A 144179-nucleotide genomic window follows, 5' to 3' on the forward strand; every position below is an offset into this window, starting at 1 on the left:
GACAATGGATTGAAAAACTTGAAAAGTGTCGCAAAGATGGACAAAAGACACAAATGATGACTCATATAGGCCCGGACTGAAACCAACACCCCTGTGCAGCCACATTAGGACCATATGACTTGCACAGCATGACAAGACTTGGTAAAAGCCCTTTGAACGATGTAGGGGGATGAAAACAATTGACGCTTCGGATCAACTGGATTGCAACGGCTTATTCGTGCCTCTTCACCGGAACCCTAGCTCGACGTCTGAACCCTAATCTGCAAAATAGACAGGGGGTGAGTGCACCTTTGCCTCTCGTGGCAAAGGCCCTCCGATGCCTTTGTTAGTATCACGTACTAGCAGTTAAACCCTAATTATCAGTAGGAAAGCAATAATAATGCAACGTATTGCGTACCTTTCACCTCTAGGTTTTCCTCATATTTATAGATTTATGGATGCTTGCTGTCCAAGCATCCTTATTGCCATAGGATTCCTAACTCGTATAGGAAACCCAGGATATCAAGGAGTCTCGTTTCCTTTATCAGTTTATGGAAAAGAGTCCTTTTAGGATTCTTTTCCTTTAAGAGCCGAACATCCCATACTCGTTGGGTATCTTTCTCAGATCCTATATTCTTGGGATCTTTATCCCTATATGAGACATGACTATTCTGGAATCTTCCAGAGTATTCTCTCTGCTCCTACTCTCGATTGGAGTTCCATCTTTGTTCGGCCGTCTCATAGCCGAACAGACGTCTTGGACCAGTTAACTCACATGTAACTGGTCCTTGAGCCCGTACAACCTTCCTGGACCATTGACTTCTCATGTCACTGGTCCATATTGCCGAACACTTGTTTAGCATGATGACTGTCCTGTCTATATTCAAACTATGGTCCCACGTACCATTTATTCGGATATCGATTGCATTGCTTTCAACCCGTGATCACTCGTATCACATGCTAGGTTCTTTACATCATCTGTTCGGCTGTATCATAACCGAACAGTCTATTTATAGCCATGACTTCTCATATCACTGTTCACCGAACTGCTCGGCGATAAGTCTGGTCGTATTTACCACGTGTTCCTAAACATCACGTGTTTGGCAACTAAATGTATCTGCTCGGGAATACCTCCCTACAATTGCTCCCCAGCTTCATGTATTTACCACTGTTCGGGGGTAATACATGACGCTTAGAAACAGAATTCTATCAAGACCAAACTCTTTTGATCCCGTGCAGTCATAATTTCAATACTTCATTGATGCCTTTTGGCGCCTATGTCATTATACCATTTCGGGGTAAACGACTCCACGTGGCACGTTTTCGTATGCCTAGCATTAACTTCGAACTGACGTTCTATGAAACGGCGTCAGAACGGTTTCTGCTTTCCGTTACTTTTTCCTGTAACGGCGTGAGAGGAGACGTTTCGTCTCCGTCTCTTACCCTTAAACCCCTGAAAGGGCTCTCTTTGGTTTTTCATCCAAAACATTCAAACTTTCAGTTTTTCTCCGTAAAGCTTTCCGCCATTGCCGCCGCCTGCAAACTCGATTGGATTCCAGGGAATCGTCACAATATTCTTGTAAGATTCTTGCTCTCATTCCCCTTCTTCTTCTTAGGTTTCTATCTGAGATCTCATTCTCAGATTTGGTGGGTCGTTTCTAGGGTTTCAATTCGTACCCATTTCCATCTTTTCTTCTTTTCTGAATATACTCATGGCGGATGACAACCCTCATAGACCCAGTAAGTTTAGGAAGCTTTGTGATACCCCTGCTGCCATGGCGGCATTTAGAGAAAAATACAATATCCCTGAAAACGTAGGGCTTGAACTCGCTCCATTAGGAGCGGATAGGGATGCTGGATCGTGGGATAGAATGTGTATCCCAATCGTGTCCATTGTCGAAGGCGGGGTCCGTTTCCCCCTTCATCCACTCCTCCGCCAGATTTTAAGCTGGTACCGTCTTACACCCATGCAAGTTTTACTTCAAAGTTAGGAGGGCAGAGAAGCGCTTCGTGCTCAATCTGCCAGATTCTGCTCGTGACCATGAGATCGACTTCCTCTATGTAACTGGAGCATTCGAGCCTTTAGGGGAAGATGGCCAAGTGCTGGGGCTCCATTGCCCCCACATATGGGGCTATCCACGTATGCTCTTGATTTTCCTCTTTTACAATTCTTCATTTACTGCTTTCTCGTAGCTTTTCTCATGGACTAAATTTGGTTTTTCAATTTGAATTTTGCAGCTGAAAACGTTAATCATCGTCCCAGACGTACACCAAGCAACATCCGAACAGAGGACATTAACAAAGTTCTGAAATATAAAGGCGTGCCTGGTACCCGAACAGCTGGTCGGGGTCGTGACGCTGACGTGCTTCTGGGATACGATCCTGCGTACAGAGGTGTCATCGACAGGAGGCTCGCTCATCCTAGCACCAGCGCTGCCTCTACATCGACTGCTCCTCAGCCTAGGAGCACAAGAGCTAACGCAGGAGTAACTGTAGCTGGTCAATTGGGTGAAATCCCTATTTCCGAAGGTGTTCCATTACCTCGAGTTAGAGTTCGAAGATCCAGACAGGTCATTCCTCTTCAACCCGAACAGCCAGTATTGAATCTTGACACCAGTCAATCATCCTCTTCAGGTTATTCTCAATTTTCTCCTAACTCAAGCACCATGACACGTCAGCCTTTAAACCTCAGCTCCCTCCTCACCGTCTCTTCTCGGGGACGGGGATCTGGTCGGGTAGCTTCCACAGGGAACGCCCCCCCTGCACCCCGTCGCAACAGAGGAGGTTCGAACCGCTCCACTTCATCTCGTGAAGTGGAGACTACCATAGAGGCCAGTGATGCTCACAGAGACAAACGGCCTAGATCAGAAGACCCAACTGGTACTGCGTCTCAAGCAGATACCGAAACACATCACCCCGTTTCACCAACTACCCAAGTACTTCCTCAAACATGGACTCCTCTATTCACTAGAGGAGACCGTCCCGTTCACGTCGGGGACAGTGCTAGTTCGTCGGAAACAGCACTTGCTCTGGCCCAAGGATTGTTACTCCCTGTTGACTTACAGAAAGAGTCTTCGTCTCCCCCTGATCGGCTTGTGTCCACTGGTCTCGTCAGTGGAATCAAGGTATTAGAAACTTCTCTTCTTTAAAGCTTCATCTTTATAAGTTTTAAGAAAAAAGTTACTCACGTTCTGGTATTTGCTATAGTTTATCCAAAAAATGGTCGTACTGGGCCAAAAATTCCAGGAAGCTGAAGCCGAGAGGATCAGGCTTTTAAATGACAACACCAGGTTGATCCGAACAGTCACGAGATTAGAGAGAGAGAGATAAAGCTAAAGCTGACTTGTCTGAGACAAAGGGCAAGCTTGTGACCACGGAGGAGAGTCTGCATCAAGTCTTGGCCGAGATGGACAGCACCAAAAAGGCATCCTTTGAAGATGGTTATCAGAAGGGGTTTGACGCCACAACATCAAGTTATGTCGAGCAGATGCCTGATATTCAAGACCAAATCTGGGTTGCTTGCTGGGAGGCGTGCCTTACAAAGGCAGGAGTTGCTGAGGATTCTCCCCTATGGGTTGAGAATGATCTGCCAAGTCGCCAAGTTGCAGCTCCAGCAGACGACGTTGATCAACAGATTGATGATTTTGCAGATGTTGATGAAGAAATACAAGTTGAAGCACAAAATGACGTTGTGCGATCATCTGTTCTGGAAGTGACCACTGAGATCGTTATCCCAGAGGTACAAACTGCTACTGCTGTTGCTGAGGCTGATGTCCCTTCTGAGGTTCAGAACCTGGAACCTGGATTAAGATAGTAAACAGGTAGTTTTGTTTAAAAATCATCTGGCTGGTCTTGCATGACCATAGCCTTTTTCACCCTGCGTGGTACCAGTACTATCAATACTTTACTTTTAAAACAGGTATTCGGCCCTTCGTGGCATAACTTTTATGTTTTGCTCGGCGTCCATGTTTGCTGCATCTGTTCGTATGCAATTTTCAATCTAAGTAGTTCGTACTGTTTAAGCATCATTTGATTGCATAAGTATTTCGTACTTTTAGCAAATCTTTCACACAAGATTTGCTGTTCTGAATTCTAAGTTTCACGTACTAAAAAGCGTTCCACCTTGAATGGTTTTTAAGGCATATAAGTGTGCTCGCACTTAATCACACAAGTGTTTCATACTTGTGTTTAAGTGTCACGTACTCAACCGTTTGGAAATCACACAAGTGTTTCATACTTTGTGTTTAAGTATCACGTACTTAATGTTTTTAAGTTTCTCGTATTTGAACATAAAGGTTTTCCTCAAGTTTCACATACTTAGGAACATCAGTTTCACGTACTTAAATGTGGCTTACATATAAGTCAAGCCAATATAGTTTCTCAAGTATCACGTACTTAAAAACATTTGTTTCCCAGTGTCTCGTACTGTTTTAAGTTCAGTACTTTACAAGTGTATTCATACTTGTTAAGTATCACGTACTTTCACAAAATCCCTTAAGTATCACGTATTTAGAACACCATATAAGTATCTCGTACTTTGAACGTCCATACAAGTATTTCGTACTTGTATTTGTTAAAAGAAAACACACAAGTATTTTCATACTTGCTAAGTATCACGTACTTTAAGAAAATACATACAAGTGTGTTCATACTTGCATTCAAATGTATACCCAGGTTTCACATACTTGGGATTCTATACAAGTGTTTCGTACTTGTATTTGTTAAGTGCCACGTACTTAAAAATTTATAAAACTTTTAAGTTTCACATACTCAAAAGGTATACCCTGCTCCCCAATACGAATAAGGAGAACCAAACTCGTAGTTCGTATTTAAATACCACAACAGTTATTCGAAAGAAGTGATTTTATTCATAATCTGTAAAACGCAAGAGGGCGTTACTCGTACCCTTGTTTTAAAAAATAATCAAAACTAGAACAAAGGAATTATATTCGTAATTCCCACACAATCACGTAGTGTAAATCCAAAACAGGATTTAATACTTCTAAACAAAGAACTTTCGTAAATTATGAACATTCCAAGGCCTTGGAATTGGATCACCATCCAAATCTGCCAATCGATAGGCTCCTATGCCTATAATCTCAGTTACTCTATATGGGCCCTCCCAGTTGGCCCCCAGCTTGCCTTCGTTAGCCACCTTGGTGTTGCCGAGCACTTTTCGTAGCACAAGGTCCCCAACACCAAATTCTCGAGGGTGAACATGCTTGTTGTAGCTTTTCATCAGCTGTTCTTGGTAAGAAGCAAGATGTACCAAGGCTTTTTCTCTCCTCGGCAAGGTCAAGCTCGATTTGAAGGGCCCTGTCATTGCCTCCACTCTCAACCAAAGCTGTCCTGTTGGTCGGCAGACCCACTTCCAGAGGTATAACAGCCTCTGTTCCAAATGCCAACGAATAGGGGGTCTCTCCCGTAGACCTCCTAGGCGTTGTTCGGTGAGCCCACAAAACTAACGGTAACTCATCAGGCCATTTTCCCTTTGCTTTGTCCAACCTCTTCTTTATCCCATCTAGGATAGTTTTATTGGATGCCTCTGCTTGCCCATTACTCTGAGGGTAGGCTGGGGTGGAATAAAAATTTCTTATTCCATATTGGGCACAAAAAGTCTTGAATTTCTTCTGAAATTGGGATCCATTGTCTGTAATCAATGAATAAGGAACCCCAAAACGAGTGATGATGCTTTTCCACACGAACCTTTCTATCATAGGCTCAGTGATTTTGGCCAGTGGTTCTGCCTCAATCCACTTTGTAAAATAGTCAGTTGCAACAAGCAGGAATTTTCGATTCCCAGTTGCTTTGTGCAATGGACCCACGATATCCATCCCCCATTGAGCAAAAGGCCAGGGACTTGTTAATGGCACCAGATCTTCGGCGGGTGTTCGAATCATTGGTGAGAACTTTTGACACTTCTCACAAATCTTTACATACACCTTTGCATCTTCTTGCATGTGTGGCCACCAGTAGCTTTGAGTAATTGCTCGGTGGGCAATAGATCTGCCTCCAGCATGGCTCCCACATGTTCCCTCGTGGATTTCATGAAGGAACTTCTGTACCATCTCAGGATGTACGCATAGCAAATAGGGACCCGTAAAGGATTTCCTATACAACTTACCCTCTGGGGACAGCCAAAACCTAGCAGATTTGACTCTTATCTTGTGAGCCTCCTTTTTATCAGAAGGGAGTATCTCGTCTCGTAAGAACTCCATTATTGGGTCCATCCAACTTGGTCCTTGGTTCACGTCCAAGACCAAGTCTACACTTCTCCCAATGCTCGGCTCATTGAGGTATTCTACTGCCACCCTTCTTTTAAACTCTGTTGGTACTGCTGCAGCCAACCAAGCTAAAGAATCTGCATGAGCATTCTGTCCAGAACTTATTTGCTCAATATATACCCTCTCGAAGGTATCAAGCAAGTCTTTTGCTGCCTGCACGTAGGCTACCATCTTTTCATTCCGAGTCTCGTACTCGCCGGACAGTTGATTCACAACAAGCTGGGAATACACCCTGACCCGTTCTGCTTTAAGGGTCTTTGCACTTCTCAATCCAGCCAAGAGTGCTTCATATTCAGCCACATTATTCGATGCACTGAATCCAAGCCGAATAGAGAGTTCAATCAGAACTCCTTGAGGAGGAAAGAGGACAACTCCAATTCCAGAACCAGTATTACACGCTGATCCATCAACGAATAACTTCCATTCTTTGGGATCCTGTTCGGCTACGGGTTGATCCTTCAAGGATGATGTCTTAGCTGCCTGTTCCTTTCTCGTAGGAGGCAAAGGAGCAACAGTGGGGGAAAACTCTGCCACAAAATCAGCCAATACCTGGCCTTTAATTGCTGTACGTGGCTGATACTCGAGATCATACTGACTTAACTCTACGGACCATGTCGAGATCCGTCCCGAGAAATCTGCCTTTCGAAGCAGTGATTTTAATGGATACTCAGTATAAACCACAACCTTATGGCTTTGGAAGTAGTGTGGCAATTTCCTGGTTGCTGTCCTAAGTGCCAAGACAAGTTTTTCTAAGGGCAGATATCTCGTCTCTGCATTCAACAACGTCTTGCTAACATAATAGATGGGGATTTGTTCGATCCCCAAGTCCCTCAACAAGACTGCACTCACTGCATGCTCGGAAACAGCTAAGTACAGAATTAAAGACTCACCTGGCCGTGGAGTTGACAACAGTGGGGGCTCAGCCAGGTACTTCTTCAGGTCCTGGAAAGCTTGCTCACATTCTGCTCCCCATTCAAATCCCTCCCTCTCTTTCAGTAGCTGAAAAAAGGGTCTGCATTTATCACTTGACCTGCTGATGAATCTGTTTAGTGCTGCTGCCATCCCAGTCAGCCTTTGGACTTCCTTGGTAGTTTTGGGACTCTGTAATCTCTGCAAAGCATCAATCTGATCGGGATTTGCCTCTATCCCTCTCAAAGTTACCAAATGGCCCAGGAATTTTCCTGAACCAACTCCAAACGCACACTTCGAGGCGTTGAGTTTTAATTTATATTTCCTCAGGATTTCAAACACTTCCTTCAGATCAGAAATATGCCCTCCCTTTTCTCGACTCTTTACCACCATATCATCTATTTAAACTTCCAAAGTCTTCCCGATGAGCTTCTTGAACATAATGGTTGCAAGTCTTTGGTATGTAGCCCCAGCATTCCTCAGTCCAAAGGGCATAACACTGTAACAGTATAACCCTCGTGGTGTGATGAACGAAGTCTTCTCTTGATCAGGTTCAAACATAGCAATCTGATGATATCCTCGATATGCATCGAGAAAACTCATTCGCTCGTAACCAGAGGTTGCATCAACCAATTGGTCGATCCTAGGCAAAGGAAAACTGTCCTTAGGACATGCTTTGTTCAGATCTGTGAAGTCCACACAGACACGCCACTTCCCATTCTTCTTCTTTACCACAACAGTGTTGGATAACCACTCTGGGTAATAGACCTCACGTATTGCCTTGGCCTCCAATAAACGATCGACCTCTTCGATCACAGCATCTACATGCTGTACGGCAGCCCTTCGTTTCTTCTGAATGATCGGCTTATGCAGAGGATCAATGTTTAAATGGTGACAGATCACATCTGCATCCACCCCAGGCATTTCCTCAGGTACCCATGCAAAAACATCAATATATTCTTTCAGAAATCTTATCGACTCAGCCTTTTCGTTTGCTGGTAATGATTCCCCAATCAAAAAATACCTTTCAGGATCAATTTCGTTGATCTGAATCTTCTCCAGACCCTCAACCACTTTTTCAGCCGGGCTCCTTCCAACATCCTCGATGGTTGGTTGGTCTGGTACTTCCAATGTGTGAACATGGTGGACCTTCGGGGCTGTTTTAATGATGGAAATCAAGCATTGCTGTGCCACCTTCTGGTTTCCTTTAAGGATTTCAATCCCATTTGAACCTGGGAATTTTACCATCTGGTGATAAGTCGAGGAGACTGCTCTCATTTTGTGCAACCACGTCCTCCCTATAATCGCGTTATAGGAAGATGGGACATCGACTACCAAAAAGTCTGTTCTTAACACTACTGATCCAGCCCGAACAGGTAGAGTCACCCTTCCCAGGGGCCAAACTGCTCCTGCACCGAACCCAATTAGAGGTGTTGTTGATTGTTCCAAGTCCGATTGGGCCAGGCCCAGCTTCTTGAATGCATCATAGTACAACACCTCTGTACAGCTCCCCGAGTCCACTAGAATTCTTTCGATGTCGTATTCCCCAACTCGTAGGGTTACGACCAATGCATCATTGTGGGGTATTTGGACCTCCGCCAAGTCATCGTCACTGAATGCCATGCTCTCGTTGCATGCATTAGTCTCTCGCCCTCTCTTGTTTCCCAACCGCATCACGTGCTGATCATGCTTGACCTGTCTTTGCAACAGCCTCACCTCACTCCTCGTATAAGGTGCAGCCAACCCATGTATCATATGGATCACGCCTTTAGGGTGTTGCTCGTAACCCAGTTCCATGACCTTCCCTTTCTCTTTAGGGTCCTCCTGGATAAACTCCTTGAGATAGCCTCGAGAGACCAAATCATCAAGGTGCCTCTTGTATACCTCACAATCCTCGGTCATATGGCCCCAATCCTTGTGATAACTGCAGTGCTGATTCGTAGCACGTTTTGCATCTTTATCTCCACCTAGACTTGGGGGCCATTTAAAATATGGCTGATTCTTTATTCGATAAAGAATCCTGTATATTGGCTCCTTCCAAACCGTAGTGATAGAGAAGAAGGACTTGGGGTCAGGAGCTTGCTTGTCTTTGTATGGCTCTTTCTTAGCCTGTCCGTACTCCCTTCTGTCTTTGTAAGACTTGGGTTCAGGCTTATCCACCTTTTTGGCAGGTGTCTGCTGCTGTTCGGCAACCGTCCTGCCATCCTCACGGAGTATGTCATCCTCCATTCTGGCGTGTTGCTCTATCCGTTCCATCAATTTAGCCAAGGTGGCTACTGGATGTTTATTCAATGAACGGCGCAGCTCTCCCCGAACAGGCAAACCAGTTTTGAACGTAGCAATTGCATACTCTTCACTGCAACTTTCAATCTCGTTGAAAGTTTCCCAGTACTTCTTTGCATAATCCCTGATCTGCTCGTTCTCCTCCTGCTTCATGGTAGAAAGACTCTCAAAAGTCTTTGGGGCCTTTCTGCTTGTTAAAAACCGAGCAGTGAATTCCTCCGCCAACTGCCTCCATCCTCGTATGGATCGTGGGGCCAACTTATGAAACCAGGATAAAGCCACCTTGCCAAGACTGGAGGGAAACATCTTGCACAAGATGGAATCATCCCCCTCATGCATAAACATGGCCTGTTGGTAATGTTGTATGTGAGCTACGGGATCCGTATTTGTCTCGTAAAGTACGAATGCACCGTGCTTCACTCTGCTCGGCAACCTTGCTTCTTGTAGCCTCCTTGTAAAGGGGGAGGCTGCAATATTACTCAGGGCCTTGCGTGCTGCTTCTCGTGCAGTTACTGTCCCATCCTCTTGCTCCTTTGACTTATGGGCCGAGGTCTTGACCCAATCAGCATCAGGTCTCTCGTACCTGTCTCGATGATGCTTTCTCGTGTCCTCTTCCTCGGGGGTAGAACTCCGGTCTCTGCTCTTCCTTTTTCGTGAAGAAGTCCTTCTCTCCGGTGTTCGGCTTCTACTTTTTCTTCCCCTTTTTCGTGGAGAAACTTCATGACGCCCTCTAACAGGACTTCTGCTCCCGCTTCTGCTCCTTCTTCCTCGTGAAGGAGCTTTTCTGTATGGTACCACAGCATACCTATTGCCTCTAGAATTTCTTCGAGACAGGCCAGAATCCTCCGGATGATCCCTAATTCTTTCCAATTCTCTGATCTCATGCTCTCGTCTTTTAATCAGACGAGCATACTCCTCGACTTCTTGCCTCTTTCTATCAAGAACGTCGTCATTATGGTGCACACTCCTGGAGTGCGCGATTGATTCATCCCTGTGATGGGATTTACTCCTTCTCGTGGATCTCGAAACCGTCTCTCCATCTCCTCTATTTTTGGAGTTATGATGCACGGTAAGGGGGCGGTCCTTACTCGTGTTCCTCCTGTGCCCACCCTGGGGCTTTCTCGGAGGCCCAGGTGGGGATTTGTCCCTTCCCTCATCTAACACATCTTTTGGCTCATGCGGTGTTACTGGAGTTACTTCCACCATGGTCGTATTTCAAAAGGGAATTCTTTCGCTTCCCACAGACGGCGCCAATTGTAGGGGGATGAAAACAATTGACGCTTCGGATCAACTGGATTGCAACGGCTTATTCGTGCCTCTTCACCGGAACCCTAGCTCGACGTCTGAACCCTAATCTGCAAAATAGACAGGGGGTGAGTGCACCTTTGCCTCTCGTGGCAAAGGCCCTCCGATGCCTTTGTTAGTATCACGTACTAGCAGTTAAACCCTAATTATCAGTAGGAAAGCAATAATAATGCAACGTATTGCGTACCTTTCACCTCTAGGTTTTCCTCATATTTATAGATTTATGGATGCTTGCTGTCCAAGCATCCTTATTGCCATAGGATTCCTAACTCGTATAGGAAACCCAGGATATCAAGGAGTCTCGTTTCCTTTATCAGTTTATGGAAAAGAGTCCTTTTAGGATTCTTTTCCTTTAAGAGCCGAACATCCCATACTCGTTGGGTATCTTTCTCAGATCCTATATTCTTGGGATCTTTATCCCTATATGAGACATGACTATTCTGGAATCTTCCAGAGTATTCTCTCTGCTCCTACTCTCGATTGGAGTTCCATCTTTGTTCGGCCGTCTCATAGCCGAACAGACGTCTTGGACCAGTTAACTCACATGTAACTGGTCCTTGAGCCCGTACAACCTTCCTGGACCATTGACTTCTCATGTCACTGGTCCATATTGCCGAACACTTGTTTAGCATGATGACTGTCCTGTCTATATTCAAACTATGGTCCCACGTACCATTTATTCGGATATCGATTGCATTGCTTTCAACCCGTGATCACTCGTATCACGTGCTAGGTTCTTTACATCATCTGTTCGGCTGTATCATAACCGAACAGTCTATTTATAGCCATGACTTCTCATATCACTGTTCACCGAACTGCTCGGCGATAAGTCTGGTCGTATTTACCACGTGTTCCTAAACATCACGTGTTTGGCAACTAAATGTATCTGCTCGGGAATACCTCCCTACAAACGAGATTTGAGGTGCTTTGAATTTGAAATGTGCCCCCGAGGGTCTAAAAATCTCTGTTAGGCGTGGTGGCTGCCTACCGCTGTCTGATGCAGGGATTGAAGAAGCGTGCGCAGGCTTGAGATCAACGCGCATTACTTTTGTACAAGTGCGTGCGAGCCTCAAACTAGCACGCGAGATTGCAAAGCTGCTGCAGCCGCTTAAACTAAACGTCGCTGAACCTAGAATAAACCGTGAGCCGTTAGGCCTCATGAGCATTTCGTTCTGTTTTTTATGCTTCAAAATATTTTAAGGCTTTTGCTCAGCTTTAGAATTGGAATAGTAGTTTGCATTAAATTTGAAAGATGAATGGTTTTCCCCTTCTGATCCTCCAATGAATTAATGGTCTTCAGCCTGCCAGTCAGCACTTCGACTTGTCTTGTTCTCGACCTTTCTTGACCCTTGATGTGTACCAAAACGTCAACCTTGGATCCAATTGATAAAGTATGACCGAGCCTCGAAGAGAGACTGCCTACGTATCCCTTTCTGGGAATCAAGTCAGAACGTAGTTCAGGCAAAGGTTCACTCGTGTGTTCTACCTCTCCTTTTATACTCTAACTTTTGCCTAGTACCGCCCTTTCAGGTTTTTGATCTAGCAAGCTTTCGACATTTTGCCAATTCATTTTTGCCTAGACCGCCTTCATAGGTTTTCGGTCTAGCAGGCTGCTCTAACTTTTGCTTGGAATCGCCCACCCTTGTGGTTTTCGATCCAACGAGCATCTCTCAGGGATAATAACGCTTGAGTTGATCTAGGTTGACCAAGGTATTGAATTTGTTGCCGTCGAGGTCGATGATCTTTGATTGTAGCCCCAGATAGAACGGCTTTGATAATGAAAGGGTCCTGACTGCTACAATTGGAAATGCCTCGCTCCAGGCCACTTTTGCACCCTTTTAATGTGCTCTTGATGGAACACTATTGTTACTGTTTTGCGTATGGTACGAGGCCTGGAGTCTTCTGAGCTTCTGCTTTCTGGCTTGGCATTCGGCGGCAGGGGATTTGATACTTCTTTATCCCATGATCAACGCCAAGTGTGTCTTTGTGAGACCATGCCAAGATATTGTTGAATTCTTTGAACAAGTCTGAACGGGCGCAATACTCTTATGGGGAACAGAGCTGAACCAATTTGAAACATCCGGGGGTCTGCCCCATCTTTCAAGTTTATTTGAAATTACTTCTTCTTTTTAGAAGCTGAGCAAGCCTTTCGTCTTCCCTTTCGGCGAGGGAACACATTTCCTTGGGGATGATCTCATCGAAATCTATCCCTTCGCCGTCGGGGTCGACACGGTTTATTCAAAAGCCAGCAAAGTACTTAAAAGCAGGATAATGCATATCATAAGAACCCTCGGGGTTGCCAAGTACAGCAAAAAGACTCAAATTGAGAATAGAAGCTACGACATGGAGGGCCAAGAGGCACGAGCTCCGACTCAGAGCTAGACTTAGACGACTTGACAGACACTGCGTCAGACTCAGACTCGAAAGTGTCAATGCAAAAGAGACGCGATTTGAAAATGCAACTTTTATAGTTACCCTTGACTTCCTCGCAGAGAGGTGGGAGCTAGAGGACAACAGGCTCAAGCAACAGCACTTCGGCTTCTTCAGCTTCTTCGTCCAAACCCACTTGAGAGAACTCCTTGAACAACAGCCCCAAATTCTCATGATTGAAGGATCCAAGCTAGTCCGTTTTCTCCTTTGATTGATTAAGCTTCCTCTTGAGTTCCTCCTTTGTAGACTGCTCATCACTGTCAACCCAGGTATCGGCGGTAAGGACCTCGATTGCACCTATGGCCATCAGGTTAACCTCGGGTTCGGATGGGAGAGACAAAATTGGCTTGGTTTGATTTTCTGGGCTAATGAAAAGGGTTGGGTTGAATATGGTGGAGCTAGGTTTGATTTGAGTGGAGCTTGAGTTGATTTGAGTACAGTTGATGGATATCTGGTTAACACATGGGTTGGAACCGTGTTGGAGCATGAAGTTGGATATGACGCTGGGCTTTGATGGGAGTGGAGCTTAAATGGTGCCATTGTCAATGAGATTTTGAATTTCATGTCGAAGGCGGAAGCAGGCATCGGTGAGATGGCCGGGCATTTGATGGAAAGCACAATAGGCGTTTGGGTTGTAGGATGCCGGAAATGTTCGAGGCGAAGGAGTTGGAAGGAGTGGCTTGAGGAAGCCAGCTTCGAGGAGCTTCTCATAAACCGAGGACAAAGGTGTGGAGAAGCGGGAGAAGGTCCTTGGTGGGCTCCGGCGATTGGATTGGGGGTTCAAGGTGGAGCCTTTGCTTGCTTTGTAGTTGCACGACATTGCACCATCAACAGGGTGCACTCTTTTGCCTTTGGGATTGATTTCTATGTCGCGCATATCCTCCCTATTAGCGTTGGCTTTGAACAGGGATCCAGCATCTTCCTTCGGGTGAGTTTTGGCTTCATGAAACTCAGCCAGGTCTTTGAACACGTCTTTCGAGCACAGCTTGGTTCCAATCGCAGGAGTGTGGCGGGCCTGAAGAGGTTCTTTGACTAGCCCCAGATCTATCTTTGAAATGACAGAGGTAAAAAGGTCAACCAGTCCCTGGACCATAGCCATTTGTTTGTCCATTTTCTGGTTCATTTCTTGAACAACCCTCTTTAGCTTAGCCAGCTCTATTTGTGCTGCCATTTTGGATTAATGGTTGAGGAGGGTGATATGGCTTTGGAAGTGACAGTGAAATGGCCCTGGCAGACCCTCCAGAGTAGGCTTGGCTCTTTCTTTCGGTGAAATGGCCTAGAGCTTTTACAGCAAAGTAAATGAGAACTCAGTGGTGTTCCTGCAGCAAGCTTTTGAAAGAATTTGAAGGAATGCAATACGCATGTCATCGTCGTCGGTGTCCTCCTAGACTCTAAAACTAGAGAGAGACCGTCTTACGACATTCGGACGCTTGCCATAGAATCCTCGGATTTTCTTTTCGATGGTGTACCCTTGATTGAATCGAATGTTACTAAGAGATGCCGAAACAGCCTAAGCCTTTGGCTTTCTCCCTTCTCGAAGTTTCAAAGTTTGATTTCGGAACAACTCGGTGTAGATGGCGTGATACCGTAACTGAAGCGGCGTAAGCAGCACTGTGCCGGAGCCTGAGCGGTGTAAGTGTTTAGCACTTTTAACCTGAGTGGTGTAAGCATCACGTCATTCTCTCCGTTGTTCCTAGTTTTTCGGTTTGAAAACTCGATGGGGTATTGGGCAAAGACTTAGAAAGTGTTGATTTCCCGAAGTCTCATTGATTAAGGACTTGAAAATTTTTGGTAACGTGCAACATCGAGATGCACGACTCGTCATCGGTCCAAGGCAACGTCGAATGGGCGCAAGACAAACTCGACAAAAGATATCCTAGAAGCCGCCCTAGCATGCTCTTACGCAAAAACGGTCATGAATGTATGTACAAGCATGCGATATGGAAAGCGGTAACACATAGACAGGATATGGGGTTAGAAGCAAGTAATCCTACCCTGCGGGTTCCTGTCTTAGGTTGAAAGGTTCTAGTGCTTTGTAAACGTTGTAGAGGCCGGTTTTGGCTAAAGGGGTTCCTCTGACTAGAGCCGCGATATACCTCCCATTGCAACACGTGGAGCAAAGCAATGGTCGAACGGTAGTACGACTCATCATCGTCCAAGGTTGTTGGGCATTCGAGGACCCCGGGCTCCAGTAAACTGTGCCGGTTACCCAAAACACCTCAATGGGGATGACCAACCATCGATACGAACGGAGAATGCTGAAAAATGATTCAACGAGAGAGAAATGCAACGCCTTTTGAAAACAAAATGCCTTTTGAAGCTTGGCTCACTTTTGGTTAATTGATACTTGGAGAAAACTACACAAGAGAACAATAGTAAAAGCCCCAGTTCGGATTGGTCGGATGCTGAGATCCTGTTACATTACCATTCCGTTCTTCAGCAGCGCGAAGCGTACTGTTTTGACAAGCTTTTGAAATTTGTTCAATTATATATTAATCGCCAAATATCAACCAACGCAGTTCTCCCCAGCGGAGTCGCCACTGTGGGCATGCTACCCGGAAATTTTGCTTTGTGAAATTGGGTGCGGCCCTTTTTGTTGGAAAAGCGCGGCGAAACGCCTCGATTCAGAGTCGCCACTCGGGTTTTAGCGGTGAGAACACCCAAGGAACCGAACTCGAAAACGCTTGCCACGTTTGTTTGATTTTGGAAAAGGCTTGTAGACTGGTCCGTCGTCACCTTCGATATCTGAAGTTCGGGAGCCAGATTACGAGAGGGGAAGGGTTTTATGGCACCCCTCTCGCCCAATCCGGAGATCGGTCTCTACTCGGGCATTTTATAAAACGTTTGCATTTTTCTCTCATTTGATCATTTTTTAGCCAGTTAAGGTGGGGGAACAGTTAACGGGGGTTAAAACTATAACAAGTTGTGATTTATGTGGCAAAATGTTTATGGATGACTTGATTGCAATGCTAACTATAGATTGAGAACAAGCACTGAGCAAACTGGACAAATTGCAGTACGCTGCCCCGCAGGGGCATGAGCAAGTTCTACCAGCATGCACTGGTCGAGCCACTGCATGTTGGTTAGACTTGCGCACGCCACAGCAAGACTGGCGTACTCCACTTATCTGGTTTCACAGTCTTTGTTTGCAATCCTCTGGGCTCTGGAAAAGGACCAGCGCACACCCAGGATAAACCATGCAGTTTAAACAAGCAGGATATATATATTTACAGACAGATGAAATGGCTTGAAGCCATAAAAAAAAGGAAAAAGACAGAAAACCCCCTAAACAGAGTGGGGACATGCAGCAGGCCAAGATCACACTAAGATGCAAGGTCCAGCCACTGGGTCGTGGGACAACTGCCGTACGCCAGTCATACAATGCCGTACGCAGGTGTGACCATTATCCAGTGCATGGCTTTGCATTCATCTGGGCTCTGGAACATGACCAGAAGGATCCCAAAAGCCCTTTAAACAGATAAAGAATAAGCAATAACCACTATATCTAAACAGTTCTAAACATACAGAAAGCAGTAAACTGGTTATTTAGCATGCAAGGGTGATTGACAGAAAGGTAAAATGACGGGAATGGTGATCCATGATCCCCACGCCAGTAGTGCTCGTTCTGCCATTACTGGCGTACGGCATAGAAGTACTGGCGTGCGCCATGTTCCATCTGATACGATTGTTATATTTTACCATTTTAAGGCCAGGACTAGTATTGTTTACCAGCCTGGGCCTTACTGGTTCCCCTCAGGGGTCGAAAACAGAAAAGAACGTAAATGTGGTATACCTCTTGGTATTGAGGTTTGAAGGTTGTGTTGAGCTTTAGAGGTTGGAGATGGAGGTTGTATGGTGACTGAACATCAGTGGGTGTATGGAAGTGGACTTCTTTCCTTTCTCTTTCAATAGAAGAAGAAGAAGAGCAAGAAGATAGGAGAAGGGAGCTTTATGCTTCTTAATGAGGCTAACCCCTTGCAAATGAATGCAAGGGGGGGATTTATAGGGGAGAGAGACTGAGATCGGTCTGGGACCAAGGCCTTGTTTGGCTGGTTGGGGCAAGGTTGGAGCCTTCCCATGCATTAAATGCATGGGACTAGTTGATGGGGGGTGTAGGAGAGAGGGGGAGCGGGCCTGGCCGATATAATCATCAGGGGCTACTGTGGCCGACGTCAGGGTGGCACAAAAGTCTCGTCCATGTGGCTGAATAAAGTTGATTTGACTAGGTTTGACTGGCGTGCGCCACTATTAATTGGCGTGCGCCGGTAAAAGCTGGGCCACTGGTCGATGACTGACACGTGGCAGATAACTGGCGCACGCCTCCAGGACACTGGCGTATGCCAGTTTGGTTTTGCTGGGGCTGTTTGGCTCTGGTTTGAAGGGTTTGATATGGGTTTGAAAGAGGCTTGGGGCGCTCAAAGTTCAAACACACCCTCGTCCTTAAACTGTTTTCGACTAAAATCATCATTGGGGCAATAAAAGATCGACAAATAACGTTATCTGGAAAGTCCAGAATGGGGTGTCTACAACAGTTTAAAATTTTGATTGAGAATCAGACTGGTACGAAAATAAAACGTTTGAGAACTGATAATGGTATGGAGTTTTGTCTTGGCGAGTTTGATAGGTTCTGCAGTGATGAGGGCATTGTGAGGCATCACACAGTGAGAAAAACCCCTCAACAGAATGGTGTGGCTGAATGAATGAACAGGACTCTTTTGGAGAAGGCACGTTGTATGTTGTCCAATTCCGGATTGGGCAAAGAATTTTGGGCTGAAGCCGTTTCCATAACATGCTATTTGGTGAATAGGTCTCCGTTGACTGCTATTGAGTGTAAGACTTCGTTTGAGGTATGGTCAGGTCATCCAGCTGATTATTCTGCGTTGCGTGTTTTTGGGTGTCCAGCTTACGCTCATATGAATGAGGGTAAATTGGAGCTACGGGCCAAGAAATGTATTTTCTTGGGTTATGCAACAGGTGTCAAAGGGTATAGGTTATGGTGCTCTGATGATTTAAAGTTTTTGATCAGTAGGGATGTGACTTTTGATGAAAATTATCTGATTAAGGGGTCCAAGTAGGTTGATGATACAGTTCAGGAACATAGTGTTCCAAAGTAGGTGGAGTTTTTGGGTGAATCTTCTGACTCAGGGAAGAAGCACATTGAGAAGCCAATTGAAGAGGAGTTCAAGAGTTCAGACACAGAGGTTGATGCGTTAGTTGAGCAACCACGCACTATTGCTAAAGATAGGCCAATGAGGGAGATTCGGCCTCCTGAAAGGTATTCGGCTTATTCTGAGATGGTGGCCTATGCTTTATCAGTTGCTTAGACAGTTGAGTATGAGGAGCCTTCAAGCTATACGGAAGCTGTTTTGAGTGCTAAGTCTGCACAGTGGTTAGTTGCTATGAATGAGGAGATTGAGTCTCTTCAGAAGAATCAGACATGGGAGTTAGTAGAACCACTGAAAGGGAAGAGGATTGTTGTATGCAAGTGGGTCTTCAAGCGCAAACCAGGTATTCCAGAGGTAGAAGATGCTCGGTTCAAAGCTCGGCTAGTGGCGAAAGGATACAGCCAGAAGGAAGGTGTTGACTACAATGAGGTATTTTCACCAGTTGTAAAACATAGTTCCATTCGCACTTTACTTGCTATTGTTGCATGTTATGATCTTGAGTTAGAGCAACTTGATGTCAAAACTGCATTTTTGGCATGGCGAGCTTGAGGAACAGATTTATATGCGTCAGCCTGAGGGATTTGTTATTTCTGGTAAGGAGGATCACGTTTGTTTACTTCGTAAGTCTTTGTATGGCCTCAAACAATCCTCTAGGCAGTGGTATAAGCGGTTTGATACATTTATGATAAGCCAGTCATATTCAAGAAGTGAGTATGACAGTTGTGTGTATTTTCGAAAACTTTCAGATGGTTCATTTGTTTATCTACTATTGTATGTTGATGATATGCTTATTGCTGCCAAGAGTGTATCAGAAATCAACAGTTTGAAACAACAGTTAGGTGGTGAATTTGAGATGAAAGATTTGGGTGCAGCAAAACGTATTTTGGGTATGGAGATTTGTAGAGATCGAGTAGCTGGCAAACTATTTTTGAATCAGAAGTCTTATGTTCTTAAAGTGCTTGAGCGCTTTGCCATGCAGAACTTAAAGCCAGTCAGTATCCCTTTGGTAGCACACTTTCGACTTTCAGCTGAGTTGTCACCACAGTCGGAAGATGAGGAGAAGTATATGTCTCAAGTTTCATATTCGTGCGCAGTTGGAAGCCTTATGTACGCCATGGTATGTACTCGTCCTGATATTTCACATGCAATTAGTGTCGTTAGTCGTTATATGGGGCATCCAGGAAAGGCACATTGGGAGGCTGTGAAATGGATACTACGGTATTTGTGCGGAACTGCAGGTGTTGGTCTATTGTTTGAGGTTGCCAATTCTGGTAATCATGCTGTTGGTTATGTTGATTCGGATTTTGCCAGTGACCACGATAAGAGGAGGTCTCTGACGGATTTTGTTTTTACTCTGTTCAGAAGTGCCATTAGTTGGAAATCTACTTTACAGGCTACAGTTGCGCTGTCTATAACAGAAGCGGAGTATATGGCCATTGCTGAAGCTATGAAGGAGGCATTGTGGATGAGAGGTTTGCTTTGTAAGCTTGGTCTTGCTCAGGGTGTGAGTTCAGTATTTTGTGATTCGCAGAGTGCCATACATTTGACTAAAAATCTAATGTATCATGAGAGGACCAAGCATATTGATGTCAGGTATCATTTCGTTCAGGATATCATCTCACAGAAGCAAGTTGAGGTGAAGAAAGTGGGCACGGCAGATAACCCAGCAGATATGTTGACTAAACCGGTTTCGGTTGCCAAGTTCAAGCATCGCTTGGGCTTGCTTGGTATTTGCAGTTGATCGCCCCTCAGGGGCATTTGGCGAGTGAGAGGTTAGAAGGGGATTGCTATATTTGGTGATTTGGTTCAGTGGAATTCAAGTCAAGGTGGAGAATTGTTAGGAATGCCTTGTATTCTTAGTCCCACATTGGTTAATTATGTTGTTCCTATTTTTGTAGCCTATTATAAATAGGGCTTTTGGGGAACCTCTAAAGTATCTTTTGGGCTTTCATATTGTGACCTTTCTAGAGTTACGGATTATAGCCGGCTTTTTGTATCTCTTCTTCACGTTGGTTAGTGAATCCTCTCTCTCCTCGCCCGTGGACGTACCCATCTTGGGGAACCACGTATATCTTGTGTCTTTGTGATTTCTTGTTTAGTTTTCAATTTCTCGATCTTAGCTGGCGTTCATAGCGTTCATTACAACATAATTTTTACAGATTTTTCTTTAGTTGCACCAAAATGAACATCTAAATCCACGATAACCATATTCGTGCCGTTAATTAGAAAACCCTGTCAGAGCATTCATTCTGCCGGTGAAGGAAGATTGGTGATGTTTCGATTTGTATGATTATTCATGAGTGTTATGTAACAATTCATTATTTAAAAAAAAAACAATTCATTTATGAGGAATATGAAGTACAATAAATAATATGAGTTTCTTATTAATAATATTTCTGCCGTTTTTTTTATAAAAAGGATAAAATTTGCAATGGAAGTCCATGTAAATGACTCCTACTATTATTCAGTAATGCTTCTATAGCTAATAGATAATTAATCCTTGGAAGCTGTCCATGGAAGAGAACCATTTGCTAGTTGATTTGTACAGGATTGATGATCACCGAGGTAATGTAGCCCTTGAGCTTGGTCTCGGGATTTGTGTAATTATCTTCATCCTTGTATAAAACATCCATCACCCGTGCAAGGTTTAGAACCCGCATGAGGAGAGGCATTGGGGTTTCAACTGGATGGAGGCACGCTGCGTTTATGTCTTTCCATGCATTCGTAACAAGTTTTTGAAGTTCAACAAGCGCCTCATCCTCTGTTACACCATGCTGCTTCATATAGCATTCAACTGCCGAGGGTGCATCCCCTTGCTGTTGCTCAACCTACAATTACCTTATTAGAAGTGTCAGCATGATTTAGTAGCGATAGAGGTAGGAAATTTTACGTCCAGTTTTGGTTGAATTGTTGGAGATCCAATCCCATGTAGATTGTGTTTTGGACAGTTTATGATGAATATACCTATTAGTCCTCTCAACTGGATATTTCAACCTATCAATTTGTGTCATCATAGAGGCATGCACAATAGCCATACTTATGTATGGAGGTCTAATACATTTTTAGGCAATCATAAGCGAAAAGAGCTTACGTATATAAGTCGGATACACTATAATGGGGCCTTATGATCTTTTTAGGTTAACTCAACTAAATGATTTTGAAATTGCTGTTGTTACTGTCATAATAGTTTGAGTGAGCTCTCTGTAGTGATAGTTGCGTTCTGCAAGTATTTTCTAATACTTTTAAGACATTTATATATCTCACCTTATGGCTAACCATATCATCCATGAGTCTAGCAATCACTGCTGCAGCTTGAACAATTAAAGGATCACTTGAAACCCATTCAAAGGCCTCTTTGGTTGCCAACTCTGCCATTCCAACAAAGGAAGTGGTTGCAAGCATTTTATAACCACTAGAATTGAGTGCAACACTCATATACTCATCCATAGTAGGAGCATAGCCCCCATGAAACCATTTGGCTTCATTAAAGTATGCTCTTGCTAATTTCTTCAGCTGGGAATTCACAGAAAATGTAATAGTATCAGCTCGTGACTATGTTAGCATAATATTAGGGCATGTTTCTAGGTTTTGCAATTACGTTTTCTGTTTAGTCTAAGTTAGTATTATTCATGTTTCCTAGCTAGTCTTGGTGCCTTTGTTAAGCATGTTTTCCTTATTTGTTTAGATTTCATGACCACCAAGTCTTGTAGCCTAAAAAATGCATGCTAGAGTTATGGTTTATATGCATCAATGAAAGAAAGGTGGTTGTCAATTTACTTTTCTAACATTCTAAATTCTATCCACACTGACTCCTACTACGTAATCGAACTGAGTTTAAGGCTTACTGCAGATTTTGCATATTCTGTTGCATATGATTTTCCTACTTTAGCCATCTCATCGTCAATCTCATTGTAAACATCTAAAAGGGCTTGATAAAACAGTTTCATGTAGGCCGGTAGTTGGTCCAATGCTCTCATTTCCCACCTGCAAATCAAGTTGCCACTTTGAATGACTAGTCTTGCATTAGATGAAATCTAAATTAAGATCGAGAAGGGGAAAGAATGAAACCTCTCAATTGCATCAGTGAAGAGCACAAGTTCTTCCAAGTTTCCATTGATATCATAAATATCGTTCATAATTGAAGCCAAGGTAATCACTTTAGTTAGAAGCTTCCTAGCAAAGTAATATTGAGGCACAAAGCACACACCCATCATCCAAAAGTAGCACTCCACCAATCTATCCCTTGCAAAAGGTAGTTTATTTGCAAAGTCTAAATCTTTCCACCACCTGAAAAAGCAAAAACAAAGATGAAAGTACCATGAAACTAAATCAATATGTCATACTTGTAAGACCACCAATTCGACTCGATTAATGAAGTCGATCATGCACCTTGTGATTTCGCGTAGCTCCCTCTGGTACAACTTCTGCAAGAGGTTGAAGTCCAATTTTGCAAAATCCAGTAGAGTTTTATTGTGGGAATCATCTTGTTCATAGAACAAGAAGTAACATCGTGCCTCAAGCCTTGTCAAGCCCTTGTGGATGGGTTGATTCAAAGCATGAACTACTTGTGCTGCAAGAGGATTCTTGCTTAAGTTTGGTAGTGCAGAGTTGAGGTGAGTGGTGGTAAAAGTCAATGCTTCATCTAATATATCTTCTCCATGCACCCTCAGATGTGTAGCTTCGAACAGGCTTAGCATTCCTCTTACATCACCAGCTACAGATTCTTGAAATTTTCCTTTGTTGTCCTTGTATTTATTGAACACATCTATTTTACATGATTTGAGGCGTGATGAACCGTGTGAAATAAAAGAAGAAATGACATGATCATAGATTCATATGCGCTTCAAAGTATATATGAGCGACACAAAAATACTGATAAGGGAGAGGGTTTTAGTTAAAAATTTTCCAAATTGGGAAGGGCCAAATGCTAAACGTGGACAAAATAAAAAAATACTCAAGCCAGTGAATGGTCAAGTGAACATAAAAATATTAGGAATATATCATCACATTCTCATTCTATCCCAATGTTTCTGCCATCCAAACTAAGGTTGCGGTAGTAATCGAGAAAATTTAATAGAGATGTTGCTAGAGTATTTAAACCAATACCCACAAGACAAAGTGACTTTACCACAGGAGATGGGATGTCCATGTTGTCTAATTAGCCGAAATGAGAGAGCCACAGTGTAAAGATCTTCATCATCGGCCATTTCATAATAGGTTTCATAGATGTCCTGTAATACAGTCTCAATCTCGGTTTTGAAATGGTAGGCCACACCTAGGCGTTGAATCGCATCAATCAAGTTCAGCTTCTGCGAAGATTTATCAGCGCTCTCGCCGCGATCATCTCTCTCACTTTTTCTTTGAGCTTCTCAATTCTTTGCTCCATTTGAACCTCCATTTCCTGCGAAAGCCACACAACTTAAAATAAGCTCATTTGGTACTACCTGATGTACTAGTGAATATAATGTCTAATATGACAATGACCACATAGCTTAATAATTTCCACGTAGTTCATGTGATTGGTCTGTGTAACACGTTACGTCAAAGGGTGCCAGGAATATAGTACTCAAACATCCCAACTATGTTGCCATGCACCTAACCTCAAGAATCAAGATAATCATATGTCACTCCAAATCCAAGCAAGAAGCCCACTTGGCAAGATACCAACCAAGGCAGAGCCGAATTCTAAAGAGAGGACAGGCCCTCTAGAAGAGAAAACTACCGTGTTAGAAGCCCGTTTTGATCGTACACTTGTCATGAGTTAAAAGAATAATGAAGGAGAAATAGATTTTTCTTAATTTCCTACATCAAACAAAAATATAAGAAACATTTAAAAAAAATCCGCAAAAATATATTTACTGCATTTTAGTTGACCACATTAAAAGGCTGAAATAACTATTTGTGTATTTTGTACGGCTATATGCATGATTTAATAAAACCTGAAGCAATTTTACCGTGATAGTAGAACCGTAGGCAAGGAAATGATCTCCCCAAATGCTAGGACGGTAATATGCAGAGCAACGTTGTGTGACCTCGGGTACACTACTCTGGGTTAATGACAGAGTTGGACTAGTAGTTATTTCCATTTTTCTTGGATGGGTATGGGCTGTTTGGTGGCAATGAATGTTAAGAGAAGAGGGACTAAACAACAACAAATTAAAGAACACTCTTTAGTCTTTCCTTTCACTCCCTGGCTGATGCATGGGACTAGAGAAAAAAGCTCTTGGGCTCGCAATTTATGAAGTGTTTTTCAAGTGAGAGAAATATACGGTAGCCTAACTAAAATGTTTGTTAATTCCTTGCTATTTATAAATCGAGTACTAGCCAGTGATTTGAGCCTTGCGCACAACTTGGGCCTCTTTTAATGATGGCCGGCCAGCAATTTGTTTGCGAATTCAAAGCCTATCGGAGTACTGGTTCATTATTAGGTTAGGTCCCTAAAAACTTTTTTTTGAAAGGCAGAAGGAAATTTTATTAATCTTTAAAATCGTTGCAAAGATTAAAAGTATTCTAACTATGTTGACACCCAAATCATTGACAATAATATGTCAAACAAGACCCAAAAAATAGAATTACAGTTAATAGGGAGTCAACCGTTCAGAGAGAGAAACAAAAATGGAAAACATTTTAGAAACAGAAACAAAGCAGAGTTCGGACGATCCTCTTGATGTTTCCCCTAAAAAGTTGACATATAACTTGAGGACTTTAGACAAATTGTTTCCACTAAAAGACTTTTAGATATTGTATGTAGGGCTGTGCAAAAAATCCGATGAACCGTGAAACCGGTCCAGACTGAACCAATCCGTTCCTTTTGGATTTTTTTGTGCATTTAATGGTCTGAGCACGAATTGAAAAATTAGAGAACCGTGACTCGCGGTTCGGTCCATGAATTTTTGTTACGAAACCGTGGATTAACCGAACTGAACCGTAAGATATTTATTTTTATAAATAATATATAGACACACACACACACTATATTGTGATGTAAGGTAGATTTGAGCTTAAGGAACTGCATAGCCCTATAGGTGTGTATCCGCTATCTTCATTCACACGTGATGTGGGAAGGTATTGAGATGCTTTGTTCTTCTTTTTTTTTTTTTTGCTAATTAAAATGCTTCCAGGTTTGTCGTTGCCGGTAATCAAATTACATCACTTACGAGCCTTCCTGAACTTCCTAATCCAGAGGTGAAAATTTAGGACTTCGGGTTGGTGCTGTGCAGTGAAATTCACAATACCGTGCTGCGCATTTCCAAACCGGAGATCAACCCATAGATAACATAGGCCAGCCTAAATCTTGGGACAACGCCCACACCTATTGGGCTGAAGCCTGCACCCTATGGGCCTCAACGCCCATATTACAAACAATTCAACAAGAAAACCCTAAGGGGAACAAGAGCTCGTTTTGTTAAATATTTTTTTTGTTAAAATCCACACCACTGCATGACACCATCCCCCAATTCGAAAATTTAGGACTGATTGCATTTTGCTAAATACTTTATTGTGCTTTGATGGAAGATCTTTTTTTGTGAAGTGTTTATTTTTGCTTGCTTATGTAACGTAGTCCGGGGATAAAATCGTAACTGATCCACGCTTCATGGATTGGATTGGAACCAAACCACAGAACTTTTGGTCCAAACACGAATTTCATTTTGTAAAAATCGTGACTAGCACTTCGGTCCTTGGACTTCTAGAAGTCCGATCCAATCCAGACCACGAACACCCCTAGTTGTATGTTAAAGGAATAACTTGTCCCGAAATCCATCATTTTGTTGACTTTAGCAGATTTGCTAGTATGTTTCGTTTAGACATGCTAGTCAAATAACCATTCAAACTAGCATCTACACCTAGTCGTTATAGCATCAATAAAATGTTAGGAAACTATCAATATCAAACATAAATTCGCCGCTTCTTTTGAGCAGTTTTAATTACTCCATCGAGTAGTCTTCTAGCAGTTTTAACTAAGTCGTGTTTGGTAAACAACATAGCATTCAAATGTTACAGCAATTAATAAGTGTGGGGCTTTAGATCTCAGAGAGACATCTAATTTATTCTTTACCCCGGAACACATCTCAGCCAACTTCACACTCGTTATGACGATTGAAGAAGCGGCTATATTCCTAGAGGGGAAAATACTTTGGAAATAAAATTAAAAAAAAAGAACAACATTTTATGGCACTTATGAGTAAATTGGTTACGATTAAGATAACTGTTTGCTAATTGATCGGAAAGGAATCGATGAGCACTGACGTTATGCACTGCTTCACCTTTTTTCCGGAATGAGTGTACCCATCTCCACCTGTGTATATAAGATTGATCACTCGTGCAAGATTGAGAACTCGGGCGAGGACAGGCATTGGGACCGCGGTCGGGCGGAGGCACTCTGCGTTCATGTCTTTCCATGCATTTGCAACTCTTTCTCGAAATTCAACATAAACCTCTTCTTCTGTGACACCATGTTGTTTCATGTAGCATTCAACTGCCGAGGCTACGTGGCCTCTCTCTTGCTCATGCTGCAATTGCAACACCAAAAATGATAAAGGTCAAATTATGATTTTTTGCGTGGCTGATAATTCATTGGGGACTGGCGAAAGGACATGATGATTTGGGAACAAAGATCGATCCCACAGTACCGTGGCTAACAATGTGGAGGAAGAGGTTCAAATTTTCTTTAAAAATCTGATTATGGTGACTCAAACTTTCGTCAAAGTAAGGGTGTTGGTATGCAACATTAGTTCACTGAAACAGATTTGAGTCACCTTAATCAATCGCTCTCCGCTGCCACATTGTACGTTCTACAGTAGCGATTGTGGGGGCGTGATTTCTTCGTGCTCCTTCTGGTGTGGCCGCCTCCGAATGTGGGACCGTGAATGCTAACGCCGGTCTTGATGTACCTGCAGAACCGGAGGGGGCTGTTCCTCCGGGAAGAAGCTCCGATGAATAAGTCAGTAGGTGGAAAGAGGGAGAAGTTTAGTAAGAACAATATGTTGAAAGAGAGAAGTGCTGTTCAAGCCCAGATTAGGGATCCCCGCTCTCAGTGGTAATGCTTCTCTATTTATAGGCAAAGAGATGGAGTGCTGAGCAAGTTGGTCATACTTTCCACGTGTCACATTCTGCTCGATTGGCGCCTTCTAGCAGGGCCATTTAATGAACACCACTTCCCTAGTCTTTCAGAGCCACATGGGTTGATGTCAGAAAGGTCACATCGTTCAGAGATGTCACTTCGAATGTCAGAGAAGACAGCTTACTTATCAGTAGATATTTATGGAAGGTTCCACAATCGTCTAAGCTCGGCGGGACCCACTTCCGCCAAACGAATTATCCGAGCGTAGGATATCCCGACCGAAGAAAACCCTAGCCGAACAAACGGAAGTTCGTATCCGTACGCTTGATAAGACACCGAGTGAACTCATGTGTTGTACGTTCGGATATAGCTTATAATTGTTCGGTGAAGTACTCGCGGCTCCGTCTATCCTTCGGTCCGGCCGATGCCCAAACTTATTTACAGGTGAACTGTGATAGCTTTGATGATGGGTCAAACAGCGTGTGAACCCTCATCTCCCTTTTTGGACCTTGTGAACCTTCGGATATTTCGGCCCCATACAGCGATGGATCAATATATAACGTTTGGTTTTACAATAGCGATGGATCAACTAGGGCATTAGTGGTGAAAGGTGGTCAAAAGTATATTCAAAGTTTGCAAGCCATAATCATATGATTTCGCAACCACATAATATTGGAATTTACTCCATATTTTCTTATTAGTCCTTACCTTGTGGCCAGCCATATCATCCATGAGTCTGCAAATCACGGATGCAGCTTCAAGAATTAAGGGATCGATCACTTGACACCCATTTGAAACTCTCTTTGGTCACCAAATCCCCCATGCCAACAAGGGAAGTTGTTGTAAGCATTTTGTAAGCACCGGTTACAAGCGCAACTCTCATGTACTCTTCTATACTCGGAATATAGCCTTCGTGACACCATTTGGCTTCCTCAAAGTATGCTCTAATTAAATTCTTCATCTAAAATTGTTAACAGAAAAAAAAATTGCAATTAGTATTAACGATATTTCATTTTTTATTTTTCGCTAATAAAAATGTAACTCGGGTTGAGACTTACTGCACATTTTGCGTAATTGACACGATATGATCTTCCTTCCTTGGCCATTTCTTCATCAATCATGTTGTAAACATCCAATAGTGCTTAATAACACAATTTCATGTACTCTGGCAGTTGATCCAAGGCACTCTTTTCCAACCTGAAATATCATTTATGTATGACCGCTAAACTTCCATAATCTTAGGCTGTATTTGCATCGTTGAATTATTAGTTGATTTGTGAAGCTAATTTTATTTCTTTTCAATTTTCCTTTTTCATTTATAACGCTGTGAATTCCATTTCAAATCCACGATTCGTGGAGTCTTGTAATCTCAATCTTGAACAATGGAAGTGATTTTTATATTTTTAGGGACTCAAATCAAAATTAAGATCACTAAAAGGGGTATGAATTTAACCTTTCAATTGCATCAGTGAAGAGTACAAGTTCTTCTAAGGTACCATAGACATCATAAATGTCATCCATAATTGAACCAAGGCAATCACTTTTGTTAGAATCCTCCTACCAAGAAAATATTGGGGCTCAAAATACACTCCCAGTATCCAAAAGTAGCATTCCACCACTCTGTCTCTTGCAAACGGCAGCTTTCTGGCAAAGTCCAAATCCTTCCACCACCTGAAAAACCATAACAAAAAAAGGAAGTGCCATGAAACAAGATCAATGTCTCAGACTTGTTAAATCACTACGGTTCAACTTGAATGACGAAGCAAATCACCTTGTGATTTCACTTAGCTCCTTCTGATGCAACTTTTGCAAGCGGTTGAAATCCAATTTTGCAAAATCCAATAGAGCTTTGTTATGGGAATCCTCTTGTTCATAGAAGAGGATGTAATGTCGTGCCTCCAGTCTTGGCAGGCCCGTGTGGATGGGCTGATTTAGAGCATGAACTACTTGTGCTGCAATTCCATTGTTTAAGTTGGGTACCACAGATTTGAGGTGTGTGGTCGTAAAATCCAATGCTTCGTCCAATATATTTTCTCCGTGAACCCTCAAATGTGTAGCTTCGTACAAGCTTACCATTCCTCGCACATCACCAATTACATATTCTTGAAATTTTCCTTTATTGTCCTTGAATTTGTTAAACACATCTGTGTAAACCATTCAACACATGATAAATGAGGCAAGAAAAGTAAATAACACGTTCGTATATTTTATAACAAGTGACAAGACATTGTATTTAGGCTTTTAGGCCTTTTGAATTTTCTATATGGTTTATTGTATATTTGGGTTTTTTGGCCCTTAGGTGTTGCATTGGGTTCATCCCTTTACTTTGGTTCCAACTTTTGGTTGGATACCTTTCCCCTTCCCCCTAATAAAATGTTATTTTGCCATTCCAAAAAAAAAAACCTCAACAAGGTGTGGGCATGCGTGCCCTTCGGAATTTTCGGATTCCGAGACGCAAGGGCCCAGATCGAGGGAGCGCGAGCGGGGGAGCAAGCGCTCGCAAAAATACAGAGTCGCCACTCGGGTTTGAAGGTCCGACACCCAAGGAACCGTATTTCGAAGCACTTGCTGCGCTGTTTGATTTGAAAAAGTTAAGGAACCAGTCCGTCATAACCATATCTGGGTTCGGGAGCCAGGGTACGAGAGGGGAAGGGTTTTATGGCACCCCTCTCGCCCAATCCGGAGATCGGTCTCTACTTAGGCATTTGCGAAAGATGTTTGTTTGCGATTCTGTTTGATTAATCAATTTTTAGCCAATTAGGGCAGAGGAACAGTTAATCGGAGATTTAAAACTGTAACATGTTTGCAGGATGTGATGGATAGCATGCATGAGCAGTTAGTATAGGATGAGAACAGATTGGTGTGGGAGTTTAAACAAACTGGGAGGCCTCTGTTTTGGAGTGACGTGTGCAGGAAGAAACCAGCATGCACTGAACAAGTCACTGCATGCTGTTCACTCTTGCGCGCACAACTCCAAGACACGCGCGCACCGGTGAGCTCAAACCCACAGCTCTTATTCTCAAACCATCTGGGCTCTGGAAGGACCAGTGCACACCCAGGATAAACCACGCAGTTCATATAGCAGCATAATATACAGTTTAAATGTTGTAAAGCCCTATAAATTAATAAAACACCCCATAAACAGTGTGGGGACAAAATAATGCCCTAAAACTAATCTACCCGTGCAAGGCCACTCACTGGTATGAGGCATACTGTCGCGCGATGGAGTCACTCTAGCGCGCGAGGATGCGCCTTGGCGCACTGTCGCGCGATGGAGCCAGTCTGGCGCGCGATGGTGCGCCTTGGCGCGGGATGGCCGCGCCCTGGCGCAACCAGACCAGTGCTTGGTTTACACTTTTCTGGGTTCTCCAAAACAGCAGAAACTCATATTGAACTAAGACTAACAGTTTATACTAAGGAAAGCAGTAAACTGATTTTTATCATGCTTAACAGTGATCTATAACATAATAAAGCACAAAACAGTAGGAACCAATCCCCACGCGGACCAGCAAGCACAGACTAGAACAGTCGCGCGCGTGAGTGGGTCCGTCGCGCGCTGATTCATACCACGATGGTTTTTGAAACCTTGCCAGCTTTAGGACCAAAACTGGTATTGATTACCAGCCTTGGCCCTGCCAGCCCCCCTCAGGGATCAGAACAGAAAATAGAACAAAGGTAAGCTATACCTTCGGTTTTGAGTTTGAAAGGTGTTTGAACTTTGATGTTTGAAGACTTGATTGAGGAGTTTGAGTGATAGAAGCAAAGAACAAGCTTTGTTCTTGGATGGTTGAAGTGTGAAAATGGAGGATTGTGAGTTTGGAAGAAAAGCACTAGAGCTTGTGCTTAGCCTTTCAATTTTTGAAACCCAAGGTGTATGGATCTTCTAGCCCTTCATGTATCAATTTTTTTGAACCCCCTTTAATGGAAGAAGAATGGGGGTATTTATAGGGATGGATGGTGATAAATCTGGTCGGTGCAATGAGAGGAGCTTAGCCAGTCCACGAGGCTGGCTGAGGTTTGCTTGGTGGTTAAGCATCCCAGCTGATAAAGGTGATGGGGACAGCTTTGACCATCGCGCGATGGAGTCAGTCTGGCGCGCGATGGTCAACGATCAAGCTTTGACTGTTGACCACCACCTGGTAGTTTGACCATCGCGCGATGGTTTCAGTCCGTCGCGCGATGGTGCGCCCCGGCGCGCGATGGTTGCGCCCTGGCGCGGACCAGTAGGGTTTTTGGCTTTTTGAAGTGGTTTAGGCCAGGTTAGGTTCAAGGGTTTTTCAAACACTCAAAGCTCAAACACTCGACATTCCCGAAGTGTTCTTGATCCATTTCATCATTGGGGAATCAAAAACCGTAAGTAAACTAATCTGGAAGCCCAGATTGGGGTGTCTACACAAGGCACGGTAAAATATCAAAGTTCGAATGGCCAAATCATAAAATTGTACCAAAAATTACTCGAACTCATAAGTGGGCAAATGGTAATGATCAAGGTAGAATTTGCTAGAGTTTGAAGGGGCCAAATGCTAATTATCCAAATAGAGGTAATAATCGAACCAATTACAAAGAGTTTGTTGTTGGATTTATGTTGGAGTTGTGAAGTATGAATTGAACTTGGTTTATTAATCTTTTTGCTGACAATAACAGATTTCGACCTAAATGTGCGTATTACAAAAATCGGAAATGTAACCAAATAAATATGGGTAGTAAGTAAAAGAGAATTACCACAGGAGATAGGATGTCCAAGCTGTCTAAGCAGTCGAAATGAGAGAGCCACAGTGTACAGATCTTCATCGTTGGCCACTTCATGATAGGTTTCATAGATATCCTGTAATGCAGTCTCAATCTCGATTTCAAAAAGGTAGGCCACACCTAGGCGTTGAATTGCATCAATCAAGTTCAACTTCTGTGAAGATTTATCAGCTCTCGCCGAGATCACCTGTCTCACTTTTTCTTTGAGTTGCTCAATTCTTTGGTCCGTTTTAACATCCGCTTCCTATGAAAACAATGATAAATATGCTCATTTTGGAACTAGTCTAATGTAGTGTCTTACATGATACTAAACATGTCACAAACAGGTGCCCCATAGTACGCCTATGAACTGTATAGTATTCAAACAGCAGTACTTGTCAGTTGTCACGTACCAATATATTAACGAAACATTTGTAACCTCTAAATCATATATCCATAAAAGTCTTGGCTTTGTGAAGAGAACGAAAAAAGTATGATGGAAACGAAGATAGTGAAATTATATGCATTACTATGTAACTCAATCGAATAAGAATATTTTCAAGCTTCTTTTTCACTATATATCCTAAACCTAGATTAGTACTCCCTCCGTCCCCTTTTTTGTGTCCAGTATTCCATTTTGGGCTGTCCCTTAATAAGTGTCCATTTTGTAAAATTAGGGGGGTAAAAGTTGGTGTATTGTCTATTTTGTCCCTAAAAGTGTATTTTATTTTGAAAAAATAGTGAGTAAAAGTGTAATGATGATGGGTAAGTAGGGAAAGTGAAGGAAAAAGTTGATGTGAAAGGTGTAATGATGATGTCTTTTAATAAGTTGGAGTTACGAAACAGGACACTTAAAAGGAACGGAGGGAGTATAATTTTTTTTTTGCATTTATGCTGATCATATTGGAGGACTGTAATGATTAATTTAAGTATTCTATATATGATTAAGACAATCTGAGACAATTTTACCGTGACGACAGAAGCGTATGAAAGAAAATAATCTCCCCAAACACTAGGATGAAAATCTGCAGAGCGACGTGGAGTACCCAAGGAGTGACCTTGGGTAATTTGCTATGGGTAAATGTAAGGGTTGGAGAAGAGTTTACTTCCATTTTTCTAGTGGGAGGCAATGAACGGTAAGAGAAGAGGGACTAAACAAGAAAGAACACGCTTTAGTGCTTGCTTTCACTCTCTGGCTGGGGCTTGCTATTTATAGAGTTTGGATCGATGAGCTACTATTCTACAAAAAATAGTAATAATAAATGAAGATCGCTTGCAAATATAGGTCAAGAATACCATTTAATTTCCTGGCTAGGAAACCATCAATATTATACAAAAACCAAGCCGCAGCGTATTAAGAGGGCGCACACATCAAAATCAGCCACTTCTTCGAGCAGATTTAACTATTGGTGTGTTTTCGCTTTATTATTGGACTACAGGCTGTTACTGATAATAGTCAAATTATTTCCGCTAAATGGTACTATTAGAGGTGGCAATCATAACTCATATTTCTTAACCCGCCCAAATCCGCCCACTTGTAACCCAACCCAATCCACCCGTATTGTATAATGGGTTGATATGGGTTCAACTCTTATTAACCCATATTTTTATGAGTTTAGATGGGTTGAGAGTGGTTTTAATATGGGCTAGAATTAAAAATGGTCCAACACCTCTTTTTCTCTCTCACCCGCACTCTCTCCTGTCTCTCTCTGATTCTCTCACTACAATCCAATTCACCCATCTCTCTCTCTCTCTCTCTCTCTCTCTCTCTCTGCAACAAAACTCAAAAAGTAACGCACTGGATTTAGGGTGGGTTTGAATTTAAAACATAAGTGGCTTATTTTTGTCTTTATTTGAATTTTTTTTTGCATTTGTTAATTTTGTGTTAATTTTTTGTGACTTAATGATTCGTCTTGACGAGAGGAATCAAAAAAGTAAATTTTTTTTTATCGAAACTCAATTTTTTAAATAAAAACAAAAATAAGTCAATAAGTCAACTTAGAGAAGTAATTTAGAGAACGCTGTTATGGATACACCATTTGGTCTTTTTTCGTGTTTGTTGTTTTGCGACAAGTATTTTACGATTTTTGATTCACTTCAATCAGAAGAGTAAAAAATTATGACTTTTACCCAAATATTTTTAAAAACATCCAAGATAAATCCAAAAATCTATTTTTTGGGATTTATCTTGAATATTACAAAAAATAATAGGGTAAAAGTAAAAAAAAAAATTAATTTTTCGATTCTCTCGTCGAGATGAACTAATAGGGGTAAAAAGTTTGCGCAAAACAAGCAAATACAAAAAAAAAATTGAATAGAGAAAAAAAAAAGTCACTTAACTTTTTAATCCAAACTCAAGTGGGCTCTTCGTAAGTCTCTCTCTGCATACATAAACTAACCATATTCTGTACCCATATTCTTGTATAAGTATCATTGATTTTAATAGTAAAACCAGAGATGAATTCGTGTTTATTTTAAGGGATGACTTGGGGTTTTTTTTCTTATTGATTCTGAAAGGTTCGTACATGTGGTATTTTTGTTTAGCAAGTTTGAGTTTCGATATAGTGGAATTAGTTTTTTTTTTTTTTAAAGAAGAAGAAAAACGGGTCGGGTGGGTTTACCCTAGAAATTGGGTAAATCATATTATGTATCCATATTCAACCCGTTTCTTTTTTACCCATATTCAACCCGCGACCCTTTTCAAACCGTCCAAAACCGCCCAAGCCTGCCCGTTTGCCACCTCTAAGTACTATGTTGATGTATGTGATTAGGAGAATAACATACCTAGAAATTGGTTAAAACATAGGTTTTAGTCCATTTATTTTTGCGGAAAAAGCCCCATAAGATTAGCCAAAATGGACTATTGTTGAAGCTTCCACAGGAATTCCTTTTTTCCGGGATTGCACCAAAATTAAAATATCAGCTGAAGATAGAATCTTCAGAAACACTCTGTAGATCACCTCAGTGCATTAGCAAGCTTCTGCTTCTACCATGGCGGTAGAAAAAGCCAAGAAGTCCTTCTTGCACGCGTGCACTTTTTCAATCCGTTTTTGTCTCCCACTTGCCTTACACGCGCCCATGTGCGCGCAAAGGCAATAATGGGTGCCCCCCTCCTCTTCGCCAGTCACCATCACATACTCTCTCTCTCTCTCTCTCTCTCTCTCTCTCTCTCTCTCTCCGCGTCAGAATCTCTCCTGTCTCTTTACTCTTCTCTCTTCCTTTCTAATTTAAATTTTAAAATGTACCAGTATAGCTTTTATTTTAAATATCAGGTTTTGATAAAAATTATGGTATTTTTGAAATCTATTCATGAGATCTATACAACGAGTGATCTAGTAGTGAATGTGAGTTTATGTGCACAAAGAATGACTTTTTAGGTGTAGTTTTTTTTTTTTTTTGGGCAAATTTTGAAATGCAAAAAATGTTTGTTATTACTTTGAATTAATAGTGTTAAAATAAATAACTAACAGTATAAATTCATGTTTAGTAGTGTTAATTAACGGTGTGAATTCATATTTAACAGGGTTTAAGTAACAATTCATAGCTCTCTGATCATAAATTCATGTTTACTAAAGGATCCGCTCTAATACAATTCAATCCTTCCTTGATTTCCAATAAATCAATGTTTTCCTTCATTATTACTAAAGGATCCGCTCTACTAAAAGCTTCCTACGGTGTTATGAGCGACCTGTTCTGATACTAATCCAATTCTCACGATGACGCTCTCTCGAATCGAACTTTCGACTTCTTGATTGAATTAATCTGATACCACTCATCGAACTGTTTTTCCACTATCTCTCCTGAAAACATAGTACTATTTAGCAAGAATAACTTGACTCTTTTTTTTTTTTTTATGGCGAAAGAATTTTTTTGTTAATCTTTGAAAGTGGACAAAGACAAAAATAATAAGGAGAAAGCCAACAAGTACCTATCCAAGACCAAAACCCTTAATTGGCAGGATGCCAATCAAGGAGAAAACCCCAAGGTAGCCTATAGTCCAATAAGAAAGGGAAAAATGCACCCCTAGTTAAAACTGCTCGAAGAAGCGGCTAATTTAATCTTATGTGTGCCTCTTGGTTTTTGTATGATATTGATGATAGTTTCCTAAATTAAAGGAAAATTAAAGGCTAGTCTATAGAGTAAAACTATTCAAAGAAGTGGCTAATTTATGGATGATATTGATAGTTTCCTAAAAAGGAACAAGATTACTCTATAGAGTCAAAATGCTCAAAGAAGTGGCTAATTAATGTATGATATCCAAAAGACTACTTGATAGAGTAAAACTACTCAAAAAAAAGTGGCTAATTTATGTATGATATTGATAGTTTCCCAACGTTTTACTCTATAAAATCAAGTTGCTCAAACAAGTGCCTAATTTGCAACCATTGGCTAGTACTCTATAAATAGCAAGCTCCTAACATTTTGATTAAGATTCATGTTGTAGGGCCCAGAGTTTCCCCGTGAATTTGGTTACACAATAACACTTCCACCTACCTCTCTAAGAACAGGTTCACAGGTGTGACGTTGAATCCCATAAATTACTTAATTGAAACTCTTCCTAACACCAATTGCTTAGAGGTAAAAAACTGTAGTTGATATATGTGAAGAGCATGACCTGCCTAGAAATTGTTAAAACATGGGTTTTAATCAATTTAGTTTAGCTAGCGAAAAAAAACCCATAGGTCATGTTTGTAAATGTCTTCCTATCCTAGCAACTTAATATTACGGCTCAAAGCAAACCCCCATTAGCACTCCTCCACTCTGTCCCTTGCAAAATTTAGTAGCTTAGTTGCAAGGTCTAAATCTTTCCACCACCTAGAAAAACCCAGAAAAATAATATAAAGATAATTAAGGACACCATGAAACAAGATAAAAATATCATACTTGTGAAAGCCACTACGATTCGACTTGATTAACAACGTCGATGACCTTGTGATTTCGCTTAGCTCGGTCCTTCAGATGTAACTTTTGCAAGCGGTTGAAATCCAATTAATTTCGCAAAATTTAGTAGAGTTTTGACAAGGGAATCATCTTGTTCGTAGACGGGGATGTAACGATGTGCCTCGGGTCTCACAAGCCCGTGTGGACGAGTTGATTGATCAGAGCATAAAGTACTTGTGCTACACACTACTACAAAATGGTATAAAGATCACGGTTCAAAAACTAAAAAGATCTCATTTTTTGTAAAAGCGTAATAAAATGTTATGGACTATAGTTTTAATCTCGGTTATACGAAAAAACTGAGATGGAAAGATTTTTTAATCTCAGTAATCTAAAAAGTGAGATTGTAACTTCAAGAATAGATCTCATTCTCAAAAAACTGAGATGAAAAGATTTTTTAATCTCAATAATCTAAAAGTGAGATTGTAACTTAAAGAATAGATCTCGTTTTTGAAAAACTGAGATAAAAAGAATCTTTAATCTCAATCATCTAGAAACTGAGATCGTAAGTTAGAGAATACATCACATTTTTTTTTAGACTTGAGATGAAAACTCTTATATAGAAAAAGTTGAAAGTCGCTTACCCCTTAATCGACTATGCGCGCAATACCCCTAAATAAATGTCACTCTCAACCATTCTACAAAAAAATATTTCGTCAAAAAATGGGGTACTTTCGGCGATGAAAATATATTTCGTCACCAAATGGATACCTTTGGTGATGAAATTTATGAAGGTTGCGTTTCGTCGCCAAATGTATTTCGAGTACAACTCTATGCTCAAAACTCTATTAATTGAGATAATTCAAATTGGGTTTGAACAATAACACAAAGGGCTACAACTTTCATGTTTATCAAAATTTCTAATTTTAATATTTGAAGGTTCAAAATGATATTCGAAATATATTTTAATGTTAAACGCATATGTTATATATTAAATATTTCAATTATATATTGAAAAGTGTGTGTAGTGCAGTTGGTTGAAGCTTTTATGCAAAACTCAAGAGACTTAGGTTCAAAACCCAGCAGGATAAATAAAGGGGGATTCTTTCCTTTAGGAAAACGCCACTTTCAATCTCGGTTTTTTCAAAAACTGAGATTATTACTTTCTAAACAACCACAGTTTTATAATGAAACTGAGATGTTAAGCTATTAAAGGTCACGGTTTTGTCTTTTTTAATCACAGTTTTTATGTTTTTAGTCACGGTATTAATGAGTTTTAATCACTGTTTTTATCCTGTGGTTAAAAGATAGAGACTTTTAGTTACACTTTGATAGACCACGGTTTTGAATACGAGGTTAAAAGTGAAAGATCACACCAAATAACCGAGGTCTTTATCTATTTTTGTAGTAGTGACAATTGGATTATTGCTTAATTTTTTTTAGTGCAGATCGAGTTGAGTTGAGTGATGGTAAAATTCAGTGCATCATCTAGTATATCTTCTCCATGAACCCTGGCATGTGTAGCTTCATACAAGCTTCGCATTCCTCTCACATTATCAGCTATGGATTCTTGAATTTTTCCTTCTGTGTCCTTGAATTTGTTAAACACATCTGAATTTTCATGGTTTTCATAGGATGTAGATGCTAAAATGGAGCAAAGAAGTGAGCAGCTGAAAGAGAAAGTGAGAGAGATGATAGTGTCGAGTGTTGATAAACCTTCACAGAAGTTGAACTTGATTGATGCAATTCAACGCCAAGGTGTGGCCTACCATTTTGAAACCGAGATTGAGACGGCATTACAGGACATCTATGAAACCTATCATGAAATGGCCAACGATGAAGATAAAATGATTTATTAATCTTTATAAAGGATTACAAAGATTAAGAGAATCAAGGGCAAACCGGCAAAAAGCCACTCAAGACCTAAAGAAAGGTAATGCGCCAACCGAAAAATAAAAACCAAAGAAGACTGACCTGAAAACACCAAGACCTAACAAGCATAAATGAAAATCAAAGCACCAAACCATCAACACCAACCGAAACAAATCTGAAAAAGCAGCCCAAGCAACCAAAAAAGAAAAACCAACGCACAACGATCCAACCAAGGGGCAAAACGAAGGCCAAACCTCGGAATTAAAACTCCAAGGAGAGAGAAGCTCCTTTCTCGATATCATCAAGGTCATCCAAGTCATCGTCCTCCTCTAGGTCATTGAGAGCATTGATCCTTTCTACTAATTCGTTTTCCTGCATTTCAACAAATTTCCTTAACAAGAAATTCCGCCCCCCCTTCTAGGCTCAATGCCTAACCTATGACCAGTGTCCAGAGTTTTTCGAGCCTCCTTGGACAGAAGCAAAGAAGAAAAACCCTTCTTTTTCTAAGGATTTGGTCATCGATTTTAACACCAATTAATCTCCACGATATGTTTTTTCTTTATAATCTTCCTCTTCGATCTTCTCACTCTCCTTTCCAATTTAAGGATGACATTAGAGGACAATCTATCACTGGAAACGCATCTCCCCACTCTTCTCTTCATACCAACCCCAAGAGATTGAAAATCATATTGGTCCCCTTTCAGAGATTGGGTTTGTGAAGCCTCCTTAGATTGGTCCCCTCTTGATAAGATTGGGTTTGTAAAGCCTCCTTAGATTGGTCCCCTCTTGATAGTTGGTACTCACCCCAAGACTGAGTGCGCCAACTACCTTCCTTCGGGTTCAAATCTACTATAAGATCAATTCCCTTTGCTTGAGAAGCTCACAACCCATCTTCATTCAACACAACTTACCCAACTGAGACAGGGACCAAAGAATCCCTTGGAATCAAAGAGTCATGCACCTGCGAAAATCCATCATGGACCACCGTAATGTTTGCATGCACGAAGTAACCATCCTCTGCAGCATTTTGAGCAGCACTAACCTCAGTAGCCGAACCCTTCACAGTACCATCATAAGTGTCAGCCACCAAAGAATCAAACTTTTGATCCTTTAAATTACTATTTAAATTATCAGCCATCACGTCATCTTTAGAGATCTTATTCATCTCCACAATAGCAACACTGTCCTCAAAGCGCAAGGGAGATTCATGATCATCCTCTTCCATACTTTTAACCTTTATATTGGTAACAATCCTATTTTCCCAAGAAGCCTCAGTACAAGGGTTTTCAACAACTTTAACCGAAAAACTTTCGTCCTTAATCTTGACATATATATACAACTTCATTAATGCAATCCAGATTATCAGTGAGAATAAACATTCTACCCTTATCAAAAGCAATGCTATTAGCAATCAGCTCATCCACTTTGATGACTTCACCCCAGAGATTACCAATATTGATAAAAGTATTGTTATTCCAAGCATTAATAGGAACCCCAAAACATGAAATCTGAACACATCTAGATGGTTTAATCCTTTGGTACTGCCAAACTTCAACTGATAAGGAGAACCACTTAGGGAGGCAATTGTTCTTATCCTTGAGGAAATCCTCCATCAACTCTTTGGATTCAAAAGTAATTAAAACATTAAAACCTCCCAATAATCGAATATGAGCATCCCTTATTTCATTACTAATGAATAGATTTTGCAACGAGGTCACATCACAGAAGGAGAGCAATCTACCCACCTCACTTCTATTCAACCAATCGATCCTATCTTCTTCATGAGAAAACACCTGTTTCGGTTTAGACTTAAAACCACCATTAAGGATCTCAGCATAAGCAGATTTACCTATCATGAAAGAAGAATGTGTCGCACCTGGATCTGGTGAAATACCACTAGCTTTTATTCAAAGGCCTCCTTGTTCTTCCTGCTTCTTGAGTCCCCACTTTGAAATTATTCCGACAAGCCTTGCCGTATCTAGCCAAGTTGACTTGAATGCTGAAGTTCTTAATGATAACCCCGTTAAGGGCGTGGATTGCTCTCGATGCCTCATCCATGGTCTGATATCTAATGAACACAAATTTGGTGTTGTATCTAGAACTTCATTTGAATGGAATGAAAGCGTCCATCACCTGACCATGGCTGCTAAAAATTTGACGAAACCAGTCGACATCCATATCTTTGGGGAGATTATCCAAGAACACTGTGATAGAATGCGTAGCTCCTGCACCATCCTCCATAACCAGACAGTTCAGCAAGCAAAAACAGGGGGGAGAGACAGACTACGACAGCAATCGGCAAGGCAAACTGTTAGATTATATCGTAATCATATAACATTGCAATCATGCCCTGATACGATATTATATGATGTGATTTCCTTGATCCCCTTGATTTCAGTTTGATTGTAATTGATTCCGATTGTATTGTAATTAGAATGATTTTCTTTCCATAGTTAGGTGCTCTCCCTTGTATAAATATCTCTCATTTTCTCAATACTTTCACATGGTATCAGAGCTAAGGCTTAATACTTAGTTTTTCCAACACCATCTGCAGCCTTGCCCTTACCGTCTCACTACTACTGCCTAAACCCATCTCAGTTCCACTAAAATCAAAACCATCTCCAATTTCCAACAGCCACAATCCATTTCAAATCCAAACCCACCAATTCCAAATTCAAGTCAACCCCATCTGATTATTATCATTCCACCCGACCCATCCAGATTAAAACCCAGCTAGCTTCAATATTATCCGTCAGCAACAAAACCATACACACGCAACCCACCCACACAAGGACACCACAACTCCAGTTTCGTTTCTGTTTCCGCTTCAATTTCAAATCGACCCTGCACCATATATTTTTACCCGGTTCACGCCGCCTCTTTTTTTCGATTATTCTCTAGTATTTTGCATCTGATCTCTGGTGTGTTAATTCAATTCATTCTCTCTGATTATGGAGCAATCTGTCATGGCGTCATACCTTCGGGTCATCTTGGAAGGTCTCAAACAATACCCTCTGTCAACTCGGTTTACCAAAAGTGAACTGCAATATGTTTTTGCGGGCATTCTCTCAAAATGTGGTATTTTATTCAAGTCTGATAAGAATTCTACTGCCTTGTTTGCTACCACAGGTACATCCTCATAGTTCTTTGATTCAGCTTGTTGTAACCATGACATCTAATTCTACCATTTTTTCCTCCAAGTCACATGCCTCTCACACTCCAGCCATCCAAACAGCTGATGGTTCTCAAATGCATGCCAGTTATGTTGGTCATATCTCTACTTCCACCATATCTCTATTTGATACATATTTGATCCCTACACTTACATTGAATTTAATCTCTATGGGTCAATTGTGTGAACTTGGACTTAACGTTGTCTTTTCTACTATTGGTTGTCATGTGCAGGATCCTTGGACAGGTAAAACTCTTGGGATAGGCGTAAGGTCGGATGCCTGTATCAACTCGTCAATCTTCATATTCCATCCCAATTCTCATCTCTCAATTCTGCACCTCCACTGAGTCAATCACAATGTTCGTTTACGTTAATTCTTCTAATTCTCTTGGTATGTGGCATTCTGGATTGGGTCATGTGTCTTTTGGTTGAATACGTACCCTAGTTTCAAGTGGACATTTAGGTTTTGTTAAAGATGAACATGTAGATTGTCTTTCTTGTCAACTTGCTAAACAACCAGCATTGTCGTTTCCTTGGATGACTCTTTCTCCTCTGCTCCTTTTGATTTAGTTCATTCTGATATTTGGGGACCTTCACCGAACACCACCATGGGTGGATCTAAATATTTTGTTATTTTCGTAGATGATTATTCTCATTTTACATATATGGTTATATCTCATGAAAAATAGATCTGAATTACAACAGATTTATTATGATTTTTCTAAAATGGTCCAAACTCAATTTTCTCGCCCAATTAAAGTTTTTCATGTTGATAATGCTATGGAATATAAAGAAATAGAATTTTTAAAATTTCTTCGCCAAAATGGAACCTTGACACATAGGTCTTGTCCTGGCACTTCTCAACAAAATGGTTGCGCTGAGTGTAAGTATAGACACATTCTAGATACTGTTCGTGCACTTCTTATAGATGCCTCTTGTACTGAGCGACTTTGGAGGGAAGCTGCTCTCACTGCTATTTATACCATTAATCGTATCCTATCCCCTACCATTGGGAATTAGTCTCCTTATGAACGATTATATGGTATATTGCCAAACTATAGTCTTCTCAAAGTTTTTGGATGTGTTTGTTTTGTTCTCTTACAACCTCATGAGCGGACAATTTTGGAACCACACGCTCATCTCTGTTACTTTTTAGGATATTCGATTGAGCATAAAAGATATAAATGTTGGGATCCCTTTTCCCAACGTCTTCACATTTCTCAGCATGTCATATTTTGGGAACACAAAATGTTTTCTTCTACGTCCAAGTTTCATTTACCAGTTGTGTTTGCTTCTCCTTTCTTCAATGACCTTTCTGCAGATATATTCCTTGATGATGTTGATACAGGTTCTTTTGAGCTTCCTTATACGACCTATCCTGAGGCGCCGATTCTGTCTGATGATCCTACTCCTTATGACTCATCTCTTCCTGAGCCTGAGCCCTTTACATCATCCAGCTCTCCTTCTATTTGAGCTTTTTACACCACCTCTATCTGATGATCCTCCTATTGAGCTTTCTGCACCACCTTTATCTGATGATTCACCACTTCGTCGTTTTACTCGGGTAAGGAAAGTACCTGTTCATCTTCGTGATTATCATTATTTTTCTACTATCCTTTCTCAGCATGAACCTCACTCCTACCGTGAGGCAAGTTCTAACCCTCTTTGGCAGCAAGCAATGGCAGAAGAATTACAATATTTGGATAAAACATACACTTGGGATATCGTTGACCTTCCTCCTGGCTAAACTCTTACTGGTTCTAAGTGGGTTTTCAAGATAAAGACTCGATCTGATGGCTCCATAGAGCGTTACAAAGCTCATCTGGTTGTAAAGGGTTTTGCTCAAGAGTATGGTATTGTCTATGAGGAAACTTTTGCGCCAATTGCTCGTCTCACTTCTGTTCAGAGTTTACTTGCAGTTGCTGCGGTGCGCAAGTGGAGTCTAAATCAAATGGACATCAAGAATGCCTTTCTCAATGGTGATCTTACCGAAGAAGTTTATATGCAGCCTCCACCTGGGTATAATCATCCTCCAATCAAAGTGTGTAAACTTAATCGCGCTCTTTATGGTCTCAAGCAAGCTCCACGTGCCTGGTTTGCCAAATTCAGCACCACTATTTAGAATTTTGGATTCTCTTCTAGCCAGTATGATTCGGCACTTTTTATCCTAAAGTCTGCACGTGGTATCATTTTTCTTCTTCTCTATGTTGATGACATGATTATTACTGGCGATGATAATGTTGGTATTTCTGATCTTAAAGCCTTTCTCAACAAGCAATTTCAGATGAAGGATCTAGGTATTGTGAACTACTTCTTAGGTCTTGAGATCTCATTTACATCTAACGGCTACTATCTCACTCAGGCTAAGTATGCTTCTGATCTTCTTAGTCGTGCTAGTATCACCGACAACAAGATTACTGCATCCACCCCACTTGAGCCGACCACTCTACTCACTCCTTTGGATGGTTCGCCACTTCCTAATGCCACTCATTATCGCCAATTGGTTGGCAGTCTTGTGTATCTTACTGTCACCTGACCTGACATTGCTTATGTTGTTCACATAGTTAGTCAGTTCATGTGTGTTCCTCGATCGACTCATTTTGAAGCTGTCCTTCGGATTCTTCACTATGTCAAAGGCACCCTATTCTATAGCCTCTACTATTCAGCACATTTTTCTCTTGAGTTATGTGCATATTGTAATGCTGATTGGGCTGGTGATCCCACTGATTGTCGATCTACCACAGGCTACTGCTTCTTTCTTGGCGACTCTCTCATCTCTTGGCGAAGTAAGAAGCAATCGCTTTTTTCTCACTCAAGTACTGAGGCCGAGTATCGTGCTATTGTTGACACTACTCGGGAGTTAATATGGTTTCAATGGCTCCTCACTGATATGAGTGTTATTCATTCCACTGCCATTACACTTTGTTGTGATAATCAAAGTGCTGTTCAAACTGCTCGCAATGATGTGTTTCATGATCACACCAAACATATTGAGATTGATTGTCACTTCATCCGACAACATGTTGTTCAAGGTAGCGTTCGCCTTCTCTCAGTTTCCTCAACTAACTAGACCGCAGATATCTTCACAAAGGCTCATCCTCGTGGACGTTTTCTTGATTTAGTGTCCAAACTCAAGCTAGCATCTGCACTACCACCTTGAGTTTAAGGGGGGATGTTAGATTATATCGTAATCATGTCCTGATACAATATTATATAATGTGATTTCCTTGATCCCCTTGACTTCAGTTTGATTGCAATTAATTCCGATTGTATTGTAATTAGGATGATACACTTATCAGTGAAACGACGACCACAGCGAACAAAGAAAAAAGATCGATATGCATCACGCTTATCGTATATGCATAACGCATATTAGGCGTGCCTGATACACACTAGATACCAACCTGGTCCGTGGAGTATATGTCAGTGCAGATAACGCACATTGCATACGCGTGACCATGGTTTTAAATTGGTATTGGTTGGCGTAACGGTTGCGAGTAACAGATATCGGGAGTATCGGTCAATGTTTAACGGGAATCAGATACCGCACTCGTGAATTTTTTTCAAGGACTAGCAAGTGTAACGGGGTGTAACGGTCATGTAACGGGATGTAGTGGCCTTTATGCAATACAAAATGGCCGATACACACGTGAATTTGCGTAACACCGTTATTTTCACCCATAACAGTATTGGGCCTTCAAAAATCCATTACGTAATGGGCGTTATGCTACGTAATGGCCATTTTTTATTTTGTACTATTTTTAAAAATTGTTTGAAAAAATGTATATTTGGGCAAATAGTTTCGTCAATTTGTATAGATCGACAAAAACCTTGAGTTGGCACAGAGAAACAGGGAACGCCGTCAAGATATAGTGACAGAGAGGGATTAGTTGGAAAGAGTTGCAAGGGATGGAGAGAGAGGGATTGGAGTGGGTGTGGGTGGAGGAAGGCCGCCCACCGAAGGAGGCGCGATGAAGGGAAACGAGGCGAAGGGCTAGGGTTTCATGAGATTTCAAAATCACCTCTCAACGGTTGTCACTTTCACACACAACGATGAAGACCTTTATACTGTGGCTCTTATTTCGGCTGGTGAGACAACAAGGACATCATATCTCTTGTGGTAATTCTCTTTTATGTATTATAGTATATATAAGTACGTGTTATGTACTTTTCTCGCCTCGTTAATCATGTGGTGAATGGTTTACACAGATGTGTTTAACAAATTCAAGGACAGTAAAGGAAAAATTCAAGAATCTATAATTAGTGATGTGCGGGGAATGGTAAGCCTGTACGAAGCTACACATCTGAAGGTGCGTTGAGAAGATATATTAGACGAAGCACTGGATTTTACGACAACACACCTCAACTCCGCAGTACCCAACTTAAACAATGCTATTGCAGCACAAGTAGTTCACGCTCTAAATTTGCCCATCCACAAGGGCCTGGCAATAGTGGCAAGACTCGAGGCACGGCATTACATCCTCTTCTATGAACAACAGGATTCCCACAACAAAACTCTATTGGATTTTACGAAATTGGATTTCAACTGCTTGCTAAAGTTACATCAGAAGGAGATAAGTGAAATCATAAGATTTTCTTTGTTGTTCAATTCGAATCGTTGTGATTTAACAAGTCTGAGATGTTGACCTTGTTTCTTGGTACTTCCTTTTTTGTTTATATATGTTTTTCAAGTGGTGGAGTGCTACTTTTGGATACAGGGAGTGTACTTTGAGCCCCAATATTTTCTTGCTAGGAGGATTCTAATCAAAGTGATTGCCTTGACTTCAATTATTGATGACATTTATGATGTCTATGGTACCTTGGAAGAACTTGTGCTCGTCACTGATGCAATTGATCAAAGGTTAAAACTCATATCCCTGTTCATGACATTTGTTTTGATATGAATCCTTAGAAGTATCAAAATCACTTCAGTTGTTTTGAGATTGAGATTTCAAGATGGATAAGTGATAGTGATAGATTAATGGCTTAAAATTTGAAAAATGATTTTCGATATAAATAGAATTAGCTTCATAAAATCAACGATCCCAACACAACCTACGAATAATGCAAGGCTTGCTAGTTATTTAACAAAAGGACGATGATTTTCAGGTGGGAAATTAGTGCTGTGGATCAACTCCCAGAATACATGAAACTGTGCAATCAAGCGCTATTGGATGTTTACATGATTGATTAAGAAATGGCCAATGAAGGAAGATCATATTGTGTCAACTATGCAAAATCTGCAGTAAGCCACAACCCGAGTTATATTTTGTGTTGTGGAAAACAAAAAATAAAATTTCTTTAATACTAATCGCTCATTTTAAAAAATTCCAGATGAAGAGCATACTTTGAGGAAGCCCGATGGTTTCACGAAGGTTATGTTCCGAGTATGGAAGAGTATATGAGAGTTGCCCTTGTAACACCGGTGCAATTACAAAATGCTTGCAACAACTTCCCTTGGTGGCATGGGGAATCTGGTGACCGAAGAGGGTTTCAAATGTGTGTCAAGTGATCCATTAATTCTTGAAGCTGCATCTGTGATTTGCAGACTCATGGATGATATGGTTGGCCACAAGGTAAGATACATAGATGACTGATTACAAAATATGGTCTAAAATAAAATCACGAACGAATCCAAATTCAGATATATTGTTGCAAAATCATACGATTACGGGGTGCGAACTTTGATGATTTTGATTACCTTGCAACACATTGTTAAAACTACAGGAGGATTTTCATTTTCTTTGAGAGTGTGTTCACCCCTGATGCCCTAGTTGATCCGTTGCTATTTATAAACCAACCGAAATATTGAGAGTATGGTTCATTATTTAAATATATATTGAGGTTAGTAGAAAATTAACCTCGGTGTGTGAATGAGTGTTGTAAAAATCATTTCTGAAGAGATATACTCGTCAGGGACAAACAACAACAAAAGTCAAACTTTATTTCTTCTCCATGGGATAATCCATACATTGCACACAATGAGGATTCCTAACCACTGGCCTGTTTGATCAAAACAAGGCCATACTTCAGAAGAATCTCTTTATTTCTTCAAACGCTAGAGCAATCTATGATAACATACGTGCTTATTATATGTTTTTTGGCGATATAGAGATACAAATAGCTATTCATACGATTACTCGAACTTTGGGCTCAACTTTATGCAAGAGATATTTCAAATTGGCAATGAATCAACGAGTACTGAGGTTACAATTTCCTTGAACTTGGTTCCAAGAGTTGTGTAGCAATCTGATCCATCCTTGTATACAAAATGAAATGTTCGTGCCAGATTGAGAACTCGCATGAGGAGAGGCATTGGGACAGCAGTTGGCCGGAGACACTCTGAGTTGATGTCTTTACATGCATTTGTAACTTGTTTCTGAAATTCAACGACGGCCTCTTCACGTGTTGCACCATATTGTTTCATGTAGCATTCAACTGCTGAGGCTGTGTGACCTCTTTCTTGCTCAAACTACAGTTGCACCATCACAAACGTTAGCATGCAAAAGAGGTAGTACAAAGGATGTCATAATTCCATGCACCCTCCCTAGTTATTTCTCTATCTGTGCTAATTAATTGACAGCCCTTAACATGGTTGAAAATTAGAATCTTGAATTCGAGATAAACGATTCATTCGGGTCGGGTTTACACTTTACAGGATCAAGTGCCATGGATAAGCAACCTTCTTCGAGAAAGTTCCAGGCATGATGAACCATATTTCAAACATATATATTGCATTAATCCATTTGTATATGGGCTTTTAGAACAAGTTATATATCAAACTAGTCATCAATCTTACCTCGTGGCCAGCCACGTCGTCCATGAGTCGGCCAATCACTTCTGTAGCTTGAGCAATTAACGGGTCACTACGAATCCAATCAAAAGCCGATTTGGTCACCAGCTCTCCCATTCCAACAAAGGAAACGGTGACAAGTGATCGGACACCACTACTCGCTTGTGCAACTAGCATATACTCTTCCATAGTTGGAACATAGCCGTCGTGATACCATTTGGCTTCAGCCAAGTATGCTCTAGCCATGTCCTTCAACTGCATGCAATTTTGAGGACAATGAGTAGGGTTGTTTGATAACTTAAATTCAATACTTAAAACTGAATCAATTAATTAATATGTGATTAAGTAGGTTTGATAACCACATTGTACATTACTTAACAAGTCAAGTGTCACTTAAAATATAGGCTAAAATTGAATTCTTGTGTGTTTGCAATCACCATACAACATATATAATAGGGTAAACTATAGTTAACCCCCTCTAACTAAGCCTTGCGTGCATTTTGCCTCCTCTAACTTCTTTTTTTGGCACTCAACCCCCTCTAACTAACTGAAATTCAAACGTTCATAACTTCAAACAGTCATAACTTATTCGTTCGAAATCGAAAACATGCAAATTATATATCAATTTCGAGGTCTTGAAGTCAGCTTTCTAATGACACCAAAATCACATCACGATTCAAAGTACACAGAAAGTTGTGATCAAAAGAGTAAGGGCTGGTAGATAGAAAGACCGTTTTGATCATAACTTTCTGTGTGCTTTGAATTGTGATATGATTTTGGTGTCATTAGAAATCTGACTTCAAGACCTCGAAATCAATATACAATTTGCAAGTTTTCGATTTTAGACAAAGAAGTTATGACCGTTTGAAGTTATGACCGTTTGAATTTCAGTTAGTTAGAGGGGATTGAGTGTCAAAACAAAAAGTTAGAGGGGGCAAAGTGCACGTAAAGCTTAGTTAAAGGGGGTAAACTGTAGTTTACCCTATATAATATACCACCACAACCACTGCCACTCCCCCCGACCCCACACCACTCCTACAACCAATTCACCACCACTACTCCACTACCACTACCACTCATCATCATCATCGATCATCACCATCGCCATCAATCCACTACCACCACTACACCAACACTAACCCCACCCCTCCACTCGGCCACCACTAGCGCTCCACCACCACCACCACTACCATAACTACAACACCACCACAACGCCACTATCGCACCACCATTACTCCACCGCCATGACCACCATTACACCACCACCACTCCCACTCCATCCCCACCCTCATCACTCCACCACCACTACCACCCTCACTCCATCACCACTCCACCAGTACATTGCAACTTTAGTAAATTAAGAAAGAATCCGAGCTAAAATTAATCTATTATTTTTAATTTAGTGCTTAGTATATTTATCAAATAGCTTTTCTGTAGAAAAAATCGGCATTCAGTTTTCAATACTTAATTTTTCAGCTTTCAGTTTTCAGTTTTATCATACAACTAATGTTGGACGAAATTTTAGTATTATTACTCATAGTAATAAATTTAAATGAGTAAGTTTGTTCAAGGCGTACGGCGGATTTTGCGTATTCAACTCGGTATGATCTTCCTTGCTTGGCCATTTCAGCATCAAATACGTTGTAAGTATCCAAAATCTTCTGATAAAAGTGTTTCATGTAGTCAGGAAGTTGATCCGGGGCATTGACTTCCCACCTGAAAATCACATAGGTTATGGGAAATGGCCAAGGTCCACAGCCATCGTTGTGGAAACCAAATTTAGATAGGAATAACTTTAGATGCTACTTTTAGATTCCGAAATCTATACTCTTAGCATAAGTTGGTTCCACTCACACCTATTTTGATACTTCCATGTCCGGCTGACCGCAATAACGGCCAGCCCATCTCCGGCGACCCCATCTAACGCATCCACTCCCCGCCGTCCCCATGTGATATGAGCACCGCGAGAGAGACCCAAAAATCTGATCTAAATCACCGAATCACATACCAAAAAATCACAGACCAAGACCCATTGAGAATGGAGGCGTACAGAGGTCGAGTTCTGTCCTAGAGTCACGGACCCAAAAATCTGATGGAAACCAATTTCTGACTGTTGAGTCTTGTGTGGCTTGGCGAGAAGATTCCAACGCACCAAGACCCATCGAGAAAGGAGGTGTTTTTCTTTTGAAACTATGTTTTTCTTTTGTAGCTCCTTGATAAGAACCCAAGTAAAAGAATTCTTGGAACCCTTAATTGATAAATAAAATATAATAAAATCACTTGTTGGAATTGTGAAAGCAAAAGAACTGGTACAACATGGTTCTCCCTACTTGTGATGTCAAGACAGAAATTCATGTTAGTCCGTATGCTTCCTCGTTCACAAGTTCTTTTGCATCTAGTTCTCTGCATCTGGTAACCCTTAACTGAAGGAAACAATTAATTATGAATCAAATCCCTGTTCTTCTTTTTACCTTACAAGACCCAATTACTCCTCTAAAAATGGCCGAAAATCCCCAAGATGTTTGTCAAATGCAGGAATAACCTAATCAGAATAGCAAAGAGATGATCTTTAATAAAAATAGATCAAGAAATCAGAACCGCCGGTGGGCTCACTGGAGAGGAGAGGCTCGCCGGAGATGGTGATGAGAGAGAGAGAGAGAGAGAGAGAGAGAGAGAGAGAGAGAACGTGAGGTAGGGGAGGGGAGAGAGCAGAACGTGAGATTGAGGGGAAGAGAGAGATCAGGTGAGATGGAGAGAGGATAGAGAGGAGGTACTTCTAATCTCAACCATCATTTCGATGGCTAGGCTATTGTGTAAAAAACTTGTGTTATTTGTTGTGTCTGCTACAGCTATGAGATTATGATTAATAAGTCGCCACAAATTAATAAAAACGTACTTTGTGTTTACTACCAAAAACAAAAAAAACAAAATTAAAAGTCAACTTTTAAGTTGCTAGTGTTTTGATCATGACTCTCCCCCTCTCTCTCTCTCTCTCAAATCAAAATTAATATCAGGACGGGTGAATTTAACCTTTGAATTGCATCATTGAAGAGCACAAGTTCTTCGATGGTAGCATTGCTAGCATCATACAAGTCATCAAGAATGGAAATCAAGGCAATGACTTTGCTTAGAATCATTATAGCAAGACAATATTGGGGCTCGTAGTAGACTCCCAATATCCAAAAGAACAACTCCACCGCTCTGTCTCTTGCGAAAGGTAATTTTCTTGCCTCTTGCGAAAGGTAATTTTCTTGCAACGTCCAAATCAATCCACCACCTAAACAAAAAATTGTACCATGAAACATGTAAGATCCAGGGTATTAGTGCCCTATTTTGGATTTCAAGAAAACAATTTCTTCTTCTTTCAAACAAACTTTTGTTTTCTTTTTCCATTCATCGTAGAGGACTGATAGGATTTAATGTCAACTACCGGTATGAGTTCTATCTCATTAGTTACGAGGAAACAGAAAATTTTCTGTCCTTTTCAATTTCAATTAATGCTATTTTATCTCAATTCGTTCATTCCAAGAATTCTTTTATTTGGGTAATTCTCGTCAAGGAGCTACAAAAGAAAAAAAAAATTTTAAATTTCAACGCAAAGGAGTAAAAGAGGCAAACCCCTCAAAAAAAAAAATTGAACTACAACCCCTTAGAAAATTTACAATTTTTTTGGCATTCAGTGTTCTTTTTTGAATATGCATCAATTTTATGGATTTCCTTATAATGAAGATGAACAAATAATGTAGCATTTTTTTCGAAAAAAAGCTAAAAAGCCTTCAGAAAAGATGATACAGTACCCCCAAAGATAAAGAATGAAAAGTTGCTGGAGAGTCACCTTGTGAATTTGCTTAGCTCCCTCTGGTGCAATTTCTGCACTAAGTTGAAATCTAATTTCGCAAAAGTCAATAGAGTTTTGTTCTGGGAATCATCTTGCTCATACAAGGAAATATACCGCCTTGACTCTAGCCTTGGCAAGCCCTTGTGGATGGGCTGATTTAGAGCATGAACTACTTGTGCTGCGATTGCATCATTGCTCAAGTTTGGTAGTGCAGATTTGAGGTGAGTGGTGGTAAACTCCAATGCTTCATCTAGTATATCTTCTTGATGTACACTCAGATATGTAGCTTCGTACAAACTCAACAATCCTCTCACATCACCAATCAACGATTCCTTAAATTTCCCTTCGTTGTCCTTGAGTTTGTTGAATACATCTGTTTAAACCATTAAAAAACATGAGCAATCGCCTGGATGTTAGAAATATGAAAATTAACAGAAATTATAACAACAATCAGTAGTTGCGGCTCCAAAAACTTTCATGAAAGTAGTCATAAAGGTGTTTATTATTTTTTGAACTAATTTTTTATATTCTTGCCCTTGATCACCTAATTTTTTATATTCTTCGATCATTGTTTAGAAACATCGATGACGATCAATCCTATTAAGTTTATCAATTTTAACGTATGGTGAATCCTATAATTGTTGTTTACTATCTGTATAGGATTTAGTATTCAAAAATCCTATTAGCACAATTGCAGTCAACGACAGGTAAATTAAATATTGGTAATTTCACAAGCAAAAAGATCACTAAGAAAAAAATAAAAAGTTTTCCGGGCTCCATAAAAAAAACATTTTGGCTATGTTTTCCGAGAACATATATATGATTTCCAAGGTCTCCTTTATCGTCATTTATACGCCCTTTTTTTTTAATCTTAATTGGTCCTGTTTCCTACTTTTTGATGAACTTTTCTCGATCAATTACAAATACTTACATATACACATTCACATTCACATAGGAACACACACACACACAGTACACATTCAATGTGTGTGCGTCTAGGTTTATATATCTTTTCGCGGCGAATAACAGATTTCAACCAAAATATGGGTACTACAAAAATCGGGGATGTAACAAAATTAATATGGGTAATAAGTAAAAGAGCATTACCACAGGAGACATGATGTCCTTGCTGTCTAAGCACTCGAAATGAGAGAGCCACAGTGTAAAGATCTTCATTGTTGGCCATTTCATGATAGGTTTCATATATGTGCTGTAATGTTGTCTCAATCTCGGTTTCGAAATGGTAGCCCACACCGAGGCGTTGAATTGCATCAATCAAGCTCAACTTCTGTGAAGGTTTATTAGCACTTGCCACTATCATCTCTCTTACTTTTTCTTTGAGCTGCTCAATTCTTTGCTCCGTTTTAACATCCAGTTCCTATGGAAACAATAATAAATATGCTCATTTGGAACTAGTCTAACGTAGTGTCTTACATGATACTAAACATGCCACAAATAATGGGTGCCACATAGTACGTCTATGACTATATAGTGTTCAAACAAGAGTACTTGTCACCAAAATATTATGGAAACATTTGTAACCACGAAATCAAATATCTATGACAATCTTGGCTTTGTGAAGAGAATGACGAAAGTATACATGATGGAAACGAAGATAGTGAAATTATATATATTACTATGTAACTCAATCAAATAAGAATATTTTTATGTTTGTTTTTCACTATATATCCTAAACCAAGATTAATATAAAAAAATAGCATTTATGTTAATCATTTTGGAAGGCTGTAAGGATTTAATTTTAAGTATTCTACATATGATTCAAAACAATCTGAGACAATTTTACCATGGCAACAGAAGCGTAGGCAAGGAAATAATCTTCCCAAACACTCGAATGAAAATTGGCAGGGCGACGTGGGCTGACCTCGGATACTTTGCCATGGGTTAATGTAAGAGTTGGGCTAGAGTTTATTTCCATTTTCCTAGTGGGTTGCTTTGGAGGCTATGAACGGTTAAGAGAAGGGGGAGCTCGACTAAACCAGAAAGAACACTCTTTTAGTCCTTGCTTTCACTCTCTAGCTGGTTGGATAGACAGAAGAGCTCTCGTACTTGCTATTTATAGAGTTTGGATGTCCTCCTATTCTAAAAAAATTATATAATAAAGATTGCTTGATGGTTTTCTAGTCCTAAATTAATGGATTGCCCCAAGTGTAGGACAGACACCGACGTAGCATAATATCCGGTAAGACTGGAGTCGAATCCACAAAGACGGTGATGTGTGTTGACTAAAAACTCAAGTTGTTATAATTTAAACGGGCTCTTAGGTAGCCACCCCTTATCGATTGATTGGGAATAACTAAAATCAAGGAAATTGATTGTTCTTTTCAAATAATTTAAAGGAGATACGGTCGTAGGGTTCATAGCACTCGCAACCAGTTCGGATTAACTTGTTCCATTCAGTGTTCTTTAAAATATTCAACTTTAGATTAAAAAAGATACCCAGCAAGATGCGAACCTTTATGGTCACCGTTTACCCATGTGCAGCGGATAATGAATTTTGGACCCTCCATTCCTCTGCAATGCCCAGGTTCGTCTCACGAATGTTCTTAATTAACCTAAAAAATTGCCCTTTCAATTTTTATGTCAGAAGTAGAACATGTCCAACCTGGCTACTGTGTGCTAATTACCCCGCGACTCTACCCGACGACTACTCACTCATTATTAAATAAGAAGCAAAAGAAACCCTAATTTGAGACATTCTTCTACTACGCGAGATGGAAAATAAATAAGAAATATCAATTAATCAAATAACAACAAATAACTTTTATAAAAAATTAAAATTAAAATGAATTACCAGAGTGCAAGTAATTGAACAAAATTTAAAAACTAAACAATATATTGAATCTCGCGGCAGCCCCGTTCTTGTTTTCTACCGTCCGAATGTCCTCCTTAAACCCTTTTTCCTCCTTTCATAATAGCGCCCCAGTCGTGTAGCACTTTTCTTTTTGTTTGATCCGCAGTCGTGTAGCACTTGAAAAGCCCTTTCTTGCTATTCTCCTCTTGGCCCACCATAACAAAGCAAATACACGTGTGCCTTTTTCCTATTGGACCACAAGTCCAACTTCATTTTAATGCAAATACACGTGTGCCTTTTTTCTATACCAAATCATCAGCGAGTGAGAATTGCCTTTGGAAAGCCCATCATTTAGTCAAATTAATTGTGGAAAATGATAGTCTAGGACGTGTTTGGTTAATTAATATCCGTCAATGACATTTTTAGCATTAACAAATATTCTTAGCTTGTTCTTGACAGGTATTAATTATCTAAATACGTCATTAGCCGTCATTTTCCCTTAATTGTGAACCATTGGGCCCATTTAGTAGATATAAGTCCAAGTCCATTTTTCCAAAAAGTACTCTCTTTTTTTCAACTTTTCCAAAAAGTAATTTTTTAATTCTGTCAATTTGACTTGCGAATAATTAATCGGCTTGCAGTCAACACCTTCCACTTGATTGAATTCGAATAGGCCAACGTTGAACACCGTTATATATTTCAACTAAGCATATTTTTATATCAAACTCTCCGAATACCTACAACACAAAAATTAAGCATTAAAACACAAAGTAATAAAATAAAAAGACTTAGCAATGATAAATTAGGATGCGCTAATGTAAACATTTACGCGCTTATCAAATATAGATCAAGAGTACCCTTTTCTTGGCCAGGTATATTGTATTTCAACGGTTGATTAGATTTTTTTTAATCAGCGAAGAAAAGTTAATTATATACTTGTAATTAACCAAGGCTGTGTTCTTATTAATTTAACTTAAATTTGAAATTAATCTTTATTTGAATTTTTTTTGCATTTGTTAGTTTTTCGTCAAATTTTTGTGGGTTATTAGTTCATCTCGACATATGGACGATCACGAGTATATAATAACCAAAGTTTAGTAGCCGGGCCGCAGCGGTGAGCCTAAGGTAAAGTCCAAGGAAATTTTGCCTCAACATATAGGTGATTCAGGTCTTTTTGTAAACGGCGAAGAAAACTCTATTAATCATCTAGATCAAAAGATGAAACAATACAATAGAAGAAGAAATTCTTTGAGAGAGCCTTGAAGGGTATAGCGACTCTTCTACTACTGCTACTCGCAAAAACAAAGTCCATATATTGGTCATCATGATTACATAAAGACCAAAGTTTAGTAGCCCAGCCGTGGCAGCGAGTCCAAGGCAAGTTTAGGAAAATTTAGCCTCTGCCTATAGGTGATTCAGGTTTTTTTTTGAACGGCGAAGAAAATTCCATTGATCATCAAGATCCAAAAATGGAACAATACAATAGAAGAAGAAATGCACTGAGCGAGCCTCGAAGAGTATAGTGACCAGTACTACTGCTACTAGCTCGCAAAAACAAAAGATACGTCTAGGCCACTCAATTTATTTTTACAGAAAACCAAACAACAAGAGTATAGGGACCAGTACTACTGCTACTAGCTCGCAAAAACAAAAGATACGTCCTGGCCACTCAATTTATTTTTACAGAAAACCAAACAACAAAACAAGACACATATTGACAAGATGCCAACAAAAATAGTAACAAAAACAGGAAAAGATAAAAATTCTCCCAAGTCCTCCGAGGAACTATGACGCGCTGCCCTTGACCCCATTGCCGACGGTGGCTCCTGAAAACCCTCTGCCACCAATCAACTCTGTATCCAGCAAACTTGCAACCCCATTCGGTGGTGACCAAATAGTCACCTTCGTCATCCGACGACCTCACCGGATCCCCCTCTACCCGTAAAGCCCTGTAGTCGAACCCTTGACATCTGCCCTTAACCGCAACTCCCAAAACTTTGTCTTCTCAAGCGTCTTGTTATTGAAAAAATAAAAATAAAGGTAATAGTACATAAACACCCCCTTAATTATCACTTTTTTTCATAAATATCCCCTCGCATTTAAAAGTGTCCATGGATACCCCCTCAACTACTGAAAATTGAATTAATTGCTAACTCCGTTAACGGAATGAATGAAATGACAAATATACCATTTTTATGTCTCATACTGATGTCTCTCTCCCTCTCCAGACCGAAGACACCCTTTTTTTCGACGCAACCAAATCCAAACTCCACAAAAAAGGCCAAATCTTTTCAGAAACTATCTAATTTTCTCCAAATTCAACGCTAACAATAGCAGCAAAGAAAATTGCTTTCCATCACCACCTCAACCATCCCTACGATGTATGATGCAAATGCCAACGCCATGAACATCCAACAACGACAATAGCAAAGAAGCCAAATCGAAGGCGAGGAAGACGACGACGTCGCGAGCGGGGAGGCCATCGTCGAAGAGGTCGGGGTGGGTGATCTCGATGTTGCCGACGAAGACTTTAGAGGTGTTAGGAGCGGAGGAGGTGACAGTGAGCTAGGCAGCGGGCAGGGGCGCCGAAGAAGAGGAAATGGTGAGTTTGGTCTTGGTAGCATGATGGTGATGGAGAGAGGGTTGGGGCGGTGGTTGACAGGAGGAGGAGGAAGGCGAAAGTGGGGAGTTGCAAAGGGGAAAGAGAGAAGAGAGAGGTATATAGTTGTAAAAGGGCATTTTTGTACAAGAAAAGCCAATGTGACCTTCCAACAAACGGTTTTGAGACGGAAGGGTGTCACTTGGGTAACGAGAGAAGTTGAGGGGGTCTCTATGAGCGCTTTTAAATATGATGGGGTGTTTATGAGAAAAAGTGATAGTTAAGTGGATGTTTATGTACTTTCACCAAGAATAAATTAATTAGCAAAAGTAACATTTTATTAGAGTTGAAAATGACATTGTTGCGAGCTACCATGATTATATCACTGCAAAGAAGCATTCCTCCCATTAAGCTCAAACAAGTTACAAGGCCAGTGGCGGTCTAGTTGGGGTGTTTATGGTATTTTATTTAGGATGTGTATTTCACAGGTTGAGGCCTTGTGATTCATGGCCGGTAATATATTATTGCTTTTCGGGTGTGACGGAAAATAATAATCATCTTCTTGCCAACATCTCTTTTGAGTCTCAGATAGCTCTTATTTGCCCTTGTTTGATTTAATCTTTGTTTTCTTTTCAAAGATTAATATTTTTTTTTTTGCCAAGAAAAAAAAAGAAAAAAAAAAAGACTTCCATATTACCTATATAATTTCATCCAAAGAAGAGGCCGAATTTTTCGAACGAGTTGTGGAATTTTTGTTTCTGCAACAGGAGACTAGAGAAGCTTAATTTCAACCCAAGTACAACGTACGCGCCCTCGTTTGGGCTCGGACAAAATGCCTGAGGAAAGTTCTCATCAAGTGCGCACTGTAAGCACCCTTTGTTGAATATTATTCATGGCTGGCATGACTCTTCAACCTAACTTTACCGGAGTCGAGTTTCCAACGACCATATGAAAAACATTTTCTTTTTGCGTACTCTTTAGTGCAACACACCTGTCTACCTGTTGATTTCTAAAATTCCTACCAAACCCCTTATTGGTTATCTGATTACATGTTCCCTTGAGTTACCAATTTTTTCGAGTGCAATTTTCACCCTCCTTAAAAGATAGTGAATATTAGCTTTCCTCTTATTAGTTGAAATTGTGTAGGTCACACCCGTGCAATACACTTTTTGATAAATATGACGTCACTTTGTGGAGGGATTCACACTATGTCAACTAATAAGAAAGAGTGTAATGTTCATCCTCTTAAGTGGAGGGTGAACAAAACTCAACTCAATTTTGTACATGCACATTGTATTTTTTCTCAAAAATGATATGAGTACCAACAAGGGTGTAAGGAAATTGTACCGACGGCCGATCCGAGCCGTCCAAAAATTCTAAAAAAATACGAGGGGGTCAACCCGGGAATCAACGGCATTCAATGTGTCTAGGGTATTTAATCTAAACACCCTATTTTTCGTGTACAAATCGAATGCCGTTGATTCCTGTGTTGGTCCCCTCGTTTTTTTTTTTTTTTTGAATTTTTGGACGGTTCGGATCGGCCGTTCGGTGGCCGGAGACGGCCTGGCACGGCAGTCGGTACGATTTCCCTACAACCCCTGTCGGTAGCTATATCAATTCTCATTTTTTCTGTATTCGTAAAGTGAAAAACTGCTCAATTGCTCAGATTATCGGTAATTAAACCAATTGAAGGGACTAAATGGAGAATTAAGTTGATCCATTAGGTATTAATAATCAACAAAAAAATGCTTACCCCAAGACGAAGAAAAAGAAGCAATTAATATTGTCCGCTTGGTAATAATATTTCAATTTCGATTTTGTATGTACTATTCAGAGGGTTACGTGTGTCGATTCATTTATGAGGAATATGAAGTGCAATACGATAAAATCTTCACTTGGAAGTCCAAGTAAATGACTTATATTATGCGTTGCCCGTGGCATGTAGACTATTAATTAGTAAATGCTGTGTTGTTTACACAAAAAACAAGCCTGTACTAAAAATTCAAAATTACAACACAAATGGGAACTGCACTTGAGTTACTTGTGGGATTCGTTTTGCTCTGAATCACTCATTAGCAAAAGAACGAAAAGAACACGCCAACGCTTATTTAGTTGCAATACTACCCACACCCACAAAACATGTGATGCACGCGGAAGGCATACATGAGTAAAGCAAAATGAGTACCACTGGCTTAAAAACCCTTTCATTGTGTTTATCAATTTAATTTATGCATGCATTGACCAATTCCAGGTCTACAATTAATGCTATATCCCTACAAATTATAGTAGAAAGGAAAAACTTTATATTTTCAGAAAAAAAAAAAAAACACACACACATAGAATGTGATTTTAAGGGTACCCACGAGAAATCAGCAAAACCAATGACCGGGAAGGGCTTGATCCGAACAGTTTCGAACAGTTTTTTTATTGAACGGTTCAAATAAAAACTACTCAAATCAAGCCTTTTCCGGTCATTTTCTTTGCAAATTTCTTGCGGGCACCCTTAAAATCACATTCTGCACACATTGAACAGTTTGGATCATAAAAATTTGATCGGGAACTATGAGATTGAGATTTGGGATATTTTTTTTAGTGTTTTTTGGGTGTCTCTTGAACCGTCCCAATATATATATATATATATATATATATATATATATATATATATATATATATATATATACACACACACACACACAAACAGTACTATACAAGCTATAAAAGATTCAGCATGGAATTACAAGGCAAAAAGCTTAACACACGGGAATCACTACTTCTAAGAAACATTACAATGCCAATGCCTCCTCAGGTGCCCAACTAAGAATAACAATCGAAGAATTAATAGTACTAAATTGAGCACACGAGGCAACCCAACTGATATCATTGAGACATCGGGACTCGGGAGGACTATTATCAACAAGTCACGATTCTGCCCTGCAAAAGTGGTCCTGCTACACACACAGCAATCTGTGCACAAATTTCGTTGTGGGGCCCATCACGGATCCCACACAAATCATCCGAACCGTTCATTAAATGTAAAATATATTTTCAAGAGTCCCCGTAAAAAATAAGCTCAATCTAATACCTATAAATACTTCATCCAACCATCTAACTTTTCATTCAGATTTCTGGATAATGAAAAGTTATATGATTGGATCGAGCACCTATAGGTATTGGATTGAGATTATATTTTACGGGAACCCTTGAAAAAATGTTTTACATTTAATGAACGGCTCGGATGATTTGTGTGGGACCCACCACGGATCCCATAATGAAATCTGTGCACAATCTGTGCACAGATTGTATGTGTGTGTAGACTTTCTCGTCATCATAACGTTAGATTATATCCACAGAGGGGGGGAAAAAAAGGACCTGTTTTGATGTAGGAATATTTTTTTCTCCAAATTTAGACATAATCTATCATCACAACTTAGCCTCAATTAATCTTTGCTAGACTGATTAGAGAAAGATGTCTAGACTTAAGTTTATTTGAGCTAGCTGTATGTGTTTGATTTGGGCGTTTTAAGGCTCTTAGCTCTCAGGTAAGGGTCATCATCGGGCCGGGCCGGTCCAGCAGGGCCGGGCTTTTTTTTTTGGCGGGCCGGTCGGGCCGGGCTACCTTCCATAAATTGAAGCCCAAGCCCGGCCCACGGGCTAACCCAATTGGTGGGCCAAAAGCCGGGCGGGCCAACGGGCAGGCTTAAATTTCCTTGGGCAAAACTAAACCAAGGGAAAAAAAAAAGGGTTTTGTGGGATTTTGGGCTAATAGACGGGCCCGTTGGCAGGCTTTGGGCGGGTACCACAGGCGGGCTCACGGGCGGGCCGAGTAAAAATTCATAGGCCCGAGCCCGCCCATTACAAACTACGGGCCGGGCTAGCCCGCCCATTTTACGGGCTCGGGCTAGGTAAAAGCCGGGTGGGCCGAGCGGGCTTTGGGCGGGTCGCGGGCCTTCGGGCTAAATGATGACCCTTACTCTCAGGTGTTGTGGGCTTCGGCCCTCCTGGTGTTTTTTTTTTTTTTTTTTCATCTTTTGGCTTTGTTGATGTTAAGCATTGCTAGTATCATACAAGTCATCAATAATGGAAATCATGAAGGAAATCAATTTGGTTAGAATCCTGATGGCAGGAAAATATTGAGGCTCATAGTACACTCCCAATATCCATAAGAACTAGGGGTGAGCATGGATCGGATTGGTCTGGTTTTATAGTAATCCAATAACCAAACCACTACTTACGGATTATGAATTTAGAGAACCAAATCAATCCATAAAATTCATAAAACCAAACCAATCCAAACCATTCAAAGGCGGTTTGGTTTCGGTTTTAAACCACGGTTCGTTTAAAATTGAGATATCATTACTATACACTATTTTAAGTACTTAAAATTGCATAGATAACTTAAACTAAAAGTTATATTGAAATTAATATATTAAAATCATCAAAACTCACTAACATCAATCAACTAATTAATAAGAATAGAATACATTAGAAAGTAAGTTACTGAGATAAAAGAGTAGGAAATCACTTTACTAAGCTCAAACCATGTATGTTTAGCGTAATGAAATTGTAGGAATAGCAAGTTTAGGAAATTAATATTGAAAGTGAAAGAAAAAAATAGGGTGGTGGAATAGAGTATTAGATAAGGAAATTAAGTTTTTTAAGTATATCTAAACAAATTATATACTATATGTGTGTGTGTCTATCATACGGTTCGGATTGGTTTGGAACCAGAACCATTAACGTAAATTCATAAACCAAACCATTTAACACGGTTTTTATTTTTTTTAAACCAAGACCTAACCACATCATTAAAAAACCAAACCAAATTATTCGGTTTGGATTGGTTTGGACTGGATTCACGGTTTCATGGTTATTTTGCTCACCCCTAATAAGAACAACTCCACCCCTTTGTCTCTAGCGAAAGGTAGTTTCCCTGCAACATCCAAATCTTTCCACCACCTAAACCAAAAATAGTACCATGAAAAATATGCGATTTAATATTAAATGTCTTATTTTGGATGTCTAGAGAACACTGATAAGCGCGTAAATGTTCACATAAGCGCCTCCTAATTTATCATTGTTAAGTCTATTTATTTTATTACTCGGAATTTTAATACTTAAGTTTTGTGTTGTAGGTATTTGAATAATTCGATACAAAAAGAATTTAAAGTCAAAACATTAAACTATGTTTTCGTTTGGATTTAATCATGTGGAGTGCCCGCCCGAATTGCAAACCGCCGGAATTGCAAATCGAGAGTTCGGCTGAATTTAATTAATCTACAATTGGAGACCTTTGTCTTCTAATGGGCCTCATAAGTATTTGTTATTGGACCAAAGGTGGGGCCATGGTCTCAACATTGGGCATAATAAAAGGAATATAAGGCATGTGGGCGGCATATTAATTACGTACGGGCTGCCGAGAGTCAAAAAGAACGGGGCTGCCGAGAATTTTAGTTCCAGTAGTTTTTCTTGTGAGTTTTGTTCCATTCAAATTATTTGAAGTTTTATTCAATTATTCGTATTCCGGTAACTCGTTTTAATTTTTGTTCTTTATAAAAGTTTTTTGTTGGTTCTTGTTTAATTTAGATCTTTTATTTATTTTTCATCTCGCGTAATAGAAGCATGTTTCAAATTAGTGTTTCTCTTGTTTCTTGTTTTATAATGAGCGAGTAGTCGTTAAGGTAGGGTCGCGGGGTGATTAGCACAATATGGCCAGGTCGGACACGTTCTGCTCCTGTTTTGGAATAATAATGCAAAAGCAATTTTAAGTTATTAAAGAATATTCGTTAGACGAACCCGGGCATTATCGGAGCCCATGTGAACGGGAGAATGGGGGTTCAAAACTCTCTCCGCTGCGCATGGGTAAACGGCGACCACAAAGGTTCGCATCTTTTGGGGTAGCTTTTTCTCTCTAAAATCAAATATTTTTAAGAACACCGAGCAGAGCAAATAAGTCCGGAACTGGTTGCGAGTACTATGAACCCTATGACTGTACCTCCTTTTAATTATCTGAAAAGTACAACTAATTTTTAGGTTTTAGTTAATCTCAATCAATCGACAAGGCGTGGCTACCTAAGAGCTAGTTCAAATTATAACAATCTGAATTTTTAATCAGCACACATCACCGTCTCTATAGATTCGATTCTGATCTTACCGGATATTGTGCTATGTCGGTTTCCGCCCTACGATTGGGATAACCCATTAATTTAGGACTAGGAATCCGTTAAGCAAACACTTTCTTCTCGACTTTACTAGTATTTTTCTTCTTCTCCAGTTAGGCAATTTTCCTTTTTCTTTTTCGATTCATCCCAACTGGACAACTAAAAGGATTTAATGTAAACTGAGAATATGAGGCAATAATTTTATTCTGATTTCCAGAGTGAAAAAGATGTAAAAAAATTTACATCTTGATTTTTTCGCCCAAAAGAATTTGCTTTGAGGTGTGTGAATAAGAGTTGTAAAAGTGTGTCATTTCTGAAGAGTTTTTTTTTTTTGGTCAAACGGAATAGATTAAAATTACGCTAACCAAATAAGAGATATATTGTAACGATCCGGATTTTTGACCCAATTTTTTTTCTAAATATAATATTATTAGAATTATTTTCCTTAACGCAATTATTATTTTTAAATATAATTATGTATGCAATATATACATGCATTCTTTTTAAAAAAATTTTACACACACATGCGTGCATGCACACTCCTTCTCCTCCCTCACCTCAAACTCCTTCCGTCTCTCCGTCTCCTACTCAGTCTCTACTTTCTCCCTAACCCTAAAACCAAGTCCAATTCGTCCATTCCAAATCTCATGAACACAACCCCATTAAATTCACTCCTATCCTCTTCCACCAAAATTCTCCTATAAATATCTCACCCCATTGACCCACGAAAATACGACAATATTTTCCACGTCCCACCAGTCCAGAAGAGAGAGAAAAGTCAGAGAAAACGGATCTCCAATCCATGGAGTTTTAGAGAGAGAAAGAAAGAGAGAAAAGTGAATTTTGTACCAAGACCCGACCGAAATCCAATTCGATCATTCCAAACTCTTCCCACAACTCCTAGCATCACCAAGCATCGTTCAATTTGGTCCCAATTCTCTTGATCAAAGAACCCGAAGTCTTCTTCCCCAAAATTCAAGTTTCGTTTTTAATTCAATTCAACTCAATCAAGGTATTATAATCATATCCAACCTCTACTCTAAGTATATTAAGTGTTTATATGCTTAACCCTATGTCCCGAACGAAAAAAATATATAGTTCACTGCGCGTTTTCTGCCGTATTCATCAATTTGGTATTATTTTTGAGCCCGACACTTTTTTTGTAATTATTTACGAAGAAGATGACCCTTATGATATTTATTTTACAATCTTTGTGATATTAATATTATGAAAAACTACTGACATGATATTATTTGATTACAGTGTAATATCATATTAGTATAAAATATATTAGTTATATTAGTTTAATTTATCTTGTAGATTGAGTTGGTTTTAAACGTTTCGAAACAACTTTGCGACCTTCCGAACATCATTTTTGACACCCGGACTATTTTTTCTAGACTTTTCACACCTCAAAGATCATAACTTGCTAAGATCATATTTTTTTATTTAATTATCTATTTATTAAATTATTTATTAGTTATCTATCAAAGTTTACAAACGAAAAATCTTTGCGACTTTCCGAATAATGTTTTTAACACCCAAACTATTTTTCCTAGACTCCTTGCATCTCAAAGATGATATCTTGTTAAATTAATATTTTTTATTTAATTTACTATTTATTGTTATTTCTATAGTATTTCCAATCAAAATTACTTTACGACCTTATAAACCTTATTATTAATGCCCGAGTAATTTTATTTAAACTCCCTACATTTCGAAGATGAAATTTTGTTAACCTCAACATATTTTATTTATTATATTAATTATTATCTATTTATTTTACTTTCGACAACTTTCGTTAATACCTTTATTTAAAATAATCCCGCAACTCTCCGAACCCAACTTTTGATACTCAACTGGTTGCATAGGACCTTTAAGACTCTTATTTAAGGTCATGTTAATTATTCTAATATTTTTACCTAATTAATATATTTAATTAATTTTTAATCAATCTAATTACTTAGAAATAATTAATGAGATTCTAGAAAAATATTTTTTTTTAAATTCTTTTAAAAAAGCTCTTACTTATTATCACCTTGGCCACACAAGATTAAGGGCAACGATCCATTCATAAAAAGTTGCGTGATTACATTGCTTACTGATTGTTTGTTTGTTTATTATTCGATTAATTGTATGCTATATCACTGCTTGATTTGAGTGCTAGATTGGACCCTAGAGATATGGGATGGTATGCGAATAGAATTCATCTAGACGATGCTAAGTAATGGATGAATTGGAAAGTTTTATTTCTAGATTGCCTGTAGGCGTGATTTTGAGACATGATGGGATTTGTGATGAGATTGAAACTGGCGAGTGTCCAGTGATGAATTGATAGACTGACGTGTGTCCAGTGATGATTGTGAAGTGGTATATAAGATAAGCGAACCCTAGTTGTGATTCAGGCATGATAAGTTTTCCCTTTGTTGTAGTTATTGGGATGCACACTCGGTATATAACTTAGGTGTACTTGCGACAGCAAAGGGAAGTGACCTCATGGGATCGAGCATGGCTAGCGGTTGGGGAGGAAAGATCTCGTGGAGAGATCTTAGATTTCACATTAGGTTATGGATAGTAATGAACTGGTTTATGTGGAGAATATTTGTTTGGATTCTTCGATTCAATATTATCTTGTTACCTGCTAATTGTAAAGTAAGAGGAGTGGTTGGGTTGAATTATTCTATTGGGTGATTTATCACTCACGGATATGTTTGTATCCTGGCAAATCGTTTGCTTCGGCGATCAATTTGCCAGTGGGCGCAGGATTCAATAGAGAGGATTCAAAGATGGTGCAGTTCAACACGGAAAAAATATCAGGAACGAAGATCGAGTATACTTCAGATTTGTATCAAGCCTAGAGTCAGCTCTGAAGTTAATGTATTTTGAATTAGTAAATTTATCTTGTGACTGTAATAACTAAACTTTATTTTGAAAAATTAGATTTATTTAGCAAATTTTCTTAAAATTTTATTTTATATTGCTTCCGAAAAGTCGGGGCGTTACATATGTATATTCGTCAGGGACAAATAACAACAAAAGACAACTTTATTTCTGAATGGGATAATCCGTGCATTGCACACAATAAATATAGAGGATTCCTAACCAGGCCATACTTGAGAAGAATTTCTTCAAGCATGCACTAGAGCAATCTATGATAAACATACGTGTTTTAACTATTATTTGTTTCTGGTGACAAAGAGATACAAATAGGTGTTCATACGATTACTTGAACTTCGGGCTCAACTTTTTGCAAGAGAGATTTCAAATTGGCAATGAATCAACGAGTACTAAGGTCAAAGTTTCCTTGAACGAGGTTCCAGGATTTGTGTAGCAGTCTGATCCATCCTTGTATACAAAATGAAACGTCCGTGCCAGATTGAGAACTCGCACAAGGAGAGGCAATGGGACAGCGGTTGGCCAGAGACACTCTGAGTTGATGTCTTTCCATGCATCTGTAACTCGTTTTTGAAATTCAACACCGGTCTCTTCTTCTGTTGCACCATATTGTTTCATGTAGCATTCAACTGCCGAGGCTCCGTGACCTCTTTCTTGCTCAAACTACACTTGCACCATCACAAATGTTAGCATGAAAAAAGAGGGAGTGCGAACGATCATAATTTCCACCCTCCATGTTTATTTTTGTTGCTAATTAATTCACAGCCCTTAATATGGTTGGAATTAGGATTGCTAAACGAACAAAAGAACTCAAGCTTGACTCATGCTCGGCTTGACTTTGGGTTTGTTCAAACTCGTCAAGAGAAAATACAAGCTAAGCTCAATCACTCTTGCTTTTCTAGTATTAAACATATACTATGACGTCAAAAAAAGAACTCATCTTTCCAGCTTTTTCGTTGAGAAGTTCACGAGCTTAATTAACTAGGGCTTGAAAGCTCAAATTTACTTGCACATTTTTTAAGGTTGGGGAGGCCCGGGCCTCCATTCCCTTACACAATTCCCTCTAGAGGTGGAGGTAGCATGGGGGGAGGCAGGGACAGATCCAATGTCGGCATAGATGGGTCACGTGACGCACCATAAATTATTGGGGGCTTTTTTGTGTGAATCAAAATAGAAAGTATTATATATAAAACTACCCAAAATAAATTATAACGGGCTGCTAGATCAAGTGGTAAGGTCTTTTGTTTTCCACATGAGTGCTTGCGTGTTCGAGGCACTGTACTGCCGTTCGATTTTTTCTTTTTTAACCGACTTGCGTTTGGAAAAAAAGAAATCTTCAAAACTTGCACCTAGTAGGAGTTGAACCAAGTACATAGTCTTAAGAAGTTGAAGTACCACAAAGCCAAACCATAAAATTTTGCTAAACACTCAAATAAATATTTAGTAAACGATCTACTGAAAATGTAGAAACACTAGTACATTTATTTTTTATTCTTGTCATATTTTTTTGAATGCATAATCTTTTTATATTAGATTTTGGAAATTTTTATTAAGTTTATGCTTGAAAAGTGATCCATCTGTCTAAAATTTCTGGATCTACCACTGGGGGAGGTGGCAAGTGCCACCCCCATTTTAAAAATACCAACAAAAAAATTTAATAATTCACAAAAAAGGTTAAATATAAGTACTTGAAAAATTCTGCACATGTAACGCCCCTGAATTTTGGTCAATAAAAATTTCGTTAAATATTTGAATTTTATTTGAATTACTTATTTTTCTCGAGTGGCTATATAATTCCTTGTTGATTTTCGTCGTAGTTAGATTTTGGTCGTTGGTTAACTCTCGACTAAAAACCCTACTTAACAAATTTAGTTAGTTTCTAACCGACTAGCTGGAGGAACCGAGCAACCAGCTCATCTAGTTACTAGATGAACCTTTTGGACATTTTAAAACTTTTGAACCTTATACCTTTACCCATTGGTCCATAATGGTTAGGGTAATTTTTGTCCATTGGACAATAAACTTTTGACTAAAAGTACATGTAGTCTTTTTAAAATCTTATTTTAAGATAAAAAGTATTTGTACTTCTATTATCCTTTGGTTATTAACCGCTAGGGAAATTATTATCCATTGGGTAATAGCCCAAATCTTCCAACAAGGTACAAAGTTTTATTTTTAAAATCAAGATTTTGATTTCCATGTACTTTTATGCATTAAACTATTGGGGTATATCTAAACCCTAGATTTTCCAAAGTACTTTATTTATTAAACTAGTACTTGTACTCTATTATAAACTAATGGGGAGAATCCTAACTTTTTTATTTAATTGGGGTACTTGGTACCACACCTATATTTAAATATATGGCTTTTGTCACATGCTTTAAAGTACTCTTTGATTATTTTACTATAAAAGTTTCCTAGTAGCTATTGTCCATTGGACAATAAATGTTAGGGGATTTGTTATCCATTGGGTAAAAGAGTTATTCTTTCAAAATAGTACATGGGTTCATTAAACTAATATTTTTCTTAAACCCCATGTGATAAAGTACACATTACTTTATTATTAAAATACTTAGTAGCCTTAATAGCCTTTAAAGCCTAAGATTTTCCTAAGTACTCTTTTATTATTTTATATTAGAATTTTGTACCCAATTGGATTAATTTATTGGGGAGTTGATCTTCCTAGAGTACATTAGTATACTAGTTTATTTAAATCAAACATGTGCCTTATTGAATTTCTTTAATAGGATTTTGATTTGGAAAATCTTGTATTTGGTACTTTGTATTTATTCTTTCTTGTTTATATGCATATATATATATATATATATGTAGTACTAGGAGAGAGAGAGGGAGAGAGAGAGAGAGAGACCCGAGAGAGAGAGAGAGAGAGAGAGAGAGAGAGAGGAATATGGGTTGTACCTTGACTTGACTTTCCTACATCTTTCAAATCCTTGGGTAAATTTTCTTCCTAACCAAACATAACTCTCCATTGCACTTCTATGCTTTGTTTAAGACCAAATCTTGTACCATTGTCTCCTCTCCTTCCAACAAATCTTCCAAAGATCAAATTCAAGGACTAACTTAGTTATGCAAGCCTACCATTTAGCCTAACCTAGCCATGCAAGCTACCTTATTAGGCCTAAGTCTAATTTGCCTAATGACAACCTATGATGGGCCATTATCCTAGCCTTTATTAGCCTAAGATTTTGACTACAAGCTAGACCTAGGTTATCATTACCTAGATTCACCTAAAAAGCGTAAGATCTTACTTGATTCTTTAACCTTACACCTAAGATATGATTGGACAAGGCATGACTTGACATGTGAGGTGATTTGATGACTTAATGGGGCAAATCCATGGTAGATATAGAGAGAGAGAGGGCCGGCCATAGAGAGAGAGGAAGAGCCAAAAATTTTGCCTATAAATATCACCCTATGTTTTTCATTCAACTCACACCTTCACCTAGCAACTTCTCTCTCTAGAAATTCTTGTTCTTTCTTTTTGTTCTTCCTTTGTTCTTGAGTTCTTCTTGTGTTCTTCAAGAAACTCATCCAAAGCTGCCACTAGACCGCCACTCGACCACCCTCTCGATCCAAAAGTAGTAGTAGTAATAGTCAAGTAGGAGTTTCGAGAGAAATCATTCTCTTTCGAAGCTCCCGAAGGCCTACCGTAGGAAGTTAGTCCGTTCGACCACCGACGTACTTTCCGTAGCCGCCCTACCGCCAAGAAGTAAGGTAGAGTCCTTTGTCCACTAACTCAACGTATAAGTAGAATCCCTTGTTCCCTAACTCTACGTATAGAACCGTATGTTAGAAAGTAAGGAAATCCTTACTACTTACTCAAGTATAACGTTGTTATTTTGAACCGCTAATTATATGAAGTGTATCTTTACCTATTTACTTTAAGTATTCGTATTTTGATCTTTAAGATGGTTTTGAGTATGCGTATATGAGTTGCTTGTATTACTTGTGGTATGTGATAAAGCATAAGTGATTTCACTCCAAGGACGTCCGTATATGTGGCGTTGTGCTTTGAATAAGCATAAGTGATACACTCTAAAGGCGTCCGTACATGTGGCGTTATGCTATCAGTGGTGATTGAGTGTGATAAGTAATATAGAATTGGATGATCTTGTTAGTATGTTTCATGCTTACTTTTGTCCTACCGCAGAGTTTTTGCATGTAACGAGACACGAGAATCGAGAAAGTAGAAACATGACACCTAGGGTGTGATTAATGAAAGGAAATATTTTTCGAAGAAGGAAATATTTTGAAACTACATAATGATCGGTTTTTGGGTGGCATTATGTGAGTTGTGTGCGTGTGTGAAAGGAATATTTGAAAAGGTTGAAATGTTTTGGAAACTGCAATGTGGCCGGACGTAGTAGCTCATTGTGTGGTGTGTGTTGAAAAACCCAATGAGAACCTGGAGCGGCGGAACCATTGTGGGAATACTCGGGAACCCGGAGCGGCGGAACCATGGTGAGGTATGGCTTGGTTATCCGCGGTACGGAGCCAATGCAAATGTTTTTGTGTGCCAATAGGAACCCGGGACGGCGGAACCATTGTGAGGATACTCGGGAACCCGGAACGACGGAACTGAGGTTGGGTGTGTAGCTTGGTTATCCGCGGTACGGAGCCAATGCAAATGATTTTGAAAGGTTGGGTGTGTTTAAACAAAGTGGTTTTTGAAAGGTTGATTTGTAAATGAAAATGTTGACACAGTCTACGATGAGTCGCGTAGGAGAAACACAGAAAATCTTGGACACCAACGACAGTTGATTAATGAATATGGATGTGTCATTGTTAGCTGTGTATACATGTATCATGTGGAAATCGATGTTTGTTTAACCTGTTGATTGTAAGTTAATTATGGGTTAGCGGGTATGTGATTTTTCTGCTGAGCTTTTGTAGCTCACAGTGTTGCCTTTTTTGTGACCCTGACATATTATATTGGTGGCGACGCCGGTATAATGTGTCAGACCTTGTAGATGATCAAGATGAACAGTACACCTTGGAGGCTTTTGGAGCTGAGGAGCTGGCTAAGATGGAGGAGCAGGTAGAGCTGTAGTTAGGAACCCTAGGACCCTTTTAATTTGTGTAATTATTGAACTCTTGTGGGAGTTTTATTGTAATAAGAGCCAGACTCTATTTTGAGGTTTTCAATGAAATTGTCTTTTTAACGTACCCAAAATTCGGGGCGTTACAGCACAAATTTTTGTGGATTATTGATCCGTCTTGATGTGAGGAATCAAAAAAGTATAAACAATTTACCTTTACCCTAAAATTATTGAAAATATATTCAAGAAAAAGTCCAAAAAGCCCAAAATTTGAGTAAAGTCATTTCTTGGATATTTGCTTAGAAAATTGGATAAAGTTATAATTTTTGGATAGTGATAATGCCAAAAGTGTTTTTGTTAGTGCCAAAACTCCAATGCATAAAAGAATTGTACCATGTGCAACCAAAACTCCAATGCATAAAAATCTTGTACATTGCATATGGTACAATTCTTTTATGCATTAGAGTTTTGACACCAACAAAAATAGTTTTGGCATTATAATTTCTCTAATTTTTTAATTTTTCGATTCAGTAAGTCACAAAAGTTAAGGACAACATCAGCTTAGTCATCAATCTTACCTCGTGGCCACCCACGTCGTCGAGGAGTCTGCCAATCAGTGCTGAAGCTTCAACAATTAAGGGATCACTTAGAACCCAATCAAAAACCTCTTTTGTGGCCAACTCTCCCATTCCAACAAAGGAAACAATTGCAAGTGATCGGAGACCACCACACAAAAGTTAAGGACAACATCAGCTTAGTCATCAATCTTACCTCGTGGCCACCCACGTCGTCGAGGAGTCTGCCAATCAGTGCTGAAGCTTCAACAATTAAGGGATCACTTAGAACCCAATCAAAAACCTCTTTTGTGGCCAACTCTCCCATTCCAACAAAGGAAACAATTGCAAGTGATCGGAGACCACCACTCAATCCCGCAACTGGCATATACTCTTCCATGCTTGGAACATAGCCTTTGTGATACCATTTGGCTTCAATCAAGTACACTCTAACCATATCTTTCAACTGCATTTCATTTTCATGAGGACAATGAGTTAGTATCAATCAGACGCAATTTCGAGAACAATTTTAAGTAAAAGGAGTAATATTTAAGTTTGTTTAAGGCGAAGTAGTACTGCGGATTTTGCGTATTCGACTAGATATGATCTTCCTTGCTTGGCCATTTCATCATCGATCATGTTGTAGGTATCCAAAATCTTTTGATAGAAATATTTTATGTAGTCCGGGAGTTGATCCGGGGCACTGACTTCCCACCTGAAAATCAAATAGGTAATGGGAAATGACAGAACGTGTATTAATTGCAATAGTTGACGAAATCAAATTTAGATACTAACTTTTGATTCTACTTTTGGAGTTTCTGTTTTCCCTTTTGCTTTTGCAAATTTTTGACCTTTAATTTTTTTTAAAAATATTCCCTACAAATGTAGTAGTTTAATTTTCTTTACGGATTGGATCGTGTAATTTGAAGTACTAATTAAAAGCCAATTACTTTTTACTGCATTTATGGGAAAGTGGATTCTTAGCCGCAAATGCCATTCTCACAAATACAATATTTCATTCATTAAAGGTGCCCATCGAGCAAATTCAAGAATCCAACGAAAATACAGAGATACAGGCTAAACAACAAGAACATCAGGTAGGAGCCTAAACTCTACCACCGAGAAATAAGCACATACTGCAACGCAGAGCCGACACACGAAGTTCGACCAATAGAGCTGTTCTCCGTAATAGAGATTAAGCACCTACGGGGATGGAACCTAATTACTGAATAAGCAAGAAAACAGGGGATCCCTTTTCATCAAACCAATCTTAACCCCGAAAACAACCCACCATCGTCGAACAAACCTCAAAAGGCTCCGGATTATTCGCCCACCATCCCTTCCACACCGGATCTGAAAAAACAGACCGGTACCTACTCCGGACTAGGGAGACCAGTCGGGAAACCAGGAAAAACCGGAAAAAAAAACAGAAAAAACAAGAAAGAAAAAAAATCCTAACTCCATCACACCATTATTACCTTGCCGCCAGCCACCAACCGCCGGATCTGAGAAGAAAAGGCGGTGGTCGGTCGAGTCAAGCCCATAGAACATTGACCGGAGGTCCGATCATCCGAAGTTTTGTCACCTGAAACACACCAACGCTCGCCATACCAAACCGGAAAGAGAGATACACCGGAGGGTCAAGGGAGACTAGAGGATGGGAAAGGGAGAGGAGGGTGGAGGGGGCGGCGGCCCCCTCCCCAGATCTGGACTCTTGGGGTTTTGTTTTTAGAGAGAGAAAGTAGAGAGAAGGAGGTGCGGACAGAAGGAGGAGCAATACTTGAGAGTCAAGTTGAACCTTTAGTCTTGGAATTAATCTCAACTTGAACATTAATTTCAAGGTCTTGATTCTTATAACATGGTCGATCAAATCGCAATTAAGGTCAGCGCAGGGGGAAGTTTATATAAATACCTTTGAATTGCGTTATGGAAGAGCACAAGTTCTTCGATGGTAGCATCGCTAGCATCGTACATGTCATCGGTAATGGAAAGCAAGCCAATCACTCTGGTTAGAATCCTTATAGCGAAAAAATAATGGGGCTCATAGCATACTCCCAGTATCCAAAAGTACAACTCCACCACTCTGTCTCTTGCGAAAGGTAATTTTCCTGCAACGTCCAAATCTTTCCACCACCTATACCAAAAAAAATAGTACCATGAAAAATATAAGATTTAATCAATCAAATGCCCATAATTCTTTTCGTTGGGTTCTTATCAAGGAGCTGAAAACGAAAAACATGCTTTTTAAAAAAAAAAAAACAATTGATCGGCAAAAGAAATTTTATTAATTTTTGCAAAAATACAGAGATTAAAAGGACAAAGACAAAAATAGAAATTAAAGTTAATCACTAAAAATATCCGAGACCCAAGCATTTGTCCAAGACCAACAAAATCCCCAAACACCCAAAACCAAACCCCCCATGCCCAAACACCACCCCACCAGAGAAAGCATCCGAACCACCGCTAGAAACCGGAGAACTAGTCCCTATTGCTGTCCCAACGTGACTCGTATGAATCTCCATTGATGACCGCTAAAATGCCACTGGTGCCGGCAGTACCCGGGGAACAAGCTGCTGTTGTTGCACCCGAATAGCACAAGCATCATCCTCCACTGCCGACTGCTGCCATAAAATTTCAACATGCTTCTAAAATTTCAACATAAGGGGGAAAAGAGGCAAGCCCCTCAGAATTTTTTTTATAGGATTGAGACCCCTCAGAATTTGATCCATTTTATAAATTTCGTTACGAAAATGAACGGATAGTCTTCAAAAAAGACGATACACCCACACCCCAAACAATAAAAAAAAATGCACGCTCGTGCCCACCATCCGACGACCTGGAATCCATGGACGGAGCAGATCAACATAGCAATCGGAGAGAAGGGCAGCACAAAGCAAAGGCCGAGAGGAAATCACTATGCCATTAGGCGGACAAAACCGTTCCTCCCAGCAGACGAGACGGCGTGGAAACCAAAACACCCCAAGCAAAACGACCACCAGCTGCCTCCGATCGAAACCCCCTAGCCGTTAAGCCAAAAATCGGAACACCCAGGAGAAAAGAACCAACGGGAGAGGCGAAGGAGACATAGGCGATCCACGCCGTAGAGGACAGAGGCGAGAAGACGGAGGACAGGGGAGCCGACGGTAGTGTTCATTCTTGTTTAGTCGAGCTCCCTCTTCTCTTACCGTTCATAGCCTCCAGGCAACCCATTAGATAAATGGAAATAAACTCTACTTCAACTATTACATTAACCCATGGCAATATACCCGAGGTCACACAGTGTCGCTCTGCAAATTTTCATCCTAGCATTTGGGGAGATTATTTCCTTGCCTACGCTTTTGTCATTACGGTAAAATTGTCTTAGATTGTCTTGAATCATATGTAGAATTAATACTCAAATTAAATCATTAGAGCATCTTCAGCCTTGACCCATTTTAAGACTCAAATTTAAAAATGAGGCAAAAATCACAAAAATCTCTCTCCAATCTTTGACCCAAACCCTTCCCCATTTTGGGTTTTACCCATTTTTTTGCCCAAATTTGAGACAACTTTTGCCTTGACCTATTTCTCCAACGGCTAGTTAGAGAGAGAGAAAGAGGGAGATGTGTAAAATTTGGGTTTGATGGTTGGAGATGTATCTACCCAAAATGAATTTTTACCCAAAATTTGACTCAAATTTGAGGAAAAATATGGGTGAAGGCTGAAGATGCTCTTACAGCCTTCCAATATGATCAACATAAATGTGGGAGATTTTCATATTGATCTGGGTTTGGGATATATATATATATATATATATATATATGTTACGTAGTGCCTACGAATGAATATAATGTTTCGAGGGCTTCATCCGAGCAGTTTTTGTTTGTTTTTTATCTAACGGTTCAAATAACTGCTCAAATCAAGCCATTCCCGGTCATTTTTTTTGCCGATTTCTCACAATCACGTTCTGAACACATTGAGCGGCTCGGATCATCGAAATCCGATCGGGAAATGTGAGAAATGGGAGGTCCGCATATAAGGTCCTCATTTTAAGGTTCGCATATATATATATATATATATATATATATATATATATATATATATATTGGTGACATTAGATAGTTCCAAATGCGACATGAATTTAATGTAGTGCCTACATTAGATAGTTCCAAATGCGACATGATCACGTGTTACAATCAGTGGAAGACTCAGAAACAGTGATAAGGGAGGGATCTTGGCCAAGTTTTCAAAGTTGGAAGGGCTGATTGTTAAAATTGCACCAAAAGTACTCAAAGCACCAATGGCCCAAGTAAACCTTTTAAAAGTTTGAAGATTTGCTACTGGAGCACTACCATGTGATGGTCCAAGGTCCTTCTTCATCACATTTTTGTGAGAGCAACATACTTAGTGGTCAGGTGTGCTAGTCTGGGTTTCTACTTCTGATTGATGATTGCTTCAGGGCTTTCCAGCAATGGTGTGAGCTGGGGTTTCAATTGGATCCTCTAATACGTTGTCGTGGATGGGATTCTTATACCAGCACCTAGTGTAGGTTTGCTTTTGCAGGCTGTCCTAGAGCCATGGTTATTGTTGTTAGTCGCATTAGCTTGTGTCCTAGATTCAGTAGTTTTGGTTCACTCCTTCTATTGTGCGGTGGCGAAAGCCCCTGACCACCACATGATAATCAGTCGTTTGCAGGGGCCAAATGCTAATATTTTTACCACAAAATTGCAGTAGATTTGTAAAGAGACAAACTGAGTAGAAATGCCGCAACAAATTAAACGATACTCAAGCGTTGCATGAACTATTAGTATAATAGGGTACGAGTAGAATTTTAGCAGTTCAAAGCTCCGGCCATATCCCCGTCTGTCTGCAAATGGCCACAATAGTACGCCCAAAATGACTAGAATCAGGAAAACACTGCTCATCTGGCCTATGAGTCGCATCAGAGACACCATCTTAATTTCAGGTGATAATCAAGCAATTGGCCGGAAAGAGTTTATTTTCAGGATTTGATCAAATTATCCCCAGGAAACAAGAAGGTTGTCAAAGTGCATGCAAGCTTCCTTATAGAGTTCCACAAATTTCGTCGAATTGCAAAAGAGAGTTAGCACACAAGACAGGATGTCCTTGTTGCCTAAGCAGCTGAAATGAGAGAGATACAGTGTAAAGATACTCATCATTGGCCATACCATGATTGGTTTCATCATTGGACAGGATGTCCTTGTGGTGGCAGGTTAATGGCCGCATTTGGGGATAATTTTTTTTTTTACATATACTAATTGAATTTTTTAAAATCCTTGTTGTGGTGGCTGCCGCTACTTGTCCCCTGGCTCCATCCTTGCATGGCTATATATATCTTAGACAGATGCAAGAGAATCCCAAGACAGATGCCATTTTTCGAATATGGGAAGGCAGAAAAGGAAGCCCCATGGTTATATTTGCCCCTCCATGTTTCCGAAAGCACATTCCTTAGTCGATCAGGGACGACGCAAGCATATCTTGAAATCGAGGACTGGCAACAGGTCCCATCCGAGCTATATCAGGAGGAAGGGCTTTAGGGTCTGCCAAAATTTTGTTTGGTTTTCGGTTCACATAGTTCTTTCTCATGCTTCATATTCACCAGGTACCTTTAAGCTTGACTGATGTTTATATGGCTTGGATTTCTGATGTGATTATGTTGAAAATACAACTCCAGCAACATAACATTGATGTTTTGCGATGTAATCTTTGCCTTCGGGCTTTTAATGAATTGACTGAATTCAAAAAAAAAAAAAAACATTGATGTTGCTAATGATGACAGGATCAAACTTCAATCGGAAGCAAAAAAGGTTATGGCTACCGGGTGTCCAGCGATGATTGGTCAGGTTATGCTGGAGGAGGAACTACTGCAGAGAAGCTGAATTTCTTTAATAAAAGGGAGCAATATTAGAATATCCCTATTGTAATAAGCAAAATTGGTGTGGATAAACAAATTTAACAATAATGCTTAATTAAAAAATATCACACATTGTATTAAGCAAAATTATAAGTCTTTTAGCAAATAATCAAATTTCACCCATTCCATTATCAAACTTAACAACTTTTACTAATAACAAAAACTCAATAACTCAAAAATATCCCACTTTTTTTTTTTTGCTCGGCAAAATTTTTTTTTATTAATCTCAAATGTATACATCGAGGAAAAAGCAAAAATTACAAACCACTATAAGCATAGAAATATATCCAACCAAAGTTGGATAAAACACCTCTATTATCCAATCTACACTTTCACTTTTCGAATCCCATCCAAATACCCTTTGAAATCTTCCACTGTGTAGATCTTGATCATGTTAAACTTAGCCTTCATCCACATAACTACTCTTGTTTTAACCATATCTACCACTTCCGAAGCCTGGGTGGTTGCCCTATTGAATATATACCTATTCCTCATTAACCAAATGGATCAGAGCGTTGAAAAAAAGCATACTTCCCAGATGTCTTTCTCCAAGTTTCGAAACCTATTCCCAAACCACCAAAGTGCTAACTCTGCTAAGGACGATGGACAAACCCACTTGATGTTCCACCAAGCCAAAATTTCTGACCACACCACCCAAAAAAATCAACAATGAATAGTCTCATCAAGACGAATAATTTCATGTGGTCGGGTGCGTAATTGAAACTTGTTTGCGATTGGACAAAATTATGTATTGTGGGGGGTTTTTTTTTTTGTTAGGGATACAAAAATAACCAATGTGGAGATAGTAGTTGTTAAGTTTGATTATAGACTAAATGAATACTCAAATACTGACGTGACACATTTTAGTTATTAATTTTGATTATTACAATTGCGGATATGCTCTTACAACTGTACAATGGACACAATAATACTATAGAAAGACATCTTTATTCGTTATCACCTGAACACATCTCTACCAAGTTTGTACTCATCCCCACGATGAATGAGAAAATGGAGAGAAGACTGCGAAATTGAATAGGCTAATTTCCTTAGAGGGGAAAATGCTCCCCAAAAAGAAACTATAAATAAACAGATTACATTAAGACAACCGTTCGCTAATTGATCGGGACAGAATCAATAAGCACCGAGGTTACAATCTTCTTTAGTTTTTTTCCAGAATTAATTAGTGTACCCATCTTCACCCGTGTATAAAAGATTGATCACCCGCGCAAGATTGAGAACTCGGGCAAGGAGAGGCATTGGGACCGCGGTCGAGCGGAGACACTCTGCGCTCATGTCTTTCCATGCATTTGTAACTCTTTCTTGAAATTCAACATAAACTTCTTCTCCTTTGAAACCATGTTGTTTCATGTAGCATTCAATTGCGGAGGCTATGTGGCCTCTCTCTTGCTCATGCTGCATTTGCAACACCAGAAATGTTAAGGTGGACTTATCATTGTCTGCGTGACTGATAATTCATTGGGCAAAAGGACATGATGACTTGGGAACAAAGATCCAATACCGCGGGTAACAATAAGGAAAGGCAAAGGTTCAAAATTTTCTTTGGAAGGCTAATTATGGTGACTCAACCTTTGTCACGGTGTTGATATGCAACATTAGTTTCCTGACACAAGTTTGATTCACCATAATCAACCTCTCTCTGCAGCCACATTGTTCTACTAATAGTCTAATAGACTTGTAATTGAGCAAGGTCAAGACCTCCAAATAATGAACCATACTCTCAATATTTCGGTTGGTTTATAAATAGCGATGGATCAACTAGGGCATCAGGGGTGAACGCACTCTCAAAGAAAATGAAAATCCTCCTGTAGTTTTAACAATGTGTTGCAAGGTAATCAATATTATCAAAGTTTGCACCCCGTAATCATATGATTTTGCAACAATATATTTGAATTTGGATTCATTCATGATTTATTTTAGACCATATTTTTTAATCAGTCATCGATGTATCTTACCTTGTGGCCAACCATATCATCCATGAGTCTGCAAATCACGGATGCAGCTTCAAGAATTAATGGATCACTTGACACACATTTGAAACCCTCTTCGGTCACCAAATTTCCCATGCTGCCAAGGGAAGTTGTTATCGGTTACAAGGGCAACTCTCATATACTCTTCCATATTCGGAACATAACCTTCGTGAAACCATCTGGCTTCCTCAAAGTATGCTCTTCATCTGGAATTTTTTAAAAAGAGCAATCAGTATTAAAGAAATTTTATTTTTTGTTTTCCACAACATAAAATATAACTCAGGTTGTGGCTTACTGCAGATTTTGCATAGCCATTTCTTCATCAATCATGTTGTAAACATCCAATAGCGCTTGATAGCACAGTTTCATGTACTCTGGGAGTTGATCCACAACACTAATTTCCCACTTGAAAATCATTGTCCTTTTGTTAAATAACTAGCAAGCTTTGCATTTTTCGTAGGTTGTGTTGGGATCGTAGATTTTATGAAGCTAATTCTATTTATATCGAAAATCATTTTTCAAATTTTAAGCCATGAATTCTTTCACTTATCCATCTTGAAATCTCAATATCAAAACAACTGAAGTGATTTTGATACTTCTAAGGAGTCATATCAAAACAAATGACATGAACAGTGATATGAATTTTAACCTTTGATGCATCAGTGAAGAGCACAAGTTCTTCTAAGGTACCATAGACATCATAAATGTCATCAATTAGTCAAGGCAATCACTTTGGTTAGAATCCTCCCAGCAAGAAAATATTGGGGCTCAAAGTACACTCCCAGTATCCAAAAGTAGCACTCCACCACCTGAAAACCATATATAAACAAAAAAGGAAGTACCATGAAACAAGGTCAACATCTCAGACTTGTTAAATCACAACGATTCGAATTGAATAACGAAGAAAATCACCTCATGATTTCGCTTATCACCTTATGATGTAAATTTTGCAAGCAGTTGAAATCCAATTTCGTAAAATCCAATCGAGTTTTGTTGTGGGAATCCTGTTGTTCATAGAAGAAGATGTAATGCCGTGCCTCGAGTCTTGCCAGGCCCTTGTGGATAGGCAGATTTAGAGCGTGAACTACTTGTGCTTCAATAGCATTGTTTAAGTTGGGTACTGCAGAGTTGAGTTGTGTTATCATAAAATCCAGTGCTTCGTCTAATATATCTTCTCCATGTACCCTAAGATGTGTAGCTTTGTACTGGCTTACCATTCCTCACATATCACCAATTACAAATTCTTGAATTTTTCCTTTACTGTCCTTGAATTTGTTAAACACATCTGTGTAAACCATTCAGCACATGATCAACGAGGTGAGAATTACCACAAGATCGAGACATGATGTCCTTGTTGTCTCGGCAGCCAAAATGAGAGAGCCACACTGTAAAGGTCTTCGTCGTTGTGTGTGAAAGTGCCAACCGTTGAGGGGCGATTTTGAAATCTCATGAAACAACGTATGTAGTGGAATAGGGCATAATAATCTATTATAATGTACGTTAAACAATGATTGAGAAAAAACAAAAAAAAAAAAAAAAATAGACGATCCAGGGGCAAAGGGTATTATGTTATTATTCAAAAATAATTGCCTTTTGACTACTTTCATGGAAGTTTGTAAAGCCACAACTACTGATTCTCGTTACAATTTCTTATAATTTTCATATCTCTAACATCTTGTCTTCAAATTGATCATGCATGCATGTTTTTGAATGGTTTATGCTGTGTTAGGATGAATTTTTGAAAATTTTTTAAAAATTTTTGTAAGGTTATGTGTGGAGAGAGAAATGGGAATAATAATTGAAAGTAGGGTAATGATGAAGAGAGATAGAGAGAAAAATGAGAAAAATGATTCGAGAGAGGAGTGAGTAATGATTGAAAGTAAGAGTAATTAGTATTTTTTGAGTTGAGAATTTTTTTTCAAAAAGCAATTCAAATAAAACATTAAGTAGATTTATTCAACAAACTCAAGGACAACGATGGAAAATTTAAGGAATCGTTGATTGGTGATGTGAGCGGATTGTTGAGTTTGTACGAAGCTACACATCTGAAGATGCATCAAAAAGACATACTAGATGAAGCACAGGAATTTACCACCACGTACTCACCTCAATTCTGCACTACCAAACTTGAACAATAATCAAATTACAGCACAAGATCAGCCCATCCACCTGGGCTTGACTCCTTCTATGAAAAAGATGATTCCCACAACAAAGTTCTATTGGATTTCGCAAATTAGATTACAACCTATTGCAGAAATTGCACCAGAGAGAGCTTAGTGAATTCACAAGGTGAGATAAAACCAACCCTCTCCATAAGCACTTCATTAGTTTTTTTTTTGGGGTGTGTATATCGTCTTTTTTGAAGACTATCCGTTCATCTTCGTAACGAAATTTATAAAATGGATCAAATTCTGAAGTTCCCCTCATCGGGTTCAGCGAAAGCCTAGTGTGGCCCCTTGGTGTGATCATCTTCCCCGTCCGCGTCGGTTCTATGGTCCTTGACATAGAGTTTGTGGTGGTTGACGTTCCTAGCCCTTACAACCCAATCGTCAGGCGCACTTGGCTCCATAAGCTGAAGACCATCGCTTCCACTTATCACCAGGTGGTCTGTTTCATCGATGCCAATGGGCGCCAAGAAGACGTATACGGAGATCAAACCGTAGCCAAAAGATGTTACGTCAACGCGGTCCGAAGCAGTAAACAGACTTTCCGGATCAACCTCATTGGGGTCCCCGAGGCCCCAGTCCTGGAAGACGTCGGCAGATCAGCCGACGAGAAAGCAGTAGAAGATTGTCACTTTCCCGATCACCGAAGATGGCTCCCGTTTCTTCCTCATCGGTTCCTCACTTAGTGATGCCGACCGAAACGAGACGTTTGACTTCCTCAAAAAAGAACATGGAAGTATTCGCATGGATCCCATATGAAATGTCCGGTGTCGATCCCTCGTTTATTTGCCACGAGCTCAACATTGACCGAGCCAAGCGCCCCGTTGTGCAAAAAGCAAGGCGATCCTCCCCGATCCATTTAGAAGCTGTTATAGACGAAGTCAACCGGCTCCTAAACGTGAAGGCCATCCGAGAAGTGCAATACCTTAGATGGTTAGCCAACACCGTAGTGTTCAAAAAGAAGAACGGCAAATGGCGGGTTTGTGTTGATTATAACGACAAATGGCGGGTTTGTGTTGATTATTCCAATCTAAATGACGCCTGCTCGAAAGATTTCTTCCCCCTTCCACAGATTGACTAGCTCGTCGACGCCACAGCCTGCCATGCCCGACTTAGTTTCATGGACGCTTACCGGGGCTACCATCAGATTGCCATGAGCGAAGGAAACGTCGAAAATACGGCCTTCATCACCCCTCACGGAATCTTTGGATATCTCGTTATGCCCTTCGGCTTGAAAAACGCCAGAGCCACCTTCCAGCGAATGATAACCAAGATGCTTGAGCGCCTACTTGGTGACACCATGATGGCTTACATTGACGACATGGTAGTCAGAAGCATGGTTGCCAGTGATCACCTAACCCACCTCGCCGAAGCCTTCGAAATTCTCAAAAAGCATAAGCTCCGCCTCAACGCTGAAAAATGCGCCTTCGGTATAAGCTCCGATAAATTTCTCGGCCACATCGTCTCCCAACGCGGTATCGAAGCCGACCCCGTTCAACTACTTGCCATTGAGAAACTCTCGGCTCCCCACAACAAAAGAGACGTTCAACGTTTAACAGGCATGGCCGCCGCCCTGAATCGATTCATCAGTCGTTCCTCCAACAAATGCCAGCCATTTTTCGCCCTCCTGAAGGGTAGCCGACGGAGTTTCAATTGGACAAAAGATTATGATCGAGCCCTCTAACAGTTGAAGACTTACCTTTCCACGGCCTCTCTCCTCGTCACGCCTCGAGATCAGGAGGACTTATTCCTGTACCTAGCCGTCTCTCCGCATGCCATAAGTTCGGTGCCCGTCCGACAAGAAGGACGGGAGCACCAACTCATCTACTACTCTAATAAGACAATGACTCCCGCCGTGATGCATTATCTACCACTGAAAAGACTTGTCCTCGCCCTCGTCTCAGCCTCCAAGAAGCTTGCTCCCTACTTCCAGTCGCACCGCATCATCGTCCTCACCGAATACCCTCTTAAATCTCTCCTCCGGAAAGCGGACCTTTCTAACCGAATCTCTCAGTGGGCTATCAAGCTCACAAACTACGAAATCCATTTCTAGCCTCAGACAGCAATCAAAGCTCAGGCGCTCACCGACTTCATCGCCGAACTCACTCCAACCGACCCTCCCGCTTCTGGTCCAGTTCTAAGCACCTAAGCCATACTCCAGGCAAGCCCAAGCACAACATGGAAGCTTTTTCATGGAGATGTCTGGAAGATGTATGTCGATGGCTCCTCAAACAGCCGAGGTGCAGGAGCCGGAGTCGTCCTCCTCTCCCGCTCCGGTGTTTTACATGAAAGCTTTCTCTCTATTAACTTCTCAGCCTCCAACAACGAGGCTGAGTACGAAGCACTGATCTCAGAACTCAAGACGGCCGAAGCCCTGGGTATCGAAGAACTTGTGATTTGTAGCGATTCCCAATTAGTAGTCAACCAGCTCTCCGAGGAATACGAAGCTCGGGATGATCGAATGCGTACCTACCGTAGCTCCGCCGTCTGACTCATCATGAATTTCAAAGCTATCTGAGTCGAAGATATCTACAGGGAACAGAATGCCCATGCCGACGTCCTTGCAGGGCTCGCTTCGGTGTGCTCCTCCTCAAGACACCGTTCTATTTCCTTCAATTCCATTGACAAGCCCAGTTTCGAACTTGAAGTATTGAACCAAGAAGTACTTAACATAGAACTTGGCCCGAGCTGGATGGACGACATCATTGGTTACCTATGAGATGACATCCTCCCTCTCGACAAGAAGGACGCTCACCGACTCCGCAATAAAGCCGTTCTCTTTTAGCTCAATCCAAACGGTAAGTTCTACCGAAGGTCTTTCACCGCCCATATCTACTGGTTGCACACCCCCACCAAGTATAGGGCATCATTGACGAGCTCCACGTCGGCGATAGCAGTTGCTACTCCGGTGGATGGTCCCTTGCTCACCGAGCCATTTCCGAAGGCTATTGGTGGCCAACAATGAAGAAGGATTCTGAAGAATTTGTCAGGCATTGTAGGAAATGCCAGATGTTTGCCCCTATCATCCACCAGCCAACTCAGGACCTTAGCCCTCTCACAAGCCCTTGGCCTTTCTCTCAATGGGGCATGGATATCGTAGGTAAGCTCCTCGTTGCTCCAGGAGGATTCAAATTCCTCTTAACCGCCACCGACTATTTCTCAAAATGGGTTGAAGCCGAACCCTTGGTAACTATTGAAGAAACAGACGTCATTCGTTTCGTTTGGGGAAATATCATTGTCACGACCCCTACTCTAGGAACTTGTGTCGAGTCATCGTGACCGGCCGATGAGTCCTAACGCTCATCCAAGCCTCTCATTTTTTCCATAAATTAATTTGGAGACAATAGCTTGAGAAAAACATAACTATTTTATTTCAAAAACACTTATTAAGTTTTATTACAAAACCCAAGTCTTCTGAAAGAGAACATCTTTACAATATCTACACAAAAATACAACAAGCATGTCCCAGGGCAGCAGCAACTCCATCTCTATTCTTCATTATCTGTGAAAAATATTAATTTTCATAAGCCGAATGCTCGTGTGAGATACAAATACCAAAGTTGCACGTTTTATACCATGGAAACAATTCTTAACATCAATGCTTGCATAATCTCAAACAAATAATCTTATGATGTTCATCCAACAGCCTAATCTTTCTGTAGGGGAGCGACCTTTCTTGCTGTGTGAAATGATCAAGTCACTAGCCACTAGGACCTTGTTCTTTCCATCCGTATAACTCCTTCTGTGTTATGGTATCTTTTTAAGCGTCCCCCAAACTCGGAACAACTATCTGGATGCATCAATAGGTCATTTCCTTTGTCTGACCGCTTCCATTTTCTAGCTTAAATTTTTGAGCGTCATCACCTTTATCTGACGTGGTTCTAATCTTTAACATGAAAAATTTGTCATTCTTTTTCCATGGCATATCTAAAAAAATTGTAATATTTTCTCAACATAAAATCATGCTACTTTTATAAAAGAAAATCATGTAACTAGAGTATAAGTATCTCACCTTAGTTTTTTTGTAAGCTTGGAGGAGACTTAACTCGTATTCTTGCTAACCTCCCGATAGAGCGCGATAGCTCGGCAATGGTGTATGACTTCGGCAGTGGTATATGACTTTGGACAGGACTATTGTTAACTTCCTTTATTTCTTTTGTTATGCTAACCAATTGGACATTTCTTTCTTCTTTTTCCGTACAAGTATTTTAGGTTTGAGTTACTATTTTGGCCATGTACTAAAAATAGGAGACTCCTATTTATAGTGTTTCCTAATCTTCCTAGGTTTGACACCTAATCTACCAGATGCCAGTAAAAATGTAAGGTGTCATTTCCTCAAGTGGTGTAGCCAAGCTATGTGCATGACTTGGCTAAGCTACATTAGGTAGCTATAGGCTACTGTGGCAAGTTCTATATTTTTTTTTTAATTCCTAAAGGATAGAAACCACTATGTACTTAAAGGGAAAAAATATTTGTATTTCACCACCCACCCCCCCCCCCCCCCTTTCCCTTTTTTTTGTTTTGTTTTGTTCCACGCTCCTTGCAAGAAAAACCGCTTCAAATTTTCGTTTCGAAAATAAGACTAAATAATTTAATATATTGATCCCAACATTGCCTTTATATTAAACCGAACCACGTACGAATTTTAGGTCAGGGTGTTACAATCATTTCACGTTTCGGCGTTCCTTTCGCCATCATCACGGACAACGAATGACAGTTTATCGGTCAGAAATACTGATCCTTATTACACGAGTGCGGCATCAAATGGTACACATCCACTCCAGCCTACCCCCAGGGTAACGGACAAGCCGAGGCTACAAACAAGGCAATTTCATCCAGACTCAAGCGTCGACTCGAGTCACGCCGAGGAAAGTGGGCAGAGGAGCTACCTAGGGTACTCTGGGGCTACCGTACTACACCTCGGTGATCCACTGGTCGCATCCCTTTCTCCTTGACATTTGGAATGGAGGCGGTCATCCCCCTCCAAGTCGGGCTCCCAACAATGCGTATTGAAAATTTTGACGAGTCGATGAACAACGATAGCATTGCCTCGAATCTAGACTTGGCCGAGGAGGAACGTGAAAATGCAAGGATAAAGCTCGCGTCGTAGCAACAGGAAGTCGCAAAGGGCTACAACTGAAGTGTCCGTCTCAGGTCGTTCAAACCTGACGACCTCGTCTGGAAAAAAGGTTGTGGAGAAATCCAAGAAAAGAAAGCAAATGCCCAACTGGGAGGGCCCCCACCGAGTTTTTAAGCAGCTCGGTTCAGGAAATTACAAGTTGGAAAAGCTAGACGGTTCTCCTATTGCTAAAACTTAGAACGCAAACAACTTGAAGAAATTCTAAGGCTAGCAGCCCTTCGGTTCCAAAGATCCGTTGCTCTCCCTTCTATCGGTTTTTATCTCAATAATTTTGTTTTGGGAACAACCTGCTTCTGTAATGTCAAGTACCAAACAAGTATTATTGAGAATTGTCTTTTCTTGCCAATACTTGTTCTTTCTGTTTCTTATTTACTTTTTCCACTCGGTTCCTCATCGATCGAACCGTTTTATTTCGACTTTAGGGGTTATGTCTTCTCTTGGGTAATACCCTCGGGCAAAACTCCCTCAAAGTCTTCCCCGACCTTAGTCGTCGTTTGGACTTACGGTCGTTCGCTTTAAGGATACTCGGCTTTTTCCCGAGTCCCTTATACCGACCCACCTGCAGTCACACGCTGCTCGTTTGGCTACGTCCTGAAGTCCTGGCTGACGTCATCTCACTCTTGGGACCTCAGCCCAAATCTCCTAGCAGCCCTACCGACTCATGAGTTTACACATCACTCATCTAAGTCTCTTAAAACAATGAGCCGAATCACCTTAACCCGAAGTAGGGGCATGGAAATTCAAAAATTATTAAATACTTGCTTCGGATCAGATCACTCGGCCCTTTCCGACCTTCCCAAAGGCTGGGGTCTCGAAAATCGACCCCTATGCTTTGGTTCCCTCCATGCCTGTATACACAGCAGATCCGACCGGAGCAAGAGGTACCAACAAACCATCTTTCTCTGAATTAGCATCTTTTTATATTTGGCGAACGCTTTGGTCCATGCTTCGGTTAAACTTGTTTCACAACTCCACAAGTCTCACCAAGGCAGGGGGAATAACACCCGGGCAGTAACCACAAATTCATACAAGCATTTCAAAGATAAACGTAATATTCAGGAAAAGAAAGCATTCATTCGCAAAAACCAGAGTGGATCGCAAGCTCAAATCCTACTTAAAACCATTACAAACGATCAGGCTTCGGCCAAATGTTCGGCGCCTATCACAACAAGAAATATTTACAAACTCTAGAACGACAAACTCCAAATGTCCGGAGCCGTCCAGTCAAATGGCAAATCACAAAAGTTCAAAGTATTTTCCAGAAAAGAGGGATGGAGTTCTCCTATACATCAACAGGAGCGGGGGCATTGGGATCAGCTTGTTCCTCGGGCACTTGCAACTCCTCCGGGTTCGACACCCGCTCATTCTCTTCCTTGGGCAGCACGAGCTCTTCGGGAGGAGGCTGGGGCACGACGCGGAGCTCGGAGTCTTCTGGTAGATTAAGCTTACTTACCAAAGCTTCATGGCCATACCGAAGTCCGTCCAAGAATCGATCTCTGTAGAGCTCGGTCTCAATCTCCCGGACTTGCTTCTTATACTTCACTCCGACAGCATCTCAGCCTTCATCATAACCCTTGTTCCTCGCAACCTCGACCTCCCGAGCTCGTGTGACACTCAGAGTTGTTGCATCCTCCTCGACCTTTGTAGCTCGTCCTTCGGCAAGCACTTTATCTCGATCACATCTCTGGAAGTTTGCAAGATAGAGGTCGCAACTTTCCCGAGCTATTTTTAGGTCATCCTCCCTCTGGGCAACGGCCCATTTCAGCTCCTTGATCTCCCATTCCTGCTCCTAGCATCGGTCGTTCACCACCAATGCCCGGGCGCCAGCCTACCAGCAGAAAATTGAAGAATTCACAAAGTGCAAGCACCCAAATCAAAAAGAGCTGTAGATACCCCAATCCAGATCTCGGAGGGCCTTTAAACATCCCGATGATGAAATAAAGGAAACGATACCTTTGCGAGCCTGGATAAAGGATCCCTTCAGCCCAAAACCTCAAACCCCAAACCAAAAGCCCAAAAGCCCTAGACTGGACCTAAAATACCGTGCGGCACAATTCTACACCGCGCGGCACAATTCTACACCGCACGGCATAATAGAATTCATTATGCCGCACGAGGTCATGAGGTAAACCGCACGACATTTTGGATAAAGTTCTGACTGGCTCAGCTAGCTGTCGGCCGCGCCCACTTGAACCACAGCTACAAGTTGGCTAAGCTGAAAAGGCACTTCTGGCCCGCCCAAAAAATACCTCCACCATTTGAATTCAAAATCTTTGTCTCTTGCCTATAAATACACCCCTCCACTCAAGAGAAAGGGGCCTCGAACTCTCTTTCTCTCTCATTATGCTTTCACATCCACTCCTCACTTCCAAGTCTTGAGAAAGTTTGCTCTAAAAACATTCTCTGGGTTTCTCATTTCTCAAAGTCCCCATTTTTCTCTTCACCATTAAAAGTGAGTCCTTTTACTCACTTTAAGATCTCAACCACCCAATACCATCTATTACACACATCCATACCTCTCTTCTTTCAACCAACCTCACCAACGCTCATCCGCCATCATCCGTCCTTGTCCAAGCGCAAGATCAAAGGTAAAAACCAAGTTTCCTTGTGTTAGGCTCAGTCCTGACCCTGAGGGAGCTTCTTCTGTTGTCAGACTTAACCCTCCTTTGGTAAAACTTTGACTTAAAAATCTTTTTTAAAAAACAAAGCAGCCACTGACCTAAAGGCACCATGTCGTGCGGCGTTTCAATGCATCGCACGGTGTAGTGTGTTCAGACGCACAGCATTTCATCAGTTACTATTTTTCTTGTTCAAACTGTCTGCATCAAAATCATCTTTCATAAGGCCTGTTTTTGTTAAAAAGAAACCAGTTATCAATGTTCTCAGAATGAGGTCATATCTACGAGCCGTGTTCCGTTTGTAAACAAAGCTTTCTCGATCATTTCAAGCGATTAAACGTATTAAAAGTTATTTTATGTCCATGGCTTGATGAAATGGTATTGTTCTAAAGTGATCCAATGACTGAGCATCTTCAGATGCCTGTCAAAAGTCATGAAAGTTATATTCTGAGAGCTGATGACGATCTGATAACAAAACAGAAACCCCGCACGGTGTACTATAAAGTCGTGCGTGATATTACAGTATGCCGTGAAGGGGATCACAGTGACTCAGGCAGTTTATTTAGAAGCGTCTCTTTTCTTTTATGCACTGCATCATCTTTATCACCTCTGTACAGACAGCATCACACGCACGTCAAGGTGATATATTTTCCCATGTCCCTTCCCCTCTTACTTGTTTATTAAAAGAGCTTTATTTTCAAAAAGATTCATGAAGAGTTTCCTTTTTGAAAATGTTTAGTAGAGACCGGTTTCACCGGGCGAGTGGGGTGCTTTTCGACAAAACCTTCCCTATTCATAATGTGGCTCATGGACCCAAAGTCTAAACGTTTTTCGCTAGACCAAAAGCCTTTTTCAAAACAAGTCATCGGTTTATCGGATCATCCATCTCAAAAATCCGGGTGGCGACTCTCTCGGGCGCGCGCCAGTCGGGGAGCCCATAAGAGCGAAGCACAAAACAATGCCAACTTACAGTGAAAAGAGCTTGGGCTATCTCCGCAGTAATATCCTCGGTCAAGCCTTTGACAGCCCGGGCATCCCTCAGAAGAATGCTTCACCGGAGCATCCCAAACGCTGTACCGAGGTTTTTTACGCTATCCCCATGGTGGATCTGGCGCCCGGCGTAATGACAGAATTCTGGAGCCCACTGAAGTTCCCTTGGGTGCACCCAGCGCCCGCCTTCCCCCGCTGCAGTCTTCTGTCCCTACTCCTTTTCCCCATCTCTTCTTCGGAGATGTGGATAGGCTCATTATCTTTCTCCCGGGCATCTCCTCCTTCTTCATACCGAGTTCTCTTCTCAGGAGGCTCTTGGGGAGAAGCGGGGGACACCCTTGTGGTACCGGCACCGGGTGTACCGGAGACAGAGCCTCGGCCTCGGCTCCTCGGCCTTTCGCACCTCAAATTCAGGACCTCCCGAGTTTCGGGACCAGCCACTTCACCGCTTAGCCCGGTCCTTTCTGGCGTTTCTTGGTCGATCTCCTCGCATATGACACCCCGAGGTTCCGACGTGCTGCTTCTTGCTTTGGTCATCCCATTTCCTTTTTCTTCTCCTCTTCCGCTCCCCATTCCTCTGCCTCGTCCTCGGCCTGCCCGCGGGACCCCTTGCTGCCTCTATTTCTTTTTCAAGAAGCAGGTGTAAGTGGCGACATACCCGAGCAGATCAGGGGCATACCGACTTGTGATAGGGATGGCGTAGGCGGCTGTTATCCTTGCCCGGACAGCTCTCTCCCGGAGCTCTGCAACAACACCCTCGGCTGAAAGAAAAACACCAATAAAAGAGATCAGTACATGCTAAGATTGGAAAAATATGCAGTATGTGTACCGAGGAAGGGGTTCTATCGACCAGAAGCTCTGGTCTCAAACTGAACTGTGGTAGCGGTGTCCACACTCTCCCCGGGCCCGAACATAAAGTTCCCGGTGACCGAGACGTAGATGCTCGTCTACTCCTCGGAATCAGGCAGGTGGTCAATCAAAAATGTGTCATACCCCGTCCTACATGAGAGGTAATACCGATCGTTCTCTCGGTTCACTCCTACCAAATATACTCCGAAGAGCTCTTCGAGCCCAAAGGTCAAGTTGTATTGCCTTCTCAGCTCTATAGTGCTAGTGATGATTCGGTAAGAATTCACTGTGAGTTGGGAAGAAGTTAAGGTAAGGGTCCGAAGCACCCGTTGGACAAATTGGTGAAGTGGGAATCTGATCCCCCCCTCCTCGGTGATCGCCATCCAGGGAAAAATCAACTCCCCCTGTCGGTGCGAAAGATCTTTGGGGTCGGCGTTCGGAAGGCGGACTTCAACGTCCGAAGGGATACTGTAAACCCTCTTGAACTCGGCGTAGGCGGCCGAGGTGCCATCGAAGTATTGGTTTTTATAAAGGCATGGCCTCATTGGTCTTCTCCAACCCCAGACCTCCTCGGCAGCGTCTGCATACAGTCCCGCCCCTTGGTCCGAAGTACTAGGACTTTCCATCTCCCAGGGATCGAATGATGTTACCTCTCGATGAGTTGTAGAAGGGTCAGGCAATTCAATACGGTCAATCGTGGTTCGAAAAAATGCTCGGATTCGGAGTGCTTGGTGGATGTCCTCGGGAATCTCAAAAGGAGAATCTGAACTACTGGAGCTGCCAGAAGAAAGCTCAATGACCATTTGCCCCTACCTAACCAAAGAAAAGAATGCAAAAACCCGTTAGCTATGTGCCTAGGAGAAGTTAGAAAATCTAATGCTAGGGATAGAATGGTCATTGCTCCTCGGAGTCTCTAAATCTCGATTTTTATCAGAGCACTCTTCCTCGGTAATAGTTCCTATGGTCTCGGGATGAAGATGGGCCTCGGGATGAATTTAGGCATCGGGAAGAATATAGGCCTCGGGAAGAGCATGAACGGTGCCGGAGAAAATCCAGCATCGCCGCGAACCAGACAGTGGCGAATGGTGGCTTAGCCGCAATGCGTGCAAAAAATGACGAAAAACTCGAAGAAAATGATCAAGACATGGAGATTAAAGCAAGGAGATCAACATACCTCAGTTTCATGTGAAGATCCGCAGCCAAAACGCTCGAAATCTTGATCGAAAAGCAGAAAGCAATGGCGGCGGCGATTCGTCTTCGAAGCAGAGGGAGGATGGCGGTTCTGTCTCTGTCTCTCCTATTTATAATGAGAAGATCGAAAAGCTACGCGGGAAATGAAGCGTCGTGCACCGAGCCGTTGGATTTCTGACATGTGTCCTCATCGGACGGTCAGTATCGAGAGCTCTGCACTGAGGTCAGGGCACCAGAAGACCGAACCATTGGCATGCTAACACGTGTTCCCGAGGTTCGCAGCATTATATTTGTGTGAAATCCCGAAACAATTAACACACTACCCGGTGTACATTTAGTGTACACCAAATGGCGCACCCATAGTCGGACTATTAAGCACTTTGTGGGGAGAATAAAACAATACATTAGAAGAATATGAAATAGTGGTTTTATTTGGTTGTCAGTTTTGAAATAAATTTTTTAGATAAATATTTTATAAATTTGTGTATTTTTCGTTTTTAGTGATTTTTTTTTAAAGTGCTATATACATCCAAAAAAAATAAGAAAAAAGACTTGATAAAAACTTATTAAAGACGAAAAACACGGATGACGAAACGATCAAAAAATTTGGAAAGAACATTTTTGAGAGGAGAACCAAACAAAGTGAGTGTCATTGCATAACTTTTCTAAGGTCAAAATTCTAATTAATACGAAGTGTTAATCTATATTAATTAACTTTTCCTGTAATAAACCGTTCTTGAACAAGAAGCCTTATTTTTCATGAATTGTGGAAACTCTCCTACAAAACTACGTGTAATTTTAAAGTTTAAAAAAATGGGCTAGTTGGACAGGCTTAGAAATATTGAAACTTTTAGAGGGCCGGGCTTGAATATGCATAAGTCTGGTTATTATCTAGTACAAGCCTGGCCCCGCCCAATGTATGTGCACCCCTAGTACCACCTACTACGACATGTAATTCTACCATTACGAAAGTTTTTCCAAAGAGGCCAAATTTCCAAAGGAATCGTGGAATTTTTAATAATGGGATGATGTTTAAATGGGATGATGTTTAATTCTACCATTACCGATATTTAAATGGGATGATGTTTTAATAATCATGCATTCGATGTGTATTTTTCCTCAAAACTTTCAACTCATTTAATTGACTTTTTGACTTCTCCCTCTAGTGAATATGCCATTTTTGGCAATCGATTAAGAATCTCTCTCTTCTTTTTCTTTCGTGTGACTTGTCTTATATTGGGTATGAGACTGTGACTCCTCTGCCAATTTCCTTGTACTACGATAAAAGATAGTATAGAAAACATATTAATTTTGTGTATGATTATGGACAAATAACGTTTTGGCCCGAGAGAAATGCCACCTCTGTCACTGCTTGGCTTCCTTTTCCACATCCTAGACAAGCTTACATATTTAGGATACCTGTGTATATATAACATTTTGGACAAACTCGGTTTCTTGCCAAATGGATTATCCAACGACAGCCGTAAACCCATTTGTTGGACTCTCACAATTGATGGACTTATTTCTTGTATTAGTTGAGTTGTTTGGACTTTGTTATCTCGCGAACTTTCACAATATTTTTTTTTGATAACTGAATCTCCGGGCCATCTTGCGCACACTTCGACTAATTCTGGAGCCCTAAAAGTAACGACGGGACATAATCCGTAATGACCCCAAGGTTTGAAATGTTTTTTTTTTATTGCTCGGCAAACGAAATTTTATTAATCTCGAAGGAGTACATCGAGGGAAAAAACGAGAGATAAAAAGTACATCTCACTGAAAATAAAATAGACGGAACATACAATAAAAGAGATAAAAAGGACACATCCCAAGGTTTGGAATGTTTGGCCTCTATGAGAATAGAACATGTGACCTTATACAAGAGCACTTATTGCCTTTGACTTTCTCAATTGATCTCTCCTAGCGATTGAAAAAAAAAAACCATTTGTCGGATACCCCTGTCAGAGTTAGATTCTTTTAAGAATTTAGAAAAGTTCTGCTGGGAGACATGTTTTTTTGCAGTCTTGTGGACCCTTTGGAAAGTAAGGAATGATTTTATTTTCAACAATATCTCAAAAGATGTAGAAGAGCTAAGTGACTTGGTCAAGACTAGAATGAGTTTTTGGATAAAAGGAAAGTTTTACATCAAGGATTATTCCATTAAAGATTTCAAGAGGAGCTTGGCTAGAATCAGGAAGATCAAAATTTAGTATATGGATCTGATATTGGGATTGTATTTTTTGGGGTACGTCCAATACTTTATTCAATGTCTTTCTTTTTGTTTCTTCCTCCGGGATTGTGGTATGCACATGATAGTATTAGGACATAGGTGCCAACCTCATTGGGAGGGAGGAAACTTGAAGTGAAAACGTAAGCAAACAACATTGACCCGTTCATAGATTTGAATTGACCTAATATGTACTTAGACTACATTCTTATGAACTTAAACTCACTTAAATCTGAAAATTTTGTTCTTATTCATTTTTTTTACATTTGTTAGTTTTGTGCCAAACTTTTGTGGATTATTAATTCGTCTCGACGAGAGGAATCGGAAAAGTAATTTTTTTTTACTTTTACCCAAGTATTTTGAGAAATAACCACTTCTTAGGCCAAAAATCTAATCAACTGTTAGGGTACTCAAGACCTATATTCGCATGCAATCTTTATTATATAATTTTTTTAGAATAGGAGGACATCCAAACTCTATAAATAGCAAGTACGAGAGCTCTTCTGTCTATCCAACTAGCTAGAGAGTGAAAGCAAAGACTAAAAGAGTGTTCTTTCTAGTTTAGTCGAGCTCCCCCTTCTCTTAACCCTTCATAGCCTCCAAAGCAACCCACTAGGAAAATGGAAATAAACTCTAACCCAACTCTTACATTAACCCATGGCAAAGTACCCGAGGTCACTCCAGGTCGCTCTGCCAATTTTCATCCGAGTGTTTGGGGAAATTATTTCCTTGCTGACGCTTCTGTCGCCATGGTAAAATTGTCTCAGATTGTCTTGAATCATATGTAGAATACTTAAATTAAGTCCTTACAGCCTTCCAATATGATCAACATAAATGCTATTTTTTATATATTAATCTCGGTTTAGGATATATAGTGAAAAACAAGCATAAAAATATTCTTATTTGATTGAGTTACGTAGTAGTACATATATATATATATATATATATAATTTCACTATCTTCTTTTCCATCATGTATACTTTCATCGTTCTCTTCACAAAGCCAAGATTGTTATGGATATTTGATTTCGTGGTTATAAATGTTTCGGTAATATTTTGGTGACAAGTATTGTTGTTTGAACACTATATAGCTTATAGACGTAATATGTGGCACCCATTTGTGACATGTTTAATTAGTATCATGTAAAACAACTACATTAATTAGACTAGTTCCAAATGAGCATATTTATCATTGTTTTCATAGGAACCGGATGTTAAAACGGAGCGAAGAATTGAGCAGCTCATGAAAGCAAAAGTCAGAGAGATGATAGTGGCAAGTGCTGATAAACCTTCATAGAAGTTGAGCTTGATTGATGCAATTCAACGCCTAGGCGTAGGCTACCATTTCGAAACAGAGATTGAGACAACATTACAACACATATATATATGAAATCTATCATGAAATGGCCAACGATAAAGATCTTTACACTGTGGCTCTCTCATTTCGAGTGCTTAGACAGCAAGGACATCCTCTCTCCTGTGGTAATTCTCTTTTACTCATTACCTATATTTATTTGGTTACATCCCCGATTTTTGTAGTACCCATATTTTGGTTGAAATCTGTTATTCTCAACGGAAAAATATATAAACAAGGACACACACACATTGAATGTGTACTGTGTGTGTGTTTCCATGTGAATGTGAGTGTGTATATGTAAGTATTTGTAATTGATCGAGAAAAGTTCATCAAAAAGTAGGAAACAGGACCAATTAAGGAAAAAAAAAAAGGGCGTATATAAATGACGATAAAGGAGACCTTGGAAATCATATATACGTTATCGGAAAACATAGCCAAAATCTGTTTTTTTATGGAGCCCGGAAAACCTTTTATTTTTTTCATAGTGATCTTTTTGCTTGTGAAATTACCAATATTTAATTATAGGATTGATCATACGATCCAGGGGCAAGGGTATTATATATGTTATTATCATACAAAAATAATTGCCTTTTGACTACTTTCATGAAAGTTTCTAAAGCCACAACTACTGATTCTCGTTACAATTTCTTATAATTTTTATATCTCTAACATCTTGTCTTCAAATTGATCATGCATGCATGTTTTTGCATCGTTTAAGCAGATGTATTCAACAACTTCAAGGACAACGAAGGGAAATTTAAGGAATCATTGATTGGTGATGTGAGAGGATTGTTGAGTTTGTACGAAGCTACACATCTGAGGGTTCATCAAGAAGACATGCTAGATGAAGCACTGGAATTTACCACCACTCACCTCAATTCTGCACTACCAAACTTGAGCAATAATCCAATTGTAGCACAAGTAGTTCATGCTCTAGATCAGCCCATCCACTTGGGCTTGACAAGGAAAAAGATGATTCCCACAACAAAGTTCTATTAGATTTTGCGAAATTAGATTTCAACTTATTACAGAAATTGCACCAGAGAGTCGAAGATGGTGGCTGCTGATGGTGGAGTATAGTGGATGTTTGGGTACTTGGACGGCGGCCCTGCTGGTGACCGGAGTTGTTGGGGTGCAGGTTTCAATGGTCGTAGTAGCGGCGGTTGTCGGCGGCAGGTGGGTGCTGTTTTGTTTTGGGTTTCTCGGGGGGCTAGGGTTTGGTGTTTACTGGTTTGGGTTTTTTTGTTTGTTTTTCAGGTGGTTGGGCCGGCCAACGTTGTTTGGGCTAGTTTTTTTTTTTTTGTTTGTTTTAGTTTGGGTTGGTTTCTTACCGACCGTTGATTTGTTTTTTGGGTTTTCCTCCTGGTTTGGGCTCAACTTGTTGGGCCTAAATCAGTTTCCTCCGTATGGTTAGGAGATGAGGGTCTTAGGTGGTTAGACCGGTGTACCCAATTCCCTATTACCTCTGTACTTCGTTTTATGAGTTAGTGAAATTTATTTTTGCTGTTTAAAAAAAAAAAAACAAGAAAGAACACTGTTTAGTGCTTGCTTTCACTCTCTAGCTGGTTGGATAGACAGAAGAGCTCTCGTACTTGCTATTTATAGAGTTTGGATGTCCTCCTATTCTTTAAAACTTTTTTTGAAGATTGCTTGCAAATATAGGTCAAGAATAACATTTTCCTGGCCAGGGACACTGTTTTTCAACGGTTGATTATATATATTTTTATTTAGCAAAGAAAAGTTAATATAATATTTGTAACTAAGTACATATATATATATATATATATATATATATATATATATATATATATATATATATATATATATATATATACACACACACATATATAGATCATTAAATTTAAGCTAAAAATTGCTCAGATCCAGTCCTTTTTGGTCTTTTTTTTTTGCTGATTTCTCGCAAGTACTCTTAAAATCACGTTCTGATCACATTGAGCGGCTCGGATCATCAAAATTTGATCGGAAACTATGAGATATTTTTTTAGATGTCTAAATAGTTGTCCATTGAACAGCCCCATATATATAGAGGAATTTTCAAGTGAGGGATCCTTCATTTTGTTAAAATGAGGGACTTTCATTTCCCGATCAAATTTTGAAAATCCGAACTGTTCAATGTGTGCAGAACGTAATTTTAAGGTCCTAGCGAGAAATCAGCAAAAAAAATGACCAGGAAGGGCGTCATCCGAGCAATTTTTTTGAACCGTTCAATGAAAACTGCTCGGATGAAGCCCTTCCCGGTCATTTTTTTTGCTGATTTCTTACGGGGACCCTTAAAATCACGTTTTGATCACTTTGAGCGGCTCGGATCATCGAAATTCAATCTGGAAGGGGAGTCCCGCATTTTAATAAAATGAGAGATCCCTCACCGGAACCTAACTCTATATATATATATAGATATATATACATACATACATATAGGGCCGGTTCCGTAGACACCTAAATAAAACACCCAAACAAACACCTCATCTCAGCCCTTCATTTCAAGGGCTGAGATTAAATCCCACTTCATCACTAAAAAACTAAATCACGTCTGCCCCCTTCTCCCGTTCTTCTCACGTCAGACGTCTTCTGCCGACCCACCCCCATCCTTCCACCTCCCTCCACTCCGACAGACGACCGACGAGACCCTGCCGCCGCCGACCCACCACCTACCCCTCTCTCTATTCTGCTCTCAAGGAAAGGTCGAAGAAAAGGAAGGGAAGGTCCAAGCACGATAAAATCGCGAAAATCGAATTCGCCCACCACCGAAGCTCCATTGCCAAGGTCTCCTCTCTCTCTTCGTCGATGAGCCCTAGATTTTCCATCTTACGGTTCCAAAATTTGGGGACCCCAAAAATTAGGGTTTGTTATACACTACAAAATTGGGCATTTTTTGCGGTCAGTTTGATTGGCTAAATTTGATGAGTTGATTGTAAAAATAGATTCCAAGTAAAACAATTGCCAAATTTCGTACTTGCATCTCCGATATTGGAGTTGGCGCCGACTGCTAACCACTTCACACGTAACTGAACTTAAATGTTTTGGTCCTTAGTTCTGTAGCTTCTGAGTAGATTAAAATTTTCGTGTTATGTGGCTAGTGGTCCAGTATTTTTTTTTAACAGAAGATCGAATCCTTTGACGGAGGAAACAAACAATTAAAGGCTTTTCTGGTATGTTAACAGACGAATGTACGTGTTTCTACAATTTTTTGCCCCAATGTTGAACTACCTTGTTTTGATTCAAAACTTGTTTTAATTTTTTGCCCCATTGGTTATCATTTATGCTTAATTTCAAAATTATTCATGAATTTGGTCAATGAAATCATAGCTCAGTAGGAGTAAATTTGAACATACTAGTCCTTACTGTGTACTCTCTGTTTGCTTGTTACCCGGCCTGTTAGTAGCATATGGATTTCTTTTCTTTTTCTTGCAGGTAAGTGATAAGAGAATTTGTCCTTCAAATCCAATGAGTAAAATTAACAATGGTAACTCAATTACTAATCATATTCTTCTTATTGACCTAGATGTTCTTATTTACTAATCCTATTTTTTTTAATTGTCATTTTTATTCAATAGGCTTTGAAGAAGACGTGGAAGGCTCAGATAGTGACCAAGAGGACGGCTCAGATTGTTCCGAATGATCTTGGAGTATTTTGGCTTGTTTGGCTTTGTTTTGTAATGATCTATTCTTATTGTATCAAACTCAAACTATGTACGCCAAGAGTTTTGTTCGTAGAATACTAATGTAGTAATTGTGCTTTCAGTTTGGAATTGAATGTAATGGGATGGACCAGTTTTTAGGTTAACTGTAAGAAAGTTCTTTTTATGGACCAGTTTTTTGGGATAGAATTGATTGAATGTAAGATATATGGATTAGTTTTTTATGGATCAGTTTCATGGTTTTAATTTTATAGCAATGCATTCATGAAAATTTTTGGCAGAGTTTCCTTTGTTTTTGGTCCTAGCCCGACGTCTCGCGTCTCAATCAGTACAAGAAGAACAGGAATAGCATCAAGTTACGCATAAGATGTCGGGCATTTCTCATAAGTGGTTAATCATCTTTCACAACAAAAACCATAAAATCCATTGCCAAGTTACCAAGCAGCCATGTCTCAACCATTCCATCTGCACATGCTATGGTATAACAATACTTGAGTGGAACAACCATTAAGTGTCAACTAAGATTGCCCGCTGCTATACGCTTGTAAAATGTTTAAACCAGTTCAACTGCAACTTCTATTCAAATTAATGCTACAAAAAACATAGTTCCATTATCAGCCCCAACAAAAAACTAGCTCCATCCAAATCCAATTCACACAGCTCTATCTATCCAGATTACAAAAAAAAATCCCACAACAACAGGCAATCCTCTTTGCTTGCTGCATCTTCAAACAGCCTCTTTGCTTTTTCTTTTTTTTTTTATCCGAACAACCTCTTTGCTTGCTGCAGTAACTTCACCTTCTCTTTACTATTTCTTGGTCGTAGTCGTGATCTTTGCTACAATGCCACACCCCATCTAAACAGAGCTGCAAATCACTAAAATTGCCAGCATTCTTACTGTGACTGTCACCTTTAATTGTTAGTTTCCTCCGTCAAAGAATTCGATCTTCTGTAAAAAAAAAAAAAAAAAAAAATTACTGGAATGAGATTGCCGGGTGTAACTTGCAACAAACTAATCCGAATCCATTTCACAAAATTTGCGGACGGAAAAAATTTGGTAGCACACCAGAGAGCAAGGCTAAAATTTGATCTAAAACTACCCCATAAAACATGATACATATCTTCCATTATAAGGCAGGGAGACACTTGGTTCAAACATACAGATTGTAACAAAATAAAGTACCTGTATGATTATTGTTTTCACAGCTAGGCCACTGGCCACATAACATAAAAAATTTAATCTACGCAGAAGCTACAGAACTAAGGACCAAAACATTTAAGTTCAGCTACATGTGAACTGGTTAGCAGTCGGCACCAACTCCAATATCGGAGATGCAAGTACGAAATTTGGCAATTGTTTTACTTGGAATCTATTTTTACAATCAACTGATCATCAAATTTAGCCAATCAAACTCACCGCAAAAAATCCCCAATTTCGTAGTGTATAACAAACCCTAATTTTTGGGGTCCCCAAATTTTGGAACCATAAGATGGAAAATCTAGGGCTCATAGACGGGGAGAGAGAGAGAGAGAGAGAGAGAGAGAGAGAGAGAGAGAGAGAGAGAGAGGAGACCTTGGCAATGGAGCTTCGGTGGTGGGCGAATTCGATTTTCGCGATTTTACCGTGCTTGGACCTTCCCTTCCTTTTCTTCGACCTTTCCTTGAGAGCAGAATAGAGAGAGGGGTAGGTGGTGGGTCGGCGGCGGCGGGGACTCGTCGGTCGTCTGTCGGAGTGGAGGGAGGTTGAAGGATGGGGGTGGGTCGGCAGAAGACGTCTGACGTGAGAAGAACGGGAGAAGGGGGCAGACGTGATTTAGTTTTTTAGGGATGAAGTGGGATTTAATCTCAGCCCTTGAAATGAAGGGCTGAGATGAGGTGTTTGTTTGGGTATTTTATTTGGGGGTCTACGGAATCGACTCCATATATATATATATATATATACACAAATTATCAAGTGAGGGATCCCTCACTTTTTTAAAATGCGGGACTTTCATTTCCCGATCAAATTTTGAAAATTCGAACCGTTCAATGTGTGCAGAACGTGATTTTAAGGGTCCCCGTGAGAAATCAGCAAAAAAAATGACCGGAAAGGGCTTCATCCGAGCAGTTTTTTTGAACCGTTCAATGAAAACTGCTCGGATGAAGCCCTTCCCGGTCATTTTTTTTGCTGATTTCTCGCGGGGACCCTTAAAATCACGTTCTGATCACTTTGAGCGGCTCGGATCATCGAAATTCAATCGGGAAGGAAAGTCCCGCATTTAAAAAAAATAAGGGATCCCTCACCGGAACCTGACTGTATATATATATATATATGTATGTATGTATATATATATATATGTATGTATTATAAAATAGAAGGGTGTGGGCACAAGTTGTTAGAACGGCTTAGATTCATTTGATCAAAAGGATGTAGTGTATCCTCTCATTTCTCGGTTAAGTGCCCATGATTTTCACCTAAATCACACAACTGTCATCCCCTCTCAACCGGAATACATAGTGCCGTAGGCACGAGTTAACACTAGTATATATATATATATATCGGGACGGTTCAAGGAACACCCAAAAAAACACATAAAAAACACCTCAAATCTCAATCTCATAGTTTCCGATCAAATTTTTATGATCCGAACTGTTCAATGTGTGCAGAATGTGATTTTAAGGGTGCCCGTGAGAAATTAGCCAAAAAATGACCGGGAAAGGCTTGATTTGAGCAATTTTTATTTGAACCATTCAGTAAAAAACTGTTCAAAACTGTTCGGATCAAGCCCTTCCCGGTCATTGTTTTTGTTGATTTCTCGCGGGTATCCTTAAAATCACGTTTTGTTTTGATCACATTGAGCGACTCGGATCATCAAAATTTGATCGGAAACTATGAGATATTTTTTTAGGTGTTTTTGTGGGTGTCCCCAGAATATATATATATATATATATATATATATATATATATATATATATATATATATATATACACACACACACACAAGGTCAATTCAAATCTATGAACGGGTCAATGTAGTTTGCTTAGGTTTTCACTTCAAGTTTTTCTCCTCGTGCTCATTTTGAATTGCATGTGGAAAATAATACTAGTAGCTTAATTTGCAACTAATCAAGAGATTAATAATGCATGGTTGGCCTCTCGATCGATCCTTCCGTACGTAGAGACTTCCCTCTATCTTTTTAGAGATGCACAGACTTCCCTCTATCTTTTCAATTTCTCCATTGAAACCTTTTTCACCTGGAGGGCCATTTCGTTCATTAGACCACCTAATTAATCTCTCTACAGATATTCTTAATATCTTCAACAAACAATATCTAAATTAATGAATCCACGCTAACCCTATCACTGTCTTTTAAAGCTTGTTCGAGCTTTCCTCCCTCCTGTCGAGGAAAGTCTCGTCGTTAGAGAAAAACGTTGCTTTCATGTCATTTAAAAAAAGCCTTGCCTTACCTACCTGCTATTGTCACGAATAATTAATATGGGTTCCACCGCCTAATCTGATTATGTCAAGTTTTATTTGGGCTTATTAACTTTTTTGGTCCCCAAAGTATTACGTTAATCTCATTTTCGTCTCCAATGTAATAATTGAAGACATTTGGTCCCCAACGTATTAATTTTGCACTAATCAAGCCCCAAGCCTAACGCCGTGAACTCCATCCATTAAAATGAAGGGTGTTCTTGTCACTTTGCCCACCCAAAATTTCTGTCAACAGAAAAATGTAAAAAAGAAAAGAAAAGAAAAGAAAAGAGGAAAGTGAAGTGGCAGCCATGGCCACCGGCTGCCGTTGGCGCTGCCACCCTCATCTCTCTCTTCCTCTCTTCCCCTTCTTCTCTCCTTCGTTCTTTTGCTCCTATCCTCTTTCTTTTTATCCTCTTTTTTTCAAAAAGAGAACTCAGTCCCGATAACTCATTTGAATCTCTCCCGCCATGACCGCCCTTTCCACTCTCTTACTTCCGCACATCTCCGCATTCCATCCCAACAAACCCTTTCCATTTCTCCACCCAACCAAAACGCCTATTCAAACTACAGATCTAGCTAGGTTTTTGTTCCGTCAAACCAACTCGCAAATCGACTCCAACAAATCACTCACTGCACCTTTCCAACCACCAACAAGTTCCCGAGGTTTCTTTTTCCATCGCAGCCTCAACTTTTCGATGACCTCGGCGACGACGGGGTGGAAGATGATATCGAGATGGTTCAGAATTAAGATGAGTTGTATCAACGAAATCATGGATATTAGAATCAACGAGAATATGGTCAGGTGATACCTCTTAAGAGTCATTCGGAGAAGATTGGGTTAGTGGTTCTATTGTAGAAGTAGGAGATAATGTACTATCATGGATCGGATCTTCATAATCAACTGAGTCAGCTGGATTTTCATTGGAGGGTGCCGGGCTGTCAGAGTCATCGGAAGATGTATAAGGGATTTGAAACATTTCAAAGAACCCCATATCATCACGATTTTGTACTTCTTCCATAGTCTCCCTCTGAAGTGAAGAATCAGTGATCCCGTTTGAGTAGTACAGTGTTTGTTCATGGAATGTGACATCCATGGAAACATAAAACTTCTTGGTAGGGGGATGGTAACACTTGTAGCCCTTCTGAGAAGATCCATAGCCAACAAAGACACATTTTAATGCTCGTGGATCAAGCTTGGTTCATTGATAAGTGTGTAAATGTACATACACCACACAACCAAAAATACGAGGTTCCAACTGAACAACGGAATGAAGCGTGCACTGATCGGATAACACATCCAAAGGCCTCCGAAAATGTAGAACACTAGAAGGTGTTCTATTAATTAAGTAGACAACAGAACTCAAGGCTTCACCCCACAAGTGGTAGGGAACATGACCACCAAGTAACAGAGATCGAGCGACTTCCAAAAGGTGGCGATTTTTGCGCACTGCAACTCCATTCTGTTGAGGAGTATTAGTACAAGATGTCTGATGAAGGTTACCAACTGAGGTCATAAATTCAGTCAATTCCCTTTTAACATATTCACCCCCATTGTCGGAATGAAGAACTTTAATAGCTAGGCACACCAAATTGGGTGAGTATCATCTGATGGAAGGAGCGAAACACAGCACATACATCACTCTTTCGTCTCATTAAATAAATCCATGTCATTTTAGTACAATCATCGATAAATGTAATGAACCACTTCATCCCATTATGTGTAGAAAGAGGAGCTGGATCCCAAACATCCGAATGAACTAAGGCAAAAGGAGTTTCAGCTTTATTTTCATGTGAATAAAAAACAGTACGATGGCTTTTCGCCATTACACAAGTTTCACAAGCAAACTCTAAAAGATTGCAACCATTAAACAAAGATGGAAACAATCGCCTTAGATAACCAAATGAGGGATGACCTAGTCGTCTATGCCACATCCAAATCTTTCTCTTATTTTTCAACATGGTGTCGCCCATAGCATGAACCAGCGCACTGCCATCTGATCGTTGTAATCTGTCATCTAGATAGTACAAACCTCCTCTCTCTTTACCACTGCCAATCCTCTCCTTGGTATGGATGTTCTGAAAAACACAGTGAGTAGGGAAAAAAGTGGCGACACAATTATGAGACTTGGTTAACTGACTAATAGACATAAGGTTACAGTTTAGTGATGAGACAAATAAAGTATAAGTTAAAGATAATGAATATGACAAAGACACAGTACCAATGCCGACAACTGGAGAAGAGACACCATTGGCATTAGTGATGACTGATTTTGAACAGCTAGAGGATAAATTATTGAATACGTAGCGATCACAAGTCATATTATCAGTAGCACCTGAGTCAATTATCCAAGCACTATTTCCAGTAAATAAAGGAAGACTCTGAGTAGAATTAGATATACTTGACTTGGCAACAAATCCGGAAGTAGTGGCTAAGTTGCTCCTGGAAGTGGAACTTCCAACCTTGGGGTTAGGAGCCACTGGAGATGATGTCTTACCCTTCGGATGCCATTCAGGATAACCATGTAACTTGAAGCAGGTCTCTATAAAATGATTATCACCATTACAGTGAGTACACTTACGAACGCCCTTTTTTGAGTCACGGGAGACAGATTTTTGAACAGACATAATAACCCCACCATCACTTGGTGTTATATTGAGCATAGCATCTTGGCGATTTGCCTCAGTGCAAACAATGGCATATGCAGTCTGCAGATTTGGTAAAGGTGCAGTAGCAAGAATCCGACCACGAACCCAAATGAGAATTGAGACCAGCAAGAAAAACATATAACCGTTGGGAGGTAACCATTATAGTATATCGCTCAATATCTCAGGTACATTCCATGGTATAAGGCTCAATAGCATCAAACTCCTGCCATAATTTTTGTAGTTTTCCAAAAAAGGAAATAACAGAACCTTCATTTTGGCAAACAGAGATTACCTCACAGTGTAACTGATAGGCTTTTGATGCATCTTGACTGATCGAATACGTCTGTTTAATTGCCTCCCCTATTTCCTTTGTTGTAGCCAATTGAAGAAAGAGAGATCAGATGTCCTTTGTCATTGCATCAAAAAGCCAAGATTTAACCAAGCAGTTTTCATCCTCCCATGCTTCATATTCCTCCGACTGAATGTCCTTTGGAGCAGCCTTAGTACCTAAAATAAAACCCCAATGTTTTCTCCCACGGATCTTATTTTGAGCATTCAAAGACCACTCAACATAATTGGTACCATCAAGTGGTTCCGTAGTGATTCGAGAAGAAGTTTCCTGTATATGGAACCCAGTCGATACAGTAGTAGATTCATTTTTCTTTAGAGAATCACCACTTGCATCAGTCATAGTGGTAACGACACCTAAAAAAAACTTCGCAACGGAATGGTATGAACAAAAAAAGAAACAATTGTGAATATAGAACCAAACTTCAATCCCTAGGGTGAAGAAGAGGAGATTGAAGGAGACTCTGATACCATATCAAATAACACAATTGTGGAAATAATTTTTTGATATTGAATAAGAACCACAATAGTGGTATAAAATACAACATTCCTACAAGAGGATTCTATGGAGGATTTACAAGTAATGAGGTCACTAATCAAGCCTAATATTACACCCCTTAATTACAGTCAAATATACACCATAAACACATGTGCTATATCAGTGGAATCACATGTGCTATATCAGGAGAATCACTAATACAGATATTAGTGAATATTCACTAATACAGATATTAGTGAATATTCACTAATTCTCTCTTAACATTAGTGAATATTCACTAACTCTTTAACTCTCCTGATATCATAACAGTTGACTCGCGCCAACATGACGGCGCGGCGACGATGACTACGAGTACGAAGATGCGTTCGGTGAGGTTTCGGACAGTGGCAAATTGAGCGAAGAAGATGAATTGGATAGTTCGGTTGACGACGACGACAACGACGATGCATCCGGCAGAAACTTGTGTTTGAGGAATTTAAATGGCAGAGAGTCGAGAGGATATTTTTAATACTTCATGAAGTCAGAGAGTTCTGTGAAGAGAATATCGACGTGGGTAAGTCCCTCCCAATTTTTTTTTTTATCCGCAAGTCCCTCCCGTTTACAATTTCCTAATTGATAAATTCCAGGTCGATCATCATACTTTCTGAAGAGAGTTTGTGCTCGTCGAAAGAAGAAAAAGAGAGGATAAAAGGGAAGAGGAGAGGAGAAGGAGAAGAAGAGAGGAGGGGGAGGAGAGGAAGAGAGAGATGAGGGTGATGGCGGCAACGGCAGCCGGCGGCCATGGTTGCGGTGACCAGGGCTGCCACTGCACTTTCCTCTTTTCAGTTTTTTTTCTTTTTCTGTTTGGCAGAAATTTGAGGGTTGGTGAAATGACGAGCACGCCCTTATTTTAACGGATGGGGCTCACGGCTTTAGGCTTGAGGACTTGATTGGTACAAAATTGATATGTTGGGGACCAAATGTCTTCAATTATTACATTGGGAACGAAAATGAGACTAACGTAATACTTTGTGACCAAAAAGGTTAATAAGCCGTTTTATTTGATAACTGGATGTGCTGGTTAGCTTGCGCGCACACCTCATCTTATTCCGGAGTTCAGAAGTTAGCAACCGGATAAAGCTCATGTGGTTTCAAAGTTTGTAATGCTTGGCCTTCATACATAGGATCTGAACTTGCAACCAATCTCTATGGGGGCAAAACTTTTAATTGCTTTTCTCATTATGTCATTACAGCTACATCTATCTACATCTACAGCTACATCTATCTACATTCCTTATAAAAGTCTCAGCTGTTTGTCAACTTTTTCCATTCCGAAACTACCCTGCCCCATTTTCCACCACAAAGCCACCCAGGTCCACCTTTTTCCACGCGAACGACGCGACCTTCACGGAAACCATCCACACCTCCAAAATAACCAAACGGCATTAACGAACACAAGGCCATTGCAAATCAAACTCTCCTTGGTTCTCTCTCTCGCGCGTGCGAGCCATAGGGTAGAAATTGTGAGTTTCGGTTGAACTTCACCATTGGTAATTGTTTATGTTTTTCAACTGCTTTTCTTACGAAGGCAACATATCCTTTGTGCAAACTTAAATCAAAGCGCTTCCATGTGATTTGGCTACTATATGTTTTACTATCTAGTACATAGTAAAATATAGTGAAATGATAGTCTTAAGTAGAAAAGAAAAAGGAGTGTTGAGAAAATTTACTGTCCGACTTCGATCGCTTTAACAATTCGACCTCAAGAAAATCACTTTAACATGCAATTTGACCTCACTCATTTAGGGGCGTTTCTGGTAGTGAATAAGTTTTGAAAAAGAAATTTCGTTGTAATCAAGTTGTTAGTTGTTTCCGATAGTGATTAAGCTGTTAATAAATGTCAAGTTGTAAGCTGTTGAGAAATGTCAAGTTGTTTTTCGTAGAAAATACGGAGTTGTACGTAGATGGGTATGTGAGTGAATTTTTTTGTTTTTTGATAAACAAAGAATTTTATTAAGAAGTTGGGTATTTGAGCAAAAAATTTGTTGAAAAAGAAGTTGTTATTGAAAAATAATTAGTGTGAACAACGACCTATGTTTTTTTACCAAAAACTTAGTGAAAAAGCCACGTTAGGCCCTTAGTACAAGTATTGTCCGTTTGGTGGGTCGCAGGTAGATACAAATGCACAGTTTTACTATTTTTCCCAAGGATCATTGTACTATAAGGTTCACAATCATTCTTAGGTATATAAAACCGAATTTCCTTAATAAAAGGGCCCAATATTACAACAGCACGATGGACATAGATATCAGAGAGACATCTTTATTCTTTTCCCCGGCCGGAACACGTCTGAGCCAAGTTCACACTCATTCCGGCGATTGAAGGGGAGAATACGTTGGAAATAAAAAGTAAAACATTTCACGGCACTTATGAATAAATTGGTTACGATTAAGATAACTGTTTGCTAATCGATCGGAACAGAATCGATAAGCAGGGACGTTACACACTGCTTCAGCCTTTTTCCGGAGTTGGTGTACCCATCTTCACCCTTGTATATAAGATTGATCACCCGTGCAAGATTGAGAACTCGGGCGAGGAGAGGCATCGGGACCGCAGTCGGTCGGAGGCACTCTGCGTTCATGTCTTTCCATGCATTTGTAACTCTTTGTTTAAATTCAACATAAACCTCTTCTTCTGCGACATCATGTTGTTTCATGTAGCATTCAACTGCCGAGGCTACGTGGCCTCTCTCTTGCTCATGCTGCAATTGCAACACCAGAAATGATAAGGTCAAATTATGATTGTTTGTGTGGCTGATAATTCATTGGGGCAAAAGGACATGAGGGGTGAACGCTCTCTCAATGAAATTAAAAATCCTATAGTATTGGCAATGTGCAAGGTAGTCAAAATATTCAAAGTTTGAAAGCCCTAACCATATGATTTTGCAACAACATAATATTGGAATTTGGATTCATCCGTGCGTGTTCTAATTTAGACCGTATTTTCTTATCAGTCCTTACCTTGTGGCCAACCATATCGTCCATGAGTCTGCAAATCACGGATGCAGCTTCAAGAATTAAAGGATCACTCGACACCCATTTGAAACCCTCTTCGGTCACCAAATCCCTCATGCCAACAAGGGAAGTTGTTGCAAGCATTTTGTAAGCACCGGTTACAAGGGCAACTCTCATATACTCTTCTATACTCGGAACATAGCCCTCGTGACACCATTTGGCTTCCTCAAAGTATGCTCTAACTAACTTATTCATCTGAAAATGTTCAAAAAAAAAAAAGAAAAATTATTAACTTCATTTTATGTTTTCCACTTACAAAATGTAACTTGGGTTGAGACTTACTGCAGATTTTGCGTAATTGACACGATATGACCTTCCTTCCTTGGCCATTTCTTCATCAATCATGTTGTAAACATCCAATAGTGCTTGATAACACAGTTTCATGTACTCTGGCAGTTGATCCAAGGCACTATTTTCCCACCTGAAAATCCATCGACATTAACTTAAACAACGTACTAACCTTCCATTAGTATCATTGTGATGCTAATTATATTTCTTTCAATTTTCCTTTTTCATTTATAACGCTGTAAATTCCATTTCAAATCCATGATTCATAGAGTCTTGTAATCTCAATCTTGAACAATGGAAGTTATTTTGATATTTAAGGACTCAAATAAAATCTGTAGAATTTAACCTTTCAATTGCATCAGTGAAGAGCACAAGTTCTTCCAAGGTACCATAGACATCATAAATGTCATCAATGATTGAAGTCAAGGCAATCACTTTGGTTAGAATTCTCCTAGCAAGAAAATATTGGGGCTCAAAGTACACTCCCAGTATCCAAAAGTAGCACTCCACCACTCTGTCTCTTGCAAACGGCAATTTTCTTGCAAAGTCTAAATCCTTCCACCACCTAAAAAACAATAACAAAAAAAGTAAGTGCCATGAAACAAGATCAACATCTCAGACTTGTTAAATCACTACGATTCAACTTGAATGACGAAGAAAATCACCTTGTGATTTCGCTTAGCTCTTTCTGATGCAACTTTTGCAAGCGGTTGAAATCCAGTTTCGCAAAATCCAATAGAGTTTTGTTGTGGGAATCCTCTTGTTCATAGAAGAGGATGTAATGTCATGCCTCGAGTCTTGTTAGGCCCTTGTGGATGGGCTGATTTAGAGCATGAACTACTTGTGCTGCAATAGCATTCTTTAAGTTGGGTACCGCAGAGTTGAGGTGTGTGGTCGTAAAATCCAGTGCTTCGTCTAATATATCTTCTCCATGAACCCTCAAATGTGTAGCTTCGTATAAGCTTATCAATCCTCGCACATCACCTTTTACATATTCTTGAAATTTTCCTTCATTGTTCTTGAATTTGTTAAACACATCTGCGTAAACAATTCGATCAACACATGATCAACGAGGCAAGAAAAGTACAGAACACATTCTTATATTTTATAACAAGTGACAAGACACAATAACCTCAACAAGGAGAAGGCAGTGTAAATTTTCAAAGTTGGAATGGCCAAATGATAAAATTGTTCCAAAAATTACTCGAAACCCATAAGGGTCTAACTGAACCTTTTACTATAAGTTTGCCGTGACCAAGGTAAAATTAGTTAGAATTTGAAGGGTGCAAATGGTAATGATCCAATTAGAGGTAATAATCGAAACAATTTCAAAGAATTTGTGGTTGGATTTATGTTGAAGTTGTGAAGTATGAATTCAACTTGGTTTATATATCTTTTCGCTGACAATAACAGATTTCGACCAAAATATGGGTACTACAAAAATCGGCGATGTAACCAAATAAATATGGATAGCAAGTAAAAGAGAATTACCACAGGAGATAGGATGTCCTTGCTGTCTAAGTACTCGAAATGAGAGAGCCACAATGTAAAGATCTTCATCGTTGGCCATTTCATGATAGGTTTCATATATGTGCTGTAATGTTGTCTCAATCTCTGTTTCAAAATGGTAGCCTACGCCTAGGCATTGAATTGCATCAATCAAGCTCAACTTTTGTGAAGGTTTATCAACACTTGCCACTATCATCTCTCTGACTTTTTCTTTGAGCTGCTCAATTTTTTGCTCCGTTTTAACGTCCGGTTCCTATGAAAACAATGATAAATATGCTCATCTGGAACTAGTCTAATTAATGTAGTTGTCTTACATGATACTAAACATGTCACAAATGGGTGCCACATATTTATTACGTCTATGAACTATATAGTGTTCAAACAACAGTACTTGTCACCAAAATATTATCGAAACATTTGTAACCACGAAATCAAATATCCTTAACAATTTTGGCTTTGTGAAGAGATCGATGAAAGTATATATGATGGAAACGAAGATAGTGAAATTATATATATTACTACGTAACTCAATCAAATAAGAATATTTTTATGCTTGTTTTTCACTATATATCCTAAACCGAGATTAATATATATAAAAATAGCATTTATGTTGATCATATTGGAAGGCTGTTAGGATTTAATTTAAGTATTCTATATGTGATTCAAAACAATCTGAGACAATTTTACCATGGCGACAGAAGCGTAGGCAAGGAAATAATCTCCCCAAACACTCGGATGGTAATTTGCAGAGCGACGTTGAGTGCCCTCGGGTACTTGGCCATGGGTCAATGTAAGAGTTGGGCTAGAGTTTATTTCCATTTTCCTAGTGGGTTGCTTTGGAGGCTATGAACGGTTAAGAGAAGGGGGAGCTCGACTAAACAAGAAAGAATACTCTTTTAGTCCTTGCTTTCTCTCTCTAGTTGGTTGGATAGACAGAAGAGCTCTCGTACTTGCTATTTATAGAGTTTGGATGTCCTCCTATTCTAAAAAAATTATATAATAAAGATTGCTTGCGAATATAGGTCAAGAATACCCTTTTCTTGCCAAGGTACATTGTATTTCAACGGGTTGATTAGATTTTTCTTTTAATCAGCGAAGAAAAGTTAATTATATACTTGTAGCCAAGGCTGTACAGTGTTCTTATGAACTTAATTTAAACTTAACTTAAATACGAAAAGAAGTAATAGTAGGTTTGTTGGGCTTACCCCGGGGCCGACTAGGAAAAGAAGTAATAGTAGGTTTGTTGGGCTTACCCCGGGGCCGACCTTGGCTGGTCGCCCCCTCCTCCACCCTTTAAATGAGCAGAGAAACGATAGAAAAATGGGATGTGGAGTCTACTTTGTTGACGGGATTTATGTGGACGGTGTGCATCAGTTGACGGGCTGAGTTTAGGCCTGTCAATGGACCGGATCCGAATCCGATAATGTCAATCCGAAATCCGATAATCCAAATCCGGTAATTCAAATACGGATTCGGATCGGATCGGATTAAATCCGTTATCAATTTGAATCCGAACTTTATTTTTTAAAATTTTTTAATTTTTTTAAAAAAAAACAGTAAATTTTTTATTTTGAAAAAAAATGTTTAAGAAGTTGTATTTTTACTTTTACTTTTTATTTTAATTTTTTTTAGATTTTTTTCGGAAAACTTTTTTTTTTGAAAAAATAATAATTTTTTTTTTCTAAAATTTCTGAAGTAAAAAAAGTTTTTGGATCGGATTCGGATTTTCGGATCCGGATTACCACTATCGGATTTGAGTCTTATTGGATCCGGATCGGATTTGGGTCTTATCGGATTCGGATCGGATTCGGCCCATTGACAGGCCTAGCTGAGTTTATTCGTGTCCTTCTTCTACTAGTAGAAATTGAACTTTGTATGCCCCCGCAAGGAGGACCAGATGATACTGTTGTAAACCCTTGGACAAGTAGTGTTGTTTCCCTAAATTTGCAACCAGCCGTTGGATAAGGACAAAATTTTTAGATTTAAGTTAAGTTTAAATTAAATTTCATAAGAACGCAGCCTAAGTATATACTTGGTGAATTCAAATCTATGAAGGGTCAATGTTGTTTGCTTACGTTTTCACTTCAAGTTTTCCGTCCTAAAATCTCATTTTTTTCCGCGCTAAAATCTTTTATCCCGCTACAAGGGTGAGGTCTTTTCTCTTTATCACGCCATAAGGGTGAGGTCTTTTCTCTTTCATCTTGCCACAAGAGCGAGATCTTTTATCTCATTTTTTTCCGCCCTAAAATCTTCTATCACGCCGCAAGGGTGAGGTTGTTTTTCTTTTATCTCGCCGCAAGAGCAAAGTTTTTAATTTATTCCACGCTAAAACCCACTTTTTATCTCAGTTTTGGACTTAAACTGAGATAAAAAGTTTTAAGCACTACTTTTTATCACGTTTTCATTAAAAACTGTGATATTTGTGAATCTCCTTAGTGTGATCCATATCTATTATTGTAGTAGTGCCCTCGTGCTCATTTGAATTGTGGAAATTAAATATTAGGTTTGTTTGTCTAAGCTCGTGCATGCAACTAACTAAGAGATTAACAAAGCATGGCTGCCGGGTCGTATTTATTGGACTTAATCGATTGGCGAAAATGGCATAGTCACTAGAGTAGAAGTCAAAAAGTCAATTAAATGAATTGCAAGTTTGAGGAAAAATACAAATCTATATGCATGATCGTTAAAACATCAGCTCATTCAGATATCGGTAAGGGCTTGATCAATTTTTTCTTCAATTCTGACAAAGTTGATTTTTTGCAAGGATTCTTAAAAAAATATTTTAAACTGATTTAGCGACTCCTAGCATTTGTATGAAATCCCGAAACGATTACCACCTAATTAATCCAGTGTACATTTGGTGTACACCAAATGGCGTACCCATAATCGTACTATTAATCACTTTTTGTGGGGAGAATAAAAAAATACATTAGAACAATATGAAAATAGTCATTGCATAACTTTTCTAAGGTCAAAATTCTAATAAATATGAAGTGTTAATTTATAATTAACTTTTCCTGTTATAAACTGTTCTCGAACAAGAAGCCTTATTTTTCAATGAATTATGGAAACTCTTCTACGAAATTACGTGCAATTTTTAAATTTGAAAAAAAATAGGCTAGTTGGACGGACTTGGAAATTGAAACTTTTGGAGGGCCAAGTTTAGATATGCAAAAGTCTCATTATTATCTGGTATAAGCCTGGCCCCACCCAATGCATGTGCACCCCTAGAACCACCTACTACGACATGTAATTCTACCATTACGAAAGTTTTTCCAAAGAAGAGACCAAATTTCCAAACGAATCGTGGAATTTTTACCCCTTGACTATATTGTATGGGTGATTCTCAGAATATATAGCCAAAATATTAATAGAAAATGCATATAGAATGAAAATTTTGGCATATCATTTCAAATCAAAAGAGAACACAGAGATGAACGGCAATTTTATTCCAAAAAAAAAATTGCAGATTACTTATAGTTCTAACTAATTTTATATCTAAAGTTCTTTTTTCTCGATGTATCCCTATCGGGCTAGTATTAATATACATATTTTTGCGGATCAGTGCTTGATGATTTCCTAGTCCTAAATTAATGGGTTGCCCCAAGCGTAGGGTAGAGATCGACATACCATAATTTCCGGTAAGTCTAGAGTCGAATCAACAGATATGGTGATGTGTATTGCTCAAAAACTCGGGTTACTACTATTTAAACGAGCTCTTAGATAGAAACTCCTTGTCAATCTGATTGAGATTAACTACAACTTAAGGAATCAACTGTTCTTTTCGAATAATTTAAATATGGTCGTAGGATTCATAGCACATATAACTATACCAGATTAACCTGCTCCACTTGATGTTCTTAAAAACATTCAACTTTGGATTGAAAAAGATACCCCGCAAGATGCGAGACCCTATGGTCGCCGTTTATCCATGCGCAGCGAAGAATGAGTTTTGGACCCCCATTCTCCCGTTCATATGGGCTCCAACAATATCCGGGTTCGTCTACGAAAACTATTTTACCAATCTAAAATTGTTTTTCTTACATTTTTTTTATTTCGAAATAGGAGCAGAACTTGTCCAAACCTGCTACAGTGTGCTAATCACCCCCACGTACGACCCTACCTATACGACTACTCACTAATCATTATGCATAAAAAAGAAGAAAACCTAATTTGAATCATGCTTCTAATAGTGGAGAAAGAAAATAAACGAGAAATAACAATTAATTGAATACCAACGAATAATTTTAATTAAGAACAGAAGTTGAAACGAGTTACCGAATGCTTGAATACTTAAACAAAACGATGAAAACTTTGAAGGAAAAGCTTTGAATGAAAGAACATATGTCTAAAAGCTGCTAATAAAACTTCCGAACCCTAAAAACAGAGTTTAGAGGGGTATTTATACAAAATCCCCAAAATCTGGAATTAAAAACGTCGAGAACTATTTTTTTTTCGCTATTGCCACCGGTATCGATACAGCTGAGAGCTGTATCGATACAGAAGTCTCTGGTCCGCCACAGATCCACATTGAGCTGTATCGATACCATATGCCTTAGTGGCCAATGCTCGAGCGTTGCATGAATTCTCGGCACCCGACGCTCCAACGACGTCACCCGACGCCTCACGCTCCGCCTTGACTTCCCATGATGATGTCCAAACCAGCCTCAAGGCCTTGCAATCCAATCTTGGCGCAAAATCCGTCTTATTGCTGCAAAACTAACAAAAATACAAAAATCAAACAAAGCACAGCATCAAGTGAAAAGTGAGATAATACGCACCTCTAACATGCTAATTCGCCCTACTTAGGCGCTTATATCTATGATATCACGTGCCTATCAATCAGTACCAAATCTGTGTATCTAGAAGAACAATATTTCCCTTGCGAGGGACGTTGTGCTTACATACTTTCTTGTCAGCGAAGAAAAGTTGGTCTCCAAGATATTTTGGACAAAGTATGTAAGGTGGGTTCAAATCTTGGACTGGATCGACGCTGTTTGCTTAGGTTTACACATCAAATTTACTCCAACGAGTACGACCCTTTATTTTGGAAAATATTGGCTCTCTGATTATGAGGTGCGAAGAGACTTTTTCTGTTGTCTATTGGACTACACCCTCATTTTGTGGAATTCTAATGATGTATAGAAATAAAAGAACCTTTCTTGTTTACAAATTTAAGTAGAAAAACATATGGTACCCAACAATTATTATACCAGAATAAAGTCATGATTTTGGGGTGAATTTCTTAGAGGGTTCCAACCTAAAATCAATTGATAAAATGTAGAGTAATCTCTAAAATATATTAACCAAGCTTGGATGGTTTAAATGAGCGATGTGGGGCAAATCTAATACTCCCCCTTACGTCCAACCCGGATGCACGTGGAGGTGGCAGACTAAGAGACCAGGAGCTGAGTGATTGATTCAGGCGACAGAGATGGAAGAGATTTTTTCACGAGAGTTGAAGCCACCCAAAACATACCATGTTAGAATTCTTGGAGGGTTTGTTTACACCATAATTTAGTGATTTAGTCTAATGTGATCGATTAGGTCAAAATGTTACACGTGGCAGCACGTTTTAGACTAATTAATGGAAATGCAATGTGAAGCCTATTAAGGAAAATCAAGTGGACTGATCGACGGTTAATATTCAACTCCGGAACACGTTTCAGGGCATGCGTTACATACAGATCGTGGACAAGTGGACAAGACAATTAGCGCAGGCAGGCAGTTGAAGCAATTACAATATTGGAAACATGTGAGATCATGGAGAAGCAACCGCCTCGTAGTGGAGCAAGAATAGGAAGCATGGAAGTAACCACTCAATTCAAATCAAATGAGGAAATCCATCTTATTTGAATTTCAAGTCGAAGACAGCCTATAAATACAAGAATAGAAGATATTAAGAACCCCCCAATCAATCGCCCAAAGGCTTCTACTTTTATCTGTACTTTACATTTCTTGCTCTAGGAGTAGCTTGTAACTTAATTAGCTATTCGATTGTGTTCTCACCGTCGATCGACTTCTACTTCGAAGAATAATAAAGTCCATTTTATTGTTCTTCTTTCATCTTAATTCACTTTATTAAGTTTGCTTTCAGAAAAGTCCTGAAATATTGCAAGGAATCAAACTCCACCACCACAAACACCCACATTCCAGCACACACACGTAATAACTCTAGTCAATTCGTCGACTGCAAACGAGAAAATAGACAAACAGGGTTCCAACCAAAAATCAATTGGCAATATATAGGTTAAGTAACCTCTAGAGTATATTAACCAACTTTGGGTGTCTTAAATGGGCGATGTGTGACAAGTCTAACAGTTATAAACTGAGAGTGATGTAGTTATGAGAGTTTGAACCGTGAAACAGTTGTAGTTACGAGAGTTCATGGTTATACAACAAACCTCCTGGCTAATTCGATCTGTGATGAGATTTTGTGGTAAAAATGTAACACCTGTTCCAAATAATTAAGAGGTCTACATATGGATGATCACGAGTATATAAGAACCAAAGTTTTGTAGCCGGGTAGCTCTTATTTCCCTTGTTCCATTTAATCTTTGTTTCCTTTTCAGAGATTAATAAAAAAAAAAATTGCCAAGAAAAAAAAATGGAAAAGAAAACTTAAACCATGATATTGATACATGTAACAGGGAAAAGGAAAAGACTTCCATATTACCTGTATAATTTCCTCCAAAGAAGAGGCCGAATTTTTCGAACGAGTTGTGGAATTTTCGTTTCTGCAACAGTAGCCTTGAGAACCTTTCAACCCAAGTACAACACCCTCGTTTGGGCTCGGACAAAATGCCTGAGGAAAGTTCTCATCAAGTGCGCACTGTAAGCATATCCTTCGCTGAATATTATTCATGGCTGGCAAGACTCTTCAACCATCAGTCTTTTTCTTTTACTCTGTAGTACAAGACTCTCATCTACCTAGCTGTTGATTTCTAAAATTCCTACCAAACCCCTTATTGGTTATCTGATTACTTGTTCCCTTGAGTTACCAATTTTTCCTATACACGTTATATTTTATTCTGGATTCGTAAGGTGAAACCACTGCTGATCAAATGCTTAGATTTTCGGTAATTAAACTTGTGTGATATCCAATTGAAGGGACTAAATGGAGAATTAAGTTGATCCAATAGGGTATTAATTACTCCATCCGTTTCCTTTTAACTGTCTCAATTTGACTTTCATACAATCTGTTGAATTAACACATATAGGTTGAAAGGTTCTAGGGCCAAAAAGAGAACTTGAAAAATTTGGCATCTTCTTTGTAGAAAATTTCACGACGTTGAATTACATCGTGTAGTTGGCGGTACTGTGCCGGTACAAATGGTAAGAGGGCGGGGAACGGGGGAGGGTATCTACTTTTAGGGCAGTGCTACACAACATTTCGCGAGGTGGGACAGAATAAGTCTCTACGCAGGTAGAGTCCAACCATGCATTTGAGATGTCTCGGGCTCAGAATCAGAAAGCTAATAATTTCCCCAATTCAAAGGTGTACATGAAGGAGTTATTTGAAAACCTTAGCAAACAACGTCCGCCCAATCCAAGATTTGAATTTGCTTGTTAGAAAAGAGAATTGACAAGAAATTTGCTTTCATAAATGAGTACAACATAGGCCTAAAACATGACTTTTATATAGGCTGCAAGAATTGATGGCTAAGAAACATAACCAAATTAGGAGAACATAAATAATAACAAAACGTAGGCTAACTAGAAAAAATAAAGGGAAAAAAACTGTAATAGTCCTTGTAGTTTAGTGTTCGTGTCAATTTAGTCCCTATAGTTATAATTGGCTCGATTTACACTCTGTACTTTCCATTTTGTTTCAATTCGGTCCAATTACTAACTTTCGTTAGTCCGCCGTTGGTCCTTTAAATAAAAAAATCATATGGCCCCCTTTTTTGGGGTTAAAATAGACCCATTCGGCTAAATAAGCCAACTTCCTTATTTTTTGTCCTTATTCAAATTTTTTTTCGTATTTGTTAGTTTTTCATCAATTTTTTAGGAGTTATTGCATCGTCATGACAAGAAGAATCTAAAAAGTAAAAAATTATTATCGAAATTCAATTTTTTTTCGAATAAAGACGAAAAAATTGGCGTAGGTTTATTTTTCAACATTCCTAGTCAGGAATCAGTGTATGGGCCAAGTGTAGGAAAATAAATGGAATGACAGGGCACTTTTTTTTGTAATTACTTGGGCTGTTAAGTTAGGTTTATTGTAACCTAATTGAGTGATTTGTTATGTCTATGTATTAGGTTATGACATAGTAAATTTGGAACTGTGTTTATATAATATTTTGACTTTTGGACATGATTATTTATCATGTTGTGACTTTTGGATCTATATCATGTTATGACTTTTGGACATGGTTTTATATGCATTTTCAGTACTATGCAGAAAAATAAGGCATCTCAGTATTTATCCACAAGTTGAACATGTAGACAATATCAGTGGTTATGATACCTCATGGCTGATCATGAAAATGCTGAATTCGATGACAACTTTTTGTAGAAAATTATAACCAAATTTCTTTCCAAGTGCCTCCTTATCAATGGAGAATGGAAGAATGAGTTGTATTTTGGTTCAGAGGTATATTAGGGCAAGATGAGAATGAATAACCCTATTCAGCTAAATAAATCAACTGGCTAATTTTTTTGTCCTTATTCAAATTTTTTTCATATTTGTTAGTTTTTCGTCATTTTTTTTGGGAATTATTGCATCGTCATAACAAGAGGAATCTAAAAAGTAAAAAATTATGATCGAAACTTAATTTTTTTGAATAAAGATAAAAATAAGTCAATAAGTCAATCTTTTCGTCTTTATTCAAAAAAAATTGGATTTCGATAATAATTTTTTACTTTTTAGATTCCTCTCGTCATGATGATGCAATAACCCCAAAAAAATTGACAAAAAACTAACAAATATGAAAAAAAATTCAATAAGGATAAAAAATAAGCCAGTTGGCTTATTTAGCCGAACGAGTCTATTTTAACCCCAAAAAAGGGGGCCATATGATTTTGTTATTTAAAGGACTAACGGCGGACTAACGGAAGTTAGTAATTGGACCAAATTGAAACAAAATGAAAAGTACAGAGTGTAAATCGAGCCAATTACAATTACAGGGACCAAATTGGCACAAATACTTAACTACAGGGACTATTTCAATTTTTTTCCCAAAAATAAATGATAGTCTAAACTAAACAGGGTAACACAGTAATTAACCATAGAAAACTTGGTAACATATTATTTTTTAATATTATTCTAACATCCTCTTAAACTCAGGAAAACTTACCAACTTGAGTTTGAAAAAAAGAAACCAGGAGCTAGAAGAATCCAAGAAAAGCCGGAAAACAAAAAGAAACTAATAAATTAAGAGCAAAACAAGAGAGCGTAGGGGCACTGTTGAGTTTTGGGGGCAAAATCTGGATGCGTGAGCCAAAACTTTGAGATCTCCAACGATGTGGAAGAAGTCGAGATAGAAGAGCCCACGAGTGCTTGTGGTGAAGAGACATGGTGGGTCAGGCACCCCAAAAGTGAGTAGGAGATTGACAAAGTAAATTATGAGTGTACAGCGAACAGTGAGGAGGCTTAGGCTACCCACCGGAAAGCGAATATTCTACATGGCCTAGATCTTATAGATCTGATACCATGTTAGATTTCTTAGAAGATTACAATCTAAAATCAATTAGCAAAAAAATCAATTAGCAAAAAGTGGAGTTAGATAAGCGATTTGAGATAAAGTCTAACACTCCCCCCTTATGTGCTGCCAAGATGCACGTACGTGGAGATATGAATTGATGAGGTGAGATGATTGACTCGGGTGATGAAAACTTGACCATGTGAGGAGATCTGATACTTATGTTAGAAAAAAGAATTGACAAGAAATTTGCTTTCAAATACTATGTGTTTTATAAAAAATAGGCTTAACATGTCTTTCTATAGGCTACAAGACTTGATGCCTGCTAAACATAAACAAATTGGGAAAACATAAATAATGAGGAAACATTGCCTAACTATGAAACATGATCTATGTAATCTTGGGTGACCATGTGTCTGATTTTTGAAATCTGGAAGACTTGATATTCAAGTTCACTGCACTTATCTAATATTAAGTAACGGGGTATTGATGCTGTTTCAATTCAATTGTGGTCTGAAATGATAGTCCTTGCCAGCACTTGGAACGCTCTCAATCAGCTAGAATGAAGTTTGGGGCTGAATTAGTTGCGGGATTTCAATCTCTCAGGACATAACTGTTTGGTTTTGTTTTTTTTCTCTTTTTCTTCTCAACTTATTGTTGGAAGTTTCTCCCTCTCCCTCTTTCTCTTCCCTTTCTATCTCCCTTGATATACCCATTATCGAGTTTCTTAATACAAATTTTTTGCCTTTTCAAAGAAAAAAAAAAAACTATGAAACATGCATGAAGAATAAACTAAACAGGAAACACAAAAATCTATTGGAAAATATTATTGAAATATAATATTATTATTTTGTTTGAATGTAAATTAATTTGATTTGGAGTTGTATCTTTTGGGTGACACATTTTCATCATGGACGGACGCGTCTTTTATGAACAAAAGTGTCTGCTTAATGATTTCCAAGTCCTAAATTAATGGGTTGCCCCAAGTGTAGGGTGGAGGCCGACGTAGCATAATATCCGGTAAGTCCGGAGTCGAATCCATAGAGACAGTAATATGTGTTGACTAAAAACTCGAGATGTTACTGATTAAACTGGCTTTTAGGTAGCCACTCCTTGACAATTGATTAGGATTAACTAAAACCTAAGAAATTGATTGTTCTTTTCAAATAATTTAAAGGAGCTAGGTACGGTCGTAGGATTCATAACACTCGCAACCAGTCCGAATTATCCTGCTTCATTCAGTGTTCTTAAAAACATTGAACTTTAGATTGAAAAAGATACCCCGCAAGATGCGAACCATTATGGTCTCCATTTACCGACGCTCCAACGACGTCACCCGACGCCTCACACTCTGCCTTGACTTCCCATGATGACGTCCAAACCGGCCTCAAGGCCTCGCAATCCAATCTTGGCGCAAAATCCATCTTATTTCTACAAAACTAACAAAAATCAAACAAAACACAGCATCAAGTGAAAAGTGAGATAATACACACTTCTAACACGCTAATTCGCCCTACTTAGGCGCTTATATTTATGATATCACGCGCCTATCAATCAGTACCAAATCTGTGTATCTAGAAGAACAATATTTCCCTTGCGAGGGACGTTGTGCTTACATATTTTCTTGTCAGTGAAGGAAAGTTGGTCTCCAAGATATTTTGGACAAAGTATGTAAGGTGGGTTCAAATCTTGGACTGGATCGACGCTGTTTGCTTAGAGCATTCACAATGTAATAATCAAAATCAAAAAATTGTTAAATTTAGTAATGTGTACTTAAAAAAGTGCTCACATTGTAATAATCAAAGTTAGCAACTTCCTAACTAATAATCAAATTTGGGCATTTGAATAATCAAAAGTAACAATGTGGGATTTTACATTACTAATTTTAGCAACACTCTAAATGAATAATCAAAAGCTGACGTGACAAGTTTTAATTATTTACTTTTGATTATTACATTGCGGATGCTCTTATGTTTACACATCAAATTTACTCCTTCGAGTACGACCTTTTATTTTGGAAAATATTGGCTCTCTGATTATGAGGTGCGAAGAGACTTTTTCTGTTGTGTATATTGGACTACACCCTCATTTTGTGGAATTCTAATGATGTATAGAAATAAAAGAACCTTTCTTGTTTACAAATTTAAGTAGAAAAACATATGGTACCCAACAATTATTATACCAGAATAAAGTCATGATTTTGGGGTGAATGTTATTGTTAAATTTATTAGAGGGTTCCAACCTAAAATCAATTGGTAAAATGTAGAGTAATCTCTAAAATATATTAACCAAGCTTGGGTGGTTTAAATGAGCGATGTGGGGCAAACCTAATACTCCCCCTTACGTCCAGCTCGGATGCACGTGGAGGTGACAGACTAAGAGACCAGGAGCTGAGCGATTGATTCAAGCGACAGAGATGAAAGAAGTTTTTCCACGAGAGGTGAAGCCACCCAAAACATACCATGTTAGAATTCTTGGAGGATTCCAACCTAAAATCAATTGGCAATATATAGGTTGAGTAACCTCTAGAGTATATTAACCAACTTTGGGTGTCTTAAATAGGCGATGTGAGACAAGTCTAACAATTATAAACTGAGAGTGATGTAGTTATGAGAGTTTGAACCGTGAAACAGTTGTAGTTACGAGAGTTCATGGCTATACAACAAACCTCCTGGCTAATTCGATCTGTGATGAGATTTTGTGGTAAAAATGTAACACCCGTTCCAAATAAGAGGTCTACATATGGATGATCACGAGTATATAAGAACCAAAGTTTAGTAGCCGGGACGCAGCGGTGAGCCCGAGGTAAAGTCCAAGGAAATTTTGCGTCAACATATAGGTGATTCAGGTCTTTTTGTAAACGGCAAAGAAAAATTTATTAATCATCAAGATCAAAAGATGAAACAATACAATAGAAGAAGAAATGCATTGAGAGAGCCTCGAAGAGAATAGCGACTCTTCTACTACTGCTACTCGCAAAAACAAAGTCTATATATTGGTCATCGCAATTACATAAAGACCAAAGTTTAGTAGCCCAGGGCGAAGAAAATTCCATTGATCATCAAGATCCGAAGATGAAACAATACAATAGGAGAAGAAATGCACTGAGAGAGCCTCGAAGAGTATAGGGACTAGTACTACTGCTACTAGCTCGGAAAAACAAATGATACGTCCAGGCCACTCAATTATTTTTACAGAAAACCAAACAACAAAACAAGACACATATTGAAAAGATGCCAACAAAAATAGTAACAAAAACTGGAAAAGATAAGAATTCTCCCAAGTCCTCCAAGGAACTGTGACGCGCTGCCCTTGACCCCATTCCCGACAGTGACTCTTGAAAACCCTCTGCCACCAATCGACTCGGTATCCAGCAAACTTGCAACCCCCATTCGGTGGTGACCGAACAGTCACCTTTGTCATCGGACGACCTCACCGGGAACCCCCTCTTCCCGTAAAACCCTGTAGTCGAATCCTTGACATCTGCCCTTAACCGCAACACGTAAAACTCTGTCTTCTCAAGTGTTATGTTATTGAAAAAATAAAAAATAAATTAATCGGCAAAAGTAACATTTTATTAGAGTTGAAATTAACGTTGTTGCGGGCTACCCTGATTATATCCCTGCAAAGAAGCATATACCTCCCATTAAGCTCGAACAAGTTACAAGGCCAGTGGTGGTCTACTTGGGTGTTTATGGTAATTTATTTAGGATGTGTATTTCGCAGGTTGAGGCCTTGTGATTCATGGCCGGTCATTACTCCTTTTTTGGTTTGACGGAAAAAAATCATCAGCTTCTTTCCAACGTCTCTTTTGAGTCTCGGGTAGCTCTTATTTGCCCTTCACTACAAGAAAAATGAAAATTTGTGACGAAAAAGTGGCGACGAAATTTAATTTCGTCACTAAATGAGTATATTTGGCAACGAAAAAATAAATTCGTCACTGTTTTGACAACTTCCGTGACAAAATAATTTCGTCACCAATTATACCTGTTTAGCGATGAAAAAAATATTTTCGTCACCAAAGGTACCCATTTGGCGACGAAATACATTTTTCGTCGCCGAAAGCTTAAAAAAGGAGACAAAATTATTTTTCGTCGCCAAAGATAATCATTTGGTGACAAAAAATATACTTTGTCGCCAAATGAGAGAAATTTAGTAACGAAATATTTATTTCGTCACCAAATGCTTAACTTTGGTGACGAAAAATAATTTCGTCACCATTTTAACTCTTTTAGTGACGAAAAATATATTTCGTCGTCAAATGAGTATCTTTCGTGACGAAATTTATGAATTGCGCTTTGTCACTAAATGTATTTCGGACATAACTCTTTACTAAAAACTCCGATTTAAATAATTCAAATTGGGTTTGAACAATAACTCAATTGCCTACAACTTTCATATTTATCAAAATTACTAATTTTAATGTTTCAAGGTTCAAAATTACATTCGAAATATATTTTCATGTTAAACATATGTGTTATATATTAGATATTTCAACTATTTATTGAAAATTGTGTGTAGTGCAGTTGGTCAGAACTTGTGTGAAAAACTCAGGTGACTTGGGTTCGAAACCTAGTAGGAGCAAGAAATAAGGATTTTTTTCTCCATATGAAAACATCTTTCGCAACGAAAAATTTCGTCACCGATGTGACCCATCAGTGACGAATTTTTTCGTCGCCAAAAGGAATAATTGATGACAAAAAATTTCGTCATCAAAAAGCACAATAAGTGAGGAAAAAAATTTCGTCACAAATTATTCAATTTTTGGTGACGAAACATTTCGTCATCAAAAGGCACTATAGGTGACGAAAAATAGATTTCGTCACCAGGTAAGAATCCTCGACAACCTTTAGTCGACAAATTTTTTTTCGTCACCTATATTATTTGTGACGAAAAACATGCAATTTGTGACGATTTTCATTCGTCACCCAATTGAATTTTTCTTATAGTGCTTGTTCCATTTAATCTTTGTTTCCTTTTCAGAGATTAATAAAAAAAAATTGCCAAGAAAAAAAAAAGGAAAAAAACACTTAAACCATGATATTGATACATGTAACAGGGAAAAGGAAAAGACTTCCATATTACCTATATAATTTCCACCAAAGAAGAGGCCGAATTTTTCGAACGAGTTGTGGAATTTTTGTTTCTGCAACAGTAGCCTTGAGAACCTTTCAACCCAAGTACAAAACCAGGTTTGGGGTCGGACAAAATGCCTGAGGAAAGTTCTCATCAAGTGCGCACTGTAAGCATCCTTTGTTGAATAGTATTCATGGCTGGCAAGACTCTTCAACCATCAGTCTTTTTCTTTTACTCTGTAGTGCAAGACTCTTATCTACCTAGCTGTTGATTTCTAAAATTCCTACCAAACCCCTTATTGGTTATCTGATTACTTGTTCCCTTTTTTGAAAACTGTCAATTTCATATCAGAACCCAAAGGCAATACAGATTCCATCAAATAATACAAGAATGAACTAAAACTACCAAGACTTTGACACAGGCACCCCTGCAGAAGCAAGACCGGCGAAACGCCTAGATTAGGAACCAATCTAGGTCCAAGTAGTAGAGAAACCTACACGGTTTCCCAGCTCAAACCCGAAAAAGCACATATGAAATCTGGACGGCTTCACGGTCGAGATACCAGCACTGCCGGAGAATCGATGGACAACCCTTGAGTTACCAATTTTTCCTATACACATTGTATTTTTTCTGGATTCGTAAGGTGAAACCACTACTGATCAACTGCTTAGATTATCGGTAATTAAACTTGTGTGATATCCAATTGAAGGGACTAAATGGAGAATTAAGTTGATCCAATAGGTATTAATTACTCCATCCATCTCCTTTTAACTGTCTCAATTTGACTTTCATACAGTCTATTGAATTAACATATATAGGTTGAAAGGTTCTAGGGCCAGAAAGAAAACTTGAAAAATTTGTTGGTGCAAAATTCATCGTAGCCGATGAAAGTGGATAAACAGAGATGCTTCAAGTCACGTTACTGTGTCGTTGTCCTTAAGACGATACTCGCCCCCACCAATTCAAGAGAATTCAGTGTGCACCGGGTTACAGCGAAGCCGCCTCCAAGATAAAATGAAGCCCAGTCTCCAACTGTTGTCTAACTGCGTTATGCACAAACGAAGAGAGACCCGAATACCTTTGGATTTTGCGAGCCTCTTAAGTATAATCGTAGGAGATAATTCTAGAGAGAAAGAATAATCAGAATTGTTCTAATTCTTTTCATCATTTCAATTGGTAGAACCATTTGCCTTTTATAGGCATAGATCGTGACCGTTGGCTAAAGATTACATCTCTTTTATTAAATGCAATAGTCATGTCTATTTATAATAGTCATGTCTATTTATTCCACCCCAATGGTCACACCTTTTGGTCTGGTAATGTTTATTCATTTAACCTGAATAGACACACCTTTTGTGCTCAAATCCAATATTCATGTCTATTCATTTAACCTGAATAGTCATGCCTCTTGGATTAAAACCGTTCACCAATATTTACATTTAATATTCATTAAATATTTTGGAAATGTTCCAACAATCCCCCACCATTTTCAAAATACTGAAAATAAAACTTGTTTAAGCTTGGAAAATTTGTGCATAAATGAAGGTATCTTACGATTTGAACCATTCACTTAGTGAAGACACATCAAAGTTAGTCGGAAGAGCATAGTAGACTTGTCTTTGAACTAGCAATCCTTGTTGACTAACCGGACACGTCTCACACACAAATTTTCTTCTCCTTAGGTAATTCATAAAAGCCGACCCATGTATTGGCCTTGGGTCTATATCTTGGTTTCATGAGTGCTCTAAAGTCAAAAGCCCCCGAGACCTATAGGAAGCGGCACCACCTCCACACTCATATAGGTAGGATTTTGTCAGTGTTCCTGTAATTATAACACAAAAATCCTATTAAGAACTAAGTAGTTCACCCTCTTGTTTTTCAACATTACAGGTACCAAGCACTTTACCTTGGGATGGATCAATTTAAAAATTAAGTGCTTACAATCACGACATATGGTGTACTTTGCTCATTGAACTCAAGACTTGAGGTATGGCTCAAGCATTGAGTCGAGTTTCCACCAGGAGTGAATAAACTAATTGGGCTAAAACCCCATCCCTTTTGATGTTTGCCACATCAAACCCCCTTGCAAGAGTAAATAAGACTATTGCCTTGAAAGCAATATTTACCATAGCTATATCACCATAGTTTATGACGTGATTAACTTGTCCGGACTACCACCACAGTCATAACTATCAACCCTCTTTCTTAAGTAACTTACTGAGAAATATATCCGTGACAAAATACCATGTCACCCCATCTCATTGTAAAATTCTCACTTTATTCAAGAGAGAAAACCCCACAAAATAGACTTACTATTTATCCATGGTTTCCATGCTTAAATTATATCAGGCGCCTTTGTATCCATCATAACTGACGAATACCAATTACAAGCATATAAACCAATTCCGCCAAATAAACAAATTTGAATTTGATTAACTTGTGGGCCATAATTGTTTGGAACAACTATGCAACTAAGATAATAGGAATCTACTATTCCACATCTTTGTTTACTCTCCAATATACATTGGAGAACATGACCTAAAGGCCACATTAACTACATTCCTTCCAATGAAAACCACGTTTCATACTTCTTAGAATAATCATGACTCTTCATTTTAATCCAAACACCTCACCGCTTTATTTAGCCTCCAATGGTTACACCCTTTAAAATCCAAAAGCCACACTTTTTGGGTAACACCCACGGGTTAAATCCTTAACCTCCACATAAATACATTTACATGTATATATCATAGTGTATTTTGGTAAAGGGTAAGAGAAGAGTCCCGTCCATTTTATTTCCTCATAAAAACAAACTCATTCAGATAAAGAATTCACATCACCCACCATTTTGATTACCTTATGCAAATAACATGCATATAAATTTTCAAATTTATGATGGTATGTTCAATTTTGGAAATGGCTTCCAAAACTAGGATTTCAGAATACTCTGTATCTAGCAATTTGCATAAAGCAAAACATTCGAGATAATTTAAATAGCTACTGATTTGGTTTGCCACTGACCACGTGTCTAACAGTACTGTAACCTTGTACTTTTCCCGACACGATTCTATCAAGACCGTCAAACACCGCTCATCAAGAGCCACATAACACATTTTCGTGTTACAGAAACACTACCATGACACAAATACCATGTCAAGTATCACCTTCGACAGGCCACATAAACCTTGGCTATAAAAATCTATCTGAAACTTTCCATAAATATAACCTTATTCCCATGCTCATAAAAGAAACATCTATAAACATGATCGTTCCATAAAGGCAAGTGTCAAGAAATTCCACTTAAAAGAGAAATGCTCTACATAAGTGAAAGAGGCAAACCGCTACAAACCCGTGAATAATTAAACTGGACTAAAAATGTTCAAAAAACATTTGAACATAGCGCCTAGTCAAGGTCACCAAATAAAACTGAACGGATAAATGTAGCTATCAACTAACAGTCAGGTGTATTATGAGAGCCAAAGAAACTGATTGGCAAAACTCCATAGTATAGCACATGTTAGAGGCTTAAAGTCAACTGATCAAGTAAAGACTGGCATAGGAAATCAAACTAATGTCCGAAACGACATTCATACATGTATGCCAAAACACACTATATGATTTGAACATTACAAATCACTTTGACACCATACTTACCCGTGCATACATACCATTCTGCAGTACTTCCCATCTACTTAGATGATATAAAGTCTAATATCACACATTTTATTCACATGATTTATATGTAAATAATTATTGCTATAATTTAGGATAACCGGGTGGAACAGTGACATAAATCCAAAGTATGCAAACCCACGCAGAATTATAAGAAAATTTCAAATTAAAATCCTTTATTATAAGCACAAGAGTACATAGTACACATCTACAACCATAAAAGAAATGTGGATAAAACCTTTTTAACATGTGGAAACATAAATCATAATCAATATGATAACACATACTGAAACACCCTAATCAACCAAAAATTTGATCTTCTTTAACGATCCAGGACAAGGAACGCTCTTGCGCGCTGTTCGCCTAATTATTGGCCCTTTGTGACCAAAACCATCATGACGTTTCTTTCACGCCATTTCCATCGTCCGCAATTGACACAAAGGAGTCGAAGTATAAACACTCTCGCTCACTCCTTCAAATGCTGGCGGAGGGGACAATTCATGGTTGATACCGTTAGGCGAACCTCCCATTGCTGCGGTAGACTCATCAGAATCCTCCATATTTTCCAATGGAACCATCTCCTTTGGACTATGAAAATCATCATACATAGATGAATCCTTTTCAATTTCCTGAGATCCATGTTCCGATATTTCCTTAACCGGAATGGCCGCAACGTTTTGGACTAAACGTTCTACCACAAAAGAGTCCTCTTCATCAGAAGAAATATCAATCATCACCGGTTGACTCTCATGCAAGAGGCCTCGCCTTGCAAAGACCTCTTTCCATTCTTTAAACCAAAGAATATCATCGGGACTTGGATGTAATGAATTTCCCAAAACAATATTAAACGGTGGAAGGAAAGGAGCCGAAAGACGTATGACGTTTAAAGGAATTTCGGAAGGCATTTCGTTGGAAATAATGTGCTTCAAAATTGCAACCCAACCAAAAGAATACAGAAGAATGTATATCGGAAAAGGACAAGCAAAGCACTAAAGATATTTATATAGCATGTGTCTGACTTGTAAACTGATGAGTGATGCCCTTTTATAAGAGTACTTATGTCTTTTCCAAAAGTCACCAAGACTGCTCATGCAAGAAGCAACCAACGTTCATAAACCGCTCTTAACCAAACGGTGCAACGGTTACCGACAATTTAAAAATAAATTTCAAAAGACACCGATTAATAGAAAGACACCCGAACAAATGTCAAAGTTCTAAAAAAAAAAAAAAAAAAAAAAAAAAAGAAGATCACAACAGGCCGGGAAATAAGGTTGTATCACTTACCCACTCCAGCATACAAGTCATGCATAAAAATAAATACCATTCCGACCCCATATACTCATATTGCAATTAACTAATTCAAACCAGTGTCGTGACCATCCACAATCATTCCTTTCACCCGAATGAATACATGGACGGGCACCAATTCCGTGAATTGTCCGATCACAATCGATGACAATGATGGAATCATTCTAACCGGCGCACCAACCTGTATGACTTTCCTGTCACACATACGCCCTGCGGTTTCTTTGTCAGTGACACGTTACCGCCAAGTCATTGGATTATTAGTTGAACCATAATCACAATGCCAAAATTGTCTTCCTTGACAAGTCTCCCACGTATTGATGAAACTATGAGTTTGCAAACCAAAAAACTATAGTCCAGAGGCATGACAAAAATGAGATTATAGTGTACCTTTCACCTTGAGGAAAACTAGTAAGAGTTTACGGCTCACTGGAAATCGTAGCCCCAAAAGGTAATTATTATTAACCCTGTCGCCTTTAAGTCTCCAATCGCATCTTTCCGTCTTCGTCTTAAGGACCCATAATGTAATCAATCCACTTTCATCTTCCCGGGTATATCGTCTTAAGATTGTTGGTGCAAAATTCGTCGTAGCCGATGAAAGTGGATAAACAGAGATGCTTCAAGTCACGTTACTGTATCGTTGTCCTTAAGACGATATTCGCCCTCACCAATTCAAGAGAATTCAGTGTGCACCGGGTTACAGCGAAGCCGCCTCCAAGATAAAATGAAGCCCAGTCTCCAACTGTTGTCTAACTGCGTTATGCACAAACGAAGAGAGACCCGAATACCTTTGGATTTTGCGAGCCTCTTAAGTATAATCGTAGGAGATAATTCTAGAGAGAAAGAATAATCAGAATTGTTCTAATTCTTTTCATCATTTCAATTGGTAGAACCATTTGCCTTTTATAGGCATAGATCGTGACCGTTGGCTAAAGATTACATCTCTTTTATTAAATGCAATAGTCATGTCTATTTATAATAGTCATGTCTATTTATTCCACCCCAATGGTCACACCTTTTGGTCTGGTAATGTTTATTCATTTAACCTGAATAGACACACCTTTTGTGCTCAAATCCAATATTCATGTCTATTCATTTAACCTGAATAGTCACGCCTCTTTGATTAAAACCGTTCACCAATATTTACATTTAATATTCATTAAATATTTTGGAAATGTTCCAACAAAATTTGGCATCTTCTTTGTAGAAAATTTTACGACGCTGAATTACGTCGTGTAGTAGGCGGTACTGTGCCGGTACAAATGGTAAAAGGGCGGGCAACAAGGGAGGGTATCTACTTTTAGGGCAGTGCTACACAACATTTCGCGAGGTGGGACAGAATAAGTCTCTACGCAGGGAGAATCCAACCATGCATTTGAGATCTCTCGGGCTCAGAATCAGAAAGCTAATAATTTCCCCAATTCAAGGGTGTACATGAAGGAGTTATTTGAATCGAAAACCTAAGCAAACAACGTCCGCCCAATCCAAGATTTGAATTTGCATGTTAAAAAAGAGAATTGACAAGAAATTTACTTCATAAATGTGTACAACATAGGCCTAAAACATGACTTTTATATAGGCTGCAAAAATTGATGGCTAAGAAACATAACCAAATTAGGAGAACATAAATAATAACAAAACATAGGCTAACTAGAAAAAATGAATGATAGTCTAAACTAAACAGGGTAACACAGTAATTAACCATAGAAAACTTGGTAACAGATTATTTTTTAATATTTTTCTAACATCCTCTTAAACTCAAGAAAACTTACCAACTTGAGTTTCAAAAAAAGAAACCAGGAGCTAGAAGAATCCAAAAAAAGACGAAAAACAAAAAGAAACTAATAAATTAAGAGCAAAACGAGAGAGCGTAGGGGCACTGTTGAGCTTTGGGGGCAAAATCTGGATGCGTGAGCCAAAACTTTGAGATCTCCAACGATGTGGAAGAAGTCGAGATAGAAGAGCCCACGAGTGCTTGTGGTGAAGAGACATGGTGGGTCAAGGCACCCCAAAAGTGAGTAGGAGATTGACAAAGTAAACTATGAGTGTACAGCGAACAGTGAGGAGGCTTAGGCTACCCACCGGAAAGCGAATATTTTACATGGCCTAGATCTTATAGATCCGATACCATGTTAGATTTCTTAGAGGGTTACAATCTAAAATCAATTAGCAAAAAGTGGAGTTAGATAAGCGATTTGAGATAAAGTCTAACACTCCCCCCTTATGTGCTGCCAAGATGCACGTACGTGGATATACGAATTAAGGAGACCAAGAGATTTGACTTGAGGAACCCTCATGCCCAGATGCACGTGGAGGTATGAATTGATGAGGTGAGATGATTGACTCGGGTGATGAAGACTTGACCATGTGAGGTGATCTGATACTATGTTAGAAAAAAGAATTGACAAGAAATTTGCTATCATATACTATGTGTTTTATAAAAAAATAGGCTTAACATGTCTTTCTATAGGCTACAAGACTTGATGCCTGCTAAACATAAACAAATTGGGAAAACATAAATAATGAGGAAACATTGCCTAACTATGAAACATGATCTGTGTAATCTTGGGTGACCCATGTGTCTGATTTTTGAAATCTGGAAGACTTGATATTCAAGTTCACTGCACTTATCTAATATTAAGTAACGGGGTATTGATGCTGTTTCAATTCAATTGTGGTCTGAAATGATAGTCCCTGCCAGCACTTGGAACGCTCTCAATCAGCTAGAATGAAGTTTGGGGCTGAATTAGTTGCGGGATTTCAATCTCTCAGGACATAACTGTTTGGTTTTGTTTTTTTTTCTCTTTTTCTTCTCAACTTATTGTTGGAAGTTTCTCCCTCTCCCTCTTTCTCTTCCCTTTCTATCTCCCTTGATGTACCCATTATCGAGTTTCTTAATACAAATTTTTTGCCTTTTCAAAGAAAAAAAAACTATGAAACATGCATGAAGAATAAACTAAACAGGAAACACAAAAATCTATTGGAAAATATTATTGAAATATAATATTTTTATTTTGTTTGAATGTAAATTAATTTGATTTGGAGTTGTATCTTTTGGGTGACTTTCATCATGGACGGATGCGTCTTTTATGAACAAAAGTGTCTGCTTAATGATTTCCTAGTCCTAAATTAATGAGTTGCCCTAAGTGTAGGGTGGAGGCCAACGTAGCATAATATCCGGTAAGTCCGAAGTCGAATCCATAGAGACAGTAATGTGTGTTGACTAAAAATTTGGGTTGTTACTGATTAAACTGGCTCTTAGGTAGCCACTCATTGACAATTGATTAGGATTAACTAAAACCTAAGAAATTGATTGTTCTTTTCAAATAATTTAAAGGAGCTAGGTACAGTCGTAGGATTCATAGCACTCGCAACCAGTCCGAATTAACCTGCTCCATTCAGTGTTCTTAAAAACATTGAACTTTAGATTGAAAAAGATACCCCGCAAGATGCGAACCATTATTGTCTCCATTTACCCATGCGTAACAAAGAATGAGTTTTGGAACTCCATTCCCCTATTCACATGGGCTCCGATAATGCTCAAGTTCGTCTACGAGAAGTATTTTACTAATCTAAAATTGTCTTTTTCATTGTTTGAAAACAGGAGCAGTGCCCCCGATTGGCCACGATGTGCTAATCTCCTTGCGACCTTACTTATATGATTACTCACTATGCATTGGACAAGAAAAACAAGAAACCCTAATTTAAAATATACTTCTATTACGCGAGTTGAAAAATAAATAAGAAATACTACCTCCATCCCAAAAAGATCGACAATTTTTGAAATCCGTGTCATTTTCAATCACTTAAATCTTTCAATTTATAATATTTTTTATAAATTTGAAAACTTTCTATAATAGAATTAATCGAGAACTATCAAAAAAGATCCATATTGCATATTTTTTGAGATCCATATTGAAAAATATAAGGAAATGAAATTGACATGGATATCAAAAATTGACATCCAATTTGAGACGGAGGGAGTATCAACTTATCAAATATTAGTGAATAGCTTTTATTAAGAACAGAAATTAAAACAAATTACCGGAGTGTAAGTAATTGAACAAAATTTTAAAATTCAAAGAAAAAACTCGGAAAAAAACTAAACAATATTCGGAAAAAAAGCTTGCAGCCCCGTCCTCTTTTTTCCTCCGTCCGAAACTCGTCCCTTTTATGTGTTGTGAGTCTTGTGACGTGTAAAACTGTGGGCCATGCTTCCACCCCAGCCAAACAACTCTAGTCCAGACTCTTAATTAACAAATTAATTTGGGCCAACCTTAATTGCATTGGTTTCTACTAATCCCACTTTCAAGACCACGTTGTACTAATGGCCAATATTAAAAAGCCCAATCCAGTACATTTGATATTATGCTACTTGTCTTGATATTCCCTATTTGATCAGTTCGTAACCATTGTCGCCCATTAACGCGTTATAACCGCGAAATACCTACAACACACAAATCACTCATTAAGCTTTGAGTAACAATATAAATGGACTTAACAAAGACAAATTAAGGAACGCTAATGTAAATATTTACGCGCCTATCAGTATCCCTTTCTTTGGTGATCTTTCGTAGAGTCACCCCAGTTAGTCTATAAATATCATTTTCTCATTCATTTGCAGTTATGGATTTTTCCCTTTCATTCTTGTCCATTCATATGAGAGAGAAGGTTCAACAGACTCATCGATTGTAGTTCTGCTTCTGTGGGGAGTTCGATCAAATAATGCTGGGAGATGGACGTTCATGCAAACCGCAAGCACCGTAACAGGGACGAATCTATCTTAAGTACAGAGTGTCTAACACTCGCCTTGATCATCAATTTTGTTGCATCGATTTTCAGGTTTTGAGTTCTGAATTTATTGCACTCATTTATTGGTTTTTATCACAAATAGTAAACAAATTTTTCCAACAATCTTAAGACAAAATTGCGTTTACTTTTTGTGTATATATATGTGCATTTGAATACGGTTTTCCAAAAAATTCCGTTCCTGCGATTGTATGTGCTATATCGGTTGGTTCATTAAATTTCTGAGTGCAAGACCTGTTAATTGGGGTATGATCATATTATCATTGCGTACGGAGAGTGTACGATTAATTTTCATGCACGTGGCTTGTACTGCATTATGGTTATTTGTTGTTCTGCAAGTATGGAAATATACTCTTTTAGACTAGCCCCGAGGAGTTTTCACTACAACACGAACGACCTTTTGCGAGGAAAATTGGTGAGGAAATTTTATTTTGTCGCTAAAGAATAACAATTTGCGAGGAAAACCAAATTTCCTCACAAAATCCATTTGACAAGGTGATAATAGGTGAGGAAAACAGTTTTTGTCGCCCAAAAATCATTTATGGCGAGGAATTTACATTTTCCTCGCAAAAGAAAACTGCTAGATTTTATTTGGATAGCAAGGCGAGGAAAAAGTTTCGTCGCTAATTTTTTGGCGCTACTTGGGGGAAAAAAAGCTGATGGATCGGTGGGACTCCAAATTTCCGTACAAAGAAAAAATTGTCCCTAAAATTAAAAAGACTTAAACGACGTCATTTTAAAGGAGTTAAGTTCAGTAAATTGGAAAAATTCTGGACTCACAATTACTCTCTTCCCTTCTTCGCACATCTCTGTCCCTCTCTCTCTGAAGTCGAAGATGATTCCGAAGTCAACGATGTGAGCTCCACTAGCTGGACAATCTCAGAAATACAGGTATAATCCACTCCCTCTCTTATCCTATGCCAAGGTCAGTTTTTTCTTTTGTAAAATCATTTTGTTGGACGATCGATGATTCCGAAGTCGACAATATGTAGTGGGTACTGGGTACTGAAGAAATGATATGTATTGGGTACTAAAGAAACGAAGAAACGATATGTATTGGGTTCTGAAGAAACGATATGTAGTGGGTACTGTAGAAATCGTTCTTTTCTTTTTTAAAAATTGGTCTTCGTTGTTTTTGATGGAGCTGGAACTAGTTACAAAGAAGAAGTTTTGGCTGATTTGGGTATTGAAGAAACAATATTTTTACTTAAAAACCTAAATCCCCCAAAAAGGGTGCCGACAGCTCTCCGTTATTATTCTCAGGGGAGTTGGAACTAGCTGCAAAGAAGAAGTTTAGTCCGATTTGGATAGTGAAGAAATAATTTCTTTTAGTTTAAAGCCTAAATCCCAAAAAAAATGGGGCCAATCGCTTCGCTTCGCTTCGAACTCAACTAATAGGGGTCAGAACACATTGTCACGGAACTATAAAATCGAACACTTCTAATAAATGAGTATTTTATTAGATATGGTTGTGCTATTGTTTTGTTTGTGTCATTCTCACAACTTTGCGGCAAGGAATCTCCAAAAGAGGGACCACTAGAGTATAAACAATTACCAGTAGTAATATTATGTTAGAAAATCGGCCCTTGTTGTCTACCATAAGTTATAATATATTACATGTTTAGTTTATTGCCTTTCAACTTTTCACTCCTGTTTTGTATTCTATTCATCTTTAGCCAAAGAAAAAAAGAAGAGGGTGTGATTTGGTTATGACTTTTGGACTCACCAATGCCCCTGCCACGTTCTGCACCCTCCCTGGCTGTTTTGGCGTTTTGGAATCGAAACCTTTGTATGCGTTGGTAGGCTTTCGATCCATAACCAAAAAGTGACCTCTTTATATTTGTCGAAGAAAAGCTAACCAAGGGAATACAACTCCCACTCTTTGTCACCCTCCTTTTCATAGTTATTAACTATAAGTTAGATATGTGTGTTTTGTAAATGAAAATACGGATAATATAAAATGAAAGGGGCATAAAAAGAAAAGAGTTAAGAAAAAACTTCGCAAACCTGACAAGTATTGCTTCTTAAAAAATATTTGCAACTCAACGGGTCTTTTATCGGAGAAGCAGAGGACTAAAGGCTAAAAGTTCGGCAGAAATGTTTACTCTCGAATATTTTATATGCTTCGGGGTTGGCTTTACTTTCTTGGATGGCAAATCTTGGACTTCGAACACTTCTCCTTCGATGTGTTTTAACCAGGTTTGCAGTATTTTCTGTGTTATGGACGTTGGCTTGCATTAGTTTTTAACTTCAATTCTTGTTGTTTTGTCGCATTCAATGGAATTTCTTCCCTAATTGTTAAGATGCCTGATCTTCTCTTTCACTAATTTGTGGTCTTTAGCTTGGAGAGCCCTCCTTATGGATGGTATAACTTGATAACTGAGGAGATGATTTTTCTTGTACACATGGGTAGCATGGTGCTTTAAAATGATTTGGAAATTCACCAATAAAAAAGATCATGGTTCCGCCTATTACTTCGAAGGACCTCTATTTAGAAAAAGGATTTAGGGAGACATGCATACCCACATCCATGTCTTCATTATATTTATTTAAGGATAGGTACACGTACATAGAAAAACAGTAGGTTTCAAAGGTTAGAAAGTACAAATTTTTGCACATTGGGACTAATATTTGGTTTTTGGGTAGTTTTGAAATATGCCTGTGGAGGTTATAGGTGTGTAGGGTAGGACGGCGAGGGTAAGGGAGGTAGGAAAAGGTTAAAGAAGCAATGGGAGCTTATTGAGATCAATTTACATTTAGTTAAAAACCAGATGGTTGTAAAATAGCTAGTTTTGAAAAGCCAGGCATATATGATAAAGAACAGGACAATGACGATTTATACGCATACCTGCCAATTGTCTAGCAGAGATCTCTTCCGTAATCATGTCCCTAGCTATCTTTTGAAGCACTATTGCTACTTCTAGTTGACTGAGTATAGCTGCCTGTTATGATTGCTCATATGGTGTTCAATTGCTATATTTATGGTCCAACAGCTGAACAGGTCTGTTACTGCTGATGTTTAGTAGCTTGACAGCTTTGCTAGTTCTAGCTTCCTGTAAATGACCTGAATCCTTGGCAATCGATGCTTGCCGCTGATTCTGCTTGCTGCTGATTCTGTTTGATGCTGTTTGCTGCTGCTGCTAGTAGCAGACAGCTGCTATTCTATTGATAAAATATTATGCTGCCCAATATGAATAAATATGTTTGCTGTAAAATTTTGGAGTTGCATATTTCTCTTTGATACTGATTTGAATTGATAGAGATTTTTTTTTTGTTATTAAGCTTTCATTAATTGATTATGTTTGTCATCAGACATGGACAGGAGTTGCATTTTTTTTTTTGTTATTAAGCTATCATTAATTGATTATGTTTATATGATTATATTATTTGTTATCATGCTATGTCCTTTTATGCCTTGTAGTTGCAATAACAAAATGGCGAATGGGAAGAAAAACTTCATCAAACCATGTTCTCTAGCAACTATGAAGAAAACCAAATATGAGATGGCAAGAGATGAGAGAATGAAGGAGAACAATGCGAGACTAAAGGCTGCTGGGATTGACCGTATACTAGCTGATTTGAGGGGTTCATCTTTGCCAAACTGTACGAATGAGAAGAGAAGGGGTACTAGGAATGGGGTAGATGATCTTGACTATATGCCACCAAGTATTAAGGACGCCAATGACGATGAGTCCTTGGATTCTCTTGAACACGAGGTACAATATAAATGATATATATAATGAGTGTTTTTGTGTTTGTGGCTTTACTCTATTTTGTTTTATGTAGTACTTATACTTTTTTTGTATTGTGTTATGTTAGCTCCAACAGATACCACCGAGTGGACCAACAAGATCAGAAGTTGAGCTCCAGCATGACTCGACTCGTGTCTTTGAGAGGATGACTCGTTCAACACCACATCTTATAGTTGAGTCCCAGCCCTCACTACCTCACAATGTAGAAATACAAAGTGAGGCAGCTGCAGTTAGTAGTGCTGATAAGATGCTGAAGCTCCATTGATGGGGATAGTTTAAGTTTAATTTTTTCCATTGAATAACTAAATAATACTATTGTGCCATTAAAGTAGCTCCTAATAGACGCGGACGTGGCATATCACACAGACTAGAACTCCAAAGACTTGTTGAAAACAAAGGGAAACTACTTGTTCCCATCCCACCAGAGTAACGTGCTCCGGTGGGGACTTACGCTTTTAAATTGGCCTCTAAGATTGGTGTTGAGGTTCGTGCACAAGTAGAAGACCTAAGTGTTAAAAGCTGGAAGGCTGTGGATGAGGGTATTAAGGCACCTTTGCTTCAATCCCTAAAGGTACTTGCAATACCTATTTATTTTTGTAACTGATAGTACATAGTTAATGATTACTGCAAAATCTTTTTATAGGATCAGTTTGACTTTGAAGGAGATCCAATTGATGTCAACAAGGCAATAACATCAAAGTGTGGGCGGAGATTGAGTGATTACACCCATAGGTTGTATGAGAAATTCAAAAAGCTTAAAGCAACCAAGGGGGAAGCGTATGCAAGAAGTCACCCACCTCCTCAAATTGCCATGGAGCAATGGACTCGTTTGATTGAAAAGAAGTGGACAAACAAAGATTGGCTGGTAACCAAAACTTTTACCATTCTATATTGTACTTGTTTCAATGTTTGGGCACTCATGATAGTTAAAGAACACTCTAAAACTTGAATCAAGTATTAGTCCTTGAGAGTTGACCATGGAGTGACTATGCACTTAGACTTGGATAACATACCACAATATTTTGTAGTTGATCTTTAAGAAAAACTGTCATCTTAGCTTTGGCTGGTTTGCCTTGTTGTAGCTTGGTTTGTACTAGTTTTCCTTTACGTGGATGTTCATGTGCCCATTTGGTTCCTACCATTTAAGCATGGGCTCATTTCTATGTTACAAGTACTGAGTTTTCTTATTTTTGTTGGTTGTTGGTGCTTGTAGCTTCGATCAGAGAAAAATATAGAAAATAGACGCAGTAACAAGACAAAGCATAGATGCGGGACGAAGTCTCTAGCAGTTAGAGTACATGAACATGTGTGTTTTTTTGTTTCTCTCTTTACGTTTGATAAGCTCATTGGCATGCTAAATTAACCCCTTGAATATGAAATAACATCTCAGGCTCTAAAAAATGAGGGTCAACTACCTAAATTGCCGGAGTTCTATAAATCCACTCATTATAATGACGACACGGGGAAGTGGCTTGCTCCAAAATGCCATACTATGTACGTATATCAAGTAATTTTTGTGGATAGAAAATCAGCGTTTCAATTTACTTATGTTGTTTCAATTCATAAAAAATGGCAGGAGGAAATGGTTCGAGTGGATGCTGTACTTAATCAGGAAGGTGCTACCCCATTAATAGGGGAGCAGATGTCCGTCACGGTGCTGAAACAGAGACCAGGTTATGTGAAAGGACTTGGCTTAAGGCCTTCGTCATCTATTAGGACCACATCTGAAACTGCCTTGAAAGCACTTGGCTTGAGGCCTTCCTCCTCTACCACGACCCATGAATACGCGTCATGCCTCGAGATGAAAATAGAGTCACAAAATGACACCATTGAGAAACTTTTGGAGGCAAATAGGCAGCAGCAGAAGATAAATGCTAGCATGATGGAGTTTCTTTCTCATTGAAAAAGGGTACACTGGACATGTTGGGAGTGCTGAAACATCATCTAATGATTGACTGGTTAGTAGAATTCATTTATCCTTTTCAAACTCGTTTCAATGAACTCATATATAAGTAATGGAATGGTTAATTGATTTAGTGTGGTTGATTGACAGATTTGGTGCAATTTTTTGTTTTATATATTCATGCAATTAGTGGATTTAGTTGAACTTCCAAGAAGTGTCAGGATTGAGATGTTTTTTGTCCATGTCCGCACTTTGTAACTTATTAAAGCTATCTAGTTTTTCAGATTGGTATGTTGGCTGTTATAGTTTGCTGTTATAGTTTCTGCTTTTATAGTTCTGCTTGGTGGCAAGTGCCACCCCCATTTTAAAAATACCAACAAAAAAATTTAATAATTCACAAAAAAAGGTTAAATATAAGTACTTGAAGAATTGTGCACAAATTTTTGTAGATTATTGATCCGTCTTGATGTGAGGCTTCTCATTTTCAATTTCTGGGTGCTGGCAAAACTCTCTGTTTTTAAGGTTAGAGACGAAAAGTGAGAAATAGGGAAAGAATTACATTTCTACTTTTCATTTTTCACTTTTGATTAGTGTAAGAGGAGAAAAGCCCAAATTATCGTCTATATTTGGTTTTAAGGATCTCTTATTATGCTCATTGAAAAGCTTTAGAGCAAAAAATTCATTACTACCATGTATAATCAAATGATCAGAAAAATAATTTTTCCGCATCGATAACCATATTTTTTAATATATAAGGGGTGCAAAAACTTTTGTGTGTGCTAATATATCTAAAAAATGGGAAAAATTTAAAAATTATTTTTAAAAATTGATTAAACCATTATTTATACACATTATATCCCATAATAAATAAAGAAGGTCGACATGTTTAAAAATCAGGTCATGATTCATTTTCATCACATATCTCTCAAACACTATCAAATTACAAAATGCATTATGCATATATTATCAAAACACTCTACCAGATTCAAATTGATTAAAAGGGAAAAAAAAAATGAAAAGCCAATTAAAAGTAGGCTCCCAAACACCCACTATGCACAAAGTTTTTTTTGGAGGTTCTCTCGTTATTCCAAAAAAATTACGTTCGACGATAGGAATCGGAAAAAAGGAAAAAATAATAATTTTACCCAAATATTTCGGATAATAACCCATTTTTAGCCCAAAAAAAAAGTTTACAAAGTTGGCTTTGGTTGCCTCAAATTTGATATTTCTAAAAATATTTGGATAAAAGTAGAAGAAATTATTTTTTTCAATTTTTGTCCAAAGAATCAATAATTTACAAAATTTTGACACAAAAGCACCGAACGTCTTTTTTTTTATT

General features: G+C 39.3%; 2 protein-coding genes, 2 long non-coding RNA genes and 4 pseudogenes across 4 annotated transcripts; 4 read left to right on the plus strand and 4 right to left on the minus strand.

Annotated features, from left to right (window-relative positions):
• Positions 1 to 20853: 20853 nt before the first annotated feature.
• On the minus strand, positions 20854 to 113618 carry LOC131330929 ((-)-germacrene D synthase-like; annotated as a pseudogene).
• Positions 26467 to 28371, minus strand: LOC131330938 ((-)-germacrene D synthase-like). The gene is made up of 2 exons (XM_058364698.1): positions 28125 to 28371; positions 26467 to 26865 (listed from the first exon to the last, which is right to left on the minus strand). The coding sequence occupies exons 1-2, from the start codon at positions 28146 to 28148 to the stop codon at positions 26569 to 26571; spliced, it is 321 nt and encodes a 106-aa protein (XP_058220681.1). The 5' UTR covers positions 28149 to 28371; the 3' UTR covers positions 26467 to 26568.
• Positions 38623 to 51841, plus strand: LOC131330932 ((-)-germacrene D synthase-like; annotated as a pseudogene).
• Positions 43563 to 45273, plus strand: LOC131330933 (uncharacterized mitochondrial protein AtMg00810-like; annotated as a pseudogene).
• Positions 48183 to 54812, minus strand: LOC131330926 ((-)-germacrene D synthase-like; annotated as a pseudogene).
• LOC131330942 (uncharacterized) lies at positions 76066 to 98162 on the plus strand. Its single transcript, XR_009201284.1, has 3 exons — positions 76066 to 76127; positions 97067 to 97344; positions 97941 to 98162. It is a non-coding gene; the product is annotated as an uncharacterized LOC131330942 (long non-coding RNA).
• LOC131330941 (uncharacterized) lies at positions 101429 to 102767 on the minus strand. The gene is made up of 2 exons (XR_009201283.1): positions 102452 to 102767; positions 101429 to 101827 (listed from the first exon to the last, which is right to left on the minus strand). It is a non-coding gene; the product is annotated as an uncharacterized LOC131330941 (long non-coding RNA).
• Positions 113619 to 141373: 27755 nt separating the features above from the next.
• LOC131330939 (uncharacterized) lies at positions 141374 to 143117 on the plus strand. Its single transcript, XM_058364699.1, has 3 exons — positions 141374 to 141508; positions 141581 to 141802; positions 142514 to 143117. The coding sequence occupies exons 2-3, from the start codon at positions 141749 to 141751 to the stop codon at positions 142838 to 142840; spliced, it is 381 nt and encodes a 126-aa protein (XP_058220682.1). The 5' UTR covers positions 141374 to 141508; positions 141581 to 141748; the 3' UTR covers positions 142841 to 143117.
• Positions 143118 to 144179: the final 1062 nt, after the last annotated feature.

The sequence above is a fragment of the Rhododendron vialii genome, chromosome 6a, assembly GCF_030253575.1.
Source record: "Rhododendron vialii isolate Sample 1 chromosome 6a, ASM3025357v1".
NCBI lineage: Eukaryota > Viridiplantae > Streptophyta > Magnoliopsida > Ericales > Ericaceae > Rhododendron > Rhododendron vialii.

Coding starts and splice junctions, on each gene's coding strand:
- LOC131330938 (XM_058364698.1), bottom strand. CDS start 28,148: ATGGATGATATGGCTGGCCACAAG. Junction 26,866..28,124: donor ATGATATGGCTGGCCACAAG/GTAAGGACTAAT, acceptor TTGCAATTGCAG/CATGAGCAAGAGAGAGGCCA.
- LOC131330939 (XM_058364699.1), top strand. CDS start 141,749: ATGGAGCAATGGACTCGTTTGATTGAAAAGAAGTGGACAAACAAAGAT. Junction 141,803..142,513: donor GGACAAACAAAGATTGGCTG/GTAACCAAAACT, acceptor AAAAAATGGCAG/GAGGAAATGGTTCGAGTGGA.